The sequence below is a fragment of the Anomaloglossus baeobatrachus genome, chromosome 2 (assembly GCF_048569485.1).
Source record: "Anomaloglossus baeobatrachus isolate aAnoBae1 chromosome 2, aAnoBae1.hap1, whole genome shotgun sequence".
In the NCBI taxonomy this organism is placed as follows: domain Eukaryota; kingdom Metazoa; phylum Chordata; class Amphibia; order Anura; family Aromobatidae; genus Anomaloglossus; species Anomaloglossus baeobatrachus.
Genome location: NC_134354.1, coordinates 588,346,168 through 588,468,063, shown reverse-complemented (window position 1 = coordinate 588,468,063; position 121,896 = coordinate 588,346,168). Strand labels below are relative to the sequence as shown.

Sequence of the window (121,896 nt, the reverse complement as noted above, 5' to 3'; positions counted from 1 at the left end):
ATACACACATATGTACATACCCACAGACATACAAACACATTATACACTGTATATAACACATGTACTCATATACATTATATACCCACATTATATACTCATATACTCAGATATAAACTATACACTGGGTGCAGAATTATTAGGCAAGTTGTATTTTAGCGGATTGTTTTTATTATTGATCAACAACTATGTTCTGAATCCAACCAAAAGACTCATAAATATCAAAGCTTAATTTTTTTGTCAGTTGGAGTGGGGTTTTTTTTTTTTAGATTTGGCTATCTTAGGAGGATATCTGTTTGTGCAGGTAACTATTACTGTGCAGACTTATTAGGCAACTTAATAAAAAACAAATATATTCCCAACTCACTTGTTTATTTTCACCAGGTAAACCAATATAACTGCACAAAATTTAGAAATAAACATTTCTGACCTGCAAAAACAAACCCCCAAAAAATTAGTGACCAATATAGCCACCTTTCTTTCTGATGACCCTCAACAGCCAGCATCCATAGATTCTGTCAGTTGGTTGATCTGTTTATGATCAACATTGTGTGCAGCATCCACCACAGCCTCCAAGACACTGTTCCGAGAGGTGTACCGTTTTCCCTCCCTGTAGATCTTACATTTTATGAGGGACCACAGGTTCTCTATGGGGTTCAGATCAGGTGAACAAGGGGACCATGTCATTATTTTTTCATATTTTAAACCTTTACTGGCCAGCTACACTGCGGAGTAGTTGGATGCATGTGATGGAGCATTGTCCTGCATGAAAATCATGTTTTTTTTTTAACGATACCAACTTCTTCCTTTACCACTGCTTGAAAAAGTTGTCTTCCAGAAACTGGCAGTATGTCTGGGAGTTGAGCTTCACTCCATCCTCAACTCGAAAAGGTCACACAAGTTCATCTTTGATGAAACCAGCCTCTACCAGTACCCCACCTCCACCTTGCAGGCGTCTGAGTCGGAGCTCTCTGCCCTTTACTGATCCAGCCTCTGGCCCATCCATCTGGCCCATCAAGAGACACTCTCATTTCATCAGTCCATAAAACCTTTGAAAAATCATTCTTAAGATATTTCTTAGCCCAGTCTTTATGTTTTATCTTATGTTTCTTGTTCAAAGGTGGTTGTTTTTCAGCCTTCCTTACCTTGGCCATGTCCCCGAGTATGGCACACCTTGTGCTTTGTGATACTCCAGTAACGTTGCAGCTCTGAAATATGGCAAAACTGTTGGCAAATGGCATCTTGGCAGCTTCACGCTTGATTTTCCTCAATTCGTGGGCAGTGATTTTGCGCCTTTTTTGCCCAACACGATTCTTGCGACCCTTTTGGCTATTTGCCATCAAACGCTTGATTGTTCGGTGATCACGCTTCAAAAGTTTGGCAATTTCAAGACTGCTGCATCCCTCTGCAAGACATCTCACAATTTTGGACTTTTCAGAGCCCGTCAAATCTCTCTTCTGACCCATTTTGCCAAAGGAAAAGAAGTTGCCTAATAAGTATGCACCCCTTATATAGGGTGTTGATGTCATTACACCACACCCCTCCTCATTACAGAGATGCACATCCCCTGATTTACTTAATTGGTAGTTGGCTCTCAAGCCTATACAGCTTGGAGTAGGACAACATGTATAAAAAGTATCATGTGATCAAAATACTCATTTGCCTAATAATTCTGCACCCAGTGTATGTGTATAGACTACAAAAGGATTATCGCAAAAATGGCAATAATGACCAATATCGTGCCAAAATAATGCTAACAAAATAAAATGGACCTGCAGCGTCCATATAATACAAACCAAACAGTGCTCAACACCAAATATCAACATACAGTGCCCAAATAATACCAATATTCAATGCATACATAATGCAAACCTAATAATACCAATGTACAGTCCCCAAATATTACAAACCAAATACTGATGTACAGAAGGTCCATTTATTACCAACAATACAAATACCAACATAGAATGCTTAAATAATATTAATATACAGTCCCCAAATAATACCAATATACAGTGCGCACATATTACAAACCAAATAATACACACAGTGATCAAATAATACCAACCATAAAATACCATTATACAATACCCAAATAATACCGACATACAGTGCCCAAGTAATTCAGAAGTAGCAATACTAAAATCTGTGGGGAAAAAAGGAATGTTCTCCCTCATCTGTTGGTTCAGGGTTCAGCAACGAATACAAAAACAAAAAGCATGACAAAAATATGGAGTCATCACTACAAACATATCCAGTATCAATTCCATACACTCCAGGTGAGGTGGATCCTCGCTCCTGTGCTGCAGCAGGGCCTTCAATATTTGCCTCATCCCAGCACAGCAGACACCAGGACAGACATCAATCCTATACATTATATATACTGTATAATAAATTGCTTGTGTCTTCAGGGGGTAGGCATTCGACCACCTCCTTACAAAAGTGACGCGCCCCACGGGGCCAGGGGTTGTACTCCTCACCCGGCCGGTCGTGGTGGTTTGAGATGTTACAGTGGCCTTGCCCGGCTTTGTGGCCCCGCGGTGTCAATAAAAGACAGGGATGGGATGTTGGGAGTAGTTGTCTTTCGTGACGCCACCTGTGGTATGCGGCTATGAGGGGGAAAGCCGCCGCTGCGGGATGTCTCTCACTTCTGGGGCTGACAGTGTGACGCAGCTCGGGTGTTGCAGCTCTCCACAGGTAGAGCTATGGCCCCAGGGAGGATGATGGGAGCGGTGGTCTATGGCGCTGGAGCGCAGGGTACCGGCAATGAGGGGGACGACACAGGGTCTGCGGTTCAAGTTCTTTACTCATTGTCCTGATTATAGCCCCTGGAATGCCAGTTTTCACCAAGATGGGCTCCAGTCGATCCCAGATAATTCGGAAGCCACTGCCGGTATTGTGTGTGGTGGGCCCTTCCTCCTTGCGTGGTTTCAAAATACGCCCCCGTGGCTTATAGCTACACAGGGTCCCTTCTCTGTGGTTTTTAAGTACCGTCCCGTCTAGCAGGCAGCACGAGTCCTTTCATGGGCTGCCCTATGGTTACAACTCCTGGCTCTATATGCTGCTTTGCCCCGGGCACTGTTGTGGGCCAGAAGACTTGAAATCCTCTGCCCGGCAGAATTATTAAAAGGACTTGAAGTTCCCCCTAATCTAGGACTCTGCATCCTGTTGGCACTGGTCCTGGGGGAACTGACTCTGCATCCCCTCAGCGACCATGTTCTCCTTTGTCCCACCAGGTCCACCGGTAGGGCTGTCCGCTTGTATGGAAATGCGCTCCAAAAGCCTGTGTCTTTCTCAGGCTGCCTCCTACCTCTAACTGACTGTCTTGACTCCTCTCTCTCCCCAGACATCACCCCTCCCCCTCCCAGGTCCCTAGACTAGTGGGTGGGAAGGCCCTTACAATTAGGCGACCATCCATGTGACTTGACCCTAGCCTGGTCCCAGTTGGAAAATGGCAATGGTGTGTATATGTATTCCACTCATTCCGAGTAGTGTGTAACCAACACTGACTTCCTCCGAACCCGGGATGAATACTGCACCTTAAGTCAGGTGCAGTACCCTGTGGCACCTGAAGTTTCAGGGGCACCACAAAAGCACCGCTCCAGTGGTGAAATAAAATCAAATGCTGGAGTGGTGCTTTAAGGCCTTGTGCGCACTGATTTTTTCTTTGCTGCATTTTTGCTGCTTTTTTGGTGCAGTTTGTGGTCCTAAACTGCATAAATGACCTTCCCCAGCAAAGTCTATAAGAAATCCGATAGGCTGTACACATGTTCTTTTTTTGCTTGCAGTTTTGGGTGCAGAAAAAAGAAGCAGCATGTCACTTTTCTGCGTTTTTCCCTGTGTTTTGTCATTGAAAATGTTAAAAAAATGCAGGGGCAAAAATGCAGGCAAAAACGCACCGAAAATATGACAAAAACACATGCGTTTTGTATGCGTTTTTTTGGCCAGAGGGTGTGTTTTTCGCTGGAGAAACAAAACTGCAGTGTGCGCACATAACCTAAAAGTACTATTTTACATAGTTCGGAGCCCATTACCTGAAAGTGTACAACTCCTTAAATTTGTGTGGGGGTTGGCACACAGTTGCCATTATTACTTTTGGAGGAGGCATTAACATTTTCTAAAGTGTTTGGAGCACAACCTGTGATTTCAGCTTAGTACTTTTCTGTTGCTTTCCATGTGCAAGAGCATACATGTGCTGCAGGGCAAAAAAAGTCCCTACTTTCCTGATTCTGCCTGGACAGGCTGGCTTATTAGTCCACTGAGCCTCTCCTGCTGTACTCCCAGCTAGGCTGGCTTATTAGCCCACTGAGCCTCCCCTGCTGTCCTCCCATTTAGGCTGGCGTATTAGCTCACTGAGCCTCCCCTGCTGTGGTCCCAGCTAGGCTGGCTTATTAACAACCTCCACTCCAAAATATTATGTATTGCAAAGTGTGCACAGTACCAAAATTCCAAGCTGTACTATTGAAAAAATGAGATTTTTGGCAAAAAATTGCAATTTTTCGAGCCACCCCGCCAACGTCACGGCAAATCTCCTGGGGCAGTCCTAACACTAAAATATTTTTATTTAAAGTGTGCCATGTGGCCTCACATATGCAAAATTAGGACTGCACAGCACGTACCTTGTGCTTTTCAGTCACCGTCTCCATGACTGATTCATGGTTGTGGGCGGGACAGGCCCGAGCACATGCTGCTTAGAATAAATAGCCAGTGGACGGGGTTGGATGGCAAGTGTGAACAGCCACCAACCGCCAAAAATCAGGACAGATGGAAAAATAAACATGAGGTGCACTGCAAGATGAGAACCAACTGGGACCCTATATAACAAAAAAAAACAGCATAAAAACAACCTCCACTCCAAAATATTATGTATTGCAAAGTGTGCACAGTACCAAAATTCCAAGCTGTACTATTGAAAAAATGAGATTTTTGGCAAAAAATTGCAATTTTTCGAGCCACCCCGCCAACGTCACGGCAAATCTCCTGGGGCAGTCCTAACACTAAAATATTTTTATTTAAAGTGTGCCATGTGGCCTCACATATGCAAAATTAGGACTGCACAGCACGTACCTTGTGCTTTTCAGTCACCGTCTCCATGACTGATTCATGGTTGTGGGCGGGACAGGCCCGAGCACAGGCTGGCTTATTAGCCCACTGAGCCTCCCCTGCTGTACTCCCAGCTAGGCTGGCTTATTAGCCCACTGAGCCTCCCCTGCTGTACTCCCAGTTAGGCTGGCTTATTAATCCACTGAGCCTCCCCTGCTGTACTCCCAGCTGGCTGGCTTATTAGCCCACTGAGCCTCCCCTGCTGTACTCCCATTTAGGCTGGCTTATTAGCCCACTGAGCCTCCCCTGCTGTACTCCCATTTAGGCTGGCTTACTAGCCCACTGAGCCTCCCCTGCTGTCCTCCCAGTTAGGCTGGCGTATTAGTGTGCCGCCCCCGTGCCAGCAGCCGAGCTGCTCGGATCCGGATCCGCGGTGGCTCGTGGGGTCTCCGGACCTGGGGGTCGTACGGCCACTCAAATGAAGAGGGTTATTTACAAGGGAGGTTATAGAGTTCGTGACGCCACCTGTGGTATGTGGTAATTAGGAGTACCACTGCTGCAGTTGAGAGTACCCGGGGATGATGGAATAAGGCAGCCAGGCGTTGTAACCCTCCACGGGTAGGGGGGAATACCTCGGGACTCGGTGATGGGGTCTGGGGAGTGCCGTTGGATGCAAAAAGGGGTCACTTGCGTACTCACTCAGTCCATTAAATTGACACCGACAACTGGATAAACCAAAGTTCTGGATACCGCTGCTACAGAGGGGAGCTAGTTCGAGTCCCGTCCCCAGTGGTGCTGCCTGGTGATCCGTGACCTTCCTCCCGGCACTAAGTTTACTTCTCTGTTGGTCCCGGTACTATGGAACTTGCCGGGTCCCGCTCCCCACTATGGCTAAGGGTTCACGCTTGGGATTTTCTGGACCGTTTTAGTGGAAAGTCCTATCCCCCTCGTTGCACTAGTACCCCGATTTTGGAGCGGGTGGAGAGCGGATCTTGAAGGCTCCGTTCTCGTCGGGTAAATTGTCAGGTTGCCTGAAGCTACTCCCTGACCTAGGGTCCACGTACCCCGTCGTGCCCTGGTCCCAGCCCGGTGATGGTGCAAGGCCGTCGGCTGGACAGTTCCGTGCCCCTTGCCACGATCCCCTGCGACCGGGGGTCCAGCTCCTCTAGGCCCAGACCACCTTCTGCTGCCTAGATGGCTTCCTAGGAGCCCGGTTCCTGACCTCCTCTCTCCTTGACTTCCAACACACTTCTCCCTCACTACTACTGACTCTCCTGCCCTCCCCTTACCAAACACCCAAGTGGGCGGCCCTATTCCACTCAGGCCGTCCACTAGTGTGTCTGGTGGGTGTGGTGCAGAGTGTACCTAGGACTTTAATTAGCTGATGTAGGCAACACCATGTTGTTGGGGACCCATAACCAAGAAGGAGTTGGATATTGCATGGGAGGGCATATTGTATAATACCCTGTGATGACCTGATAGTCCAGGGGCGTCACATTCCCCCTTGGTTAAACGTAGCTCGTCCTCGAGCTACAGGACATCAGAGGTTTATTTATTTTTTTTTTCAAACTGCAAAAATAGAAAAAGGAACATTTTTATTAACAAGATTCATCCCACATTAGGTAGGCTGGGTACTTAAACATTACTAAAACATGAGTTCATCAAGCCAACGGCGGAACGCTACCGGTTAGGTTAGTAGCGGAGGCTCAACCTGCTCCATTGAAGCCTCTTCCTGCGACAGTCCAGTTCCAATGTCCCGGATCCCATTAACCCGCCACCCAAACAACCTGACCACTCAGGCCGTCCACTGGTGTGTCTGGTGGGTGTGGTACAGAGTGTACCTAGGACTTTAATTAACTGATGTAGGCAACACCATGTAGTTGGGGACCCATAACCAAGAAGGAGTTGGATATTGCACGGGAGGGCAGATTGTACAATACACTGTGACGACCTGATAGTCCAGGGGCGTCACATTAGCCCATTTGTCCTCCCCTGATCTCCTCCCATTTAGGCTGGCTTATTAGCCCACTGAACGTCCACTGTTGCACTCCTAGCTAGGCTGGCTTATTAGCCCACTGAACGTCCACTGTTGCACTCCTAGCTAGACTGGCTTATTAGCCCACTGAGCCTCCTCTGCTGTGGTCCCAGCTAGGCTGGCTTATTAGCCCACTGAGCCTCCCCTGCTGTCCTCCCAGTTAGGCTGGCTTATTAGCCTACTAAGCCTTCCCCGCCGTGGTCCCAGCTAGGCTGGCTTATTAGCCCACTGAGCCTCCCCTGCTGTGGTCCCAGCTAGGCTGGCTTATTAGCCCACTGAGCCTCCCCTGCTGTCCTCTCAGTTAGGCTGGCTTATTGGCCTACTAAGCCTTCCCTGCTGTGGTCCCAGTTAGGCTGGCTTATTAGCCCACTGAGCCTCCCCTGCTGTGGTCCCAGCTAGACTGGCTTATTAGCCCACTGAGCCTCCTCTGCTGTGGTCCCAGCTAGGCTGGCTTATTAGCCCACTGAGCCTCCCCTGCTGACCTCCCAGTTAGGCTGGCTTATTAGCCCACTGAGCCTCCCCTGCTGTGGTCCCAGCTAGGCTGGCTTATTAGCCCACTGAGCCTCCCCTGCTGTCCTCCCAGTTAGGCTGGCTTATTAGCCTACTAAGCCTTCCCTGCTGTGGTCCCAGCTAGGCTGGCTTATTAGCCCACTGAGCCTCCCCTGCTGTGGTCCCAGCTAGGCTGGCTTAGCCCACTGAGCCTCCCCTGCTGTGGTCCCAGCTAGGCTAGCTTATTAGCCCACTGAGCCTCCCCTGCTGTCCTCCCATTTAGGCTAGTTTATAAGCCCACTGAGCCTCCCTTGCTGTGGTCCCAGCTAGGCTGGCTTATTAGCCCACTGAGCCTCCCCTGCTGTCCTCCCATTTAGGCTCGTTTATCAGTCCACTGAGCCTCCCCTGCTGTAATCTCAGGCTCGTTTATCAGTCCACTGAGCCTCCCCTGCTGTAATCTCAGGCTAGTTTATCAGTCCACTGAGCCTCCCCTGCTGTAATCTCAGGCTAGTTTATCAGTCCACTGAGCCTCCCCTGCTGTAATCTCAGGCTAGTTTATCAGTCCACTGAGCCTCCCCTGTGGCTGTCGTTAGCCCCTTGCTCTGTCCCCCTCCTCTGACCCTGGGGGCGCGCACAGTCCCTGCCCGGAGGGGCTGTGGTACTACGGTAGCAGGTGGCCCCTTCCCCTCCGGCTGTGCTGGCCTCTGGTGGGCTCCTATCAGTCCCCCGAGCCTGGCTTCTCTTTGTTCCCATTGTGTCCCCCCTCCTCTCAGCATTAGTGGGAGGGAGCCGGCGTTCACATCAATATTCCCAGCGCTGACAGGAGGCGCATCCACTCCGAGCAGAGGAGGATGCAGCCTGAGCACAAGTGCAGCAGCCATCAGCGTCCGTGACTGAGCCCGGAGCCGGCATCTACGGAGAGGGGGCTGTGCCATGGCGGAGGTGAAGTGCGGCACCACAGCGGGCACTAACGGCATGGTGGTGAACGCGGAGCTGGAGGTGAAGAAGCTGCAGGAGCTGGTCAGGAAGCTGGAGAAGCAGAACGAGCAGCTGAGGAACCGGGCGAGCGCCGTCAGCACCTGCACTGCCAGCCCGCACCTGCCGCCGCCTGCAATGCATCAGCCCGGGGCATGCCTGCTGGCGTCTCCTGCCCGGCCCGCCGCACTATGCCTGCCCAGCCCGGTGCCCACTCTGCTCTGCACCTCCTCTATCGGGGGAAGCCTGTACCCCCCAGATAATCTCAGCTACTACAGCACCAGACCACAGCTGTCCTGCCTGGCTGCCACCGAGGGGCCACTGACTGCCAGCTGTAATCCCGGGGCCACCATCCTGGATGAGGTGGACATATTGGACCTGGAAGATGGGTATTGTAGTGAAGAGGAAGACACCTGGTAATCCTCCTCCTGGCATGGAAGCTGTGCTGATAGTAACATTAGCAGGGCACAGGGCATGCATGCAGATGAGGTGCAGGGATGTGTCTGTTGTGGAGCCTGGCACTGGCTTACATGGGGCTGCCCCTGTGTGACCCCTCTGCAGCCCTGGGGAATGGCCTCTATTAGCCCCAGAGGATTTGCCCTGTGATTGCTCAGCCACAGGGTACAATCTGTTCCAGGCAATAGGATTTGGGTTTATCCCTGGCTAAACCTCCCCGAGCCGCTCCACATGATCTGCCTCTATAAATGGTTTCTGGAATACCGCGGCTCCACATTGCATGGGATGCAGCGCCATTTATTTCTTCTGAATGGCACAGCGTCATCTGTTTTGTACTATGCTGTATGGCATTGGTGGGCACGGACGGGGGCGTCTTGTTTTGTATCACACCATCTCCTTAGCCCTATGCAGTGCACCAGAAAGCTGGTATTCCTGGGGGGGCATTTCTGGAGACCCTCCTAATGAGCTCCTTTTGTATTCAAGGCCTAGAACAAGTTATTTTTCCCATTCAATTCCAATCAGCGAATGACCCTCCTTTATATTATATTGTCTTTATATAGCAGCTGCATTTAAGGTGTGTCCACATTGGCTCCATCAGACCCCTGCAAAGCCCATCACTGCGAACCCCCCCCCCATACTGGCATCTGCCTGCACTGACGAGGGTTTACACCGTGTCCCATCTCTTCTGCATTAAGGCAATATTCAGATTTCCAGTTATTGATCGTTATAATGGATCCAGCAGCAATCTGTTGGCAAAAAGTTCTGAAATAATTGATTTTAGCTGTTTTTTTTTAATTTTTTTAACATTGGAGTCAATGGAACATGCATCGTTATTTATCCATCCATTTTCTTTCAGTTGTAAAGGATCCTTTTTTCTTACAGGATCAGTTTCAAATGGAAGATCAATATTAATCAGTTATCAGATCTGTTGTACATAGATTCCAACGTTAAAAAACCTCACAGATCCTGTAGCAATCAATTATTGTAAAACAGACAAGTTCTGTCTGCACAATTTTTTTGCCAACAGATTGTTGGTGGATCAGTTCTAGCGGACGATTACTGGACTTGTGAACTCAGCCTAACCACACAGATTAGTGGCAAAGTAAATGGATGTGTATGATTGAAAACCCATGTTCTAGGTAATTGGATCTGGCTCCTCGATCAATTGATTAGGAAGGGCCATCTGTACATGTGAAATGCACACCGGGCTGCATTGGAAGCATTCTGTGTTGTCCTGGTGGATTATTGCCCTTGTTATAAAGAGCAGAAAGGGACTGTTCTAGGGTTGTTTGGAAACACTTCGGAGGATGCAGATTGGCCAGGTCATATATCTTTGGCCTTTGGATGGAGCCCCAAGAACCGATCCTTATCTCATGGCATACGTGGCTCTTTGGATTAGCCGGCCTGGCACAATCTCATCGGTGTGTGACGTACATGTGACATTGCACCAGGTTGGATAATCAAAAGATCTGTGGATGCCGGAGGTAGGATATTGTTCTCAAGGCTCCTGCTTAGGCTACTTTCACACATCAGTTTTTTGCAATCAGGCACAATCTGGAAAAAAAAACGGATCCGGCACCAGATCAGTTTTATCCCCATTGATTTGTATTAGTTCCGGATTGTGCCTGATGGCCTTGCGTTGCATCTGGCTTTTGCCGGATCCGTCGTAATTGGCTAATGCGGCAGCCGGATGGAACGCCTCTTGTAAGGTTTTTTTTGTCTCTGACGAAAAACCGCATCGCGCCGGGTGCGGCGCTGTGCAGCATGGTGCATAATGAAGGTCTATGCACGCCGAATCCGGTGGCATGCATCAAATGCCGGAAGCATGTACCGGATTCGGTTTTTACTTCTGAGCATGCCCAGAAGTGATATAAATTTATTGCGTGTCAGAAAATATCTCTCTCTCTAATCGGACCGAGAAAACAATCGCAGCATGCTGCGGGTGCAATGCGAGACTCTTATCTCGCGGTACACCGGTGTACCGCTAATGCAGAGCGAGAATCGCAATAGCCGGCTACGGAGGAGAGAGGGAGAGAAATCCTACCTTCCCCTCCTCCGCGCTGGCCTGCCCCTCCTGAGAGCCTGGCCGCCCCCTGCAGCTGTGGTCCGCTCGCACGGTCGGACCACAGACACAGGGACACTTGAATAACACTCGGCTCCTGCTGTGCTGCCAGCGCGAGCCGAGTGTGTTGCAAGCATCGCAGTAGTGCCCCGTGTGGCCCCAGCCTCTCTCACACACTCACCGATCATCGGCGCGGTGCTGCACGGCTGTCACACTGCTGGCGGCTTCTCCTGATTTCACCATTTTATTAAAATCCCCAAATACCCCTCCAGGTCCGACGTAATCCACGAGGTCCCGCGACGATTTCAGCTCTGCTACATGAAGCTGACAGGAGCGGCAGTAGAACACCGCCGCTCCACACAGCAACTGAAGGGAGTCGTGCTGTCAGCGGTGACGTCACTGAGGTAGTGCCGGGACGTGTGCGGTGATGGTGCGTGCGGGAGTGCTGGTGTATGTGCAGTGATGATGGGTGCGGGAGTGCCGGCGTATGTGCGGTGATGGTGCGTGCGGGAGTGCCGGCGTATGTGCGGTGATGGTGCGTGCGGAAGTGCCGGCGTATGTGCGGTGATGGTGCGTGCGGGAGTGCCGGGGTGTGTGCGGTGATGGTGCGTGCGGGAGTGCCGGGGTGTGTGCGGTGATGATGCGTGCGGGAGTGCCGGGGTGTGTGCGGTGATGATGCGTGCGGGAGTGCCGGGGTGTGTGCGGTGATGATGCGTGCGGGAGTGCCGGGGTGTGTGCGGTGATGGTGCGTGCGGGAGTGCCGGGGTGTGTGCGGTGATGGTGCGTGCGGGAGTGCCGGGGTGTGTGCGGTGATGGTGCGTGCGGGAGTGCCGGGGTGTGTGCGGTGATGGTGCGTGCGGGAGTGCCGGGGTGTGTGCGGTGATGATGTTTGGGGGAGTGCCTGCTTGTGCAATGATGATGGGGTCTCCCTCTCTCTCAGCTTTAAAAAAACAGATTTGTTTTTCTTGTCGCATCAGTTTTTACACACTCTGAGACGGATCCGTTGCATCAGGCACAAATTGGATTGTGCCTGATTGCAAAAAACTGATGTGTGAAAGTAGCCTTAAGGCCCCGTCACACTAAGCAACATCGCTAGCAACATCGCTGGTAACGAACAACTTTTGTGACGTTGCTAGCGATGTTGCTGTGTGTGACATCCAGCAACAACCTGGCCCCTGCTGTGAGGTCGTTGGTTGTTGCTGAATGTCCTGGGCCATTTTTTAGTTGTTGCTGTCCCGCTGTGAAGCACAGATCGCTGTGTGTGACAGCGAGACAGCAACAACTAAATGTGCAGGCAGCAGGAGCCGGCTTCTGCGGAGGCTGGTAACCAATGTAAACATCGGGTAACCAAGAAGCCCTGTCCTTGGTTACCCGATATTTACCTTTGTTACCAGCCTCCGCCGCTCTCCCTGTCAGTGCCGGCTCCTGCTCTGTGCACATGTAGCTGCAGGACACATCGGGTTAATTAACCCGATGTGTGCTGTAGCTAGGAGAGCAGGGAGCCAGCGCTAAGCATTGTGCGCTGCTCCCTGCTCTGTGCACATTTAGCTGCAGCACACATCGGGTAATTAACCTGATGTGTGCTGTAGCTAGGAGAGCAGAGAGCCAGCGCTAAGCATTGTGCGCTGCTCCCTGCTCTGTGCACATTTAGCTGCAGCACACATCGGGTAATTAACCCGATGTGTGCTGTAACTAGGAGAGCAGGGAGCCAGCGCTAAGCGGTGTGCGCTGCTCCCTGCTCTCTGCACGTGTAGCTCCGTGCACTGGTAACCAAGGTAAATATCGGGTTGGTTACCCGATATTTACCTTAGTTACCAAGCGCAGCATCTTCCACGCGGCGCTGGGGGCTGGTCACTGGTTGCTGGTGAGCTCACCAGCAACTCGTGTAGCGACGCTCCAGCGATCCCTGCCAGGTCAGGTTGCTGGTGGGATCGCTGGAGCGTCGCAGTGTGACATCTCTCCAGCAACCTCCTAGCAACTTACCAGCGATCCCTATCGTTGTTGGGATCGCTGGTAAGTTGCTTAGTGTGACTGGACCTTTAGTGGTACAGACTAATCCACTCGACTGGGTCCTGTGAATCAATTTGCATCAACTATGTTATATTGACATGTGGCAGACATTTCTGCAACATTTCTTTTTATCTGAATAGGATTGAAAAAATCCTATCATGCTTCAGAAACAGAAAGTCAAGGTTCACGTATAACCTGGTGCTCTGAGCACTGCGTCAGGGTTTGCATCTAATCCTTCAAAATAGGATTTAGATGGAAGCCCCAACAAAGCCATTTGGTATAATGGACATATAGTTACTTTGCACTCTAATTGGCTTTCTTTCTGATGGTGTCCATCTTTTTAGGGGGACACACAAGGTCCATTTAGTTATTGAAATCTCTAACAAGACTACTCATTACCAATAAGGTTACCATATGTCCACACAAATCAAGTTGAGAGGCAAAAATACATTGTAGATCTTGGCAGGGTTCTTTGACAGATCTGCAGAAAAATCTGCATGAATTAGAGCTCATTCAGCTGTTAGTTTTTTGGGGACATACTAAAAAGAATGATGAAAAGGAATAAATAAAAATAATGAGGATAATAACTTATTAGGTGTATATTATGTAGATGTATAAAAGGTTTCTTGGGCAAGTTAGACATGGAATGAACATTATATATGAGCATTATAGGTGTGGAATGATCATGAAATATATGTAGATAATATGAGAATGAACGCATATGGCATATAACCAGGTGTATATTATGTTACCTGAGCATTATAGCTGTGAAATGATCATGAAATATATGTAGATAATAGGAAAATGAACGCATATGCCATATAACCAGGTGTATATTATGATACCTGAGCATTATAGGTGTGGAATGATCAAGAAATATCTGTAGATAATAGGAAAATGAACGCATATCCCATATAACCCTATAAATATAGACCTGGTTATATGGCATATACGTTCATTTTCCTGTAATCTACTGATATTTCATGATCATTCCACACCTATAATTCTCAGGTAACATAATATACATCTGGTTATATGCCATATGCATTTATTTTTCTATTATCTACATATAGTTCATGATCATTCCACACCTATAATGCTCAGGTAACATAATATACACCTGGTTATATGGCATATGCGTTCATTTTCCTGTAATCTACAGATATTTCCTGATCATTCCACACCTATAATGCTCATATATAATGTTCATTCCATGTCTAACTTGCCAAAGAAACCTTTTATACAACTACATAATATACACCTAATAAGTTATTATCCTCATTCTTTTTTTTATTTAATCCTTTTCATCATTCTTTTTAGTATGTCCCAGTTTTTTGCGCATGACACTGATGGTGCCCTGATAAGACACTGATGAATTTTGTGAGAAAATAAGACATTAAAATGAGCTCTTAGGCTATATGCACACGCTGAATCTTTTGCTGCGTTTTTGGTGAAGTTTTGTGGTCACAAAGATGCACCCAAATGCATGCATTTCCTTCCCCCAGCAAAGTCTGAGATTTCTATTTTGCTGTCTGCACTGTGCATCTTTTTTTGGCTGTGTCTTTGAAAACGCAGCCAAGATGCAGCGTGGCAAGTCTTTTTGCGTTTTGTCCTTGCCTTTCTGTAGACTGGCAGATCAATCCCCCACTGACTCGAGGTCAGCGGGGATTGATCCCTGGCTCTGGCGAGATTCCGATCCCCATGTAACGTCTATGGGCACTAGAATTGGCGCAAAGGGGTAGGAGCAAGCACTTCATACTTTCCGGTTCACCAGGGCGGCTATCACACTGCTCTTGCAGCTGCTCATTCACTTCCCGGGCCGCTCATTGCCTTCATTGAATATTCACTGCTTCCACCGCCCACCAGTGTCTGTGATTGGTTGCAGTCAGACGAGCACCGACGTTTAATGACAGCGTGTCTGACGCTTCTTAACACAGACGCCGGTGGGTGGGTCTATACCATACAGTAAAATAAAAAAAATTGGCATAGGATCTCCCATATTATGATAACCAGCACAGATATAGCCCGACAGCTGGGGGCTGATATTCTCAGTATGGGGAGACCCATGGTTATCGTGCTCCATCAGCCTGCAGCCGCTCGGAATTGCTGCATCCATTAGATGCAATATTCCGACACTTTACCCAGCTCTTCCCGATTTCTCTGATGTGGTGGCAATCATTGTAATAAAGAGTTAATGGCAGCCCGCAGCTGCCAATAAGCATTAGATTAGTAATGGTGAGGCATCTATGAGACCCCCCAACACTAATCTGTAAGTGAAAGTAATTAAACACAAACACCCAAAAAAATCCTTTATTTGAAATAAAAGACAAAAAAACACCATTTTTCACCACTTTATTAACCCCTTAATACTAGAAGTCCCAGAAATGTCGAGCTCCATAGGGTTTCAATGGTAGAAATGTTAAATGACCCCTCTCTGGGACTTCTAGTGTTAAACACCCCTGCAGGTCTGACGTAATCCAGACAAGGTCCCACGACTCTTCCAGCACTGCTACATATGAAGCTCACAGCGAGCGCCAGAGAACATGACTGCTCGCTGTGAGGTTCAGGCAGAGACTGAGCCGTGATCAGCGATTATGTCACTCAGGTTAGTCGCAGCCACAGCTGGATTCCTCCACCTGTGACCGCAAATCACCTGAGTGACGTCACCACTGATCGCACGGCTCCCTTAAGTCGCTACCTCACAGTGGACGGTCATGTTCTATGGTGCTTGCTGTGAGCTTCAGATGTAGCAGTGCTGTGGAAGTATCATGGGACCTGCAGGGGTATTTTTGGGGTTAATACCGTGGTAAAATAGGATGCTTTTTTTTTGTCTTTCAAATAAAGGATTTTTTGGGTGTTTGTGTTCATCTACTTTCACTTACAGATTAATGATTGGGGTCTCAGACTCCTCCTCTTGTTTCCTCTTGAGAAACAAGCTGTGTTTCCCTAACCACAGAATAAAAAGATGCACTCAAAAAAAGATGCAGCATGCGCATGGAGCCTTAGGCTACATGCGCACCCTGCATCTTTTTGTGTTCACAAACTGCAGCCAAAACTGCACCTTGTCAGAGAGAGCATGGAAATGTCACAAAAAATGCTTGTAATAGTAGGTGCGTTTTCGGGGCGTTTTTCACAACATGCTTTTTTGCTTTGTTTTTGTGACAAATGTTAACAAAAATGCAGGAAGAATGAACATGTTGCTTTTTTTTTTTTTGTCATAAACTTTTGACAAATAAAATGCTGACTAATAAACTGCAATGTGCACATAGCAAATCTGACTTCTCATAGACTTTGCTGGGAAATCAAATGTCAGAAAGTTCTGACAACAAAAACAAAAAAAAACCAAAGTTCTGAAAACAAAAACGCAGCAAAAAACGCAGCGTGCGCATGGAGCCTTAGGTTGAGTTTAGACAGCTTTTTGACCTTGGTGCCAAAATTCTGCAGAGTAAAAAAACTCAATATACTGACCATGGGAATGTAGCCATACTTCTCCATACTTTGGCCAACTAGTTACTCTCGGGCTTCTTCTTTTAGAACAGTGTTTCCCAAACTCCAGTCCTCATGGCCCCCAACAAGTCATGTTTTCAGGATTTCCTTACCATTGAACAGGTGATGGAATCATTATCAAGACATCACCTGTGCTATATCCTGAAAACATGACCTGTTGGGGATCGCGAGGACTGGAGTTTGGGAACCACTGTTTTAGAATTTAAAGGAACCTGTCACGTAAAAAACATCATTAACCTGCAGATACTGGATTAATCTGCAAGGTTAGTAACGTTTGAAACCTGCCTGGTGCCTGCACATTGAACCCCACTGCTGGGAGGAAATGAACGTTAATCCTCCTGGCAGCGTTTGGGTTTTAGTCACGAAGGCAGCGCCGACGCAGGTTGAGTTATAACTCTGTGTTTTGAGAGTGGTAGCTGTAACCGCGCCACCTACACTGAATGACCACTGCTCATCATTAAAACCTGCTGTCACTTAGTGAGAGAGTCGTGGTCACAACCTCTGCTCCCCTTACAGTGAGCGGTAATTGAACCTGGGCCGGTGCTGCCATGACTGTAACTGGAACGCTGGCAGGAGGAATAAAGTTAATTTCCTCGCTGCAGCAGGCTTGAATGTTCAGGTGCCGGACAGGTTTCAAACACTATTAACCTACAGGTTAGGGCTCTTTTCCACTTGTGTACCGCTTCCGATGAGAAAGCATTGGAAGCGATATGCTAATGACTCTCTGCTGTGGGTGTCAGCCGAGGGTCATGCGACTGTGATGCAATCTTGCGATCACATCACAGGAGTGGAGAAGATGTAGGGAGCACTTTCTCCCATCTCCTCCGCTGTCTGTCTCTGCGTGTACCACACTGCAGTCACATAACATGTGAGTGCAGTGCAATTTTACACACACGTGAGCCGAGACTGTGCAGCATGCTACCATTGTACCGAGAGCCCGATCCGCATGGAGAAAAAAACGGGACAGAGGAAACTGCCTCATTGTTTAACACTGGTGCGAGTGCAATCCAATTTTTTTTTTCAGATCGCACTAGGAAATTGCAGATGGAAAAGAACCCTTAGGCTGGAAACACACTTATGCGAGTAAAATCGGTCCGACTGGGCTGAAAAAAACTCGGCTGATTTTAGTTCATGTTAGGTCCGAGTGCAATGCAAGTGCGATGCTTTTTCTGAATAAATTATTGATTTTGCTCGCGTGTGTGTTGCGTTTGTGATGCTTGTTTCCTGCAACATCTTAACTAGATAAAAGTGATTACACATTTGTCAGTTAATTTACTTTTGGGAATGGGATGTCACATTCATCTGTTGAATATTTAATGAGCGTAGTTCCTGCCACACTCACAAATGTGAACGCTGGTGCGCGTGTGTGATCCTACTTTTAATCCCCTTCCATAGGAAATCATTGGGACAAATGGTGCGAGAAACTCGCAAAAAAGCAGCATGCTGCGATTTTTTTTCTCGGCCCTATTTGGACTGAGAAAAAAATCGCAAATGCGAGCTGAATCATTGACTAAGATGTGTCCGATTCCAATGCGAGCTTTTCTCGCATTGCTATACTGCGAGAAACTCGCAAGTGAGAAGCAGCCCTTAATCCCATATCTGCAGGTTAATAGCTTTTTTCACACGTTAGGTTCCCATTAACAGAGAATATTATTCTGTTTTTGTTCTCAGTCCATGTATTCAGCTTTTTATTTTCCTATTTACAATGCCAAATATCGTAGATAGAAATGGTCACCAGTGTCCGCTTCTATAAAGCATCCATTGTTATCTAATATACAGCCTTCATCTTATCCATTTGACCTTCCACATGTAACTGTTGTCCAGATTTGAACACAAAGTGCTTAAATATTTACATAGTTAGTTTGTATTAATAACCCAAAACACGCTACGGATACTGTTCTACAGCCAAATTGGTTCAGAGACTAACTTAACTCATTTTGTGGTGCTAAAAGTGAATATGTTTAATTTGTTCTAGTTTTCAAGCTCCAGAAGAGGTTGTAATTACGTATTACACTTTTCATGCAGGTATATAGAAAATTGCATTTATTATTTCATCATCATTATTGCATTTAGTAGCCAGTCTATTACATCATCTATTTAGTCTATTGAACCTTCACTATTTGATTATCTTAAGGTGACGAATCAAAAAACGCCAACTTAGCTAGCTCTGATAATCCTAATTACAGTTGCATCACCTACTTTTATAAATGCTCTCTGTAAGGTATACAGTTTTAGGATATCTTAGCTTATTTTCTCAGCATATCGACATGATTCTTTTTTTTTTTTTTTTTCCAAGCCACATGGGCTAATAAAGTCCACTTTTTGACTTTATTTTGAGTGCTGCCTTTCCCTGATATATATATATATATATATATATATATATATATATATATATATATATATATATATATATATATATATATATATATATATATATATATAATTTTTTATTTTTTCTTCTCCAGATGTACCACATTCTTGCATTAGCAAAGCGGATAGTTTTTGCTACATGTTAAGTAAAGCATATAACCTGTATTTTGGCATCTTTTGCAGAATTGGAGATCAGGACAAGAGTTAAGCGGGGTTTACACGCAACGACATCACTAACAAGATGTCATGGGGGGTCACGGAATTCGTGACGCACATCCGGCCTCGTTAGCGACGTCGTTGCGTGTGAAATGCACGAACGACCGTTAACGATTAAAAATACTCACCTAATCGTTGATCGTTGTCCAGTCGTTGTAATCCCGATTATCGTTGCTGTTTCAGGACGCAGGTTGTTCGTCGTTCCTGCGACAGCACACATCGCTATGTGTGACACCGCAGGAATGAGGAACAACCTCGTACCTGCGGCAGCCCGCAATGAGGAAGGAATGAGGTGGGCAGGATGTTCGGCCCGCTCATCTCCGCCCCTCCGCTGCTATTGGGCGGCCGCTTAGTGACGTCGCTGTGACGCCGAATGAACCGCCCCCTTAGAAAAGAGGCGGATTGCCGGCCACAGCAATCTTACTAGGGAGGTAAGTATAGTGTGACGGGTGTTAGTGATGTTGTGCGCCACGTGCAGCGATTTGCCCGTGAAGCACAACCGACGGGGGCGGGTACGCTCACTAGCGATATCGATATCGCTGCGTGTAAACCCCGCTTTAGGCTCCACACATATGCTGCAATAGATGTATAGATGTGCATCACATCTAACAACTGGGTGCATGGGAAGAGGCAGTCGATGCCTTTTGCAGTGCCAATGATCTGGAGAGAGCTAACTGATCTCACTAGTAAGTGCTATTTCTGCATGGTGCTCTCCGTTAGGAAAGGAGTTTGAAGGAATAAGTGGTCTTTACAGTATCCAAAAATTCCATTTGCAATACGTCCATTACCCCATACAGAAGAACTTCTGGCTCCAAAAGCACCAGAGATATTTTCAGTCAAGTGAGGAATAAGAGGGCGCTTGGTGTCATGAAGCATCTTTCTCTTTTGACCCCGACTTTCTGTCAGCAACCTCAACTGAACCACACCTTATAACACAAAGTGAATTGAATGGTCTTGTTAGAGATTTGGATCTATCTGAGTGTAATGCTGAGCCTTTAGGTTCCAGGCTACAGCAGTGGAATCTCCTGGAGAACGATTTTCGTATTTATTTGTTCCACAAGCGTGATAAATATCTTGTCCAATACTTCTTCATGGGGGGTGATCTAGTGGCATGCAACAACAGCCAGAGTCTAATGGAAGCTCTTCAATGATTCGTTCAAAACAAGCCTAAAGGGGGCTTTACACGCTACGACATCCCTAATGCGAACTCGTTGGTGTCACGGAATTGGTGACGCACATCCGGCCGCATTAGCGAGGCCGTTGCGTGACACCCATGAGCGATTTTGCATCGTTGCAAAAACGTGCAAAATCGCTCATCAGTGACATGGGGGTCCATTCTCAAAAATCGTTACTGCAGCAGTAACGAGGTTGTTCCTCGTTCCTGCGGCAGCACACATTGCTCCGTGTGACGCCGCAGGAACGAGGAAGCTCTCCTTACCTGCCTCCCGGCCGATATGCGGAGGGAAGGAAGTGGGCAGGATGTTCGTCCCGCTCATCTCCGCCCCTCCGCTTCTATTGGGCGGCGGTTCAGTGACGCAGCTGTGACGTCGCTGTGACGCTGAATGAACCGCCCCCTTAGAAAGGAGGTGGTTCGCCGGTCACAGCGACGTCGCCGGGCAGCTAAGTATGTTTGACATGTCTGGGCGATGTTGTGCGGCACGGGCAGCGATTTGCCCGTGTTGCACAACAGATGGGGGCGGGTACCCACGCTAGCGATATCGGTATCGATATCTCAGCGTGTAAAGTAGCCTTAAGGCTATGTGCGCACGTTGCTTTTTTTGTGACCACAAAGATGCAGCGTTTTTGCGCATTTTACAGTGTTTTTTGCCGCGTTTTTGTTGTGTTTTTTCCAATGCATTACATGGGGGAAAAACGATGGCAAAAACGCAGAAAGAATTGACAAGTTGCGTCTTTTTGGTCACCACAAAAACGCACCTAAAACAAAACTGCACTGTGTGGACAGCAAAAATGAAAACTCATACACTTTGCTGGGGAAGGAAGTGCATGCAGTTTTAAGACCAAAAAACGCACTTGAAAAAAACGCACTGTGCGCACATAGCCTAAAATGGGTCTTGCTACATAATGGCAATGCACTACCTTCAATTCCAGTTGGTTATGCAGCCCACATGAAAGAAACCTATGACAACATGAAACAGCGGTTGAGGTGTCTGCACTATGACCAACATTTGTGGCCCTCTGTGATGACTTAATGGTAGTTGCCCTCTTTCTTGATCTCCAGGGTAGATACACAAAGTACTCCTGTTTTCTGTGTGAGTGGGATAGTTGTGCAAGAGCATATCACTACAATAAGAGACTGGCCTCTCCGACATTCAGTTCCTCCAGGGAGTAAAAATGTCCTGTGTCCAGCACTTGTTGACCCACATATGATTTTGTTGCCACCATTGCAAGAGACAAGAGACAAGCAAAAGAGAGTTGTCACCGAATGAGGAGCAAATTTCTGCAACTGTTTATAATTCGCAATAGTGTTTAGACAAGTTATTTGAATTGTTGCTCAGGATCCTCTAAATATCAGAAAATTGTCATAACAAAATATTCTGCAATTCTATATATTTGTAGAAATAATAATGTTTGAAGGTACTGAAACATGTATTATACAGTTGTGTTAATTATTATGTAGCAGTAAATGGAAAACTCTTTGATATCAAAGAAACCAGAATCAACTAAAAGTTTTCGTTGTCAGATTTGAATTCAGGAGACCAAAATTGTTAGAGGTTGTCCAATACTTTTACATTGCCTGTCCTTAGGAGAGGTCAGCAATGTCTGATCGATGGGGGTCTGACACCTTGCACCCTCGCCAATTACCTGTTCTCTGTGCCGGTGGCAGCTGCAGGTGGTCAGAAATGCTCAGTTCCAGAACTTTTCTGTCTTCTGACAGCGGTCACGGCCTGGTACTGCACATCCTCCTATTGATTTGAAGGAGGCGGATGTGCAGTACCTGGCCACGGCCACTATCAGAATATGGAGCAGCTCTGGAATTTAGCATTTCTGGCCGCCGACACCGTGAACAGCTAGCGATTCCGGGTGTCAGACCCCAGCCGATCAGACATTGATGATCGATCCTAAGAAAACGCCATCAATGTTAAAGTACAGGACAGCCTCTTTTAGAAATGGCTAATTTTATATTTGAACCTGACAACTTTTGAAAATATGTAGAACTGTGTAAGGGAAGAGAGAGATGATGTTGCTAATTCTTTATTGATGCGAATTGTATTTATATAATTTTTGTATTTTTTTATTAATAGGGTTGATCTGGTCTATTACTATTGCAATTGGGACTAAGAACTTACAGGCATCCATCTCTGCTTGCACAAAGCGGTTATGGACTCCCTTACTTCCGCTGATGTCATGTTGACAGAGCTGTGACTTCTCTTCTGCTCTGCTCTGTGGATGGGGCGTCTCTGCCGATGTCATGCTAATTGACAGCCAGAATCCCGCTCCCTAACTACAGAACAGTCGAGTAGATAGCAATTATCTGCCTTAGTTCTTGGCTGCATACACAAAAAAATAAGTCCTGGGTAACCCAGGCTTTGTTTACTTGCCCGTCTATCCTTTCCTTTTGTCCGTTCCAGCATGGAAAACTTCTTCCGTTCAAAATATAAACAACAAATTGAAACTAAACAGGTACCTTTAAATTATATGGGGTCTATCTAGTTCTATGTAATACAGAAAGGTAAAGGATCCTAATTCCTTTAATCTGTTTTGTTTATTTTAAACAGAACAGAACAGACAAATGCAGACACTAGATGGCATGTGAACAGAGCCCAGGACGTTCTCTAGAATGTAACCTACTTTTACTTGTTTTCTTCATTGCTGAGCCCTTTCAGGCTATTGATGCTTTTCTGTAGACCTCTCTAAGTGGGTCAAGAATTAAGTGAAACATTCTTTGCACACAACCCTTTTAGATTAGCTCAAAATTCAGAACGTGTAACAAACTGATGGTGGGTCAGGAAGGGAACTAATCTTGTGTTATGTAAAGGAATAATGCTATCCTATATGTGCTATAAAGTATCCGTACCTCCATGGAATTGCCGCAGGCTTGTAGTGTAAGTGTCCTTCCAAGTCCTGTAGTTCAGTGATATCCGATATGGTTATTAATTCCGAGTTGCTTTTGGTATGTAGCCATGCTGAATTTCGTGATTTAACTGCTCAGGTATTTAAATTCATTATATGGAACCTGTTAGGAGTTTTTCCACAAAAGACGCATTACTGCCTGGTGTGAGCAGACATTTAAGGCCTAAACCACACGGCATGAAAATTGGTGCGAGTGGAGAGTGATAAAAAAATCGCATTCCACTCGGACCAATATTAGCCTATGTGTCAGCACACGAGCGATTATTTTCTCAGCCCTAATCGCACCGAGACAACAATCGCATCATGCTGCGATTGTAATGCGAGACTCTTTCTCTCGCACCCATTCAAGTCTATGGAGCGAGAGAAAAATCGCACTGCACTTGCGGTACACCGGTGTACCGCGAGTGCAGTGCGAGAATGGCAATAGCCAGCTACAGAGGAGAGAGGGACATAAATCCATCCCTCTCCTCCTCAGTCCTGGCGCGCCTCCCGCAGCTGAGGTCCACTCGCACGTTCGGACCTCAGTCGCAGGGACACTCGCATGACACTCGGCTCTGCTGTACTGCCAGCGTGAGCTGCGTGTCATGCGAGGGGTTCCCAGCCTTACTTTAATTTTTGTCAATATCACATTGAATCAAACTGCTAAGAACACTTCTGGGAATTGCAAGAAGGCCTAAGCCACACGGCGAGAAAAACAGTGCGAGTGGAGTGCGATAAAACATCGCATACCCCTCGGACCAATTCTAGCCTGTGTGTTGTAACGGGGTGCCAGGGGTGCCTCGGGGGTTGTAGTCATGGCCCCTTTTTCTAGCAGGCTTACCCCTGGCTCCGCCGTCACTATCGGGACAGGAGATGTCTTGGTGGGGCAGAGTGTGGTGGTGCATCTGTCGTCCGACGTACAAACACTTTCCAGGCATGATTCGGTGCAAATAAAAGACATTCTTTATTATACAGTTCTTCAAACAACCGGCAGTTATAGATGACTTCACGCTTTCTTTAGCTGGGGAAAGCCTGTCCTGACGTCTCCTCCAGTGGGGATGTGCCCGGCTAATCTGCTTCACCTGGCTCCCACTACGGCTACCCACAGACCGGACCCACACCGGTACTGCTTCGCACTTGAGGTTCCGCCCGCTCCTTTTCTCTCCGGCTTTCCTATATATCCAACTCCCACACTCTGCCCCTTCTCTGCTTCCTCTCTCCCGTCCCGGGCACAACAACACCTCTTACTCCCACTTTTTCCTCCACATCTTTTCTCCCCCTCCCCTTTATCTTGCCGGCTCCTCCTACCACTGGTTTCTATGAGACAGCCGTCCCACCCGGCCACTAGGGGAAACCCACTAAGACAGTGCATAAACCATCAAAACATTTTTATTAAATAGCATCAACATTCCGGGGGATACTGGGCTTCTTTGTAAGGGGTCTGCCCACCCCTTACAGTGTCAGCACACATGAGCGATTATTTTCTCAGCCCTACTTGCACCGAGACAACAATCGCATGCTGCGATTGTAATGCGAGACTCTTTCTCTCGCACCCATTCAAGTCTATGGAGCGAGAGAAAAATCGCACTGCACTCGCGGTACACCGGTGTACCACGAGTGCTGGGCGAGAATGGCAATAGCCGGCTACGGAGGAGAGAGGGACATAAATCCATCCCTCTCCTCAGTGCCGGCGCGCCTCCCGCAGCTGAGGTCCGCTCGCACGTTCGGACCTCAGTCGCAGGGACACTCGCATGACACTCGGCTCTGCTGTACTGCCAGCGTGAACTGAGTGTCATGCGAGGGGATCCCAGCCTTACTTTAATATTTGTCAATATCACATATCACATTGAATCAAACTGCTAAGAACACTTTTGGGAATTGCAAGAAGACATCAAGTAGTGGGTGGTGGTTACAGGTAAAGACTTTGTCTAATTCCCTTTAAAGGTTTTTGCCAGGTAATCTGAAAGCAGCATAATGTAGGGGCAGACACCCTGGTTCCAGTGATGTAACTTACTGGGCTGCATAGTGTAGATTTGATAAAACTGCTGATTAATCAGCAGTAGATTATCATTAGAGGACTACTTGTCCTGCTGCCAGGTAGTCCAGCATATTCATGAGATCTGTATAACTGCTAGATCTGCAGCAGAGAAAACATTGATTTTTATCAACGTGACAGCAAACAGCTCAGTAAGTGACACATGGCTGGAAACAGAGTATCTATCTCTACATTATGCTGCTCTCAGATGGGGACAGATTCCCTTTAAGTACATTAAGTACATTAATATATATGTTGTGCCTTCATCATCTCTAACAAATAATAGGTTAATTTGAAGTTATGTAAGAGATATGGGGGGAAATTAATAAGACTACCGTTTCATACTTTAGCCTTAAGTGGGCTTTACACGCAGCGATATCGCTAGTGAGCGTACCCGCCCCTGTCGGTTGTGCGTCATGGGCAAATCGCTGACCGTGGCGCACAACATCGCAAACACCCGTCACACTATACTTACCTGCCTAGAGACGTCGCTGTGACCGGCGAACCGCCTCCTATCCAAGAGGGCGGTTCGTGCAACGTCACAGCGACGTCACTAAACAGCCGCCCAAGAGGAGCGTAGGGGCGGAGATGAGCGGACCAAACATCCCGCCCACCTCCTTCCTTCCTCATTCTGGGCGGCCGCAGGTAAGGAGATGTTCCTAGCGATGTGTGCTGCCGCAGGAACGACGAACATCATACCTGCAGCAGCAACGATAATCGGGATAGGAACAACTGGACAATGATCAACGATATGGTGAGTATTTTTGATCGTTAAAGGTCGTTCCTGCGGTGTCACACGCAAAGACGTTGCTAACGAGGCCGGATGTGTGTCACGAATTCCGTGACCCCAACAACATCTCGTTAGCGATGTTGTTGCGTGTAAAGTCCGCTTTAGAGGAGACTGCCTTTTAAATAGTTTTGGTACATATTTACCTGTCTGTGCCCCAGAAAGGAAAATGGTGCCAAATCTCCACATGTAAATATACCATAAGTGATTTACACAGGTACACTGTTCATTGCATTGTGTCAGTTGGTGAAGCTTGGTGGTAGTGCCGCACTCATTAAAAATGAATAGAGCTATAGTGTACAATACATGATTTATTCCCTGGTTATTGGAATCATTAGGTGACTCAGTGGTCAGATCTCCATGGATAGGGGATAACTTTTAAAATTGAGCAAACCCCTTGAAGCAGATGTAGGCCAGCTTACTCTGTCTGTACTGCAAAAAATAGTATGGAATAGCCTTGTAGACTATATTATTCCATACACTGGTATCCAATAAAATGTGTATTGAATGGTATACTATTTTTTTTTTTTTTTTTCTTTTTTTCAATAGGTTGTGATGGGCTGTGCTATGCAAATACGGTGGAATACATTTGAGGCCCCCTTTGTAGACATACATTTGAACCTTCTTCTGGTGCATATGTCAGAGGCTTTATAATGTCCCCTTGACAGAAATGTCACTCTAGTCTTATCTTCATAGTCATAGAGGGCTCGTTGACAGAATCATCACACTCGCTAAATGGTTAAACTGTATGCAAAGCTAATAAAAATAACATGGTGAATACTTGTCAATATTATTCCATGACTTACAAGGTGGTGACTAGGTTAGGTCAAGGCTTATGACGCATTAACAAGAGAGAGCTTTTATTTTGCTAATCAATTTTACCAGAACAGCTAAAATTAAGGCCCTGATTCATCAAGACAGGCATTTTTCCATGTCAGTCTTGTTGAGGAGATGTGCTGGACTTAAGATTTAATAGAGTTAAAAGTTTAATTTTCTGACAAGTATCCTGCACCTCTGTATGCGCCTTGCCACAAAATCTTACTCCAGTTATCGACTAGAGTAACATTTAAGGCGCCATGAATTTGGCAAACTGGTTGCCATGCTTTTGTCTTGCCCCAACTGTGCCCACTTTGTCGTAGCTGAGCAAAAATGGTCAAAAGTCCAACATTTAGTGCAGCCTTGAGTTGCACTAAAATTTTGCAACTTTTCAAAGGTTTTTACTCCAGATTTCTGGCATAAAAGATTTCATGAACCAGCCCATTGTGTTGAACTTCTTTAATATTATTATGTGGTGTTTTGGTTTTTTTTAATTTTTATTTTTTTTTTTTTTTTTTTGAGTTTTAAGGGTTATTCTTAAAATTACAAGTGATCCCCTATTTATAGGATGGCTTGATTATAAATTACAACCTGTTTCTGTTTGGTCTCTTCCAGGCTTTATGTATCCCCTACTAAGAGGCATAAATCGTTTGAGTCTACCCCCAGCCCATTGGAATGGTGTAGGCAAGTTCTGGATCATCCAAGTCCTGAAATAGAAGCAGCTAAGAGATCACTTTGCTTCCGACTTGAGCAAGGTAATCAATATTATATTGACGTTTGCCATTTTCTACAAATGGCTTTATTAAATTTGCAAATCTAATATTCCTCTTGAGTTCTCACATGCTGCACATTGTCAGGCATTCGGTGCTGACTGCCATTTGTGAAACACTATTGATGGGAAATGGCTGTGATGAAACTTCTTGTGAGATGCAAGTACAAAATGTTGTTAGTCATGGGAGCTTCTTAGCATATCAATACCTCAGTCCATTTGTTTCTCTCACGAAATACTTCCGTATTGTCATGGAAACCATGGGTGGGCTTTACTGGAAGAGTGGACAAGTGACGTGACCTTTGATGGTAAAGGATCTTATGGCTTTGAGCTTGCCCACAGCAAAATTGTGTTGTGTGTGCTAGGAAAAATCTATGTAAATACTTCTATGTCAAACGTTTTCAAGAAGTGATACCGTTATTGGCCAGAAAAACTATTTGTAAACCTTTGGAGCAAGAGAGACCCCTTAATTAGTCAAGTTTCCAATTATTTTTCGGAGACCAACACACAGAAAACTTGTTGGAGGAACTTGTGGGTTTGGTGGTAAAGGGAAGACATTAGTTATACACCGTGTGCAGAATTATTAGGCATGTTGTATTTTAGAGGATTGTTTTATTATTGATCAACAACTATGTTCTCAATCAACCTAGAAAACTCAAATATCAAAATTTAATAATTTTGGAAGTTGGAGTGTTTTTTTTTTTTTTAGACTTGGCTAGCTTAGGAGGATATCTGTTTGTGCAGGTAACTATTACTGTGCAGAATTATTAGACAACTTAATAAAAACCAAATATATTCCCATCTCACTTGTTTATTTTGACCAGGTAAACAAATATAACTGCACAAAATTTAGAAATAAACATTTCTGACATTCAAAAACAAAACCGCAAAAAATTAGTGACCAATATAGCCACCTTTCTTTCTGACACTCAACAGCCTACCATCCATAGATTCTGTCAGTTGGTTGATCTGTTTATGATCAACATTGCATGCAGCAGCCACCACAGCCTCCAAGACACTGTTTTCTCTCCCTATAGATCTCACATTTTATGAGGGACTACAGGTTCTCTATGGGGTTCAGATCAGGTGAACAATGGGGCCATGTCATTATTTTTTTCATCTTTTAGACCTTTACTGGCCAGCCACACTGTGGAGTAGTTGGATGCATGTAATGGAGCATTGTCCTGCATGAAAATCATGTTTTTCTTGAACGATACCAACTCCTTCCTGTAACACTGCTTGAAGAAGTTGTCTTCCTAAAACTGGCAGTAGGTCTGGGAGTTGAGCTTTACTCCATCCTCAACCTGAAAAGGTCCCACAAGTTCATCTTTGATAATACCAGCCCATACCAGAACCCCACCTCCACCTTGCTGGCGTCTGAGTCAAAGTGGAGCTCTCTGCCCTTTACTGATCCAGCCTGTGGCCTAGCCATCTAGCCCATCATGAATCACTCTCATTTCATCAGTTCTATAAACCTTTGCAAAATCAGTCTTAAGATATTTCTTGGTCCAGTCTTGACGTAATATCTTGTGTTTCTTGTTCAAAGGTGGTCATTTTTCAGCCTTCCTTACCTTTTTCATATCCCTGAGTATGGCACACCTTGTGATTTTTGATACTCCAGTAACGTTGCAGCTCTGAAATATGGCCAAACTGGTGGTAAATGGCATCTTGGCAGCTTCGCACTTGATTGATCCTCAATCCATGGGCAGTTATTTTGCGCCTTTTTTGCATAACACTCTTCTTGTGATCACACTTCAAAAGTTTGGCAATTTTAAGACTGCTGCATCTCTCTGCAAGACATCTCACAATTTTGGACTTTTCAGAGCCAATCAAATCTCTCTTCAGACCCATTTTGCCAAAGGAAAGGAAGTTGCCTAATAATTAAGCACACCTTATATAGAGTGTTGATGTTATTACATCACACCCCTCCTCATTACAGAGATGTACATCACCTGATTTACTTAATTGGTAGTTGGCTCTCAAGCCTATACAGCTTGGAGTAGGACAACATGTATAAAAGGTATCATGTGATCAAAATACCCATTTGCCTAATAATTCTGCACATAAGGTAATGAGTATTCTCTGTGAGGGGGTTTATACAATTATTCTGTTCCCTGTGAGATTATTTTATATGACTTTAAACCATTAAAGGGTCTGTCCAGTATCAGACAATCTCTTTTTAAATGCTCTATTCACCCATATAAAATCTAAAAAATCTTTTAGCCACCTTCCGCACCGGCAACATTCTAGCAATGTTGACGCTGTCTCCAGGCGTCAACGTGACATTATGTCATTATGAATGACTGAAACAAGAGGACTACACTAAGAGTTGACACAATCAGCTATTTGTGCTTGGGGTGGATACAATGGGGTGCACAAATATCTTGTTGTAATATCTTTTATGTGTTGTGGTCAATCACTCGATTGTTTATAATCGAGTGATTGACCACAACACATAAAAGATATTACAATCTGGCTAACCACAACACCACAACACATAAAAGATATTACAATCTGGCTAACCAGAAAAATTATATCTGCAAGCCTTCTGTCTGAAGAAGGAGCCTCTGTGCCGAAAGCTTGCAGATATAATTTTTCTGTTTAGCCAATAAAGATATAACTTCTAGAATAATTTTCCTTTTTTGCACGTAAGTGTTAATATAGATTTTTCCTGCTGTCATGGTGCCACAATATAATTTTTTATTGTGCATAGTAACAATGTAATTTTGGAATGGATTTATTAAAAGCAAATGCCTTACTGATAACGTTTTATGCATCCATTGAGCTTTGCGTGAGCATTGTCAGTACATGCACTTTGCTTTTTTTTTTTTTATTGGAATATGGACACTCAGTCCAAGTCCATCTGAACTAATCCATTCACTTGCATTCGTTTGTCTGAAAAAGTGTCATTTGAACCAGAACTATGAATTTTGACATATATGGCCAACTCTCTAACATTGGTTAATCTGAAACAGCCACAGCCTGGGTTAGATCACTTTCTTTATGGCTCATAGTATTTGGTGGCACAGAGAACAAACATTACAGTACATCTTCTCTAATGCTGCTACCTAGGTTGACTTCTCCGAGCAGTATTTTCAGCTTTAACATTTCGAGTAAGATCATTTATTTGTTTAGACATGAAGTGCTATACCTACCCATCCTACAATGACTTCTCAGCCTGCTTTTTAATATGACATTTCCAGTGTATTCCAGTTGTAACATCCAAGGAGCTATCCTAGTGAAGCCCACTTTTAAACATTGAAAAAAAATATTTAGGAGTGCATAATAAAAAAATAAATAAATTAACATATGTACCTTATTTTTCGCTCTATAAGACGCACTTTTGTCCCTCCAAATTTTGGGGGAAAGTAGGGGGTGCGTCTTATAAACCGAATATACGGGGGTGTACATATATATATACTGCAGGGTCCGCTCTTGAGCGGTGCTGGGGGCAGGTGACAGCTGCGGGCGGCAGCGTTAGATCTCCTGCTCCCGCTCATATAATATGCACAGCCGCTGTCCATCAGCAGGTTGGTGCTGAAACTGCATCACGCTGAGGGGCTGGGGCAGTGGGGCATATTATATCTGCCTGTGCTCCCTTTGATCGCACATGATCCCCAATGCGTTAGATATGGCCCCCGTGCTGCTGCCCATAGTAAAATAAAAAAAAGCTTTACTTACCTCCAGCGCTGATCTCCGGTCTCCTGCTGCTGCAGCCTGTGATAAGGCACACTGATATCACTCTGCTGTGCCGATCACATGACCGGCAGCAAGAACCAGGAAGTAGAGGAGGGAGGACTCGGAGCTCAACTGCGAGGTGGGAGACACAGGGATTACAGCGCTGAGAAGGTAAGGAAAGAGTGTTTTTTATTTTATTATGGGCAGCAGCATGGGGGGCATATCTAACACAGGGGAGATGTGCCATCTATAGTGGCCATGGGCAGCACACAGCAATATATATATGTGTGTATGTATATATGTGTATAATATATATATATATATATATATATATATATATATATATATATATATATATATATATATATATATATATATATATATATATATATATATATATATTTTATATAGATATGTATAAAAAATATATATAAATAAAAAATATAATATAAATATATATATATTCCAGTATGTATAGTTTATTTTTTTTACTATGGGCCTAAGAGCTAACAGGTTGGTAGCTGCTTACCTGCCTGTTGTGCCTGGTTCCAATTTCTGCCAGTCCAGAGCGTTCACAGACTATTCCTGCCAGCAATTTAGCAGCTTTGCTGACTTTGACAAAGCAGCAGACTTTCTACTGCTCCGTTGTGTTGACGATGACCGCCGATGTCCTGCTGATTGACAGGTAGCGGGGAGACAGTTATCAATCATTATGATGTCGGTAGTCACACACTGTTGAATGAGCTGCCCAGAAGAGCTGCTGTGCTGACATGGAGCTGCTGAATCGCGCATATAAGTGGTCAGCGACCGCTCAAAATCGGCACTGGGTAGAAAAGGCAGGTAGTTAGCAGCTACCTGCTTGTTAGTTTAGGCCCATAGCAAAAAAATAAAATAATCTTTATCCATCCATCATCATCCTGGATAAGCCCTGTAAGTGTTGCACTACATGCTGATCATTATGTACAAACATGGCGGCTGATAATCTGGATCCTGCTTGCTCGAAATGTACAACTTTACTGCACATAATAATGCTGCTGATTTATTAAACGGGAGCATGACTGAGTGCTGTTGGGTCCATTTCAGAGAAAGATGTGATGTAGTACATTCATGTATCGTGAGGAGGATGGGATGTCTTCTGTGATCGCTTCACTGGGTTTTGTGAGAAATTTCTTTCCTTTCACGATTCACATGAATAGTTTGGTGCTTCCTTAATCACTGTAATCTTGTTTCTGTCTCACTCGAGACTCAGTGAACTTTATAACAATTTTCTGGAGTCATGGTTGACTTCTTCCTTGAATTCTGGATGATGGGCTATAGCCAGCCCGGCTTTTATCCATTTCAGTTTTGTCACTTGAAGTATCTAACTCCTTGTTATAATACATATAACAGACGGCACCTGGATGTTTGGCAGATGGAAGTGGAGAATTTTGAATGTAATATATTTGAGGTATAAGACAATTCTTAATTTTTTAATATCTGCTAATAATAGAGACCAGTATTAGTTTATAGTACAATCTGCACCATCTACGAGTCTTATGCAGGTTCAGATGACTTTGTTTTCGGTCCCACCAAAAAATAAGCATACTCTCAAATATTGCTCCTACACATGACTGTTATTCTCCGCTGACCTGAAACAACAACATGCACTAGTCTTTTTCTACTTTTTGCACTTGGCAGGGCTCGTTTTATTGGCAGGCATCTCATGCACTGGTCCACGATGGAGCCAAATTCAGAGCTTTCATTCATGCTCACAATTTAGGAGAATGCTAATGTTGCTGTCTGCCTGGCCTTAGGCCGTCACTGGCAAATGGTTGAGGGAGAGCATTTCATCAATGTAGATAGAGGGTTGTTCAAACAAAAAAATAGGTAAATCTTTTTAACATCAAGCCTAAACCTGTTTTCACCTTCCTGTCCAGGGCATTTTTTTTTTTTTAAAGGGAATCTGTCACCACGTTTTCGCCAAATAATCTAAGTGCAGCATAATGTATGGGCAAAGATCCTGATTCCAGCGATGTGTTACTTACTGGGTTGCTTATTGTAGTTTTGATAAAACCACTGCTTAATCAACAGTAGATTATCATTACAGCACTACTTGGCCTGCTGCTAGCTAGTCCAGCATATTCATGAGCTCTGTATAACTGCTAGATCTGCAACAGAGAAAACACTTATTTTATCAAAATGACAGCAAACAGCTCAGTAAGTGACACATCGCTGGAATCGTGGTCTCTGTCTCTACATTATGCTGCTCTCAGACAGGGCAGCAAATATCTTTTGACAGATTTCCTTTAATTCGTACCTATCATTTTATGTGGTGGTAAGTTTGTAATGCTTCAATATAATCCAGTGATTCTGAGAATGTTTTCACATTGTACATTTAGTGGTAAACTTTGATTATGATTTGCAATTACTGTACTTATGCAAATATTGAAAACTTGACAAAAATTGAAAATTTTGCAATTTCCAAACTTGAGTTTTTATGCCCTTAACTCCTTCACGGCCCAGATGTGCAGGTATGTCCTTGTGATCATGCTGTGCGCAGGTGATCGCTGCCGGGACTAGTGCTTATGTGACAGCCAAGCTCCGGCTCTGACAAATAGGAGTAGTCCCAGTGCCATCCCTGGCTATTTTAAACTCCTAAATGCTGCTATGAATAGTGATAGCAGCATTTAGAGGCAGGAAGAGGAAGTGTGCTCCCTCTCCTAAGCAATTGGGACCCCTGCGAAATGATCACGGGGGCCTCATCATTGTAATGGCAACCTAGTGTTATCGTGTTGACGTCTTGACAACCTCTGGGTGACCAAGCTACGGCAAGCCTCTTTGATGATGCCAGCAGCATGGTAGGAGAGGCTTCTGTCAGTGTAAAACTGCAGGTATAATCTGTTGCAATACTGATGTATTGCAATAAATTATACCAGTGATCAGAGTAATAAAAGTTAATGTGCCATAAAGGAATTAAATAAAAAAAATATATAAAAAAAACAATAAATCACAAAATAAAGAAAAAAAATCCCAAAAATATTATACCAATGTATACGTATGTTTATGTATGTATAAAAAAAAAAAAAAAAAAAAAAAAAGGAAACAAAAAAGTACACATTTTGTATTGGTGTCCAGAAAAGCCCATCCTATAAAACTAACTCTATTTAACCTCTTCAGTAAACACTGTAAAAAAACAAAAAAAATAAAAAAAGGGCAAAAAATATGGATTTTCATCATGGTGCCAAAAAAGTCGAATCAGATGCGATCAAAAAGTTGCATGTAAATAAAAATGTTATAACGGGAAACGTCATCTTGTTGTGCAAAAAACGAGCCGTCATACAGCTCAGTCAATGGAAAAATATAAAAGCTATAGCTCTCAGAATACAACAATGCAACATTTTTTATAAAATTTGTTTTTATGGTGTAAAAGCGGAAAACATAAAAATCCAATATAAATGTGCTATATCGCTTTTATTGTACTGGCCTGAAGAATAAAACTGTCTTTTTACTTTTAGAACACGATGAACGGGGTAGAAAAAAAACAATTCCCGTATTGCTGTTTCTTCTTAAATGTGCCGCACAAGAAGTGGAATAGAAAGTGATCAAAAAACATTATCTGGCCCAAAATAGTACTTCGGTGATGCAAAAACCCTTTTATTTTGTAAAAAAAAAAAAAACAAACCGACAACAACACCAACAAAAAGTTTTTAGTCTGATAGTAGCTAAACTTAAAAAAAAATTTGGCACCGTAGTGACCTGACGAATATAGCCAGGCTATCACTTATACTGCAAGGTGAATGGCATAATAAATAGTGATTTATATATAATGGCATAACAAATAGTGAAAGCCAATTCTGCAACTACTGTTAATTTGTTCATTCTGCCTCCCAAAGACGCAGTCAGGCTCCGCTCGCATTTAGTCTGCGCCCTACGCTGACCGCTTACATCTGGAATTACATGTAAATCTGTGAAAAATGTGATTGACAAAATTCTCAACGGAAAATTCACTGTAATGAGGCAGAATGAGCCACTTTGAACTCCCTTCTGGCTTGTGGTCCAGCGGAGTCCATATTTTTAGGTGTGCACAGAAGTGAGGTCAACAGTTCTGTGCACCTTTGAAAAGACAGACACCGCTGAACAGAGGCCAAACAGAATCTGGAGCAACTCTGCTGCCTCATTATTGTGAATGGATTTGGTAGGGGTTCCACCTGCATTACGTATTTTAGAACTGTAGATGGAAACCCTGATGTAAGTGCTCAGTATAAAGCACAAGAGAAATGTGGACTGAACCAAAATATTCTGTACCTCAAATTGCTGCAAATAGCATTCAACTAAAAAAAAAAAGTCCCCATTCAGGTCCGTAATTTTTAACGGAATTTTAGGTGGCTTCCACATTACTGCTAGCACAAAGGCTCTGAAAAAGTACTATGGCTTCAGCCCCCAAAAAAACCCAACAGTATCTGCACTCCTACATCCAAAAGCCCCTCTCCCTTCTGAGCCCCACAGTATGTCTAAATCACTGTTAACAGCCACATGTTTTAATTAAAAAAAAAAGCAAAAAAAAAAACCGACTTGGGTTTCGCCCAATTTTTGTATCCAGCCAGGTACAACTACACAGCTGGAGACTGGAATCCGCAGCGCAGGGTGGCCCAAGCTTTCTGCCCCCCCCTTGCGAATTGCCGTCCACAGCCGCCCCAGAAAATGGCGCTTTCATAGAAGCGCCATCTTCTGGCACTGTACCCAACTCTGCCAGCGGCCCTGGTGCCAGGTGGCATGCTGGGTAATAAGGGGTTAATACCAAGTTTGTTTTACCAACTGCTATTAAGCCAGAGATTCTTAATGTCAGGCCAAGTTTGACCCGGCCATTAAGAATCTCCAATAAAGGGTTAAAAAAAAAAGACACCACACAGAGAAAAAATAATTTATTAGAAATAAATACACAGACACACTTAGAGACTCCGTCTCACCCCTCCACGATCCTAGTTTTCTGTCTTCTTCAACCTGGTGCCGGCACAATGTCTTGGGGCTGCACGGTGTCCTCCGATCAGCTGTTCTCCTCTGCTATTGTGACTGCGCGCGCTTCCACGGACAAGACAGCAGAAGATGTGAGGGCGCATGCGTCGCCCTCTCAGTCGGAAGAATAGAACAGCAGGGGGTAACGCGGGCTTCAGAAAGATGGCGCCGGAGAGGATTGCTATGCGTAGGCGCCAACTCCGACGCCATCTTACTGAATAGAAAATTTAGCATAGAGCCAGAGAGAGGGAGGAAGCAGCGGCAGGGGGCCGGGAATCCAGATAAATACCTGCTCGGTTATTATCTGCTGCGGTGCAACTATCAATCAAAAAAGATGACAAACTTTTAAACTTCACTTTCTTGGATTTGAAAGCCTAAACATCCGAGCTGACCACTAATGCTATGTAGATAATCTGCCTGATAGCGCCAATATAGCACTGGCTTTACCTTCTACACAAAAATCCTGATGATTGGTTCCCTTTAATATAGGGGTTGTGCATCTCCAGAAGCATGGTCTGGACACAATGTACGGGCACTAGAATGTACTGGGAACTACAAGAGCTTATTTGCACGGTGGCTCAGTGGTTAGCACTGCAGTCTTGCAGCGCTGGGGTCCTGGGTTCGAATCCCACCAAGGACACCATCTGCAAGGAGCTTGTATGTTCTCCCCATGTGTTTGCGTGGGTTTCCTCCGGGTTCTCCGGTTTCCTCCCACACTCCAAAGACATACTGATAGGGACTTTATATTGTGAGCCCCAATGGGGACAGTGTTCCTGATGTATGTAAAGCGCTGCGGAATATGATAGCGTTATATAAAAATAAAAAATTATTTATTTATTTGTAATTTTTAAATTTGCAACATTCATTGTCAGTACACCTTTAGATGAATTCCCAGAGGGGTGTAATGTCCAAAATGTGGTAACTTGAGGGGGTTTCTACTGTTCTGATACCTAGGGGCTCTGCAAATAGAGTCTGCAAACTATTCTAGGTTAATCTGTGTTCTAAAAATTAAATGTCGCTCCTTCCTTCCCAAACTCTGGTGAAGTTAAACAGTACTGAACAGACATGTGGGGTATTGCCACGTTCTGGAGTAATTGTGTAACACATTATGGGGCCTTTTTTAATTATTCCCCTAGTGAAAATTGGAAATCTGGGGTTGAAATTACATTAGTGATAACAATGTAATTATTTTTTCTTCATCATCCAATAGTATAAAATTTTGTGTCACAAGTGGTGTCAATATGCTCACTGCACCCTTGGATGAATTCATTGAGGGTTGGAGTTTGTAAAATGCGGTCACTTGTGGTCCATTTTCTCCTATTACCTTTTTTTCAAAAAGGTAGAAAAGAGGTTAAACCACATAGTTATACCACACAAATTTAGTTAATAAAAATATTTGCCATATATCTACTTTACATCAGCACCATTTTCTTTTTTTGTTAGGAAGTTAGAAGGGTTAAAACATTATCAGTAATTTCTAATTTTTCCAACTAAATTTGCAAAACCTATTTTTTAGGGACCACATCACATTAGAAGTGACTTTGATAGGTGACAGAAAATACCCAAAAGTGACACCATTCTAAAAACTGCACCTCTCAACATGCTCAAAACCACATTTAGGAAGTTTATTAACCTTTTAGGTGCTTCACAGGAATTAAGGCAATGGGGAAGAAAAAAATAAAAATATATTGCTTTAGCCCAAAATTTTTCATTTTCACAAGAGTAACAGAAGAAAATACAATTTGTTGTGCAATTATTCCTGAGTATGTTGATACCCCATATCTGGTAGAAAACTACTTTTGAAGCACAGTGCAAAGCGAAGAAGGGAATCTGTGCCATATTGGAGTGCAGATTTTGCTGGAATGGTTTTGGATGCCATGTCAAATTGTCAGAGCCCCTAAGGTGCCAGAGAAGCAGATTCCCCCCTACGTGACCCCACTTTACAAACTACACCTTCACTTACTTCATCTAGGGCTGCATTATATTGGCACCATAGATATGTAACAATGTGTGGGTTTTTTTTTTTAGTTTTGAGTAGAAATCTTTATGTTCATTTTATTAGGGGATGTTTTACAGTATAGGGAATAACCGGGCAACAAAGTATGACACAATTATAAAATAAAGGGAGTAAGGGATCGTGACAGAATGAATGGAGAGGAAAGGCAACCAAAGAAAAAGGACTATGGGGGGCGGGAGAAATTAGAGAGGAAAAAAAGGAGGAAGGAAAAGGAAAGGAAGATCATCTTAAGATAGTTGCATCACAATTTAAAGTGAACCTGTCAGGTGCAATGTGCACCCAGAACCACAGGCAGTTCTGGGTGTATATTGTTAATCCCTGCCTAACTGTCCCTGTATCTAGTAGCATAGACCAAGATCTTTTTAAAAAAAAAAAAAAAAAAATCTAAAAATCTTTTATAATATGCAAATGAGGCCAGGGACTAATCGCAAGGGCGTTAATTCCTTTGGCTAGTTGGACCCCCTTAGCATGTTAGTACGCCCCTGTGGGTGTGGTAACATCCTAATGAATTCATAGCGTCTGACTCTTGGTCGATCTCGCCACTCTCTGCTGCCACCGCACCCAACGCTGGATTTTGGCTAAGTGCGCATGATCAGAAGTCGCGGACTTCTGGTCATGTGTACTATGATGCCAGGTGTACGGGACCTGGCTTCAAACTGGTGTAGTGTGCATGACCGGAAGTCTGGGGATGTTCTGATCATGTGCAATGAACTAAAAACCAGCGATGGCAGTAGAGGTGAGAGCAACCATGCCTCTGTCGCTGAGCATTCATTAGCATGTTGGCATGCCCACAGGGGTGTGCTAACATGCTAAGAGGGCTGAATAGAAACCAATGCCCTTATGACTAGTCGCTGGCCTTATTAGCATATTATGAAGGATCTTTAGAAATACTTTTTCTAACGATTTCAATCTATGGTACTAGATGCTGTGACTGTTGGGCAGAGATTAGAAATATCCACCCAGAACTGCTCATGGTTCTGGATACATATTGCCCCTGACAGGTTCACTTTAATATACCAAGCTCAAAAACAACATAAAATTAAAATTAGATTAAAATAATTCTGTCAGTAATAGGAGGAGTAGTCCTGGGGGGGAGGAGAATAATAGGAGTAGTCGTCCTGGGGGGAGAGGAGGATAATAGGAGGAGTAGTCCTGGGGGGATAGGAGTATAATAGGCGGAGTAGTCCTGGGTGGAGAGGAGGATAATAGAAGGAATAGTCCTGGGGGGGGGGGAGTATAATAGGAGGAGTAGTTCTGGAGGTGAGGAGTATAATAGGAGTAGTCCTGGGGGAGGTGTATAGGTACCCAATGTGTGTGGGGGGGCATGGGCGAGCGGGCAGTGTGTGTGGGTGGCGTGGCCGAGCGGGCAGAGCGTGTGGGGGGCGTGGCCAAGCGGGCAATTATGCAAAGCGGTTTCCATAGTTGCCCAATGTGTATCATGGTTACCCGATGTGTACCATGGTTACCAGCATACGCCAGCAACCCAGCCAACACATACCCTTGCGTTGCTGGGGTTGCCGGCGTACGCTGGTGTGGGCTCCCGGGGGTGCAGCACTCACCTGGGAGTCGGGGCTCCGTGTCGGTTCAGGGAATGCGTGCAGGGGGTGGGGCCAGGCTGAGCATCCAATGCGTGAGGGGGCAGGGCCTGGCCAAGCGGCCAATGCGTACGGCGGGGCCTGGCCGAGCGGCCAATCCGTGCGGGTGGATATAAATCAGAATAAGGCAAATATATATATATATATATATATATATATATATATATATATATATATATATATATATATATATATATATATATATATATATATATAATATGTATGTATGTATAATTAATAAATATATATATATATATATAGATAGATAGAGAGAGAGAGAGAGAGAGAGAGAGAGAGAGAGAGTCCAACAATGTAGACCAGCTCACTCCTGTGGATCACCTGGATCCTCAGTTGACCTGGTTAACTCCGTTGTGCCCGGATCAGGACGTAGGAGTCCATCCATACAAATGTGAACAACAACAAGGCAGAGTCCAGCAATAACGTGAGCAATCCAGGATGCTGTTAAAAAAAATGTTTCCTTCTTTTTATTCATAAATTCATTAAAATATAATGGTCCAAGCAATTCAGAACAGCATTATCGCAGGAAAATAGCGCAGATAGGACTACGCGTTTCAGCGGTAAAATCCGCCTTCTTCACGGTCCAGAATCTGATCTGCTTTCCATACATAGAACCTTATATGCATCTCACTCCCATCAGGGTAATTACAAACATGTGTGAGAGATTTAAAAACATAAGCTAGAACAGCAAATCAAACATGTAAGCTATCCACATATTGATCAATATACAGCATGCATAAGAGTTATAGGGAAAAGATTCAACATTTTGTGGCAAAAAGAGCCCCAACCTTAGCTACATTATTATCACCTAGCATGTTCAAAGATCCAGACAAAATCTCCCCTAGCAACTGGTTAAAAACAATAGGATTTTTTAAATGCGGTGCTAATATTTGTAAGTGCTGCGGTTTTGCTAATAAGTCTAAAATATTTACATCTATTTCCAATGAAAAACAGTTTAATGTTCGTTCTTTTATAAACTGTAATACGGAGAATGTAGTTTATTTAATTAATTGCAATATATGCCGCATGCAATATGTAGGCTGCACGATGAACCCCCTTAAAACCAGAATCCGCAAACATCTTTCAGATGCTAGTAATTTGCCAATGGTTGGTGCATCAGCAGTATCCCGACATTTTTCAAAAAAACACAATGGGGATTTACGCGGTTTTTCTTTTATGGGCATAGAGCATGTAAAAAAAACATTGAGAGGGGGAGATTTTCATAAAAAAGTGCTTGCAAGAGAGAGTAGGTGGATATTTGAGCTGGGGACCCGCATGCCACAGGGCTTTAACAATCGTATGGATATCATTATGCACTATTGATACATTGTTGCATTATACGTTGCTGGCTATTACTACTGTGTCAGGCTTTTGTATCACTTTATAAATAATTTTATGGTCAGGTTATTGGATTTTCTGATTTGTATTTTTCTCCAAAATGTTGAATCCTTTCCCTATAACTCTTATGCATGCTGTATATTGATCAATATGCGGATAGCTTACATGTTTGATTTGCTTTTCTAGCTTATGTTTTTAAATCTCTCACATATGTTTGTAATTACCCTGATGGGAGTGAGATGCATATAAGGTTCTATGTATGGAAAGCAGATCAGATTCTGGACCGTGAAGAAGGCGGATTTTACCGCTGAAACGCGTAGTCCTATCTGCGCTATTTTCCTGCGATAATGCTGTTCTGAATTGCTTGGACCATTATATTTTAATGAATTTATGAATAAAAAGAAGGAAAAATTTTTTTAACAGCATCCTGGATTGCTCACGTTATTGCTGGACTCTGCCTTGTTGTTGTTCATATAGATAGATAGATAGATAGATATAGATATAGATATAGATATAGATATAGATATATATATATATATATATATATATATATATATATATATAATATATATATATATAATATATATAATATAAAATATATAAAATTATATTATCAATGATCATAAGAGGAATTACTAGAACTTTTTCAAATTACGTCCAGCCAGGTTTACTGAACTTATGAAACCAGTATGTACCGTATTTTTCGCTTTATAAGACGCACTTTTGTTCCCCCAAATTTTGGGGGAAAGTAGGGGGTGCATCTTATAAACCGAATATACGGAGGGGGGGGTGAGTGTGTGTATGTGTTTATTTATTTATATATATATATATTATTACACACACCACCCCCACCCCCCCATGTATATAATATAATACTGCAGGGTCCGCTCTGGAGCGGTCCTGGGGGCAGGTGAAAGCTGCGGGCGGCAGCGTTAGATCTCCTGCTCCCGCTCATATAATATGCACAGCCGCTGTCCATCAGCTTGGCGCTGAAACCACATTGCGCTGATGGGCTGGGGCAGCGGGGCATATTATATGTGCCTGTGCTCATAGTAAAATAAAAAAAGCTTTACTTACCTCCAGCGCTGATCTCCCGGTCTCCTGCTGCTGCTGTCTGTGATAAGGCATGCAGAGATGATATCACTCTGCCGTACCGATCACATGACCGGCAGCAAGAACCTGGAAGTGGAGGAGGCCGGAGCTGAACCCCACTGAGGGAGACACAGGGATTACAGCGCTGAGAAGGTAAGGAAAGAGTGTTTTATTTCATTATGGGCAGCAGTATGGCGGGCATATCTAACACAGGGATGTGCCATCTATAGTGGCCATGGGCAGCAGTATGGGGGCCATATCAAACACAGGGGAGATGTGCCATCTATAGTGGCCATGGGCAGCAGTATGGGGGCCATATCAAACACAGGGGAGGTGTGCAATCTATAGGGGCCATGGGCAGCACAGGGGGACGTGTCCCAGCACAAGGGGGCTATATTCAATATAAGGGGGCCATATCCAGATTAAGGGGGGTAATTTTAGGATGGGGGGCTATGAGGTATATATACCCTATATGATTTGTTAGACGGACACTGGCATTATAAGATGGACCCCATTTAACATTAAAAAAAAAAAATTCTCTTTTCCTTCACCAAATTTGGGGGTGCGTCTTATAATCAGGTGCGTCTTATAAAGCGAAAAATACGGTACTTTGACGAATGATAAAAGTATGGTAGGCCAGTATTTTTTATTTCTTTATTTTATAATGAGAAACCAAGGAAAATGACTTAATGTTTGAGGAAACTGCTTGTAATGAATTTGTAGGATCTGAAAGAGTAATTAGTGTATCATCTGCAAAAAACCCTATGTTATGCTCTCTCAGATTTGCAAAAATACCCCTTATTAAATGATTATACCTAATAGATTCAGCAAAAGGTTCCATTATCAAGGTGAAGAGTAATAGGCATAATAGGCACCCCTGCAGAGTACCATTGGAGATGGAGAAGTAATTGGAGAAATTAATATTAACTGAGAATTTTTCTGAAGTTAAGGAGTATAGAGCAGAAATGGCTCTTAAATTCGCCTTTGAAAACCAAATTTTTCAAGTGTCGTGAACCTGAAGTTCCAGTTTATACGGTTTAACGCCTTTTCGGCATCAAGTGATAATAGTATTGAGATGATCTATGAATGATCACAAATTCAGAATTCTTCTCGTTTCATCCGGAGCCTTCCTTCCCTTAACAAAGCTAAACTGGTGTGAATGTATAAGTTCAGGAAGAACTTCTAGCAATGTCTGGGCAATTGCTTTAGCATAGATCTTTAACTCATACACCCCGGGCAATTTTCCGTTTATCATTTTTGTGTTTTACTCCCCTTCTTTGGAGACCCATAACTTTTTTATTTTTTCATTATTATTGCCATATGAGGGCTTATTTTTTTGTGGGACAAGTTGTACTTTTGAATGACCCCTTTCATTTTACCTTATAGTGTACTGGAAAATGGGGGAACAAAATTCAAATGTGGAGAGATAGTGAAAAAACTAAAATTCCACAATGTGTGTGTTTTTCAGTTCTTCGTGTTCACTATATGGTAAAACTGACATGTCAGTATGATGCTTCAGGTCGGTACCAGTTCGTAGATACCAAACATCTATACTTTTATCTAAGTAGGGAAAAAAATTCAGAAGTTTGTCCAAAAAAAGAATAGCTCTTTTGTCGTCATGTTCCGAAACCCGTAGCATTCTCATATTTCCGTATCTGGTGCTCAGTGACAGCTTATTTATTGCTCTTGAGCTGACATTTTTAGTTATACCATTTTTGTGTAGATTTGCTTTTTTTGATCACCTGTTATTGTATTTTAATGTAATGTTGCGGCGATGACCAAAAACCGTAATTTTGGCTTTTGTAATTTTTTACTCAAAATGCTGTGTACCGACCAGATTACTGTATATACTTGAGTATAAGCCGAGGCCCCTAATTTTACCACAAAAAACTGGGAACACTTATTGACTCTAGTATAAGCCTAGGGTAGGAAATGCAGCAGCTACGGATAAATTTAAAAAATATAAAAAAAACCTAGATACTAATAAAATGTAATGTACCTCATTCTTGCTTTACCCTTGTAGCAATGTACCCCATCCTTGCTTTACCCTTGTAGCAATGTACCCCATCCTTGCTTGCTCCTTGTAGCAATGTGCCCCATCCTTGTTTTCCCCTTGTAGCAATGTCTGCTTGTCCCTTGTAGCAATGTCCACTGTAGTATTAAGCCCTCTAGTAATGTGCCCCATCCTTTAGTGATGTCCTCATTTAGGTTTCCTTCTTGTCCCCTACGCGTGTTATGCCGTTTACATACACAAAGAAAAAAAAATATTCTCACCTGTCCTCCGTTCCTGCGCTTCTTCTTAGACCGGGGTCACGTTTGCAGGTGACTCTCACATCACCTGCACGGCGCACCCTCTCCTGACAGGCGCGGGTCAGCTGCATGTGTTTCTATGCAGCGGAGACGCTTGTGTCTGGAGAGTATCAGGCCGTGGCGATGCGAGACTCTGGCCTCACCTGTTCTTGCTGACCCTGCCACACAGACCCCCCCTCCGTAATCGCTGCGGGTGCACGGAGCCGTCGCTGGCGTCTGACGTCATCGCTTTGCTGCAGTTGAGTGCTTTGCGGCCGCAAAGAAGAAGGCGGCTGTTAAGCGGGCTTTACACGCTGCAACATCGCTAGCAATTGCTAGCGATCTCGAGCGCAATAGCAGCCGCCCCCGTTGTACGGCCGATATGTGGTGATCGCTGCCGTAGCGAACATTATCGCTATGGAAGCGTCACACGCACATACCTGCTCTGCGACGTTGCTCTGGCCGGCGAACCGCCTCCTTTCTAAGGGGGCGGGTTGTGCGGCGTCACAGCGACGTCACACGGCAGCCGTCCAATAGAAGCGGAGGGGCGGAGATGAGAGGTACGTAAACATCCCGCCCACCTCCTTTCTTCCTCATTGCCGGTGGAGGCAGGTAAGGAGATGTTTGTCGCTCCTGCGGTGTCACACGTAACGATGTGTGCTGCCGCAGGAACGACACACAACATCGCTAAAAAGCAGAAAACGATTTTTTATTTGAGGACGACCTCTCCGCGGCAAACGACTTTGCTCTCTTTTGCTATCGTTTCAGATCGCTCTTAAGTTTTACACACTGCGATATCGTTAATGACGCCGGATGTGCGTCACAAACAACGTGACCCCGACGATAATTCATTAACGATATCGTAGCGTGTAAAGCCCGCTTTAGGGTCCGCGCAGGAACGGAGGACAGGTGAAAATTTTGTCGTGCCTTTTTTTTTTTTTTTTTTTTTAACCTCACTCACTTTACCACAAGCTTAGGGGGGCGTTTTCAGCATAAAAAAAAAATGGGCTGAAAAACTCCAGCTTTTGCTCGAGTATATACGGTAATCAATTTTATATTTTGATAGATTGGGCATTTCTGAATGTGGCGATACCAAATACGTGTATTTTTTTTAATTGTTTTATTTTCAATGTTGCAAAAAGGGGGGGGGATTTAAAACTTTTTTAGGTTTTTTTTTATTTTTTCATATTTTTTTAAACTTTTTTAATTTTTTTTTTTTTTTCTTTTCTTCTTGATTTTACTAGTCACCCTAGGAGACATTATGGCTATACTATCCGATCTCTTGTCCTGTTCAGAGCGATGCTACATCATGACTCTGATCAGGAGAAAGGCTCATCTCTTGTCAGTGTCGATTCTCACAGTAAGTGAGTCATAATAGCGTAAGGGGTCATCAGATGAACTCTTGCTACTATGGCAACACACTGGTGCCCTGTGATCCCCGCCGCGGCCCTTTAAATAGCGCTGTTAATGTCTGACAGCATGATCTAAGGGGTTAAGAGACGCGGGTGGATCTTAGATCCACCCGCACCTGTTTGCCGCAGATATCTGCTGATTATATCAGCAGACATGGGTGGAGAATACCGGGTGCTCTCCACTGGAGCCCGAGGTAACCACAGGGAGGCGACCAAGGACGTACCGGTACGTCCTTGGTTGTTAAAGGGTTACATGTGAATTTAGCAATGAGATGGGCCTATAGCTCGATAATGTTGAGGGATCATTGCCTTGTATGGGAATCACCACTATAGTCGCTTGGAGGGAAGAGAGATATTTTTTAGGAAAAGAAGTCTCATTGAGTGTATGGTTGAACATAGAAGGCAAAGAAGATGAGGAGAGATGTTGACTAAATATCTTGTAATGTTCATTACGAAGGTCATCGAGGATGTGGATTGTTGATCTTATTTCATCTCATCCTCCTGGACTTGTCCTCTGCCTTTCACACAGTGGACCACTCCCTTCTACTACAAATTCTCTCATCTCTGGGCATCACAGACTTGGCGCTATCTTGGATCTCCTCATACCTAACTGACCGAACTTTCAGCGTCTCCCATTCTCACACCACTTCCTCATCTCGCCCCCTATCTGTCGGTGTCCCCCAAGGTTCAGTTCTTGGACCCCTGCTGTTCTCCATTTACACCTTCGGCCTGGGACAGCTCATAGAGTCCCACGGCTTTCAGTATCATCTCTACGCTGATGATACACAGATCTACCTCTTTGGACCTGACATCACCTCCCTACTAACCAGAATCCCACAATGTGTGTCTGCTATTTCATCCTTTTTCTCTGCTCGAGCCCTAAAACTGAACATGGACAAAACAGAATTCATTGTCTTTCCTCCTCACTCAACCCCCCCACCTGACATATCCATCAATGTCAATGGCTGCTCACTTTCCCCAGTGGCACGTGCTCGCTGCCTGGGAGTAATCCTAGACTCTGATCTCTCTTTCAAGCCACACATCCAAGCCCTCTTCACCTCCTGCCGCCTCCAACTCAAAAACATTTCCCGGATCCGTACATTCCTTTCCCAAGAAGCTGCAAAAACCCTAGTACATGCCCTTATTATCTCCCGCCTGGATTATTGCAACATCCTGCTCTGTGGCCTCCCTTCTAACAGTCTCACACCCCTACAATCTATTCTAAACTATGCTGCCCAGCTCATCCACCTGTCCCCCCGCTACTTCCCGACCTCTCCTCTCTGCCAATCCCTTCACTGGCTTCCCATTGCCCAACGACTACAGTTCAAAACACTAACCATGACATACAAAGCCATCCACAACCTGTTTCCTCCCTACATCTCTGACCTAGTGTTCCGGTAGTTACCTGCACGTAACCTTCGATCCTCACAAGACCTCCTTCTCTACTCCCCTCTCATCTCCTCTTCCCACCATCGCATCCAAGATTTCTCCCGTGCCCCCCCATACTCTGGTATGCTCTGCCTCAACACATCAGACTCTCTCCTACCTTGACAAGCTTCAAAAGGAACCTGAAGACCCACCTCTTCCGACAAGCCTACAACCTGCCGTAACCCTCAGTCTGATACAGCACCGCACAATCAACTCTGCCCTAACCTACTGTATCCTCACCTATCCCTTGGAGACTGTGAGCCCTCGCGGGCAGGGACCTCTATCCTCCTGTACCTGTCTCTGTCTTGTATTGTTTATGATTATTGTACTTGTCCCTATTATGTGCACCCCTTTCACATGTAAAGCGCCATGGAATTGATGGCGCTATAATAATAATAATAATCTGTGGTGAAAGGAGACTTTAACATTAATGGGTTCTAAATTGAGGTATGGAAGATTAATAATAGCGATGAATGGTTAATTTCCTTAGTTAGGTTGCGGGGTAGAAGAGTCATTCTTTAGATTGTATAGAATGGACTGATTTAATGCTAATTGTTCTGCAATATCCTGAGCATGAATGTAGGAACTACCTGTGTCCTTGATAGAAAAAACTCTGGATTTCAAATGTTGCTGTGTAACTTTATTGGCTATGCGCTTAGTCATTTTATTACACAAGTAATAGTGGTTTAGTTTGATCACATTAATTACTAATTACTTTGTCATAATGTTCCAACGGCAATGTTTTCAATTCTGCTCTGAAGCTTAGAAATTTGGAAGTGATTCGCCACAGGGATTTTTTTTTTTTTCTCCACTTCCGTTTTTTGTTTCTTCTTTTTACATATTTTGAATATTTTCACTAGCTTGTTTTTTTAATTGAGTTTTTAGTGTTAAAAAAAAGGAAATATAAGTAGAATTCCCCTGGAAATAAAAAAAAAAAACAAAAAACCCCAAAGCATCGATTTTTCTATTTTTTTTCTCCTTTAATGCAGGGCATCAAAACCAAAGTTACATTTCCATCTCCTAGTTATTCCCATTGACAACTGATTTAATCCAAAAATGTATTGGTGCATGATTAGACCATGAAAAATTCTCTATATGGAGGTCTTTAACCCCTAAGGCAGTGTCTGCCCGCATCTTTCCCCACATATCTGCTGATTTGATCAGTCAACATGCAGCTAACAGGTGCAGCCACCCCAGAAATGGCGCGTCACATTAGACTTGTCAATTCTGGCGCTTTGCCTCAGCTCTTCCAGACTACCCTGGTGGCAATCTGGGCAATAGTAATTGAGGTTGATGTCAGCTGTGTAGTTTCAGCTGGCATCAAGTCTTGGTGTTAAGGCCGCATTACACGCAGCGATATCGCTAGTGATGTTGATAGCGATCACACCCGTCCTCGTCGTTTGTTCGTCATGGCAAATCGCTGCCCGTGGCGAACAATATCGCTAGGACGCGTCAAACGGACTTACCTTTCTAGCGACTTCGCTTTTTTTAAGGGAGCGGTTCGTGCGGTGTCACAGCAACGTCAATCAGCGGGCCACCAATAGAAGCGGAGGGGCGGAGAGCAGCCACATTCACGTCACTCCCACCTCGTTGCCGGAAGACGCAGGAACGTTGTTGTTCGTCATTCCCGGGGTGTCACACGTAGCGATGTGTGCTGCCTCAGGAACGACAAACAACCTGCGTCCAGCACGAGCAACGATATGTTGAAAATGAACAACGTGTCAACGATCATCGATTTGGTGAGTATTTGTGATCGTTAGCGGTCGCTCGTAGGTGTCACACGTAACGACGTCGCTAACTATGTGCGTCACGAAATCCGTGACCCCAACGATATCTCGTTAGCGATGTTGTTGCGTGTAAAGCGGCCTTTAGTAATGGAGAGGTGTCTGTTTGACACCCCCATTATGAACCCAGTAAGTAAAAAGAAAAAAGCACACAAACATACTTTATTTAAATAAACATTCCCATACTTTACCACGTTCACCATTTTATTGAAAAAAAAAACCCAACAAACAAAAATCCCATGCAGGTCCGACGTAGTCCAGGGATTCCAAAGAAGTCCAGAAATACAAACCTGTAAGACCTAAAAAGAGAGAAATTAAAGCAATACACTGTCCCTTGTTCACCGATTTATTAGAAATTAAACTTCACAGGTCCAGCGTAGTCCAGCGGTTCTCACAGCGTTTCTCTATTACGTAGATTAAAGGCTATGGAGCTTCAGAACAAGGCTACATAGACTGAGCAACAGACACTCCTGGTTTTTGCTGGAAGACATGATGAAAAAGCATTTTTTTTTTCTTACTATTACAGTGCTCACTGAAGGGGTTCAATAGTGTGACAGTTTTATACATTGGTTCGCTAGGGATCCGGCATTTTTTCCCGACCACCCCTCCCCCCAAAAAAAAGTTTGCATTTTTTCCAAGAATCCTATTGCTTTCATTTTTCAGGATCTGGAGCTGTATTAGGGCTTGTGTTTTGCACCCTAAGATGATATTTTTACTCATACTATTTTGTGGTAGATACCATGTTTTGATCGACCTTTTTTTGCAATGTACAAGCTACAAAACTACCTTAATTCTGGCCTTTTGATTTTACTTCTCATTACGCGGTTAACCTATCAGATAAAATTTATATTTTGATAGCTCAGAAATTTCTGAACTCGGCAGTACCAAATATGTGTATTGAATTTACCCATGGCTTTTAGAGGCACTGGTGATGATTTAAATATGTAAGTCATCGGTCATGAAAGGGTAAACTTTTGTTACTTTAATCACTGGTATTCTGCATTGCAATGCATTAAACCTGTCCGTGTGACACTGACAGCCTATTAGACACTGCTTTTGGCATGGTCTAACAGGCCATGGTAACTGGCAGACCTGGAGGTCAATATTTGACCTCTCATTGCAATTACAACGATTGGTAGCTCGCGACTACATTGAGGAGGTGCCAATCGCATGAGAAAGGGAACCCTCTCCTAGCCTCCTAAATGCTGTAATTGCTATTGATTGCTACATATGGGGAGTTACAGTTACAGGTGGAGTGGACACTGTCCTTCGCTGTGACAGCTGGAGCTCAGCTATCACTTAAGCCAAGGTACTGGCTGCGATTGTGCAAGCACAGCATATGTGCCAGCCCGATCGCCATGACATACTTTTACGTCATTGGCCAGGAACCCGTATTGGTACATCAGTTATCATGAAGTGGTTAAAGGGAATCAGTCAGCAAGTTTTTACTATGTAATCTGAGAGCAACATGATATAAGGGCAGATACCATGACCCCAGTGACGTGACCCTTACTGGACTGCTTGGTGCATTCTTGATATAATGCCTGTTTTCTTGGTTGTAGATGTAGCAGTGGTCAGAATGCTACTGCTCGGTGTTTAATTTTGCACACTGCAGAGATTGGCAGCTCTGTGTGTTGTACACGGTCAGCAAGCTGCCAGTTGTAGAGGCAGAGTTACACACAGTAGTTGGACTAGGTTGCCCGCTGCCTAGTCTGGCAGTGATAATCTCCTGCTGATAAAATAGTGCTTGTATTGAACTACAGTACACAGCCCAATAAGTAGCACATCCCTGCTCCTACATTATGCTGTGATCAGATTAATTAAAAAACACATTTCAGATCATATTTGCATGTTGCAGTTTTATTTTTTTTATCTTTTTTTATGCAAGTGGTGAAAAATGTTCATTGACAAAAAGTGATGCAGTGAAAACTTCATATTTAAAAATTGTCCTCATTCCTAGATATGTGGCCTTTCTAGAACTGAAGAAAGTGTCCTCTTTCCTCAGTCTGGCCAGTATACATCCGTAACATAGAAATCTGTGGGCGACAGATGCCACTGCCATCCATCATAGCCTTCATTTATTATTTAGGCTCCCAGCTTTTAGATTAAGTGAAAAAACAAGATTTGAACAGGACCTACGTCATTATTTAAAAAAAAAAAAAAAATTCATTATAAAAAGCTGTCCAATAAACTCCACAGGGTGTAATTTTATCATATGCCTGTGCAATTATGTATACATGTCTGTCTATATGTGTGTATGTCTATATCTGTCTATCTACATCTGTCTATATCTGTATCTATTGTAAATCTCTGTTATTTATCTCTGGCATTCATTGCTGTCCTAAAACGCAGGTGCAAAATGCATTGAAAACGTGGCAAAATGTGAATTTTTTTCCACAGCATATTTCCTGCAAAGAAATGGCGTAGAAACGCTTGCATCATTATACAAAACGTGCGCACATACATTTATGAATCGTTACAGTAAGTGTATTTTATGGGGCTGTTTTTTTGTTGGTAGAAAGGCACAAAGATGCCAGAATTGGTGTTCTTTTGTTATTGAAGGAGGGGGTAGTGACTAGTATTAGATTTAAGTAATTTGAGATTATATTCTTGACATCTTCCAAGGTCATATGTCTGTCGTTTCTTTTCAGCATTAGTAACCTCCAAGGGATGAAATCTGAGATCTTCTCATAAGCCACTTAGAGATCTATATTGATTCCTTGCATTAATTCTTACAATGCATGCTTATTATGTTAATCTGTTTTCCATATGGTAAATAACCTTCATCAGAGTACATTTAATTGGGTCTAATAATTGTAACCAATGCTAAAAAAAATGATTTGACATGGTTTAATTTTAGATGTTGTTCGTGCAATCGAGGATTGATGTAGAAGGTTGAATGACATCTCTCCGTTTAATACTTTGTTTCGACATAAATTAAGACAAGGTCTTCTATTTTTGGCTCTGAAATATGCCCTGGCGCTTATTTTCTGGGGATGTCCTATACTTTTTAATTGCTGTAAGTTGCCTTGTTGTGTTACTGTAACCCCTGGAAAATTTATAGTCTCGCGCCAACTAGTTAAACATGTGTTCACCCCTTCACGACCTTTGACGTGCATTTATGTCATGGTTGGATTGTTCACGACCTAAGACGTAAACTTGCGTCATGGCTATCATGCAGACACCGGAGCTGTGCCTGCACAATCGAAGCTTGCAGCTCGGCGTAAATGACAGCCGAACTTCGTAAATGCTGCTGTCAATAGCTATTGCAGCGTTTAGTGGGCTTCGAGAGGGACCTGATTGGGATCCCCGTGACGTGATTACTATGAAGCACCTAAAGGGTTAATAAATCTTTTTGAATACTTTGCAATTTTTAAAATTAAAAAAAAAAACAAAAAAAAAACAAAAAAAAAATGGTTTTGTAAATGTTGTTAGAAAAATTAGAAATTGCTGCTAAGCTTTTAACTTCTTAACCAAAAAAAATGTTGTTTTACAAAAAATGATGCTTGTGTAAAGTAGACGTGTGGCTAATATTTATTAATGATTTTGTTTGAATTCCTATGCCCTTTAAACCAGATAGTTGTATCAAAGTTTGTAAATTGGGTGGTCGGCGTCAGTGATTGGGACAGTCAGATTGCTTTACTACTTGCTACCATCATAATCCTCGGACTTGCGTATGCTCTTCTAACCGGAGCGTGACAGCTGCATAGAAATACAGGCTGTCACGTTCTGGTCAGAAAAGCCACCAAAAAACAACCTCTAAAAGCAATACTCTTTATTAATTTATGTAAATATTAAAAGGTACCAATACATGTATGACATCTAAGATATGGACATACTTAAAAACAAGAAAAAAATAATGTAAGTGCAAGGGACACTTAAACCCGTACTATGGCAGGTAAAGGGAAGTTAGGTATCAATTTGTCAGGGGGCGAGGGACAGAGTCTGAATACATGCACTCTGCCTTTCTCTTCCTGACAGCGGAGAGTACCCTAATTTTTTGGAAACCCCCCTGCTTAATGGTGGCTTACCCTGAATGAGCCTAAACTCCACTAGTAAAGGTATCCACCTCCACTACTATCCACATGTGCCTAAAACGTGAAAAACACTGAAGTACAAACACATGACATACAAGGTCAAAGACCATTGAGTGGGGGGTATCCAAAAAATTAGGGTACTCTCCGCTGTCAGGAAGGGAAAGGCAGAGTGCATGTATCCAGGCTTTGCCCCTCGTCCCCCTGACAATTTGATACCTATCTTCCCTTTACCTACCACAGCACGGGTTTAAGTGTTCACTTGCACTTAAATTATTTTTTCTTGTTTTTAAGTATGTCCATGTCTTAGATGTCGTACATGGGTTGGTATCTTTTAGTATTTATATATTAATGAAGAATATTGCTTTTATTGGTTGTCTTTTGTTCACGTTTACAATAATATACCTCATTTTCTATTTTTGGTTGGTTTGTTCAGGAAAGCCACCAGCCAGTCCAAGGATTGTGATGCGATCCTAGGGCAAGTAAGCGGTCTCTCCCGGCAGTCTCTCAGTATAGCTGTGTCTCCCCACAGTTAATACGGCAGTCTGACTCTCCCTCTCTCTGCGAGTAATACAGCAGTGTGACTGCAGCCAATCGCTGACACAGAGGGTTTGGCAGGGGTAGGGATGAATACTTATTTTGCATTAACGGGCAAGTAATACAGCAGTCTGTCTGCACCCAGTTACTGATACCGGCACAAAGGGGTCGGTGGGGTAAGTGGTGAATATTCATTTTACATTAACTATCCAGTGCATGACTTTTTTCTTTTCTGGAGCTTATAACATGATATAAGCTACATATTCTGTAACTGCTGCGCAAGCCCTAATTGATAATATTTATTCACTTTATATTGCCAATAATTCCATAGCACTTTACATATTTCAGGATACTATTAGTATGATGAACCACAACAAAGGCTTTTTTTTTTTTTTTTTTTTTTTTTTTTTTGAAGTAGGGCTTATACTTTAGACATATTCCAAAAAGCCTGAAAAATCCTGCTATGGAATTCTTTTCAGAGAAACACTTTATGTCGCTGTACCTTTTACAGCTAAAAGTCTATACACCTAGAGGGTAAAACGGCACGTTTTTCGGCTGCAAGGGTCACATGGTTATATACATATACATGGTTAAAAGTCATCTGCATTCATGAGGGGGCTCTTTCCTGGCCGCCCTTCCAAGAGATTTGCCTTTTAATATAAAGTTGGCTTTTTTTTTTCCAATGATAATTAGCACATAAACATTTTCTAAAGATTCAAAGCCTGATACAATTTTTTTTCAAAGAAAATATATTACTTATCAGATACTGTGCCCGGCATAAATTAATGTACAACCTTTGAAAAGTAAAGATTTTAATCAATATCTCACTCAACACAAGCAATTTCCAAACTTTTGACAAGACCGTTTCATAGAACATTTTATTTTAACCCATAACATGAAAGTAAGGTTAACAATACAACTTTCATTACAAAATCTTCCATTTTACTTAAAACAGTTCCTACAAAAATGAAAACACCCCGCATCAAAAACTACTTCTAGTATTTTGTATGTACTTGATAATTTTTTAAAACTGCACCAAGTTTTCTAGATATTGGAAGAACAAGTTGGTGACATATTGCAACATCTAGCTTTTTCCATTCTTCAAGGATAATCTCTTTTAAAGCCTGAATGCTGGATGGATAGGGATGATCATCTTGTCTCTTCAGAATTCCCCATAGGTTTTTCGGTCGCGCTCCTCGGATCTGGAGACAAAATTGGCCACTGAATTACTTTCACCCTTAGATGTGTGTTTTGTATAATTTGTCATGTTTGAAAAGTGCACGTCTACCAAGGGCACGGAGTGATTGTAGCATTCTCTTTTTCAATATATAGAGCAGTATAAGGCCTGTTTCACAAGTCAGTAAAAAGCACAGACTTTCTTTACTGACGTGTAAAAAACGCCTATGTCCCTACGGCACACTGTGGTTGCCCATGTGCAATCCATGATACGTGATCCGTTCTCCATGATTGCATATGGACATATGCTCACCTGTCACGTTCCTGCTCTCTATGGTGATGAACTCCTTGGCTTTGCAGCCTCCGCCCACCGCTCTTTGCAGTTACTTCCGGGTCGGCTCTGGCTGCATTCATGAATATGCATGAGCCGGACAGGAAGCTGCAGAGAGCACAGGCTGTAAAGAGCGTCGCTGGAAAGATGAGTTGAAAATGTTTTTTATATGTACATTTTTTTTTTCTGGTACATGTTTCACGGATCACACCATAGTGTAGGCCGTGGGACATTAGTGATACCAGAAAAAAACATACTTGTCTTCGTGCGGCAATACGGACACGCGTGTACGCCGCACGGAGACACAGTCAGTGAAAAATCACTGATGTGTGCGCAGACCCATTGATTATAATGGGTCTGCGTATGTCCGTGATTCTGGTACGTATAAAAAAAGCACATACGTCCCAGAATACCTGACGTCTGAAACAGGCCTTACTGTGAGTTCACGATACTATTAATGAAATGTAGCTCTTGTTTACGTGTTAACGTGGTCTGACTGGATGTCTCTGTCAGATGCAGTTCCTTTTTGTTTGCTACAGTATTCTAACAGATAAGCTTCGCTGATCTACTTGTAGCCTTCACTTTGTGTAAAGAAATTATTTTTTTTGTCAGGTCTTGTTACATTTCTCTTCCGTGTGGTGCCATTGTTGATTACAAGAAACGGGAAGGGGTTTTCTTTCATGAGTAACAGTCTTTTTTTTTTTCTTTTTTATTTTCGTCAACTGTCTGCTGGACACCCGTGTAATGAATAATTATACTTACCTGTAGTTTAATTCTTAATTAGATTTTGTACTCTAAACTTTAGCTTTGTTTCTTTCATTGGAGTGTACTTATTTTTTGCTACATGGTCTTAAATTACTTTGTTAGGAAAATTAACTTTTTTGGGTGTGCAAAATAACAAATCTTGGTTTCAATCAATTTCCACATTTGTAAGTGTTTTGTAGTATGGTATGGCATAGAAAATATTGATTTTGAAAGGAAACTAAAGGTTTTCCGACAACTATTGGTTAGAAAGTGTATGCAATACAATTGCTGAATATATTGCTAAGATATCGAAATTTGGTAGTCACAATAATGCTGGACATACTTGTTAACCAAACTACAGTATAATGAGGCCATAACACTTTAGCTAGCCATACTCCTCATGCAGTTTATCCCAAAAGAGAGTACAGCCATCACATTTTTGTAAATATTTTATTCTATCTTTTATAATGTCTAAACTGCTGGAAACAAAAGTGAGTACACCCCTAAGTGAAAATGGCCAAATTGTACTCTGTGTCAATATTTTGTGTGGTCACCATTATTTTCAATCACTCTAATTCTCTTTGGCATGGAGTTCACTACAGCTTCACAGGTTTCAACTGGAATCCTCTTCCACTCCTACATGGTGACATCATGGAGCTTGTGAATGTTGGAGATCTTGCACTCCTCCACCTTGCATTTGGGGATGCCCCACAGATGCTCAATAGGGTTTAGGTCTGGAGACATGCTTGACCACTCCTACACCTTTACCCTCAGTTTCTTTAGCAAGGTAGTGGTAATATATGGCCAAGTTTCTGAAGCGACGGGATTATGCTCAGCTTCAGTATGTCACAGAACATGTTGGCATTCATGAATCCCTCAATGAACTTTAGCTTCCCACAGCTGGCAGCACTCATGTAGTCCCAAACCATGACTCTCCCACCACCATGCTTGACTGTAGACAAGGCACACTTGTCTTTGTAATCCTCACCTGGTTGCCACCACATACACCATCTGAACCAAATACGTTTATTTTGGTCCCCTCAGACCACAGGACAGTGTCCCAGTAATCCATGTCCTTAGTTTGCTTGTCCATAGCAAACTGTTTGTGGGCTTTTTTGTGCATCATCTTTAGATGAGGCTTCCTTCTAGGATGACAGCTAGGATGACAGCCATGCAGACCAATTTGATGCAGCGTATAGTCTGAGCATGGAAAGGCTGCCCCCCCCCACCCATTCCTTTATCCTCTGCAGCAATGCTGGCAGCACTCATACGTCTATTTTGAAAAGAGAGCCTCTGTATATGATGCTGAGCTTATGCACTCAGCTTCTTTGTTCGACCATGGCAAAGTCTGTTCTGAGTGAAATCGATCTTGTTGAACCGTTGTATGGTTCTAGCCACCATGCTGCAGCTCAGTTTCGGGGTGTTAGCAATTTTTATAGCCTTTGCCATCGTAATCTAGAAATACAATCCTTTTTTTCAGGTCCTCAGAGAATTCTTTGTCATGAGGTGCCATGTTTATTTTCCAGTGACCAGTATAATAGAGGGATAACACCAAATTTAACACACATGCTCCCTAGTCTAGGTAATTGGGCAAAAAAAATTTCCTTATTTTTTTGGAGGTATATTCATTTTTGGTACCAGTAATTTTAACATTAACCCCTTTGCGATCTTTGATGTAGCCATACGTCATGGGTGGGAAGGGGTTCCCGACCTGTGATGTATGGGTATGTCCTAACGATCGCGCGGGTCGTAGGAGCTAGGCCCGTGTGAATGCTGCCAGGAGCTGTTTCCGGTAACCCCCTAAATCAGGAGTATAAGGGCCGCACATAGAAAAAAAAATTATTTGGGGAGTCGCACTCTTTACTAAACCCAGTGACATTTTTAGTGATCGCATATTTTTTTCTATACACATTTGGATCACATTTTTGAACATTTTTTGCCTGTTTATTATAATAAATGTGCACTTTTTATTTCAGTTTATATATTAAAAATACTTTTTATGGGAAAAAAAAATCACTCTATTTTTTTTTTTTTTTTTACATTTTATCCCCTTCTTGTAAGTAATATCATTTTACAATTACCACCATATAATAATTTTGGCCAAAATTTTGTAGTTATATTTCCATCCTGGTCCTCATCTTTTGTAATGTCCCCATCCTGTAGTAATGTGCCCAAATTTTCCCCCTGTGGTAAAGTGTCCATATTGTCCCTTGGTAGTAATGTGCCCATATTGTGCTCCAGTAGTAATGTGGCCATATTGTGCACTTTTATTATTAATATTTATTTATAGAGCACCATTAATTCCATGATGCTGTATGAGAAAGTTACATTCAGAATACATATCCAAGTTAGAATAGACAGACTGGTACAGAGGGAAGAGGACCCTGCCCTTGCGAGCTTACATTCTGTAGGATTTTGGGGAGGAGACAGTAGGTGGGGTGTTGATTGGGCGGCGGCTCCGCACGGTGGTGAAGAGGCGGCGGCTCCGCACGGTGGTGAAGAGGCGGCGGCTCCGCGCGGATGTCAGGCGGCGGCTCCGCATGGTGGTGAGGCAGTAGCTTTGGTAGTGGTGAAGCAGGGGGGTCATTGAAGATTAAAGGCATTCCTGAACAGATGAGTTTTCAAGTTCCATTTGAAGCTTGCAAGTGTAGCAGATAATCTGACGTGTTGAGGCAGTGAGTTCCTGAGGACAGGGGTTCCTCAGGGGAAGTCTTGGAGGCGGTTGCATGGGGAGCGAATGAGAGAGGAGGAGAGGAGATCTTGGGAGGACTGGAGATTACGTTTTGGAATGTAGCGGGAGATTAGTTCAGAGATATACGGAGGAGACAGATTATGGATGGCTTTGTAGGTCAGTGTTAGTAGTTTGAATTGGATACATTGGAAGATTGGGAGCCAATGAGGGATTTGCAGAGGGGATAAGCGGGGTGGTATTGAGGAGAGAGGTGGATCAGTCTGGCAGCAGAACTTGTAGTAATGTGCCCATATTGTGCTCTAGCAGTAATCTGCCCATATTCCCCCCTGGTAGTAATGTTCCCATATTGTCCCCTGGTAGTAATGTGCCGATATTTCCCCCTGGTAGTAGTTTTCCCATATGGTCCCCTGGTAGTAATGTGCCCATATTGCCCCCTGGTAGTAATGTGCCCATATTGCCCCCTGGTTGTAATGTGCCCATATTTCCCCCTTGCCCCCTGGTAGTAATGTCCCATCCTGTAACGTTCTTCACATACAGAAAAAATATTTTTCTCACCTTTCCTCCGTTCCCTCGTTGTCCTCCTTACCTGCTTCTTCAAGCCGCAGGCACCTAGAGCCCGCGACAGTTGCGGCCTGGTACATACACGGGGCTGCCGCCATCAGCGCGTTCCTTCTGGGGAACAATTTGCGGCACTGCTGCTCTTCTCACATCTTTACTAATGGCAGCCGTGCCGGCCAATCAGAATACACCCACGTTAGCTGCTAGCCTCTGATTAGCCGGCGGCAGTTGCCATTAGTAAAGCTGCGTGGAGACATGCTGCTCTGCGTGGTGTGCAGATTGTACTCGCCGCAAAAAAAGTGCTGACTGCGGCGGCCCTGTCTATGTAATGGGCTGCAATCGTCACGTGGTCTAGGTGTCTGGGGGCTGCAAGAAGGAGCCTCAGGGGCCGCATGCGGCCCTTTGGCCGCGTGTTTGAGACCTCTGTTTTAAATGTTGCAATCACTAGCAATTGTAATTTGGGAGCTGGGAAAGGGCGTGCGACGTGATCACTGTTGCCCGATCTTTGCCATGGCAATCCGAGGAAGTGATGATGACCTCCAGGTCAGCCTTCTACTGTAAGCCTGTCAGACCTTGCCAGGAGCATGGTAAGAGAGGCTTGTGTCAGTGTTCCACTGACAGTTACAATGTATCGCAATACTGGTGCCTTGCAATGCATTATACCAGCGATCAGGCTAATAAAAGTTAATGTTAATGTTCCATGTAGGGACTAAGTAAAAAGGGTAAAAAATAAATGTAAGACAATTTTCAAAAATATTGAAAATACAGAACAAAAAAATAAAAAAAAAACATTATACCAACCCGATCTAAAAAACTGTCAACTAGTTAACTTCGGGCACCTTAGAAAAAGGAATCAAAAACTACAGTGACATGTAAAAATGTGGGCACCCTTGGTTAAAATTACTGTTTTTGTGAACAGTTGAACAAGCTGACGATAAAAGGATCTTTAAAATTCATAAAGCACTCGAAGCGTTAATAAACTTTTTGGATGTGGTTTTGAGCACCTTGGAGGGGGCAGGTTTTAGAATGGTGCCACATTGGTTATTTTCTGTCATATAGGTCCAATAAAGTCACTTCAAATGTGATGTGGTTCCTAAAAAAAAAAAAGTGGTTTTGTAAATTAAGTTGGAAAAATGAAAAATTGCTGATAAGTCAAAAACCTTTTTTAACTTCTTAATAAAAAAAATATGTTTAAAAAATGGTGCTTATGTAAAGTAGATGTGTGGAAAATGGTATTTTGTGTGACATAAATTTGGTTTAAGGCCAAAAAACCTTCAAATTTCAAAATTTTCTATCAGTTTTCACAAATAAATTAAAAAAATGTCCTAAATTTACCCCTAACTTAACGGAAAAACAATCTTAGAATTACTGGGATCTGTTGAAGCGTTCCAGAGTTATAAGGCCGGGGCCACACTGGGACTAATGCGATTCTCGCATGACACTCGGCTGACGCTGGCAGCACAGCAGGAGCCGAGTGTGATGCGAGTATTACTGCGACTGAGGTCCGACTGTGCGAGCGTACCTCAGCTGCAGGGAACGGGCCGGCACTGAGGAGGAGCGGGCTAGCGCTGAGGAGGAGCGGGCTAGCGCTGAGAAGGGGAGGGATTTAATTCCCTTTCTTCTCCGTAGCCGGCTAATGCCCTTCTTGCCCTGCACTCGCGGTACACCGGTGTACCGCGAGTGCAGTTCGATCTTTCTCTTGCCCCATAGAGTTGAATGGGTGCAAGAGAAAGAGTCTCGCATTACAGTCGCAGCATGCTGCGATTGTTTTCTCGGTCCGATTGGGGCTGAGAAAATAATCGCTCATGGGTTCTGACACAGGTTCTTATTGGTCCGAGTGGAATGCGATGTTTTATCACATTCCACTCGCTCCAATTTTCGTGCCATGTGTCTTAGGCCTAAAAGTGAGAGTTATAAAGTGACACTGGTCAGATTTGAAAAAAACTGCCTGGTCATGAAGGTGAAAACAGGCTGGGGGTGTTGAGGAAGGGGTGACGTTTAATGCCTGTCTCTTGGGTTATTTAGATGACACGCCAAATTTACATTGTTATACAAGCTGGATACTGACTACATTGTATCAATGTCAAATCTTCAGTGTTGTGCCGTTAAAAGATATAATAAAATAATTACAAAAATATGAGGGGTGTACTCACTTATGTGATATACTTTAGATGTGCATGCTCACACTGTCCAAGAGCAAAAGGCTTCAGCAGTTGAAATCGAGTCAGGAAGTCCCCGTACACGTTAGGCTAAGTTTACACAGGGCATCTTTTGCTGCATTTTTGGTGCATTTTTGAGGTCACAAAGATGCACCTAAATGCATGCATTTCCTTCCTCCAGCAAAGTCTGAGATTTCCATTTCCCTGCCCACACTGGGCATCTTTTGTTGGCTACATCTTTGCTTCGTTTTTCAAGATGCAGCATGTTAATCCTTTTTGAGTTTTTACCGCATTTTTGAGTCTTTTCAGTCAATAGATTTGACTTGAAAAAACGTATTGGTCAAAACACGGTAAAAACACATTGTTTTTAGTGCATTTTAAGATGCATTCAAGATGCACTGACAAAAGATACTACGTGTGAACATAGCCTTAGATGGTTGGCCTATCTGCTGTAATTGTTGGTTTTTTTTACTGCTATTAACTCCTGTACTGCGTATAAAGACTACAGTAAGCTAATATATATGTGTACTACAGTTCTTTTTCCATACAATTTTTTTTGTACATTTTTGGAAAACAAAAATTGACAGAACACAGTACATGAGTTAATATAATTTTTGTGGTTTATGTGGCCACAGTTTTTTTTTTTTTTTTTTTTTTTTTATATATAAAAAATACATTACACAACCTTTTATACATATGTGACTAGCTGTTGTGGAATATATTGTTCGACTAATTTTCAAAAACGTTCAATGGTTAAAAGGTGATGGGATTTTTTTTTTTCAAGTGATCCATGTCATATTTTAGATTTCATATTACAATAAGTACTAATTGGTGACTTTTGTTCTTTTTATATTTAGCTGGTCGCTGGAGGAGTCTCTTTTCTACTCCTGTATCCTCTTTTCCATATAGTCCAGTTGCGAGACTCACTCCATTTTGCAACGGCTTAAATTCTCCCAGCATCCTTAAAACCCCAACTAAAGCAATACTAACACCAGAAAAGACAGGTAAACCTGCAACTTTTTTTTTTCCAGAAATTCAGTAATAAAAGTGTTGTGGCTTTTTGTTACCCTTACTAAAACATCTGCTTTTTTTTATTATTTGTGATTGTTTTTGTGATTTATCGCTTTTACATCTTTTTTGTTCTCATTGTAATTTTTTGTTGTGGCTTTTATATCATAGCTTGACGTAAATTGCTGATATTTGATGTTGATTAAGTTAGTGTATCCAACTTTTCAGGTGACTTTCCAGAATAAGTTGTCTTATTTATATGTGAAATAATGCTATTTTTGGCCATTATATGACTTATATATTTTTTTTTTTTTAGCAGTTATAGTCACTAGAAGCTGCAGCAGCTTTTCAGACATGTAGCTACGAAGGTTGGTTTGAAGTTACCAGCCATTTTATGACTTGTAAAAGATGGCTGCTGATATTTTAATTAATAATATTTCAATAGGGTAATTATTTTTTTCTGTTAACTGTTACACTAGTTAGCATTTACTTTAAACTTTGTGGTCCTAGAGGACTTGTATTACCAGGAAATGACAAACGGCTGGACATGAGTACACGGAAAGCGTCTAAGACTTTGGCAAATCGTATTGTGTATCATTAGCGTTATGAGTAAATGGTAAACATCTGAAAGCATAAGGTCTCATCGTGTTGAGATAAATCTTCCTGTCTTTATCCTACGGATGTACCGTAGTTTATTTGGGATTATTTTTTATAACGATTTGCATTGCTCTATAAGGTTCTGCACGTTTGCCTAAAATGTTGTTTGATGTTGACCAAGAGCACATAAAGGTTCCCGTAACATCCCCAATAACATTAGTAGAAAAGCACCATTGCCAATGATCAACTGAAATCCAGGACTGACCCATTCATGAGATCTTATGTTAATTAGATGATATCGCAACAGTCGGAACTGTTACTTCTGTATCCACTTGATCATCATACAGCGCTACATCAGGGGATGATCCATTTAATCTTACATCAAATCGTCAAAGTTAGAGGAGACCGTCCATTTCTGTTTCAACTCTCCCAAAATATAGCATTTAAGAGCATTCTAGTGCTATATAGCATCCCTACAAAGAGTTCGGTTGCTGCCACTCTTCTTGCGAATGCTTCTTAGTTGTGCCTTAAAATGTCTTTTGTTTGTGTACCCCTTCTTTTTTTTTTTTTTTTTTTTAATGAAGCTATATCAGGGCTTGTTTTTTGTGTGGCAAGCTGAGATTTTTATTTATACCATTTTAGGACACACACTGAATGTGCGTGTTTTCCTTATTTTTTTATATTTTTAAAGGGGACTTTTTATGCTTTTCTTTTGAACCAGTCACCATCTGATCACTTGTTCTATATACTGCAATAACACTGTGTTGTTATTATGGTATATAACTAAAATTGCAGTCTTATATTCAGACCAGCTTGTGTTGGCCTTAGAGGAATACCTACATAGCAGGTATGGTGGCCTTAAATGGGTTTAAAGTGTCATTGGCAACTGGAGATCATCTTGCCCCTAGGACCATGTTCATTCAATGCTTCTGTTAGAGATTGACAGTGGCATTTCGTGGGATTTTCCACTTTTACAAAAGCTGACCTTGGATGCTCTCTGAATTGTAAAAAACTCAAAATCCGATAGTGCCCAGCATTGGCTCTCTGCCACTGATCCAAGCTTTGTGTTTTGGTTGCATCAGTGACATCACATTGGCAACTTACATCACGCTGCAGCCAATCACTTAGCTTAGTGGCTTGGCCAAGCTCTTCTGTGTTCCTCTTTGAGAGTTGCCAGACTCCTCTAGTCGCTGCTTATTTTCCAGAGAACAAAAGGATCCAACTTGACACTAAGTTGTCTGCTCTGTTTTGAAGACCTCAGTCAGATGTAACTAATAGTTTGGGGTTTGTCCTGAGACTTTAGCTTTATTGTTACTAATTACTTTTCAGGAGAGATTTATTTTTTAGATCACGTGATTAATTAAAAATCTTCTTAATTCATCACTGTCCATTCTGAATGAGAATAGAAATGTGATGTGTCTGCTAAGTAACAATCTCTGATGCTTCAAATATATTATTTGTTTGATTAAATGTTTTAAAACGTACTATTAGCTGTTTGGTGCCTTGATCTTCCTGTACTGACTTAGTTGGAGGTCGTATAATGATGATATTAAAGATGGAAAAAAGTGCTCTTTTTTTCAGTACATTTGTCTTTTTTTTGCTTTTTTCTTAGCTTTTTTTTGCAGTCTAGTGTGCTGAAAATATTGTGTACAGTGGTACCTCGGATTTCGTTGACATCAGTTATTGTTGGTTTTGGTTGATTATTTCCACTAAAAATTTGCTTCGGTTTTCGTTTGTTTTCATCTGCATGCCCACATGACTACGATGCTATTTGCAACAACGGGTGATCCATTCTCCTGCTCTGTGTGGCATTGTGGGACTGTCACCCCGCTTGTCAGTTTGAAAATGTATGTAAGAAATGTAAGATAAAATGTATGTATTCATTACATGAGTATTTTATATTCATTTAATATTCCTTTTATATTAATTTTATAATAATTTCTTATTGTTTTTAGTATTAATCACTATTTTTATTCACTATAAAATGTGTTTTTGGTATGTATTTTAGAGTGCCTAAAACAAATTAATTGGATTTATATTGATTCCTATGGAAATAATTGGTTCGGTTTTAGTCGGTTTTGGTTTTGATTGATTGTATTCAGATGGATTATCAACGAAAACGGAGGCATCACTGTACTTATATTTCTTATATAAAAGTTATTTCTTCTTTTTCAGGTTACAATATGAAGACTTCACCCTTGAGCCCCCAATCTTCAATCGACAGTGAACTGAGCACATCAGAGGTGGAAGATGATTCAATTGCCATGGGCTACAAACTACAAGATCTCACTGATGTACAGATCATGGCTCGCTTACAAGAAGAAAGTAAGGCATTTCAGCTTTGTGGTGTACTTGCAGATATTTAGTATGTGTGGTTTTTTTTTTTTTTTTTTTTTTTCATACATATCAAGGTCAGAAAAAGAGGTGGTTGTTGTTGTTGTTATTATTTCTGTGGAAGTGAAATTTTAAACGGGTTGTCCAAAGTTGAAAGTAATTTTCCTCCAAAATTTCAATCTCTTAAGCGCCATATTCTAAACTAATTTCAAATATGCTTTTTTTTTTTACCCTTTTTGATGACTCTTCATTTGAGAATCCCAGTGCGTTCCTGGCATACTCAAACAAAGCATCATCAGGAGGTAGTAGAGGCTGCAGCCTGTGCCACAGCCACTGCCCCCTTCATGAAATGAAGCGTCATCTGTGACGCTCGTCTCAGTGGCTGGACTAGTTCCAGCACGATGTGCAGTGGGCTCTATGTTGCTGGCTCTAATCAGTAGTAAGGATCTTGCAAAACAGTGGTGTAAGAATTCCTGGCTTGCAGAGACTAGCATAGACTTCCCAAGTAACATCCCTAGTGACTGCTTGACAACTGTCATTAAAAACTGACTGAAAAAAATAATAGAAAAACGGTTAGTGTTGTTAGGGAAGGATTGGTAAATTTGTAATTTAAACATCAAAAAATAGTTTAAATTATGGCATTACAGAGGTTGTCCACTATTTAGATATTGACCCATCCTGTATTCAGTGCTGGTGGGAGCAGCAGGTGGCCGAAAATGTTCAGTTTCGGAGCTGCTAAGTCTTCTGATGGTGAACTCAGCCGGGTACTGCGTAACTTCAGAATAATGTAATCACAACTCACCTAGACCTGTATGTATCCCAAATGGTGGATGGTGCCAGGCACATCAGGCCGGATCCTGGTGTAACAGCAATGAACAAGAGAAGTGGAAAAAGCCAGCAACCATCTTGGAAAAACTCTGAAACTTTATTGTGAAAAATCCATAAAAAACATAGTCAATAAAAAGCTCAGCGTGTATACAAGAGTCTACGCGTTTCAGGACAAACATAGAAATGGCCTTTAATCATGATCATTGGTCATGACTAAGGGCCAGTTCTATGCTAGGCCTGACACGCGTAGACCCTTGTCTACACGCTGAGCTTTTTATCCACTGTATGTTTTTTTATGGATTTTTCACAATAAAGCTTCAGAGTTTTTCCAAGATGGTTGCTGGCTTTTTCCACTTCTCTTGTTCACTGCACAACTTCCTTCTATTCAAATCAATAGGAGGCTGATGTGCCATACCAGACCGTGGCCACCATCAAGACAGAGCAGCTCTGGAACTGAGTATTGCCAGCTGCCTGCTGCTTCCGCACTGAAAACAGCTAATCGGCAAGGATTCCGGTTTTCGGACCCCAGCTGATCAGACATTGATGACATCCTAAGGATAGGTCCTCAATATTAAAGTAGTGGAATACCTCTTTAAACATATAGGGATTCATTAGGAAAATTACTTTGGACTTTGGACCACCCCTTCTACAGCATAACAAGAATTCACATGATTACCTTGTAAATACGTTCAGGCTTTCTATGTTAATGGAGCTTACTGTTGTTGCAGGCCTTAGGCAAGATTTTGCATCTACCTCCACTTGTAGTTCAGTGTCAAGACATCGCTCTAGCCTTTCTCTGTTTTCTGGAAAGAAAATGCCATGTGCCAGCAGTGATCAAGAATCAGACCGCTACAGCGTTGACGATGATGATGAAGAGTTTGATTTATTACCACCTCCTCAACCAAGACTCAGTCGATGCTCTCCTCTCCAACGAGGCATTTCTCACTCGCAGACTTTCTCTAGTATTCGGGAATGCAGGAGAAGTCCCAGTTCCCAGTTCCTGAATTCTAATGGATTTCAGCAATACAGTTTTTCTTCCCAAGTTCAAACCCCAGAGCAACCACAAATTAGAACCAGTGCAAGTGCAGGTAAAGATTATTATGTCACAGTATATATACATAATTTTCAAGTATGTTAAGCATTAAAGCAACACTCCAGGGTTTTTTTTTTTACATGAAAGTCTATGAGAGCCAAAACGAGGCTCTCATAGAGTTGTATTAATTTGTGATCTGCAGTGTGCTCCATGAAACATTGTAGCTGCTGCCAGGTCACAAACTGCTGAAGGCCGACCGTAGCTACGCTGGAAACGGATAAACCTGCTGGAAGATGAGTATAAGACAGGGGAAGTATATATTGTTGCAGTGATATCTGGGCCAATCAGTTACTAAAGTAAAAAGTGGTTGGATAGACTTGGTACAAAAATCTAAGGTCAGTCTTTGTGACTGTGTAGACTGATGAATTGTGACATTGTGGAGTGCCGCAACTTTTGGATACGGCTGATGCGAGCGGGATGCCCCATGACCGCATGTATGTGATTTGCATGCTTGCGGTCACATGCTAAACAGATGGGTTAGGGCAGCATGTGACTTCTAGTATGCAAATAGCATACATGTGGTCATGTGACTGCCTGCTCACACCAAGAATCAGTGAGAACATATGCAGCGTTTGGGATGCAGCATGTTTTCGCGGCGTTCAAAATGCTGCGTTGTATATCTAAAGCCTATGGTTTGTTAAAAAATGTCAAAAATTGTAAAATAAGTAATTTCAATGCTTGCTACACCTCATTTTATGTTTCCCCTTTCCCTTTTCCCTGTTATAATCAAAGACAGTATACAAAATGCTGTGTTGTACAGTACAAGCACAGTGGATGGGATTTCTAGAAATCTCAAGCCCACTGTGATTTTTTTCACTGCAGCGTAAACTGATCTGCAGCGCGGCTTCCCCGAGCCACAGCACGTTGGTTCATGCTTGCGGAGACGAGAGTGTTCAATGCAGGGAGAACAGAGAGAAACTCTGCAGTGGCCCAAACCCTGATTGTGGGCACAGGCAGCTGCAGTCTCCTGCGGCAAACACTCGCATCTCCAAAGGAGAATACATGCTGCATATAGGATGCAGCATGTCCAGATCATGTGCACCCACCCTTAGACTTTAGGTAAGGTCTGCATATTTGAGGTTCCTGAGCTAAGCTTGCATTTAGGTCGTAATCAAAGATTTCTACAGAGCCTACAAAATAGTTTTTGCGCAGAATAACTCTATACACAAAATACACAAAAATTAAGTTCCATAATTGGATGTGTTTAAAAATAAAAATAAAAAATGTTCCTGTGCGGAGATCCTATAAATGTGTGTCTGCTATGTCTTGTGTAATGACTGTCTTACAATGCAGAAACATGGCTTCAATGTACCACCGCCCCTGGGCAGGGGAGGGAAAAAAATAGAATGTACAGACATTACAACATGGGATTGCAGCTGGGGTTTTTTTCTGTGAGGTAAAACCTGTTCAAAACAGGCAGGGAAATGTTTTGCCGCACAGAGACTCAATTCCTATCCCACAATGTCCTATTTGTACACTCCATTGCTTACTTCCCTGCGCATGAGAGGTGGTATGAGCAGATCATGTTCCTGCACAGGCAGACACTGCCATTACACAGTACATAGCAGGGGCACATATATAACATTATCTCAGCAGAGGGGCATTTTTTTTTTTTTTTGAACACCTCAATATGTGCAACTTAATAGTATTCTAGGATCTACTGATTGGCTGGGTCCTTCCCGGAGGGATATCTGGCTGGTTTCTGTGTTGAGACTCCTAACAGAGGCTCCACGGACGTTTTTGATTTGGATCATCTACTGATTAAAATGTACTTTGTTCATGGGCAACATCCTTTTTTTTTTCTTTCTTTTTTTTTTATTTTAAATCCAATTACCCCCGTAACTGTAATTGGATGTTTCTAGTCTATGGGCAGTTTGGAAGTAGTTAAACTCGCAAATGAGAATGGTCTAAAATCTTTTTGCTACTTTTATATTTTAATGGCGGTGACTATATACATTGATGCTGACTAAGCTCAGAGAGATAACTGTCATTGTGCAGTATTTCAATCTGTTATGTTGTTTCTGGGGTGTTTTTAGTAATGTACCTGAATAGCTATTTTTTAACTATTATTTTATTAGCTATTTTTAGCTATTTTAACATTATCTGCTTTTGGTTCATATTCATTTCATTCTCAGTTTACAGAATCGAGGACATAAAAAAAAATCTTAATTTTTTTTTTGAAGGCTATTCATAATGCCATTGGCGTTAAATATTTTTGGACTGCTTGCAGCAGGGGGACAAGTATGAATAACCTCATTATCTAATAACTGATATCTTCCATCCCCATGACATCTACAAACAGCTGACATTGGTATCAAATTAGCAATACTCTTCTTACTACTCTCTTGCCGCTGCAAATTCAACACTGTTTGCATCTGATTACCTAATTCCAGTGATGTGCTCTCATCTCGACGTGTGTCTGCTGCAGCCAATCACTGGTCACAGTGGTGACCTCAGTTGTTGTGATACACCACAGTGATTGAAAAAAATGAAATTGTGCCCTCATTACTGATCTGCACACTTTTATCAATTATTCATTTTTCTTGTATGTTATTTATTCGCTATTTCTTTTCTGTTTCCCTCTAGACAAATTGCGCAGAAGTATGCCCAATCTGGCTCGAATGTCCAGCACCACAACAACCACCACTGTGGTATCTCCAGTTACTGTACGCAATAGCCAAAGTTTTGATTCTAATCTACATGGTGCTGCAAATGGATTATCCAGATTGCAGTCAAGTAGTAAGTATCTTCTCCTGTGTATCCAGTATGTAATGAATAATAGCCCCATTTGGTTATTCATTGGGGAATTACAGACGCAGACAAACAAGCTGCACATAATGTTAAGGCTGGCAACTCCTTTAACAGCTAACAGTCATAGCCACTCCGATGTGATTGTAGTCTCGTGAATAGTCATATTGCACGCACTGCGCTTTGTGAGGATTTGCCAGTCCTGGTAGTGGCAGGTATCTAAGGCTACTTTCACACATCCGGTTTGAGCCGTGCGGCTCAATCCGGCTTTGAAACCTATGCAACGGATGCGGCGAAAACACCGCATCCTTTGCATAAGTTTTTACATGCGGCCGGTCCGTTTTTTTCCGGTTGCGGCACGCTACTGAGCATGCGCAGTGGAAAAAACTGCATGCGGCGTCCGGATGCGTTTTTTTCCGCATCGCGCCGCATCCGGCGTCCATAGGCATGCATTGAAAATGCACCGCAGCGGCCGGATGCGGCGCGATGCGGTTTTTTTTTGCCGGAGCAAAAAACGCAGGGAACGTTGCGGCATCGGCTAAATCTGCCGCATGCGGCAAAAACCGGACCGAACGCAAGCCCCTGCGGCACAATACGGCACTAATGTAAGTCTATGCAAAAAAACCGCAACCGGCGGCAAAAAAAAAAACGTTTTTTCTGCAGAGCGCCGTATTGTGCCGCAGAGCAAATACCGGATGTGTGAAAGTAGCCTAACCGCGAGTCTATGATCTGCATCTATGTTGTCACATGCCAACTAGATGAGTGTGGCCTCTTTCAATGCAAGTGTATTGAGCGAGGTCAGATACAGTCTAGTTGGAAAATGGCTGGAAGTCTGCAAATCGCATATTTGCGATCATATGACGCCATTGCCGGCACCGGAGCATACGGATATTGCGCAATGCGTACGATGTGAGGATTCACAAGTATGCAGTCACATAGGGTGACTGCAGACTTGAAATCTTTCCCCAGACAATTCCTTTAATTCTACTCAAGCAAGTCTCAAGCTTTAGTATTTTATTCCAGTTATAGCGCTAAAATAATATGCATTATAAAGTGGCCATTTTATTAGAAACGGGTTTCTGAAAATGCATTGGATCTCTCTTGGTCTTCAGAACCGCAGCATTTAATTGTGGCATAGATTTCACTAGTTGTTGAAATCTGTCTGCAGAAATATTGGTCAATGCAAACAGGATAGCTTCTTGAAGATGCTACAAATTAGATGGAGGCACTCATGATCAACCTTTTCCCAGTGATTTTCTATAGAAATAGTATCTGGTGGCTATAAGGGTAAGTTCACACACTGCGTTTTTTTGACGCTGTGTTTTGGTGCGTTTTTTGCTGCGTTTTGGGTCGTTTTTGCTCACTGCGTTTTTATGCAGTCTGATGTCATTTCCTTCTTCAATTTGTTCTTCATTCTCCACTAGTGTATGCAGGAGAGCAGACAGCTGCAGAACTACAAGGCTCAGCATTCTCCATCCAGGACTGTATGCTGGAAGGAGAGGCAGGGGGAGCAGAACTAAAAGGCTCAGCATACTTCATCCACTAGTGTATGCAGGAGAGCAGACAGCAGCTGCAGAACTACAAGGCTCAGCATGCTCCATTCAGGACTGTATGCAGGAGTTCCCCCCCCAAAAAAATTATGTGGGCTTCGCCATATTGTTGTATGCTAGCCAGGTACAGCAGGCAGCTACGGGCTGCCCCCAACCCCCAGCTGCTTATTTGTACCCGGCGGAGAACCAAAAATATAGGGAAGCCCTTTCTTTTTTTTCTTCTTTTTTTTTTTTTTAATTATTTCATGAATTTCATGAAATAATTTAAAAAAAAAATGACGTGGGCTTTGCCAAATTTTTGAGTCCAGCCAGGTACAACTAGGCAGCTGGGGATCGGAATCCGCGGTGCAGAGTGCCCAAGCTTTTTCGGCACTCCCGCTGCAAATTTCAGTCGGCAGCCACCCCAGAAAATGGCGCTTTCATAGAAGCGCCATCTTCTGGCGCTGTATCCAACTCTTCCAGCTGCCATGTTCCCGGGTGGCTCGCTGGGTAATGATGGGGTTAGGGCTAGCTGTATATTATCAGCTGGCCCTAAGCCCGAAATTTATGGTGTCACGCCAATATTAGACATGGCCACCATGAATTTCTAGTAAAGATAAAAAAAACACAACACACAGAAAAATATTTTTATTAGAAAAAAACACAACACAATTAGTGACTCCATCTTTATTGAAATAAAGACCCCCCCCCCCCCCCTCCCCAAGCAGTAATCCTGGGTCAAGGGTCCCGCGCCGTCCAATCCAGATCCAATATCATCTGATCGGTTTGCTGGAAGGCAAAGCGATCACATGATGTGTCAGGTTCAAGGACGGGAATCACACGACACATCAGCTGATTGTATAAACGCCGTTTATACAATCATCTGATGCATCAGTGCAAAAAAAATTAAAAATACACACGTCTGTGCTGACTCCCATCCGATCGCTCCAGGAGCTGCAAGTAATCAGTGATGCGGTCTATGACGGCATCAGCTGATAGTTTAAGCCAGCTGGATGGTAAAAAGCCGGTGTCACCGCGAGACTTACGATCAGGTGATCACCGCCAGGTGCCGCATCAGGTGATCACCGCCAGGTGCCGCATCAGGTGATCACCGCCAGGTCCTGCAGCTATCGGACGTGCCTGGGAGTCTTCACACAGCCGGACCGGGGGTGGCGGTACTGGGAAGAGGAGCTGGGAGCGGACATGGCACCGGGAGTCTGCAGACAGGTGAGTATGAGATTTTTTTTTTCTACTCTTCACTTTTGATTTCGCAGCTGCTTCCACCTCCCGTCCGGACATGGCGCCGCACGGGAGCGGACATGGCGCCGGACGGGAGGTGGAAGCAGCGATGGAAGTACCGGGAGGATTCACGCTTCTGTGTTTACCAACAGAAGGAATCCTCTTCCTGTACATGTCACTTTACTACCCACCCCTTGCGTTTATAGCTGCGTTTTTAGTCATAGAAACGCACTAAAACGCAGCTATATTTGCAATTTGTGTTTTTCATTGCGTTTTTGAACATCTCATTGAACTCAATGGGTGGAAAAAGCAGTTAAAAACGCAAAATAATTGACATGTTGCGTTTTTGTGGACACCTCAAAAACGCAGCTAAAAAAAAAAGTGCTGTGTGCAGACAGCAAAAATGAAAACTCATAGACTTTGCTGGGGAAAAACGCACCCGAAAAACGCAGCGAAAAACGCACTGTGCGCACATAGCCTTAAAGACCAATAGAGCAAGGGAAACTGTTAATCCTGGAGCCAATCTGACTATTTGATCTTTTGTTATAAGGGGCAGTGCCCTGGTGAGTTTCCTTATAGGATTAAAGGGAACCTGTCAGCAGAATTTCGCCCAAAACCTAAAAGATTCCCCCTCTGCAGCTCCTGTGCTGCATTCTAGCAAGGCTCCTATTGTTATTGTGCCCTATGTGAGACCAAAATAAAGACTTTATAAAGTCTTACCTTTTTGTATGGCAATCTTTTTTTATAGTCACGGGGGCGGGTTTTCTGGCGTCCGTTATTCTCCCTACTGGTCCTTTATGCCGTCCCCCATCGCTCCTTTCCATACCTGATGACGCCGCCCAGTGCTCCAGCGGTCCCCGCGCATGCTCAGTGCCAGTCTCACGGGACTGAGCACAGTGTGACCGTGACGTGTTGCGCAGGCAAGAGATTATGGGCGGCGATGAGATTGTCATCAGCAAGTACCCGCCCATAATCTCGTGCCCGCGCTTTGCCCTCTGCCTCCACCGTTCTGCGCAAGCGCTGGCTACGTCACCTCTTACCAATCTTTCCCTGGAGCAGGAAATAGATGGGAGGAGCAGCACACCACACCACCGATCAAGAGGAGACCTGAGAGAAGCTTACCGACGGCAACAGTAAACATAACACTGTAAAAACAAACAAAGGCACACATTGTCTTTTGCAAATTGAAAAGCACTAAGACAATGTGTGCCTTATAATGACTTGCCTGCGCAACACGTCACCAGAATAACGGACACCAGAAAGCCCGCCCCCGTGACTATAAAAAAAGATTGCCATACAAAAAGGTAAGACTTTCTAAAGTCTTTATTTTGGTCTCACATGGGGCACAATAACAGGAACATTGCTAGAATGCAGTCCTGGAGCTGCAGAGGGGGAATCTTTTAGGTTTTGGGTGACATTTCTGCTGACAGATTCCCTTTTAACAGCTGCTATGAATAAATTAACATGGTTGGCTTCAGTGCTTATGTAAGCCATATTGGTCAAAGGTTTTTGAAGACCCAGGGTGTGCCAAGAAAAATTCTCCATGTCATTCATTGCGCCACTCCTAGTAGTCAACTGTTAACATCTGACAGAGTTCATTGATTTACGTTACTTGAGCCAAAGCCTGACCCTGCCATAAAAGAAATCTGGATTAATCTGATCATGCAACGTTTTTCCGCTGCTACTTGGTAGAACTTATGTTCTCTTTTGCACACATTTGCTTTCATGTTGACGAGTATAACAATTGGGCACATTAGTTTGAGCACCAGTGTCGTGTTCAGATACAAGGTGCTTGATGATGCAACATCTATTCTTCAGAATTGATTCCTCCACTGCCCCATTCAATGACAAGCTGTTTGCATTTACAGGATCCTTTTGTCAGGAAGTTTTTTTTTTTTTCTTGATCACACCATTTTTGGTAAAATTTTAATATTGTTCCATTAGAAAACCCCACAAGGTTGGCAGTTTTTGAAATGCTGGAGCTGATCATTGAGCCAATTTCGAAGTTGTCCCTTCTAGCACGGGTTCATATCAAAACTGATCCATGGGAAAACTCACTTTATTTTATGCTGCACTCCAAAGCAATGCTGTGGACAAAACAAGTGCAATAGGGTCTTGCCCAACAAACAAACAGAATAACTGATTGAAAAGGCTCACCTTGTAGGCTTGTGTCACTCACAACCAATATGAAGGCAATATACAGCTGCCATATGGTCCACAAGCCCTAAGGGAGAAAGGAAATGTATAGGAACCAGATGTGTGTATTAATCTGTGCTGCTATAGATACATACTTCAGCAGTAGATGACGGGTGCGTTATTCAACATGTTTCAAAGTGAAACCCCACTTCTTCAGGACACGCATTACTTCAGGGACACATCTAACTTTCAATCAGGACAAGTCAGGAGTCTCTAATAAGGTTGTTATTTAATATAGACCACCGAATCAAATGCATGCAGAGAGACATGGTTAGTGCAGTCTTCTTGTACTTCTGCAGCAGAGCTTCTATTCAGTATAATGTGAGGGTCAGTACAATCTACAAGGAGACAAACAAAAACAATCTTCAGAATTTATGCTTCGTACTCGTTGGGCTGCCTGCATAAAACTTGTGCATTGCAATAGATGGATTCACAGCCTCTTGTTCTTTGCAGTCTGAGGACAGCCACTGAACAGACTTGTGCTCCCAATATGTTAAAGGTAACCTGTCACCAGTTTTTGGGCCTATAAGCTGCGGCCACCACCACTGGGTTCTTATATACAGCATTTTAACATGCTGTATATAAGAGCCCAGGCCGCTGTGTAGAACATAAAAAACACTTTATAATACTCACCTAGAAGGTCGCTCTGGTGCACAACAGTCGGATGGGTGGCGCCGTTCTCCGGGACCGGCGCCGCCTCTTTCGGCCATCTTGGTTTTCCTTAGTCTGAAGCCGCGGTGCATGATGCGTCTACGTCATACACATGCTCCGGTGTGTATGACGTAGATGAGGTACAGATGTTGCGGTACAGATGTTCAACATGAAGCTCCTGAGCCTCAATGAGACATCTGTAGCAAAGCCCCGTAATCTAACATGTTGCATTCATAATACTGATCTGTGGCTTCCACCCTGTTCTTGACTCTGTACACTTACCCATTGAAAGCTGTAAATTTATATGAAGTTAGCTTCCCAGAGTGGTGAATGATCCTGCAGTCATAGTTTGTTCCATCAGCTCCATTCTTCTTATTTGGGGGACTTCAAAGGGGACATATCATTGTTTAGGAGATCAGCTGAATATGATGTCTCTCTTAAAGCACCACCCCTCATTTTTTTTATTGCAGCCCTGGAATGGTGCTTGTAATCTAATGTCACCGATCTTAGTCTTATTTTAGTTGCCTCCATCTTCTCTTTCTTTCACTGCTGCTTTGGATTGTTCCAATGTTTGCTGGAGCAATCCGAAAGTCCCAACTCAACGTTAGTCTATGAGAGCCTCGTTCTGGCTTTCCTAGACTTACATTGAGAGATTGTGACTGTTACCTCTAACTTCGGGCAGTCGGAAACTGATGACACCATGGGTCCGTAGCGGTGCTAAAAGGTGAAGACTGGGATGATTGAGTATATTACTAGGATCTGTGACCTTTAAATTGAGGCCTCATTGACACATCAGAATTTTTGACCAGTACTTAATCAGTGTTTGGATGCCAAAACCAGGAGTGTCTCCAAAACCGAGAACAAGTGTCCATTTTTCAATGATGGTTTTTCTCTTTAAGTCCACCTCCTGGTTTTGGCGTACAAGCACTGATGCAAAAATACTGACGTATGAATGAGGCCTAATAGCAGCACTTCAACGCTGGGAAAAAATATAAACCGCTGGAGAGGTAGTTTCTTTCTTATTAAAGCATCTCACAAGGATTATCTAAAAGTTAAAGTCTGATGCGGGCGTCACACGAGACGATCTATCGTGCGATACATCGTCGGGGTCACGTTTTTTGTGACGCACATCCGGCATCGTTTCCGACGTCATTTCCTGTGACGCCTCCGAGCGACACTGAACGTTCGCAAATCGGTTACAAATCGTGAGTCGTGTACTCGTCGTTTATTTTTAAAAAATCGTTTATTTTTCTTTGCGCCAGTTGTTCATCGTACTTGGGGCAGCACACATCGCTCCGTGTGACACCCCGGGAACTATGAACACAGCTTACCTGCGTCTCACGGCACCCGCCGGCTATGCAGAAGGAAGGAGGTGGGCGGGATCTTTACGTCCCGCTCATCTCCGCCCCTCCGCTTCTATTGGCCGGCGGCTGTGTGACGTCGCTGTGATGCCGAACGTCCCTCCCCCTTCAGGAAGAGGATGTTCACCGCCCACAGCGAGGTCGCTCAGCAGGTAAGTACGTGTGATGGCGTTTTAATGACTTTATACGACACGGGCAGCGATTTGCCCATGACGCACAAACGACGTGGGCGGGTGCGATCGCATGATAGATCGTACCGTGTGACGCCCGCATTACTCTTTATCAAGCCTCGCCCATGACTAGTGATATTGGCCAAACCAGAGACTACAAACAGCAGTTGTAGAGTACTTGACACTCCTCTCTGTAGAGCGAGTTTTAAATGACTATAAAAGTGTGACCATCTTCAATTCGTCACCTGGATTTTTTATTTTGGTTCAAGCTATTTTTCAATCTGGTGATATAAATGAAGTTGGGACAGATGATAATATGACTACTGGATTAAAGAATTCAAGGTGTAAGATGCACCAGAGCAGTAAAAGTTAGCCGCAATGATGGGCACAAAAGCCATTTTCTGGTAAATAGTTTTTCACTTTTCAGTGTGATTTGGCACGACTAACTCCAAGTTTTAATTATCTGCTTTCTTTTTATGCAAAATTAAATAAACCTCCATTAATATTAATCACTACTTTCTTAAGTTAACATATAGCTGTTGACCAACAAAAAGTAGATATTTAATATTCGGTATAGATTACCATTGATATTTTATTGCAGTTATTTCTGGTTAAAACAAAAAGTTTGGCTTCTTCAGTGGTAATATAACACTGCATCATCCGTAAATCAAAAAATAGGATGACCACAATATTGATCTCGTACATCAGGATACTATTTTGTTTATGGCCAAACAACATGATCAATAGTTTTCTTGCCATGATCCAAGTAAAAGAAGTTGAATATTTCTGACCTGCTCATGCTCAGCCTTTCTGCTGATGTGAAGAATAGGTCATCAAAGTCTCATCCCTGGCCCTGCAAGTTGAATGGTTGCCGGGATCTGGAAATCTTCTTTTCGGGAAGTGCATATATTGATTTATTCCTCTATTTGTGAAGTAGCTTAAATGACTACAGAAATCCGCATAACTTGCAGACGGGATGTGCAGCTTATCATATATATAAAGATGTTAAAATGTTTACCTTTACCGATGTACTATATTCAAGACCGGATCGTGAGCCTTTCATTAGATTTCATGTATTAGTGTTTCAGATGGTTGCACACTAGATTAGTGTAAAGGATTATAAAAGTATGCTGGTTTTTTTTACTAAACCAGGGCCACCCTTGAATTTTGGCCAAGCCTAATATTGCAGCTGGGTCACATTCAATTGAATAAGGATGCTGTAGAATACTAGACTCATCCAATGCACAAGTTGGAGGTTTTGTAGGGGGGAGAGGGGTTACAATTCCATTCATTATGGTTTTACCCTATAAGTGTGTTGTAATTCTCCCCTAATTGTAAAATATGCATTGATATTCCTACTAAATAGCATTATACATTTGTTTTATTCTTAGTTCCTTCACCTGGTCAACTTCAGCAAAGAGTCCATAGTGTGGGAAATTTCCCAGTGTCTGTGAGACCACCACTGAAGGCTACAGCTTATGTCAGCCCAACTATACAAGGCAATGGTGGCATTCCTCAGTCAACGAGTCTCCAATCTATATCGAGTTCCGGGATCCCTATGCCCAACAAGACTGCAAGTTCATTGCCTATAGCAAGAAGTGGTCTACCAAGACCGGCTTTCTCAAGCATTAGTGCAAGTAGTATTCCACGCAGTAAGATTGCTACTCCACCACGCAGGTATTTGAGATTTTACTGACATTTAAACATGTTACCTGTTTTTCATTTTATACAGTATATCACAAAATTGAATATACCCCTCACAATTTTGTAATTATTTTATTATATCTTTTCATGGGATAACACTGAAGATATGGCTCTTTGTTACATTGTAAAGTAGTCAGTGTACAACTTGTTTCACAATGTATATTGGTGTGCCCTCTAAATAACTCAACACACAGCCATTAATGTCTAAACCGCTGGCAACAAAAGTGGGTACACCCCTAAGTGATAATGGCCACATTGTGCCCAATTAGCCATTTTCCCTCTCCGGTGCTATGCTCCGGACATTTTTCAAGCCTTGCGGATCCGGACTTTTATAGTCTGGGTCCGCTCAGCCCTAATTGTAACATAGTGAAGCATAGCACGATTCCTACATAAACCAAAACACACCTCCACGATGACCATTGTCTCACTAAAGAAGCTGAGGGTAAAGGTGCTTGACTAGCCAAGCATGTGTCCAGACCTAAAACCTATAGAGCATCTGTCGGGCATCCTCAAACGGAAGGTGGAAGAGAGCAATGTCCTGGAGGAGTGGAAGAGGATTCCAGTGGCTCCTGGGAAGCTCTAGTAAACTTCTTGCCCATGAGAGTTCAGGTTGTGCTTGAAAATAATGGTGGGCAGACAAAATATTGACACTTTGAGCAAAATTTGGGCATTTTCACTTAGGGATGTTTTCACTTTTCTTGCCAGTGGTTTAGACATTAATTGCTGTGTGTTATCTAGAGAGTACACCAAATTTACATTGATGTATAAACTGTACAATGACTAACTCTACATTTGTATCAAAGCATCATATCTTCAGTATTGTCCCATGAAAAGATATAATATAATTTTGTACAAAAATGTGAGGTGTGTACTCACTTTTGTGATACACTGCATACTTTTTCACTGTACAGTATAAATCTGGATAGAATCTGAATCATAAATGAAAAAGAAAACAAGTAACAGGCATTTTCTAGCATTATGTGCTGAAAAGATGAATACATCCATGTATAGGATATGACATTTGTTTCCTATTGTTTGCACCTTGAGTATTTGATAAGGCTATGTTGACACCACATTTTTGCATTGTGATAAAAGGTAGTGGGGTTTTCCCTGTTTAAGAGAACTTAAAGGCTGATGCATGTTGCTTGATCCACAGACCCTGGCTGCACAATTATTGCAATGTATGTTTAACTCTGAAATGCTGCAGCATTTCAGAGAAAAATATAGTTAAAAGCCACCGAGAAACTAGTTGGACAGGCGGATCCTCAGCGGCTTCTCTTCCTTTTCTGCCCTGGAGTGACAAGTCTCTCCCTGTCTATATGTATAGGGAGATACCGGTCACTCCAGGGAAGTTGGTGGTTTAAAAACTGCCATGGAACCGCCAGTCTGACTAGTCTCCTGTATGGCTATTAACTACTTTTCTCTGTATGTTAAACATACATGGCTGAAATCGTGCAGCCAGTTCTGATGCATTAGGCCTGTGGATTCACCCACTGTGGTACACCTGTGACATGCCGCTGTCAATCTTCTACATTGGCATTTACATTGTGCGGCCTTGGAGAGCACCCTTCCAATCCAATATCCCCCCCACAACACGATTGTGGGGTGCCGATGGGTTGCCATGGCAAGTGGAGGCTGAAAACAACTGTGCTTGCCATGATGCTGCTGCCATGAAGACCAGCCTGTTCATGGGAAACCATCATTTTAAGAGATCAGATAATTATAGATTTAAGTGTGAATAAAATAAAATACGGAAGTATAAACATTTGAATCACCCCAATTTTACCCATTAAAAATAAAGATATTAAAAACCTAAACATTTTTGGTATCACAGTGTCTGTAAAAATGCAAACGACACAACTCCTCAAAAAAATACAATAAGACGCAATCAAAATTCTGCATCTACCCCAAAATGGTATCAATAAAAATATTGGCTCACCACCCAAAAGACCTCACACAACTCCATCAACTGAACTTTTGTAAGCCATCAGTAGAGGACAACCCAGAAATGTAGGAGACAGCAGCCCACTCCTATGCACAGTGAACACCTAACTCCTGGGAGTTTCCAGCCCAGCCGGAGGTAAGCCTGTGAAATCATCAGATAAGTGCACTAACTGGGAAGATTCAAAAAGGTACTAATTGTCCCTTATTTGATCTAATATTGATTTTGCTGAGACTGCTTGAAGGAACCACCCAAAACCACAAGAGCAACAGCAAGAATATTCTCTCAGAAATTGGAACCTGTCAAACATGTTCTGGAATCCTGCATCTCTTGGTATACTTGCCTCATTGATTTTGAAAGAAATACCTTTCTCTTATTCTGTTTTTGTTATGAAGGTGGTTAGCCACACAAGATTGTTTCAAGATGGAAGGGATAAAGATCAAAATGAATGAAAAACTTTTTAAATAATAATATACTGTATGATAACTTAAAGGGAACATGGAAGGGTATGTGCACACAATGGCTTTTTCAGGTGGATCGACTCCATAACTCGCCAGAAAAAGTGCTAAATAAACCCTAAAAAGACTGAACTTGTACTGTACACGGCAGTGTAAAAACGACTTGCCTGCAAATGTTCAGTCGTTCCCGCTTCTTTTAGCTGCTTCAGGTTTCCGAAGATGCAAGACAGTTAAAAGAATTGACCTGACCATTCTGCAGGCGCCTTCTGACGCTGACTAGTTTATTTAATAGTTTAAAATAAAAAAACGGTGGTTAAAGGCATCGTAAAAAAAACCCCACAAAGATGGCAAAAAAGTCACTTCAGGACAAAAGAAGCTGGCATGTCTTGAAGCGTCTCGCCCGGTTCATACACGTCTAAGAGGCATTGTACGTACCCTTAGGGCTCCTGTCACGCCTGATTTAGTGATACTGAAATGTGATTTTATTCAAACAATTGCAGGAGGAATAAGAGAACTCCACCAGCAAGTATTTACAAAAACAGACATATTATGAGTTGACTGACCCTCTTACTGTGCCAGTAAGATCAACCCCACCCCAACCCCAAACTGCATATATGGGCATCCCTGGGAAGTGTAAATCCATCTACACTTTTATATTTTTTATTTGTTGCTGCATTTTTCTAGTTCATTAGTGTTTTCATTCATATTCCCTGCCTTACACCTGCCTCTTTAGATTAATAGCTCAATGTCTCATTTTTATAGCCCTGCAACTGACAAAGTGAGCTACGAATCATGCTAAAGAGGCCGAGGCCAGTGCTAGACAGGGGAAGAACCTTGGAAGGCAGAGGCTCCTTAAGTGCTGTGTTAAGGGAACTAATCACCAGGATTTTCGTATATAAACTAAAGCCAGTGCTATATACTGTATATCAGGCTGATTCTATACATACCTTTAGTGATTAGCTCGGATGTATAGGTTTTGAAATCCAAGAAAGTAAAGTTTATAAAATCACCAGCTTCTTGCGTGACAGCAGCTGTGGATCAGATGATAGCGGTGGGGGGGATTCATAGTTATCCCCTCTCCCTGTTAGAATTAGCATAAGTATTATACAATCAATTTACTTTTTCACTAGCAGGACCAGTGTGAGGTCAAAGCTGATACGAGAAAGCAACATTTTTCTGTTGGCTGAGGCCCCACCCCTTCTGGTCACATGGGTATAAACTCATACAGGTCCTGCTAGTGAAAAAGTAAAATCGATTGTATAATACGTGTGCTAATTCTAACAGGGGAGAGGGGATAATAACCCCCCTGCTATTATCTCACCCTTAGCTGCTGTCACTCAAGAAGCTGGTGATTTTATAAACTTTACTTTCTTGCATTTCAAAACCTAAACCTCCGAGCTGACCACTAGAGGTATGCATAGAATCAGCCTGATAGTGCCAGTATAGCACTGGCTGTAGGTTATATAGGAAAATCCTGGTGATTGGTTTCCTTTTAAGTCCAAAGCACTGACCATCTCATTAGCATATGAATGTCAATGCTAATTACTCGGAATGCAGCAGCAGAGTGAAATGTAAATACAAAAACACCAATGTCGTCAAAGATCAGCTTGCCAATAAGGTAGAGTTTGGGGAAGTTGATCTTACTGACAAATTGCCTATAACTATACCCAGCCGATAATGTAATGAGAAGATATTGCAGATATAGGGTACTCTGACATTGCCCTCATTATTCGAGAGCCAAATGCCAAGTATTTTCTGATTTTTTTTTTTCTTTTTCTTTTTTCAATGACTTCTCTATAAGTTGAAAGTCAGTGTGTAACTGATATATTATTGATATTAACCTCTTTATACCACAGTTAATTTTCGTTGTTTTTTTCTTTCTCCTCTCTTTCTTCTAAAAGTGACTCTTAGCACATACCGTATTTTTCGCTTTATAAGACGCACCGGAATATAAGACGCACCCCAAACTTAGACATAAAAAAAGGTAAAAAAAAAGAAAAATGGGGTCCGTCTTATACTCCGGTGTTCTCTTACCGGAGAGGGGCAGCAGTGGTGGTGAAGCGGGGTCACAGGAGGCACAGGTTGTGCTGGCAGGCGCGGCAGGTCAGTGGCAGCGGGGTCCGTGGTTGCAGGTGCCGTGGCGTCCGTTGTTGCAGGCGCGGTGGCATCCGCGGTGGCAGGATCCGTGGGGTCCGTGGTGGCGGCAGCAGCCGTGGCGTGTGAGCCGTGCAGCAGGCCGGTGCAGTGAGTGTCCGCGGTCCCGGTTCAGTGGTGGCAGCGGCGGCGGCGACTGCTCAGTGGTGGCAGGGACTGCTCAGTGGTGGAGTGTGTCCGCGGTCCCGGTTCAGTGGTGGCAGCGGCGGCGACGGCTCAGTGGTGGGAGTGGCGGTAACTGCTCAGTGGTGGCAGCGGCAGGGACTGCTCAGTGGTGGCGTGTGTCCGCGGTCCCGGTTCAGTGGTGGCAGCGGCGGCGGCAACTGCTCAGTGGTGGCAGCGGCAGGGACTGCTCAGTGGTGGCGTGTGTCCGCGGTCCCGGTTCCGTGGTGGCAGCGGCGGCGGCGGCTCAGTGGTGGAGTGTGTCCGCGGTCCCGATTCAAGTAATGGCGCCCGGAGCGACGCATGCGCAGATGGAGCTCTCATCCAAGGGCTCCATCTGCGCACGCGCTGACTCCCGGAGCAGCGCGTGCGCAGATGGAGCTCTCATCCAAGAGCTCCACCGGCGCCATCATTTGAAAGTGGGACCGCGGACAACTGGTAAGCTGCACAGCCGCCCGCCCCGCATGCACAGAGTGGCAGCCAGCAGGCTGCCCGCCCACTCTGCGTACAAGCCGCCGGGTACCTGTGCTTGCGTGCGGTGGCAGCCGGGTACCCATGGCTGTGTGCGGGCGGCAGATGGGTGACTGTGTGAGGGCAGCAGCCGGGTACCTGCACGGGCACCCGACTGCCGCTCGCACACAGCACCTGGCTGCCGCCCGCACACAGCCATGGGTACCCGTCTGCCACCGCATGCAAGCACAGGTACCTGGCTGCCGACCCCACACAGCACCCGCTGCCGCCCGTACACAGCCACAGGTACCCGGCTGCCGCTGCATGCAAGTACAGGTACCCGGCCGCTTGCATGCAGCCACAGGCACCCGCCCGATCGCCTCAGACAGGACCCCCCCCGCTACCGCTTTATAAGACGCACCCCCCATTTTCCTCCCAAAATTTGGGGAGGAAAAGTGCGTCTTATAAAGCGAAAAATACGGTAAGTATTTAGCACATCATTTTAGGCATGTATAGTGACAACAAAACTGCATTTTTGGCTTTCCTCTTCACAGTATTTACCATATGAGTTATATATGTTAATATTTCTTTTAACTTTTTATTTCAAACTTAAAAAAACATATATTTTCAAATTTTTAATTTCTTAGTCTTCTTACGGAACTTGAATCTGTGACCCCTTACTTGAGAGATAATATATACACAGATATAGATGTACATTGGATCAATCATTCAGAGATCCTCAATGAAGTTCTGGAGTGTGTTTGCTGCACTGAAACTAAAGGGGACGAATAATATTGCAATTTGCACGCCCCAATTTTCAATTTATTATTTTTATAAAAGTTTACAATAATCAATACATGTCATTCAACTTTACAATTGTGTCCCACTTGTTGTTGATTCTTCACCATAACATTAAAATTTGTTATCTTTATGTTTGAAACCTGAAATGTGGCAAAAGGTTGAGAAATTCAAGGGAGCCCGAATACTTTTGCAAGGCACTGTAGTAGATATATATATATATATCTTATATGTGTGTGTGTGTGTGTGTGTGTATATGTATATATATATATATATGTATATATATATATATATATATATATATATATATATATATATATATATATATATATATATATATATATATATATATATATATATATATAATATATCTCTAATATGTGTGTATATTCCATTCCTGTCATAGTTTGATAGAAGTATTTCAATGGTTAAACAGTAGCGAACAGAACTCGCTCCAATCACTGATGTTACAGGAAAATGTCGGCTGACATCTTCTGAATATAGTGTCTACTCTACACCTGAGCCTGATGTAAGACATACTATTATGTCCTAATTTGCGAAGGGGCTAGTGATAGACCTGTCAGAATTCCATCAGTGAGGGTATGTGCGCACGTTGCTTTTTACCTGCTTTTTACCTGCTTTTTTGCTGCTTTTTCTTCTGCGCTGTTTAATGCCAAAATGGATGTGTTCTTCTATTCAAGCAAAGTCTATGGGAATTTGGGTTTCTTGTTCACACTATGTTGTTCAAAATGCTGCCTTTTTGTGGCAGAACTTTGGTCAAAAACTCAGCTTTGCAGTGCAAAACCCAAATGGCAAAAACAATTGACATGTTGCTTCTTTGAAAAGCTGAGTTTTTGACCAAAGTTCTGCCTCAAAAAGGCAGCATTTTGAACAACATAGTGTGAACAAGAAACCCAAATTCCCATAGACTTTGCTTGAATAGAAGAACACATCCATTTTGGCATTAAACAGCGCAGAAGAAAAAGCAGCAAAAAAGCAGGTAAAAAGCAGGTAAAAAGCAACGTGCGCACATACCCTAATTCAGGGTATTTAGTGAATGATTGCTCAATTTAACATTATTTTCCCCTTTTTCTTCCAAACCCTCTTTTTTTTCCCCCAGCTTTATTCAACCTCCGAAGACACTTTCATCTCTGAGCACTCTACGCGATGGAAACTGGAGGGATGGATGCTATTGAGTGATAATGAATAATGATTTTATGAGTAATGTGTATCCCAGCTGGCTGGGAATAAGACATTAACTACAACAATGTTCTTAAAATTTTAATATTTGTAATATATGTGTTTTGTGGGCGTGCTATCAAAGACAACGTAGCTCCTTAATGTTTGCTGTGGACTCATATATACTTTTCACTATGATAACTGTATTGTTTAACAACATGTATAATGTATGAAATGTATGCAAAATGCATCAGCAAATAATGATACACATCAGTTTCAGTTTTTTTTTGTTTTGTTTTGTTTTTTTTTTTACTTTTTTTGTATTTTTTTAACTTACCAATGCACTTAACCTGTTTTTTTACACTGAAGTAAGCACTGCAATACTGGTTACTACAGACTTTTGGGGATTTTGTGTATTTAATGCAAAATGATATAACACATTGATTACACGCGTCTCAAGACGCTGCTTCACTTTTGTGCCATAAAATATTTTAAAAACATTGCTATTTACCACATTGTATAGGTTGGGATCTATTTAATAACATCCATAACACATTTTTGTTTCTAAGCACAAAAACCATGAAGAAGTCACTGTAATGTTCTACACATCACTATAACTACGGTATGTCTTGTTGCTTTTTTTTGTTTCATGTTAATTTATTATTATTTAATGATTTTGATTAATATTGTAATTATTCTGCAGTTTGTACTGCAATGGGGGTGGGCTTTTCTTATGTAAAAAAAGTTTTACTTACGGTCAAAAAACTGAAAAATCAAAGGTCTCAATGAACTTTTTGATAGGCGTTTTACAAAATTAAATTGCACTAATGCTTTAATAAGACAGTATATGATTTCATAAATATGACATCTGTATACTTCAGTTTTGGAATGTTTCAGTAATAAAGAATATTTTTCAGCAGTTGTCCTCTTTTTTTAATATATATTTACAGTGACCGCATTAATTATGGATTGCTTGCTGCTATTTTAACCCCTTGATGAATTATGACATACATTTGTCATCTGAACTACCTATGTAGTCCCTGACGTACCTGTACACCATGGTAATTGTGCGGACACAGAAATGCGCAATCCCATGGTACCAAGTGAAACTTTAGCTACAATGATTAATTGGAATTGGAACTAGTCACAGCAGTTGAACATCTTAGAGCATGCTTTTTCTGTTAGTCTGTAAAGGGAACCGGTCATGTAATTTTTTAATATTAAACCGCCCCCAATGTGCTTTTAAATAATGCCATGTGCACCACTATATGGTTTTTCTAAAAAAATAAAATTCCACATATTTATCTTTAAAAATGACTTGGGTGAATGTGGTACATACCTTAGGTTTCAGTCATAGAGGCGGCGCTTTTGCTTGGTTCAGTCGCTGTCACTCAAAGTTCAGTCACAATCTTTTTTTTAAGTTAGTCACACCCCCCCGTATTGTAATTGATTTCCATCACCACAGGTCCTTCACCACCAGTCATCCATTGCTGAGCTCCGCCCCTTAAGTCACATGTTCGTGACGTCACCACGAGTCCTTCACTATTAGTTCTCCAATGGTGAGCTCCGCCCATTACGGTCACATGGTTGTGACATCACCACAGGTCGCTCTCCACCACTTATCCAATGTTGAGCTTCACTCATTATGGTCACACTATCACCGCTCCGGAGTGTTACATATCTTCTTGGGAGTGTTTTGACTATAATGGGCGAAGATCAACATTGGAGAATTGGTAATTAAGGACCTGTGGTGACTGCAATCTTTAACAATGCGGGGACGTGACCAAGTTTAAAAAAAATATTGTGACTGTACGAGTGACAGTGACTGAACCAAGCAAAAGCGCCACCCTATGCCTGAAACCTAAGGTACGTACTGCATTCACCTAAGCATATAAAGTGTATAGTTTTTTGGGGTTTTTTTGAAAACCATGTTGGTTGATCAGATTGCATCATTTAAAACAAGTTAAGGGCAATTTAATATTGAAAAACGACATGCCAGGTTCCCTTAAGCATCCTTTCTACACATTTGTGATATGTCCATGGATTGAGATGGCAACCAAAAGCTAATAATGACCTGGGTCTGCCATGTATGGAGGCTCTTAGGCCCTATAATGCTCTGTACAACATGGTAGGGCAGCATATATAGGTTCCGGGTCAGAAGCTTGCATTCCTCCAGCTGTTGTGAAACACTGGCTTTAAGGACATATTGGAAGTTGTATTTTGTACAGCAGCTGGAATGATATCGGGTGCTGAACCCTGATTTAGGTGATCATTTTTAACTTCTGCTTCTGAAACCAACTTAAAAAAAAATTCTACAATATTTATTGAAGAGTAAATAATTTACTTTTTTATGGGAAAAAAAAGAACATAACAAAAAAACTAAGTAAAAAATATAAATGGATTTGCTCATTTTGTTCATCTCCGCCTTCCAAAAACATGATCTAAAAAGTCAAAGTATTCCAAAGTTGTACCAATGAAAGCAACAGCTTGTCTAATGGAAACAAATTGTCTCTCCAGTAAAGGAGACAAACTGTTGGAAGTAGCAATCCTAAGGGTATGTGCGCACGTTGCTTTTTACCTGCTTTTTACCTGCTTTTTTGCTGCTTTTTCTTCTGCGCTGTTTAATGCCAAAATGGATGTGTTCTTCTATTCAAGCAAAGTCTATGGGAATTTGGGTTTCTTGTTCACACTATGTTGTTCAAAATGCTGCCTTTTTGAGGCAGAACTTTGGTCAAAAACTCAGCTTTTCAAAGAAGCAACATGTCAATTGTTTTTGCCATTTGGGTTTTGCACTGCAAAGCTGAGTTTTTGACCAAAGTTCTGCCTCAAAAAGGCAGCATTTTGAACAACATAGTGTGAACAAGAAACCCAAATTCCCATAGACTTTGCTTGAATAGAAGAACACATCCATTTTGGCATTAAACAGCGCAGAAGAAAAAGCAGCAAAAAAGCAGGTAAAAAGCAGGTAAAAAGCAACGTGCGCACATACCCTAAAAGTCACAAGTGGATCTTTAACAATCCTTTGCAATATGACTCAGGATATATAAGCCAGATCAGAATCCCAATTTGCAGACACGGAAACAGTCACTCAGTTATAGCCAAGGAAAAATAAATAGGTTATTGCTTTCAGAATACAACAGGAAAAAAGATTTTTAAATCAATTTTTTTAATGTGTTTTGTATTGTGCAAAAAAATAAATTAAAAACATGGAGTACTTAGCGTTTTTTGTTCAAAGTGCAAACATCATGCAACCACGTAAAGGTGTACATAAATGATGGTCCCTACCACTTATGTCCTACTTTTCGGTAGGTAGGACATAAGTGATAGGTTTAAAAGAAAAAAATCCTGCAAAAATGTTTTAAAATACACAAAATAAAGAATGAAAAAATATTACGCCAAAAAATACACATTTTATTTACTCCCTTAACGACCAAGGACGTAATGGTACATCCTTGGTCACCTGTCTCCGGTTACCGCGGGCTCCAGTTGCGAGCCCATGGTATTCCCCACACATGTCTGCTGATGTGATCAAGAGACATGTGTGGCTAACAGTCACAGGTGGATCGGAGATCCACCTGCTCCTATTAACCCCTTAGATCACGCTGACAGCCATCGGAGCTCCCGTGATGTGATCACGGGGCGCCAGTGAGTTGTCATGGTAGCGCGCGGGGTCAGCTGATGACCCTTACGCCGGCTGTCACAGGAGATGAGCATTTCTCCCGATTTAGAGGAATGCTGAGGCATGGCTCAGCTCAGCACACGTGATCGGAGTAAACATTTCTGAAATCCCCTATGGGGACTAATAAAATAAAAAAAAAATGTAAAAAAAAAAAAAGTTTAAAAAAAAATGTGAAAATAAAAAAGCCTAAAAGTTCAAATTGCCCCCCCTTTTGCCCCATTGAAAATAAAATTAAAAAATACAATTATTTGGTATGGCTGCATTCAGAAATGCCCGATGTAATATAAAATCAATTAATCTGATCAGTGCACATCGAAAGCGTTGAAGGAAAAAAATTCCAAACACCAAAATTACGTTTTTGGTCGCCGAAACGTTGCATTGAAATGCAGCAACAGGCGATCAACACAGCGCATCTACGAACTCGCACCGACCTGAGGCATCATAACATGTCGGTTTTACCATATAGTGAATAAAAAAAATAAAATATTGGTGAATTTCACTTTTTCACTATTTCTCCACATTTGATTTTTTTCCCTGTTTTACAGTACAATATATGGTAAAATTTAATGGTGTCATTCAAAGGTACATCTCGTCCTGCAAAAAATAAGCCCTCATATGGCTATATTGACAGAAAAATAAAAAAAGTTATGGCTCTCGGAACAAGGGGAGGGAAAAAAGAAAATGGAAAAATCGCACAGCGGCTAAGGGGTAAGAACAAAAAATAATAAAACATATATTTGGCATCTCAGTGTCCAGAATGACCTGATCTATGCAATTGTCACACTATTTAACCCCTAAAGCGAACACTGTAAAAAGATTTAAAAAAAAAAAAATAGCAAAAACTGTTTATTTTTCATCATGCCATCGAACAAAGAGTGTAATACGAGATCAAAAAGTTGAATGTCAATAACAATTCTCTCTAAAAAACTTTATCTTGTCCCAGAAAAAGCAGTGGAAAAATAAAATAGCTATAGCTCTCAGAATATAGCAACGTAAAATCTTTTTTTTTTTTTCTTTCATTGTGTAGAACGGCCGAACATAAAAAAACCTATATAAATTTGGTATCGCTGTAATTGTATTGACACGGAGAAGAAAACATCACTTACCACATAATTAAAAAAATTTAAAAAAACAAACCCTGTTGTTTTTCACTCTGCATCAAAAAAATGAGAATTGAGAATGAGAAAAACAATATAAAAAAAACTTATGCATGCCAAAATAAAATCTTGCAAAATACAAACCCTCACCTGACATTTGGTGAACAATTGTGAAAATAATAGCTCTCAAAATATGCTGATGCAAAAACATTCATGTTTGTAAAAAAAAATATATGATTAGCTCAGACCAGCGAGATATAACGGAGATGGCCAAGCGAAAGGACACATGGAACAACAGAGCTTGATTTGCATCAGGAGCAACATGGAACAGCAGAGTTAAAGATGCTAAACAGCATGTGAAACAGTGACGCTGTACGTATATGCAAACATGGTACATTGGTATGGCAAAACTGAGTGTGGTACGGTAGGACTATTTATGCCGACAGGCACCTTGGTACAGCATAACTGAGTGTGAATTGGTACCTTGTAATAGTACAGCTGTATATTCTGTCAGAATAACCTTGATACAAAAGTAACAGTCCAAATGATGGTCTGGCTCACTGACTGTGGTGCTCAGGAGAATAGAGATCAATAATAAAAAAGAAACTCCGGCACTCTTTGATGAATAAGGATAATTATGTTTATTTTCCAAAATAGATATATCAGATATGACGTTTCGGCTGATGCCTTCTTCACAACTGATAATTATAGAATACAAAAGAAAAATTCAGTACCATCATTAATATTCATACATAGCTCCATATTAATAACTAATATGTTGTACATAATTTGACATAATATAGCATTTTACCTAAATGATATATCTAGTGATGCCTGAGAAGAACGTCATATGTACTTGATATCGGTTATATCTAAAGAAATAATGCCCAAATATTAGAGAAACCTAAAGAGACCATAGGATAAAATAACAATTATTAATGAGTACTGTATACCTAATAAAGTATGTGATTATGTATCATAACGTGGTGAATCACCAACTGGTATCGATAAATAAATCTCTATGGGACATAATCCTTGTGCAATCAAATAGGAATACAAAGAAAAGCATATATATGAGACAAATAAGTAACAAAAAAAAACATATTATTACCTCTATTGGGAAGATAATATGTAAATGTGTTATTATTTCCAGAGGGGAAGAGGGGATGGTTATAGTGCTGGACCGCTATAAAGCTGAAAGACAAAGTAGAAAAACACTTTTAATATGCCAGCAATGAGAAAACAACCTCAAATAAAGAGGCAAAAAGTCCCATAGGCAATAATAATTCAGAGTAACAAGGTGTCGCCCAAGAAGGGGTTAATAAGGAGAAAAGGTGTGGCATACCTGTATAGCAGAGGATCAGCGGTGGAGTGTGAAAGAAAGTGACCGCGCTGGGGTTTAAATGTAAAAAAAAAGAAGAGTAAGTAATGGCATACACAAGTTCTGCATAACTATGATAAAAATTATCACAAGAATATAATGTGCAGAATGAGGACTACAATGACAGGACCAAATCGCTATTATACTACAGAAAAAACACACAGGACAAAGGGCGATCAACTAGGTCCAAATATATTTTATTAATAAAGGGTGCAGACAAGTGGAGGGGGTCAAAAACCGGTATACATCACTGCAGCTAATATATGCAACCAATGTGCAAAACAATATACGATGTCAAGAGTATATATATATATGCACAGTCAAATATTACAATATGCACTCAGTACAGAAAAATTTTAAATTATTAGCATGTTCACAAAGAGGACGTGTATATCCCTTATTAGTGTACGCAGCTCAATTATCTTCAGTGCACACAAAGGATTTAGATGCTGTATATAATGCAACAATAAATGCCACAAAACTTGCTCCGGACTCAAATCATGGAGCACATTATAAATCGTAGGCATAGCCACAATGACTATATAACAGTCAGTCCTAAAGTGCACTGAGAGTGAGCCATAAGGGATATAGAAATTGTCCACAAATAAGAGAGCAGATAAGTAAGGGCATTTGCTGAAGAGCAAACCAAGACCTACATATTACCTGAGGATATGGATAGCTGCAGTGGATTGCGCCCAATGCGCATTTCGGTATTAACCTTCGTCAGGGGGCGTGAACTAAGACGGGGGAAGTGAGGTTTAATATAGGCCAATACTCTCACCGATTGGGCAGAAACATGACGCACACGAGACCGGCCAATCGGAAGTCCCGCCCCGCAGACGCGTCATGGATACACGAGCGTCGGGTAAACCCGGCGTCCAAGTAACCATAGAGACGCGGCCGCGAGAAATCCTGACAGGCCACGCATGCGTACACTACAACAATACGGTGAGAGGGGAAATACAGGCGTTTGATGTACCTATATGGCCGATTGAGAAGAGATATAGAGGAAGATGAATATACACTGCTAAGCAATTGAAAAGTATATATTTATTTATAACTACCTATTGACGCTATTATAAGGCATAGCATATAGAAGAGCACAAATATACAATTTAATATACATAGAGAAAGTTGTTTCATAATTTACTATTATACTCATAGTGGGAAGGATTGCTGTATAAGGCCACAATAAACTCACAACTATGACCATATAGACAATAGAAGACCTCAACCAAGACTATCAGGAAAATTCCGGACAGAGTGGTAAGGAAAAAATTGCATATTAATAAATAGACAATGTGGTCGCAAACAGCAACCCACCACAGAACAATATTTCATATAGGAAAATATATAGATAGATACTCTAACACGCATAATAGGATTTATTTCACAATTTATACTCATTGTGGGAAGGATTGCTGTATAAGACCACAATAGGCTCATAACCATAACCATATAAGCAGGCAATTACCTCAACCAGAACTATCCGGAAATTTCGGACAGAGTGGTAGAGGAACATATTCATAACAATAGCTGGATAATGTGGTCCTATACAGCAACCCGCCACAATATAATACTACACCATTAGCATCAATATATAGACCAAACGATGTATAAGAAATTAGCCGAATCACAAAGTGTCCAATCGCGGTGAAGGTCATCTTTATGTGTAACACAGAAGGTAGCCTGTGGTATCCATTCTCAGAAGCCAGCATTCTATAGGTACAAGAAACCAAACGAAGAAAAACAGGCCTAAAGGAATATAAAAAAATTTAGTTTAAAAACAAGAATAAAAAAAGCCCAAACATTATAGAAAAGGGATAAAACTCATGTGCTCATTAAGACCATGGGGCTGAACGGTATGCAGACGCCAGATCCATCGTGTCTCCAATTGTCCCAATCTCTGACTAACCCGTCCCCCCCGTATGTCTATATCTAACATATCAATTCCACGGACCATGAATTTCCCAGAGTCCGATCCATGAAATAGTTTGAAGTGCTTGGGGATCGTTTTAAGGGTAGGCACATCACTGGTGTCTCGTGCGGCCTCTATACCTAGAATGTGTTCACGAACACGGACCTTTAGTTGCCGAGTTGTGAGTCCAATATAGATTTTTGGACAGGGACAGAGACCATAATATATCACACATTTGGACTGACAAGTAATTCTCTTAAAAATTTTAAAACTCTTCGTAGACAAAGAATTACTAAATGTGTCAATCCGTGATATATTAGGGCACGCAACACACTTGCCGCATGGAAAGCTCCCACCCCTAATTGATGGGCTTTTCAAAAGAACTTGTGGGGGGTTGGTGTCATGGAGACTACGGACAAAATAGTCTTTAAGATTCTTGGCTCTGGAGCTGCAGGTAGAAAGACCCCTTAAAAACAAAAAAATTATGTGTTAGAGAGAACTCCAACAGTCGCAACACCAACTCAACAAATTTTGGGGACAATTGCGTAGTGTTAAGATAGAATTTAACTGCCTCAAGTCCGTCAGCATGTCGGATGCTGGTGTAAAGGGACTCAACATCACAGCACACCAACAAAGAGTCACCGCCAATATATAAGCCATCGATCCGCTTGAGAAACTCTCCAGTGTCATGGATCGGACTCTGGGAAATTCATGGTCCGTGGAATTGATATGTTAGATATAGACATACGGGGGGGACGGGTTAGTCAGAGATTGGGACAATTGGAGACACGATGGATCTGGCGTCTGCATACCGTTCAGCCCCATGGTCTTAATGAGCACATGAGTTTTATCCCTTTTCTATAATGTTTGGGCTTTTTTTATTCTTGTTTTTAAACTAAATTTTTTTATATTCCTTTAGGCCTGTTTTTCTTCGTTTGGTTTCTTGTACCTATAGAATGCTGGCTTCTGAGAATTGATACCACAGGCTACCTTCTGTGTTACACATAAAGATGACCTTCACCGCGATTGGACACTTCGTGATTCGGCTAATTTCTTATACATCATTTGGTCTATATATTGATGCTAATGGTGTAGTATTATATTGTGGCGGGTTGCTGTATAGGACCACATTATCCAGCTATTGTTATGAATATGTTCCTCTACCACTCTGTCCGAAATTTCCGGATAGTTCTGGTTGAGGTAATTGCCTGCTTATATGGTTATGAGCCTATTGTGGTCTTATACAGCAATCCTTCCCACAATGAGTATAAATTGTGAAATAAATCCTATTATGCGTGTTAGAGTATCTATCTATATATTTTCCTATATGAAATATTGTTCTGTGGTGGGTTGCTGTTTGCGACCACATTGTCTATTTATTAATATGCAATTTTTTCCTTACCACTCTGTCCGGAATTTTCCTGATAGTCTTGGTTGAGGTATTCTATTGTCTATATGGTCATAGTTGTGAGTTTATTGTGGCCTTATACAGCAATCCTTCCCACTATGAGTATAATAGTAAATTATGAAACAACTTTCTCTATGTATATTAAATTGTATATTTGTGCTCTTCTATATGCTATGCCTTATAATAGCGTCAATAGGTAGTTATAAATAAATATATACTTTTCAATTGCTTAGCAGTGTATATTCATCTTCCTCTATATCTCTTCTCAATCGGCCATATAGGTACATCAAACGCCTGTATTTCCCCTCTCACCGTATTGTTGTAGTGTACGCATGCGTGGCCTGTCAGGATTTCTCGCGGCTCGCGGCCGCGTCTCTATGGTTACTTGGACGCCGGGTTTACCCGACGCTCGTGTATCCATGACGCGTCTGCGGGGCGGGACTTCTGGTTGGCCGGTCTCGTGTGCGTCATGTTTCTGCCCAATCGGTGAGAGTATTGGCCTATATTAAACCTCACTTCCCCCGTCTTAGTTCACGCCCCCTGATGAAGGTTAATACCGAAATGCGCATTGGGCGCAATCCACTGCAGCTATCCATATCCTCAGGTAATATGTAGGTCTTGGTTTGCTCTTCAGCAAATGCCCTTACTTATCTGCTCTCTTATTTGTGGACAATTTCTATATCCCTTATGGCTCACTCTCAGTGCACTTTAGGACTGACTGTTATATACTCATTGTGGCTATGCCTACGATTTATAATGTGCTCCATGATTTGAGTCCGGAGCAAGTTTTGTGGCATTTATTGTTGCATTATATACAGCATCTAAATCCTTTGTGTGCACTGAAGATAATTGAGCTGCGTACACTAATAAGGGATATACACGTCCTCTTTGTGAACATGCTAATAATTTTAAAAAATTTTCTGTACTGAGTGCATATTGTATTATTTGACTGTGCATATATATATATATATATACTCTTGACATCGTATATTGTTTTGCACATTGGTTGCATATATTAGCTGCAGTGATGTATACCGGTTTTTGACCCCCTCCACTTGTCTGCACCGTTTATTAATAAAATATATTTGGACCTAGTTGATCGCCCTTTGTCCTGTGTGTTTTTTCTGGGGTTTAAATGTGCAGGAGGGGCGGGCATAAGTTGATAATTTCCTGTGAGGTGGAACGCATAAAGAAGAATGACACGCACGCCGCGCGTGCGCAGTGAACCAGTCGCGATAATCAAGTGAAAGTGGACTACGACTCCCCAAGCTTTATCATAAAGCGGTATTTGTTAATTGCGTGTCTGTAAGACAAAAGAAAGGGAAAGGACCTAATTAGAATAATCGGAATGATCTAGAGAATATAATGTAAAAACATTATATAACAAATTGATTACATTATTCTCCATATAAAGGAGCAATAAACGCATAGTACATACATATGTGTTTATGTGTACACACACATATATATGTATGTTAACACATTCAATATGATTATTAATGTATGTCAACATATATCACACATAAATTTATAAGGACCTATACCACAGGCATAATAACCATATAATATGGAAAAATAGCATTATAGACCATATGTCTTTTATAGTGAAAATTCTTTACCGTAATATATATACATATAAGCGTGCACGCACCTTATGTGCATGCACGCACATATGTACACCCATAGATCCCATCCGCATGTCAATAAAAATCCCCAATATATCTAATAACATCAATAATTAAGATAGGTTAGGACGGACCTCATATCATCGTATGATCAATAGATCTCATATTCCCTATTAAGTCCATGAGGGGAGAGGGTATTAAGAGTGTGAATCCAATAGGATTCCCTTTCTTTAAGTTTTTTAATCCTATCTCCCCCACGTCTCAAAGGTGGAACGTGCTCCAAAACCTGAAATCTCATCTGACAAATCGTGTGACCACACTGTATGAAATGATGTGGGATGGGCAACATAACCAATTTACACCGTATAGTGGACTTGTAATCACTTGATTATCGCGACTGCGCATGCGCGCACTTCCGGGTTCACTGCGCACGCGTGGCGTGCGTGTCATTCTTCTTTATGCGTTCCACCTCACAGGAAATTATCAACTTATGCCCGCCCCTCCTGCACATTTAAACCCCAGCGCGGTCACTTTCTTTCACACTCCACCGCTGATCCTCTGCTATACAGGTATGCCATACTTTTTCTCCTTATTAACACCTTCTTGGGCGACACCTTGTTACTCTGAATTATTATTGCCTATGGGACTTTTTGCCTCTTTATTTGAGGTTGTTTTCTCATTGCTGGCATATTAAAAGTGTTTTTCTACTTTGTCTTTCAGCTTTATACCGGTCCAGCACTGTAACCATCCCCTCTGGGAATAATAACACATTTACATATTATCTTCCCAATAGAGGTAATATGTTTTGGGTTTTTTTGTTGCTTATTTGTCTCATATATATGCTTTCCTTTCTATTCCTATTTGATTGCACAAGGATTATGTCCCATAGAGATTTATTTATCGATACCAGTTGGTGATTCGCCACTTTATGATAAATAGTCACATACGGTATACAGTACTCATTAATAATTGTTATTTTATCCTATGGTCTCTTTATGTTTCTCTAATATTTGGGCATTATTTCTTTAGATATAACCGATATCAAGTACGTCTGACGTTCTTCTCAGGCATCACTAGATATATCATTTAGGTAAAATGCTATATTATGTCAAATTATGTACAACATATTAGTTATTAATATGGAGCTATGTATGAATATTAATGATGGTACTGAATTTTTCTTTTGTATTCTATTATATAATTATCAGTTGTGAAGAAGGCATCAGCCGAAACGTCATATCTGATATATCTATTTTGGAAAATAAACATATTTATCCTTATTCATCAAAGAGAGCCGGAGTTTCTTTTTTATTAATAACCTTGATACAAGCAAGCTAAGGGTATGGATTGGCACCTTGGAACAATAGGCATATTGTATGTAGCTGCTGCAGTATTAAAAACATGAAGATCTTGAAATTTCTCCCTTGATCTCTCCTGGAAACGTAAATTCATTCCATTAGCTTGAGAAATAAAATTGTCCAAAAAGATTGGCAAGTCCCTATCTGCAAGTTCATTTTTAGTCTGGTAAAGCAAACCAGTGTAGAAGGTTGCTAAAAAAAAGAGTTTAATTGTTCCAGACTAAATATGATGCCATCGTATGAAATGAATGGCATAGTGTTCAATTGAATTAATCCCTTGTTTTAGATGGGGTATAGACTTTGCATTAAAGTAAACTTGACCTTATTGATACTACTGCAGAAAGTAATCTCGCAATATAAACACAAAGCAAAAAATGATATTAACTAGGAAAAACTATAGTAATGTAATGAAGAAAATATCCCGGTCCATATGCATGACCCTCTAGAAGTTAAATGCACATCCACCAAGTACACAATAATTGTGAAAATATAACTTATGGCTTGAAATTCTATCCCTAATGTGGAGAGTGGTACCTTATTCTTGAGAGACCCAGACACAGACTTCTCTTGGAAGTCCCTGTTACAGATCGGGTTCGGCCACCCGGATAATAAAAAACAAAAAACAAACAAAATGATTAAAGCAGGAGCAATATACTTACTGAGCCTCTCTGCAACGGTAATGCTACTTCCAGGTCTGCTAATCAGTGTTCATACATATTCATTGCTTTCCCCGACCACCGGCGGCTCTGGTTGGTTGTCGGTAGACCACACCCTTATCATCTCTAACAGCGCGTGTGATTGGCTGCAATCACAGGCGCTGTTTACAGACTTATACTGCAGTGTAAAATAAATAGTGTACGGTTCCCCTGTATACCGTTACAAGTACAGATAAACACACGGCTACAGGCTGACGAAGCTGTGGGCTTAGCTTGGCTGTGTATCAAAATAAGAGGAACCACATGCAGCTTTTTTTTTTTATTTTTATTCAAATAATTTTAAAAAACTATGTGTGCTCCCCCTCATTTTGATACTCTGCCAAGATAAAGTCAACAGCTGGGGGCTGGTAACTTCAGCCTGGGGAAGCGCATGGTTATTGGAACCCCCCCAGGCTAAGAATAGCAACGTGCAGTCACTCCGGAATTGTCACATGCATTACATGTGACAATCCTGACGCTTTACCACGCTCTTCCTGATTGCCCAGATGCGATGGCAATCGGAGTAATGGGGACTAATAACAGTGCACAGCGGTAACTAAGCCAAGAATTCGTGATGGGTAGGGGTCTGTGAGAACTCCCCATCATTAATCCTAGAAGTCAAAAGAAATAAAAACAAACACTGAGAAAAATCCTTTTATATGAATAATATACAGTACAGCACTCTTTTACCTTTTTATTAACCTCCAAAAAGACCCTTGAAGTTCAACCATAATCCACACAATGTCCCATGACAGTCCTAGCTCTGCTACATCCAAGCCTGGAGAGACTGAAAACATGTCTGATCTCTCCAGGCTCTGGGAAACACTGGCAAGGGGGACCCAGCTGGCAGCAGTGACGTGACTCAGGTCACCGGAGGTCATAGCCCGGGTTCCCTCTGGTGACCTGAGCACTGCGCACTGGCCATGCCCTGCACCCCGCCAGCCCATTCACACTGACACTGCTGGTCTGTGAGTGTAGGGCAGCCCCACACACCCCTTCCCCTGGCCAGCACTGTCACTGCTAAAGTACGGGGCCGTGCCCCATACCCTGCCATCCCTTTAACATTGACAGTGCCAGCCCAGGGGAGGGGAGTGTGGAGCAGAGTGTGGTACTCAGGTCACCGGAGGTCATGCCATGGAAACCCGGGTATGACCTCTGGTGAACTGAGTGACGTCACTGCTTCCCGCCGGATTCTCCTGGTCAGTGTTTCCCAGAGCCTGGAGAGATCAGACATGGTTTCGGTTTCTCCAGGCTCAGATATAGCAGAGCTAGGACCGTCGTGGGATGTCATGTGGATTATGGCGGAACTTCAAGGGTCTTTTTTGGGTTAATAAAGAGGGTGCTGTATTTTATTTCAAATAAAGGATTGTTCTCGGTGTTTGGGTTTTTTTTAAATTATAGGAAAATTGGAGGGCCCTGCACCAGGCAATGAGGAAGAGACTAGTAAAGCGCTGGGTTTGTCGCATCTAATAGATGTGACAATTCCCAGGGCGGCTGCAGGCTGCTATTAAGCTGGGGGGAAGATCCTAATAATCATGGGCTTCCCCATCCTGAAAATACCAGCCCCCAACTGTCGGCTTTATCTTGGCTGGGTATCAAAGTCGAGAAGACTGCACGTTTTTTGTTTTTTTTATTTAAATAATTTGTTTAAAAAAAAAAAAAGCTGCATGCAGTTCCTCTTATTTTCATACATGGCTTAGATAATCCCATGGCTGGGGATGGCAGCCTGTAGCCATGGCTTTGTCTGTGCTGGTATCCCTATAGGGGGAAAACCACTACGACTATTATTTAGTTATTTTGTTTATTTTACCCTCTACTATAAGCACTTTCTGCGTGCTTATAGTAGAGGGTAAAATAAATAAACAAAAAAATTCCAACCAATCACAGGTGGGGGCGTAATTTACCAGCAGCCAAACAGAGCTGCTAGTGGGAGGGGAAAGCAGCGAATATGTATGAGGACTGATGAGCGGACCCGGAAGTAGCATTACTGCCGCACAAGAGGCTCGGTAAGTATATTCTCTGGCTTTAACTCCTTATTTTACAGGTAATGTGTGGGTCCCCATAAACTTATATGGGGTTCAGCGTCCAGCCAGAGATATTTGGGTTCAAGTCTGCTCCCGAACCAGACTTTTTTAAAAAAAAAAAAAAAAGTCCGGCCGGGCCCACTTGACATGAACATCTGCGGGTTCACTCATCTCTAATCATAATGTACTAGGTATTGCATAATTAAAAGGAACCAATCACCAGGATTTTCGTATATAACCTAAAGTCAGGCTGAGTCTATACATACATTTAGTGGTCATCTCGGATATATAGGTTTTGAAATCCAAGAAAGTGAAGTTTCTAAAATCGGCAGCTTCTTGAGTGACAGCAGCTGAGGATATATATGATAATCCTGGTGATTAGTTCTCTTTAATGGTGCCAATCTTTGCCTTTAGCCACATCTTGATTTAAAAAAAAGGGAAAGTACAATTTTTTTTTTTATATTCAATGCAAACTAAAAAGAGAATGAGCACCAGCATAGAATAAGCTCACAACATAGTGTGAAAATTGTGACAATACAAAGAGAAAAAAAAGACGTATAGGCTCACAAGTAAAAAAAAAAATTATGGTACAATTATCCACTTGCTCCGCAAAGTGAATGAATAAATAATATAATAGTATGTTGCCACCTTACATACAGTAGAAATATGGTACCGTACATTTTTAACCATTTAAATTGAGTATGGAAATAATAAAGAAAATAATATAGTGCAAACCAAGTACAAATGAGATCAAGCACGAAATATAAAGGCCTACAAAATCAGTAAGTAATGGAAAGGAACACCACCCAACCATAATATGTCAAATTGATGTTTGGGAACTGGAATAGTGAAAAAATGTTAAGAATGATCAAGGATAAATTCTACAATAATGTCTAAAATGAGAAAACCAAATAAATGTAGAATGCAAAGTATCAGACTAAAAATGGAAAAAGTGAAACTAAATGAGGTAGAAAACATACATGTAATGTAAGAATTCAGTAAATAGAGATAGATGATCATGACACAACAGAAGAGCAAACAAACAGAGACCAAACCAAGTAATCAGACCAGATGGCAGACCAATGGCTAGGTTAACTTACGGCTAAGGCCTGTTTTACACATCCGGCATTTTGCCGGATTCGGCACGCATGCAGTACAGTACGTTCATTTACAGTGGAAGCGCGACACCATGTGGACAAATGCAGTTGTGCATGAAGCACACAACTGCATGGTGTCGCACTTCCACTGTAAATGAATGTACTGTACTGCATGCATGTCGTATCCGGCATCCGGGAAAATACCGGATGTGTGAAACGGGCGTAGCTCCGGCCTTTGCGTCGGGTAGGGGACATGGCATAGTTGCCTCCTCTGCTCTTCACATTTGCCTCTTGCTGCTATTATTCGGAGGCATTCCGGCATAGAAAGTTTTTGTTGAGGGGACGTAGAAGAAAAAGTGGCATTCTGTTCTGATGACATTTGTCTTTTTTTATATGCTTTGTATTTCATTTCTTGCATGTATTTTCTTAGTAATGCATGTTCATATTCCAATATACATAATATAATGTACATTAACATATCATATGGACCCTAGGCTGATATTCTGTAGAATAACCTACGATGACAGGAGCGGTCCATTTAGATCTCTTTGCTCCCATTTTAAGGCATTGAGTCTTAAGGCCACGTCTCACTAGGCGACATCGCTGCTGAGTCACATTTTTTGTGACGCAACAGCGATCTTGCTAGCGATGTCGCTGTGTGTGACATCCAGCAACGACCTGGCCCCTGCTGTGAGGTCGCCGGTCATTGCTGAATGTCCTGGACCATTTTTTGGTCGTTGCTCTCCCGCTGTGAAGCACACATCGCTGTGTTTGACAGCGAGAGAGCAACGATCCGAATGTGCAGGGACCAGGGAGCCGGCTTCTGCGGACTTTGCTTGGTTACCCGATATTTACCTTGGTTACCAGCGTCCGCAGCTTCTAGAAGCTGGCTCCCTGAACACGTAGCCAAGGTACACATTGGGTAACTATAAGCAAAGTGCTTTGCTTAGTAACCTGATGTGTACTATGGTTACCAAGCACAGCATTGTTACAAGGGTCGCTGGTGGTTCGTGGTCAATTTCTGATCACTGTGGAGATCTGCCTGATTGACAGCTCACCAGCGACGCTCCAGCGATCCCTGCCAGGCCGGATCATTGGTGGGATAGCTGGAGCGTCGCTAAGTGTGACGGACGGTACCTTTACAGGATTGGGGGCAGACAATCATGGCTGTTCCCTTATTGTTCACTGATCTAAATGCATAATTGTCCTCCAAATGCAGAATAGTACACCGCAGGGACTGATGCATTCTGTAATCAGCAGACATTCCTGAAATTAACATACATAAAGATTCACCACACAGCCTTAAATGAAGCAATGGTTAATGTCTCTTCATTTATGAGCAAAGCAATAATATGTCTGGCATAATGAAAAACAGTTCACACCCACACAAGTGGTTAGCTTCATTGATGCTGAGTTGTCACAGTGTTAACTAATAAAGCAGCCTTTCTCCACACATTGCCTCCTGGATTACCTTTTTCATCATTTGGTGTTTCCAGCAGTGCAGTTAAAAATCCATCTTTCATGGTATTTCTCATTATTACACATCACTAAATCTATGGACATTTTTATTTTATTATCATTATTATTATTTATTTCTAGCGCCATTTATTCCATGGTGTTCTATATGTGAAAAGGCGTACATAATAAAAACAAGTACAATAATCATGAACAATACAAGGCACAGACTGGTACAGGAGGAGATAGAACCCTGCCTGCAAGGGATCACAGTCTACAGGTGATAGGAGCGGGTACAGTAGGTGAGGGTAGAGCTGGTCATGCAGCGGTATAGTGAAACAAGATTACTGCAGGGTGTAGGCTTGTCGGAAGAGGTAGGTCTTTAAGTTCCTTTTTGAAGGTTTCCACAGTACTCGATGGTCTAATATGTTAGGGTTGAGAGCTGCAGCATATGGGGGATGCACAGAAGAAATCTTATATGCGTTTGTGGAAATAGGAGATAAGAGGGGTGTAGGGAAGGAAATCTTGTCAGGATCGGAGGTTGTGTGTAGGTAAGTAGCAAGAGACTAAGTCACAGATGTATGGAGGAGGAAGATTTTGGATGGCTTTATCATGGTTAGGCCCGTTTCACACGTCAGTGAAAAACACAGACGTTTTTCACTGGCGTGTAAAACACGCACATGTCCCTGCGTGTGCCGAAAATCACGCCACACGTGGGTTGTCTAAGTGCAATCCGTTCTCCGTGGCCCGTGATTGCACTTAGAGATTCACTCACCTGCGCCCGCTCCCGCTCTCCATGGTGCTGAATCCTCCCGCGACGCAGCATCCGGCCGGCGGTGACCCCTGCAGGAGCTGCTTCCGGGTCGGCTGTGTCGCGCATAATGAATATGCGCGACAGTAATCAGCCGGCACAGAAGGAGCAGGGAGAACGGGCTGCAGAGGACATTGCTGGACGCCGGGTGAGTTAAAATGTTTTTTATTTTAAAAGTACGTTTTTTTCTGGCACGTGTTTCACGGACCACAAATCACTGATGTGTGAGCAGACCCATTGATTATAATGGGTCTGCGTATGTCAGTGATTCTGGTACGTTTAAAAAAAAAAAGCACAAACGTACCAGAATCACTGACGTGTGAAAGGGGCATTAGGGTTTTGAACTGGAATCTTTGGGTAACGGAAGCCAGAGATTGGCAGAATGGAGAGGCTGGGGGAGTGGTGAATTAGTCATGTAGCAGAGTTTAAGATAGATTGGAGGAGTGCAAGAGTGTTAGAAGGGAGGCCACAGAGTAGAAGGTTGCCGTAGTCGAGGAGGAAAATGATAAGGGCATGCACTAATGTTTTTGCAAAATGTATGGACCTGGGAAATATTTTTGAGTTGGATTCAGGAGGAGGTGAAAAGATCTTTGATGTGTGTCTTGAAGGAGAAAGCATAGTCTAGGGAACAAGCTTGTGAGCTTGGGTAGAGTGAGCAGCCATTGACTATGATGGATAGGTCTGAAGGGGGTTACGTGAGATGTAGGAAAGATAATGAATTCCATTTTGTTCACATTGTCTTAGATATTGTGTGGCTACAAAAGAAAAAATAGCAGACAGACATTATGGGATTCTTGTTAGTAAGGAGGTGATCTCGGTTCCAGAGAGGTGCACTACAGTTTAAAGGTTTAGGATCAAAAAGACAATTTTCTCTTTTCCATGAAAAATCATACTTTTATTTATCAAATGAGTTACTTAATGAATAGAAAATATAGTCCAGACATTGACTAGGTTAGAAATAATGATTTTTACTTGAAATAATAATTTTCTCCTTCAAACTTTGCTTTCGTCAAAGAATGCTCCCTCTGCAGCAATTACAGCTTTGCAGACCTTTGGCATTCTAGCTGTTAATTTGATGAGGTAATCTGGAGATATTTCACCCCATGCTTCCAGAAGCCCCTCACACAAGTTGGATTGGCTTGATGGGCACTCTTTGCGTACCATACGGTCAAGCTGCTCCCATAACAGCTCAATAGGGTTGAGATCTGGTGACTGGGCTGGCCACTCCATTACAGATAGAATACCAGCTGCCTGCTTCTTCCCTAAATAGTTCATGCATAATTTGGAGGTGTGCTCATTGTCTTATTGTAGGATGAACTTGGCTCCAGTCAAGCGCTGTCCATGTGCCACCCTTGCAGTGGTCGACCCGCTCGGATCGGGTTTGCTGTGGCTCGAGGGTCTCCGGACCTGGTGGCTTACGGCCAGTTCAAATGAAAGGGGGTATTTACAGGGGATAATAGTTTGTGACGCCACCCGTGGTTCGCGGTAAGGGGAGTATCACCGCTGCCGCTTGGAGTACCCGGGGGAGATGGAGTGGGGCAACCAGATGACGTTCCCTCCACAGGTAGGGGAGGCACCGGGACTCTGGATAACGGGAAACCGTTAGTACAGGGGAGCGCAGGGCTAGTGGCAAGCAGGAGGGGGACCATGTACTCACTTAGACTGTGTCGGTGATGGAGAGCAGACTCTGACAACAAGGTAAACCAAGTCCCTGGGTGCCGCTACCCTCTTGGAGGAGCCCGTCCGGGTATTCATCCCCTATAGTACGGCCGGGTGGTCCGGAGCCTGCCTCCGTGCACAAATTTGAAGTGTTCTGTAGGCCCGTTGGCATAAAAGGTGTCCGGGCCCCTCTCCCTACTGTCACGCTTGGGATTTCAGTGGGCTGCTTGGGTTGGAAAGCCCTATCCCCCTCGTTGCACTAGTGCCCCTGATCTCTGAGCTTCTTGGGGACAATCCAACAAGTCACTATCCTCCGCAGGTTAATTGCCGGGTTGCCTGAAGCTACTCTCCGACCTAGGGTCCAGTACCACACCGTGCTTTCGGTCCCGGACTGGTTATTAGACTCAGATGCTTCCCGTCCTACAAGAGCGGGTCCAGGCACTCAGCCTCAAAACCCTGCGACCGGGTCTCCAAGTCCTCCGGCCCAGACCACCGTCTGCGACCCAACCTGTAACTCCCCGGAAGCTCCAACTCCCAGCTTCTCACCCTTTGGGAGCTACTACTCTTCCTTCCTCTCCCTTTGGTCCCCTGGAGCCGACTACTCTGTCACCTCCCACCAGTCTGCCTGATCCCTAGGTGGGCAACCCTATTCCAGCTCAGCAGCCCACTGGTGTGTCTAACAGGGTGTGGTACAAGGTGTGATTGGGATTTTGGATGCTAATGGAGGCAGTACTATAGGTTGGGAACCCAGAACCATGGGGGGTTGAGTCCTGCACTAAGAATAAAAAGCGTGCAGTACCCTGTGACAACCTGACTAGTCCAGGGGCATCACATCCACAGGATATGGCATGGCATTGCAAAATGGAATGATAGCCTTCCTTATTCAAAATCCCTTTACCTTGTACAAATCTCCCACTTTACCAACACCAAAGCAACCCCAGACTATCACATTACCTCCACCATGCTTGACAGATGGCGTCAGGGACTCTTCTAGCAACTTTTCAGTTCTGCATCTCACAAATGTTCCTCTGTGTAATCCAAACACGTCAAACTTGGATTCGTCTGTCCATAACACTTTTTTCCAATCTTAATCTGTACAATGTATGTGTTCTTTTGCCCATATTACTATTTTCCTTTTATTAGCCAGTCTCAAAAATGACTTTTTCTTTGCCACTCTGACCTGAAGGCCAGCATCCCGGAGTCGCCTCTTCACTGTAGACATTGACACTGGAGTTTTGCGGATACTATTTAATGAAGATGCCAGTTGAGGAAAAATGTGCTTTTCTTTCAAAAATAAGGAAATATCTAAGTGACCCTAAACTTTTGAACTGTAGTGTAGATCTGCGTATTATTAGCATAGAGATGATACTGAAAGCTGTAGGACAATACGAGCTATCCCAGGACAAAGGAGTAGATGAAAAAGAGGAGATGTCCAAGAACAGAACCTTGGGGGACACCAAGATGAGGAAGCAGTGTGAGAGTGGGAGACGCTGAATGTCTGGCTGGCTAAGTATGAAGAGATCCAAGATAGTGCCAAGTCTGTGATTCCAAGAGATAAGAAAATCTGTAGTAGGAGGGTATGATCCACTGTGTCGAAGGCAGAGTACAGGTCCAGGTGGAGGAGCACAGAGTACTGTAGAATGGCTTTAGCAGTTAGTAGGTCATTAGTGACTTTAGTTAGGGCAGTTTCAGTTGAATGTTGTGGTTGGAAGCCAAATTGTAACTAGTCAAAGAGGGAGAAGGAGGAGATGTAAGAGGAGAGTTTAAGATGACATGCTGTTTCAGTAGTTTTGATTCATAGGGGAGAAGTGATATAAGACAATAGCTAGACACAGAGGAGGAGTCAAGGAAAGGCTTTTTGATGATGGGTGTGATTGAGGATGTTTAAAGCAGGAGGGGAAGACACCAGTTGTTAGGTTTAAGGTAAAGGATAGAGTTGGGATGAAGACTGTGGTGAGGTTGGTACTGACATGGGACCCTATCGGGTCATGAGCACAGGTGGTGAAATGTAATCTGGAGAGTAGAGAGGAAAGTTTATCTTCTATAATTGTGGGGAAGCTGGTTGTGGCAGAAGAGGGCTAAGTATTTATGAGGAGACACTGTGGGGATTGTAGGGAAAGCTTTCTTTCATGTTGTCAATCTTCTGCTTGAAGAATGAGGAAAAGTCTACGGCTGAGATTAAAGGAGAGGGAGAAGGTGCCAGGGGATGCAGAAGAGAATTGAAGGTGTTAAATATCTGTTTAGGTTTGTGAGACAGGGAGTATGTGAGAGAGGAGAAGTAGGTTTGTTTTGCAACAGTGAATCTGGACTTGAAAGTGGTTGTAACTCTTGCAGTCGGTGTAGAGGCAGTGAGCGGTAGTAGTGGACCCACTGGACCACAGGGAGGACCCAAACTTACCCTTTAGTGGGAGGGACTTAACTAAACATCCACCGCAAGGCAGATGCCAGGTACCACTCACAGGGCAGTGACCAGGACTGTGACAGCTGACCCCCAGGGCAAGTATGGACACTGTTGCGGACACAGATACAGGCAGGTACAAGCAGGATGACTGAGGCAGATAGTTCCTTACAAGGACGCCGGTGCTACAGTAAGCCCCCTTATGTCCCATCTTCACCAGGCCTGAAGGAGGTCTCTTCTCCAGCAACTTGTCTTCAGAGATGGTGGTAGAAGACATGTCCGGATGAAGGGGTAGACTGGATTGTTGCTGCTTGAGGGACTGCTTCCTGTGCCCTGAAAGGAAGACGTCACCAGCCTTTAGGGTAGTCATCACTGGTGCTCCAGGAACCAGGCATTTTTTGCAGCTATTCTGCCCCCAATGAAGCACTTCTCCTGATTTCCAGTCCATAGCAGGCTCGTGGATATGGAGCTAAGGCAGACCCAGGACCAATGGACAGGACAAGTTCAGAAGTACCAGGAAGATATCTTCTCTGTATGTGAACTTCCAACTTCAAGATCCATCTGCTGGGAAATGAAATGTATTAGTTCTGTCCAGTGTTTCATCCACCGAAGTTACTGTCCAGGGACTTTGGAGGCATCAGACGGGGATCTGGTAATGATCCACTGGTGCTTGTTAAATAAAGTTCTTAGCTGATCCGGTATCTAGCTGGGCTGTCCCAGAGAACTGAATACCCTCTTACAATAGCCCTCCAACTGACCCTAGGCAGGAGAATCCCAGTGGCATGGGACATGCCTTGATGAAGTGTTCCATTCATACGGAGTATAAACAGCCCCGTGGCTCGACAGTGGTCTTTACATTGTTCAGACATCTTAACGTCATCAACCTACAGGTTTAGGAGCAGGAGTGGCAACAGGAAGCTGGGACAACTGCGGCCTCCGGAGGGATAAAGCCAGATGATAAGAACCCTGTCACATTTCACCCCAAGGATCACTCCTGGTACCTGAGGTCGACCCGGGTAGTCAAGGAAATCAGGTCATCCAGAGAAATAGGAATATCACGGCCAGTCAGTTCATCCTTTATTTTCCTGGACAAGCCTTTTCAAAAGGCGGCCACCAGCACCTGATAATTCCAGCCTAGTTCCGAAGAGAGGGCGTGGAACTGATCTGCATATTGATCGACAGTCTGTACACCTTGATGTAACTACAGGAAGGAAGACGCAGCTGCAGTGACAAGACCAGGCTCATCAAAAGCCTTCCAAAAGACTTCCAGAAAGTCCAGGATGCTAGAGGTGACCGAATCTCTTGTTCCAAGGAAGAGCCTCCTCGCCAAGCCACTTTGGTCTGCTTCACAGTGAACTATTGTGGTAAATGTTCAAAGTGCATGGAGCACTGGTTTATGAACCCTCGGCATTGCTTGGGATAACCATCAAAACATGGAGGAGCAGACGAAGAGGACCAGGATTCTGTCAGTGCCGGAGCTGCAGGCTGGACGGATGCTGAGGAATCAGGAACTGGTAGCCAAATCAACTAAGGACATTGCACAGGCACCTCCCCTAATGAGAGGGTGCCTTAAAAACTTAGTGCCTCTCAGCTATAGGCTGAGAGAAAGTTCAGGAAAATGGCGCTCCAGCTTTTTAAGATGAGGGCACATGTGCATGCGTACCCTAAGCACACTCCCGGGAGACCTGAGCTGCATGCACATGCCCCAGGAGGGGGAGAAAGCAGGAGCAAATTTGGATGGCAGCGGCGGAGGAAGGAACCTGGCCAGGGCAGTAAGTAAATCGGCATCTCTGCAGGGACGCCGTCACGACAGTGATGAGGGATTGTTTGTATGTGATGAAGCATTTCTTGAAATTAGATCTCTTCCACCTTTGCTCAGCAACTCTGGATGCTCAGTTCTTAAGTCAAGTTTGTGTGCCAGGGTTGCCTGTTGATTGTGCGAGTTTTAGTATGCATGAGGAGGGTGACTGATTCAAGAGCTGCAGCTTTTGTGGTATTATATAAAGCAGCAGCATTTGCATCATGTAGGTAACCTATGTCTGCAAGAGGGACAAGAGACTCAGAAAGTGAGTATAAATAATTTCTGCAAGGGTGTGTAAGTTTGTGATGTGGAGATTGCAGCCTTGGAAAAGAAAGGAAAGAGAATGTGGGTAAGTTATAGTCTGACAGGGGGAGATGTAAATTAGAGAGATTAGATAGGGAACAGGGGTGGGTGAAGTGAGGTCCAGTTTGTGGCTATCTTTGTGGATAGCTGGGGAGGATTATTTAGTGAGGCCAAAGCTTAGAGACAGTTGAATAAGAAGTATCAATGTGGATGTTAACATCACCCATTATGATAGTGGGGATGTCAGCAGAAAGGAAATTAAGTAGCCAGGTAGTGAAGTCATAAAAAAATGTGGTGACTGATCCTGGGGAGCAGTAAATGACAGCCAGTTGGAGGGGGAGTAGATGCAGATAGAGTGCACCTCAAAAGAAGGGAGAGTGATGAAGGGTAAGCAGTGGAATTGGGGTGAAGGAGCAGTTATCATAGAGGAGAAAACCAACTCCTCCATCATGCTTGTTGCAGGAGCAGGGGTGTGCGACAAAGATGGAATCCACCGTAAGAAAGGGATACTGAAGACGCTGGTTCAGAGGGGATGAGCTGAATTTCAGTGATGCCAAAGAAGGAGAGATTGTTAGTGATGAAAAGTTCATGAATGTAATAAAGTTTGTTGCAGACAGAGCGTGCATTTCATAAAGCTCCTGTTAGAGGGACTGGGGAGCAGGGGCTGGGTGAATGGGTATAAGGTTAGAAAGGTTGCAGAAATTCATAGTACATCATGGATAGAGGTTAGAAGTGATTATGGGAATGTGGTGAGGAGGGCCAGGATTTGGAAAGATATCATTAGCAATGAGGAGAAACAGAAAAAAGTGTTAGTAAGTGGGAGCAGGAGAGGCCATGAGGTGGTTGTGTATGTTTGGAGACAGAGGATTTTTATTTTGAGGAACAGATCTGAGCCGGGGGTGAGATGGATGGAGTGGATGGAGGGAGAGATAACCAGTTCATTGCTAGGTGTAGGGATTGGAGGGATTACTAGGAAGTAAGGCTGGGTTCACACATAGCGACAGCGACAACGACGTCGCTGTTACGTCACCATTTTCTGTGATGTAACAGCGACTTTGTAAGTTGCTGTTATGATCGCTGCTTAGCTGTCAAACACAGCGACGCAGCAGCGATCATAACGTCGCTACATGTGCAGAGAGCAGGGAGCCGCGCACACTGCTTAGCACTGGCTCCTTGCTCTCCTAGCTACAGTACACATCGGGTTAATTAACCCGATGTGTACTGCAGCTACATGTGCAGAGAGCAGGGAGCCGCGCACACTGCTTAGCGCTGGCTCCTTGCTCTCCCAGCTACAGTACACATTGGGTTAATTAACCCGATGTGTACTGCAGCTACATGGGCAGAGAGCCGGGAGCCGCACACACTGCTTAGCGCTGGCTCCCTGCACTCCTAGCTACAGTACACATCGGGTTAATTACCTGATGTGTACTGCAGCCACATGTGCAGAGAGCAGGGAGCCGGCACTGGCAGCGAGAGCGGCGGAGGCTGGTAACAAAGGTAAATATCGGGTAACCAGGGAAAGGGCTTCCCTTGGTTACCCGATGTTTATCTTGGTTACAGCTTACCACAGCTGCCAGATGCTGGCTCCTGCTCCCTGCTCGCTTCATTTCGTCGCTCTCGCTGTCACACACAGCGATGTGTGCGTCACAGCGGGAGAGCGCCTTTGAAGAAAACGAAAAAGGGCTGTGTGTAACGAGCAGCGATCTCACAGCAGGGGCCAGATCGCTGCTCAGTGTCACACACAGCGAGATCGCTAATGAGGTCACTGTTGCGTCACCAAAACCGTGACGTAGCAGCGATTTCGGTAGCGATCTCGCTATGTGTGAAGCACCCCTTAAGCATTATAGGGTGATAGTGGTAAGGAACAGAGACATTGTTTACAGGGACTATGTATCCAATTACCTTCATTTTCCTTGTGATTCAATTTTTGTTTCATTCATTATAGTACACTTGTAAGATGCACTTAGATGATGGTTTGATTTACATGCTTGTGCCCCTTAGGCTTCTCACCAGCAATATCCCTTTTACGGCTATTATGTATGATGGTCCCATAATGTCCACACACACTGAGTATGGTATCCTCACAAGGATTCCCCCAACACAGTTTCACCCCAAACGTACTGTATAATATTTGATGACTGCACAGTGGCTCTAGCAAAGTATGATGTCCCCACAGAGCCACCAACACAGTATAATACCCCCACAGCATGATGCCTTTAAAGTGCCCACTTAAACTATGATATACTCATAGTCCCCCACACACACACAGTTTCACTAATGGCCATCATAGAGTATGATGACCTGACAGTATCATTCAAACCACTTAGTATGAGGGCCCTCACAGCATCCTACTCAGTATGAGGGACTTCTCAACCCCTACTCAGCAGCAGAGCATCTACAGCACCCCCCTACACACACTGAGAGAGGACTTACCCAGTCCCCCACGCAGAATGAGGGCCCCAACTGTCCTGACTCAGTATGGATATCCCAACAGAACCCAATTCAATATGTGGGCCCTCTCAGTCTCCAGCTCAATATGGGGTCTCTCCCTGTCCCTCACAGTGTGAATAGTGAGGCTTCAGCCTAGCTAGGTTGATATAGTGATATCACTGCGTCTGCAGTGTATGGAGTCTTAAGGGGGCTTTACACGCTACGACATTGCTAATGCGAACTCGTTGGGGTCACGGAATTGGTGACGCACATCCGGCCGCATTAGCGATGCCGTTGCGTGTGACACCTATGAGCGATTTTGCATTGTTGCAAAAACGTGCAAAATTGCTCATCGGTGACATGGGGGTCCATTCTCAAAAATCGTTACTGCAGCAGTAACGAGGTTGTTCCTCGTTCCTGCGGCAGCACACATCGCTCCGTGTGACACCGCAGGAACGAGGAAGCTCTCCTTACCTGCCTCCCGGCCACAATGCGGAAGGAAGGAGGTGGGCGGGATGTTACGTCCCGCTCATCTCCGCCCCTCCGCTTCTATTGGGCGGCCGCTCAGGGACGTCGCTGTGATGCCGCACGGATCGCCCCCTTAGAAAGGAGGCGGTTCGCCGGTCACAGCGACGTCGCCGGGCAGGTAAGTATGTGTGACGGGTCTGGGCGATGTTGTGCGGCACGGCCAGCGATTTGCCCGTGTCGCACAACAGATGGGGGTGGGTACCCACACTAGCGATATCGGGACCGATATCGCAGTGTGTAAAGCGGCCATTAGTCTCCCAGGCACAGGCCTTTGGCTCCGTGATGCACCTTCTATTCAATGGTATCTGCATCATGAGGATGTGGATACCGGTGAAATTCTGATTATAGGAAGGTGACGAGGTCAGGTTTTGAGTGCCACTGGTCTCCCCAATTTATGGCCCCCAAAGCAGCCACATAAGCTGCTGCTATGGATGGTATGCTCCTGATTACAATCAAGGTCAGGGAATTTTGAACATTTCAGTCTATTCCAACCTTTTCAGCAATATCTGAGTTTGAACAGAAACGAGCCTTTAAGTAGACACACAAAGGCATCAGTAGACCAACTAGAAATTAAACCCATTAGCCAAATTCTGCTTCTACATCACTGCAACCTTTATTTTGTGATTTTTATTTTTTTTATCATTAAAAGAATTACATTGCAAAAGCTTACTAGACAAGCTTAACGTAAACCAAGCTATCAGAAGAGAGGATTCCAATTTCCGGAATTGTTTTCAAGCTACAAAAGGAACAACACGTGTACCAGGAGACTATAAATCCTTTGACATTATTCCTGTAAACTTACAAATCATCAATCTTTATTAATACATTTTATCTGATGTTGAGATTTCGCTTTTACAAAAGGGTCTTCCCTCTTTTCCTATGTGTCATTTGGACAAAATTTGAATTAGCAAAGACTTTATCTTTTGTTTTGTACACAGCTTATGTTCAAATAGTTACATTATCAATATTCCATTGTTGACACATTCCAGAAAATTAAAAACTTCCCTTTTTTGACCTTTTAGCATTACTCCTAAATCTAAACTAATTAGAGATGCAAATATTTACTCTCTCTTTACCATTTTCTTCAGCTCCTTCCTTTGGATTTTTTCTGGCAACACTATTTTTTTTCTTGCTGTGTCATGACATAAGTAGATCTTCATCTGATAGCCATAAAAAGGGAAAAATTATGAAAAAAAGAAAGTCAGGCCCTTTTTAGCATCTAGAGTAATTACTTTTTTCGTAATTAAGGTGGTTCATAAATGGGACAATATAGTTTTTTGGCCTTTGTAATTGTATATCAAAGACGCCAATAGCCAACTACAAAATAAATCTTGCTACTTCTTCTCTCCTCTTGTCCTACGTCCATTTTCAAGACCAAATTGGTTAGGCTTATCTGTGCTCCTTGGCAATGTTATAATTCCCAACAGAGACAAACCTTTTCATACTACAAAGCATTCAGCTATCTCTATTTTTTAATGCTGCCCAAAATACATTAAGTGTGTAAAAAGAAAAAAAACATGGAAGTCATGCAGCGACTGCAATTGGTTGTGTACATCTAATCTTCTTCTGTCTCAGTGCTATATGATCAGTCACTATCAAAAGAATCAAAAGATATAATTACTCAGCGGAGTAGGGTCATTGTGAGATTATGTCTTGCAAGAACACACTGTGAATTCCTGTTTTGACCTTAAGTGGGGTTGTGTTTTCTTTTCCTCTGTGTCATTGCCTGCTTAGGATTGGCCAGCAGCAGAGAAGGGGACTGGACTAGTCTTCTCATCCCTAACTGTGATTCTCCAGACCCTCCAACTGACTTCAAACTGTGAACGACCTACCTCTTGTCCTTGAAATCTCAGCACTGACCTGCCATTCACATACCAGACGCAGGTGGAGGGGCTGGGGATCACCAGTGGTGGGGGGGGAATTTGAGTGTACAGTCCAGCTCCAGTGCCCAAAACAATAATTAACAGAAAACTTAAAATGTTGAATAAAGAAGAGCCACATAACTGATTTCTTCACTTGTCATGTTCTGTGCCCACGTGCTGCGACATCAGTATGTAGCAGAGCCAGGATCATCGTGGGACCTTGCATGGATTACGTCAGACCAGGGTGTTTGTGGTTAATAAACTGGAGAAAGAGGGTATTTTTTTGTATTCCAATTCAAATAATGGATTTTTTCAGTGTTTGTGTTAATTTCTTTTAACTTACAGTATTGGTAATGGGGGGGGTCTCATAGATGCCTGCATTACTAATTTAGGGCTTACTGGCAGCTGTGAGCTGCCACCGTACCAGCGCAATCAGTATAAGCCGGATAAAGTGCCGGTATTGTTGCATCTAATGCATAAAAAAACCCTGGGTGGCTGCAGGCTGATATTTTTAGCCTGGGGGGACCCAATAACCATGGGCCTCCCCAGCCCAGTCCCAGCTTTATCATGGCTGGGTATAAAAAATGTGGGTGAGACCACAGGCCATTTTTTAAAAAGTATTTATTTAAATAATTAAAACAAGCTGCATAGGGTCCCTCATATTTTGATACACAGCCAATATAAGCACATGGCTGGGGGATGCAGCCTGTAGCCATTTGCTTTATCTGTACTGGTCATCACAATAAGGGATGATCCTACGCCAATTTACTTTATAGGAACACAGACAGCGTGTGTGATTCCAATCAGTCACCGATACTGTCGCACAGGGTGGCGGCATGGTCTAACTGCAACCAATCACAGACGTCAGGACTGCCAGTGAGCGGGGGAAGCAGTGAATATGTTTGAAAGTTAATGAGCGGACCCGGACGTAGTGTTACAGCCGTGTGGGAGACTCGCTAACTATAACGCTCCTGCTTTATTACATCTTTCTTTTTCTTTCTTTTATAAATTATCCTGTGGTGGCTAAGTCCAGACAGTTACAGGGAGTTTGCTGAGAATTCCGTGTTTGAGGTCCTTGCATGGATTTAGGTTTCCAGTACAGACCCCAAACTTTACAGTTTGGGTTCACCCATTACTGTTTATGAGTAACCATTCATACCAAACAGGTGATAATGATCTTAATTTTAATGTGTAGCTTTTTACACATTCATTAACTGAAATAGAAACAGCTGTGTAAGAGGTTTAAAGTGAGTGAAGAACTGTCAAACTCTGCTGTAAAGGTGAATCCGTGAAAGATATTTTCATATCACAAGTCATACACCATTTCAAGCCTGAACACAACAACAACAAGATACAAGGTAGTTATACCAACAACATCAACAAAGTCTCTCCCAGGCACAGAAACAGCTGTGTAGGAGGCTTAAAACTTGGTGAGGCGCAGCCAAATTCTGCTGCAAATGTGAAGTTGAGGAAAATAGTTTCATGTGAAAGTTCATGTCATAGGCTGAACACAGCAACAAAACACAACATAGTCTGACATCATAAGCTATTTTTGATATTTATCAGTGTAGAGACTTGCAAACATGAGGATCCGTGACGGGGATTGCAAGCTTATGTACATTGGCCAATTTACTAACTAATACCTCATATATATTTGATATATATGTTTTTGCACTTTTTTATACGGGATGCAGCCAGGCCTCTTAATACAGGCCGTGCATAATAGAGTCTGTCCCTGTGTGCTGCATTTGAGTAGTGTCCGAGTAACCCGCCTAATCTAATAGTAAGGGCGTGGTAAAAGGTTGCTGGCTGGACACCATGCGTATACAAGTGTGAACAGCGCCCTATGCACGCCACTAGTGTGCAATTTACCTTGCACCTGTGAAGCGTCCATCATATTGAGGGGTTTGTCTGCATTCTGTTGGTGCATTAGATGTGTTGGCCTGGGCTGTTTCTTCAAGGCAAAGATTTCAAAGCAGTTTAGGATTTAGAGATTTGATTTTCAATCTCTTTTGAAAAAGTCAAAATAAATGGACATTAGTGAAGACAGTAGATGCATCAAAGGGCCAAGGAAACAGTACAGCAGTTGAAAGACATGTAAGGAGATAGGCAAATGAGAAGATGCAGACAGTTAACGTCTAACAAAGTGGCTGCAAGTGAACACTGCCGTCTGCTGGTCAAAGACAATAAAGTGGAAGCATAAAGGATTGTATTAGTAGGAACTCAAAGGTGAAGTGGATGTTTCCTCGGGGGGAAGAGTTTGAAGGAGACTGTAACAGCTGTGGCACAATTAATAATTATAAAAGACTCAGGAGGACTGAGAAGGGGAGGATTCGGCACCTGGACTTTCATTTGAGGATGCCCCACAGATGTTTAATAGGGTTTAGGTCTGGCGACATCCTTGGACAGTCCAGCACCTTTACATTCAGTTTCTTTAGCAAGGCAGTCGTCATCTAGGAGGAGTTTTTGGAGTCGTTATTATGTTTGAACACAAAGGGAGGGGATCATGCTCTGCTTCAGTATGTCACAGTACATGTTGGCATTCATGGTTCCCTGAATGTACTGTAGCTCCCAACAGCCAGTAGCACTCATGCAGCCCCAAAACATGACACTACCACCATCATGCTGTACTATAGGCAAAACACACTTGTCTTTGTACTTCTCACCTTGTTGTCACCGCACACACTTGATACCATTTGAACCAAATAAGTTTATCTTGGTCTCATCAGGCCACAGGACATGTTTCCAGTAATCCATGTCCTTACTCTGCTTGTCTTCAGAAAATGTAGCGGGCTTTCTTGTCCATGTGAGAGTCTGACATGTGATTGTGTCAGCAGTGCAGTAGGACCCTGTGAGTTCTGCTTGCCTGCACTGATCATCAGGGTTTTGGGTCAGAGACCCTGTAGCTGCAGGAGTTACCTCAGAGGCAGAGTGCTGAGCCCGGGCTGGCTGAGGGAGACAGCAGCAGAGTTTACACAACTCCTGATCGGTGACCGCACAAGAACTAGGAGCGATACTGAAGTTATTGGACTTCGTTGTGTGAGAGAAAGGAGCTTCAATTTCCTGAGGGGAGGGCTGTTCTCTGGACTGAGGAAGCCTGTGTTCTGTCTGAGGATTCATATAGAGCTGTGGGCCTGAGACCGTGTACTGTGTGGAGTAACTGGATAATATTGACTAAGTCCGAGGTACCTGCGTGGCAGGAACTTGGTGAAGATATCCGTAGAGCAAGAAGAAGATTTTTGTGTTTCCTTTTTCTTCCTTCTTTGTAATTATATACAGCGAATTCGGACCACAGGCCTGTGTCAAACATCCGTGGAGGTGAACGTTACCATAGCTTTAAGATACCCGGGTATCCCTTTGTTGAGTGGAAAACAGACGTTGGTAAAATTTAAGGCTTTGTTATTAGTGGTGGTAAGTTATACTCAGTGCGCAATCTCAGAGGTTCCCTCAAAATGCATCCATTGGATTTACACCTCTTACCTTTATAGTTAATTGTTTTACTTTGTTCAACCTGGTGAGTAGGTAAATTTATTCCCGGTTCCTGTGGTAATATACATAACCCGGGAACTCTGAGATCGACGCATTGATTCCGGCTAAAAGCTGAGTGTGTTAATTTCACTTTTGTGGTGCTTTGAGGGGTTCTTAAGTCAATCATAATTTATTCTGAATCGTACTCTAATTATCAACCCAGTAAAGGAACCCTTGTTTATTTCTGCCTCTGTCTTGGTTTGTGACTCACTGGATTCTCTTTGGACCTACGGTCTATACATCCATCATCTTTGGAAGAAGCTTCCTTCTGGGAGGACAGCTATACAGACCAATTTGATGCAGTGTGTGTTGTATGTTCTGAGCACTGAAAGGCAGATTCCCCCACCCTTTAACCTCTACAGCAATGGTGGCAGCACTCATACGTCTATTTTGAAAAGACAACTTTTGGATATGATGCTGAGCAGGTGCACTCAACCTCTTTGGTCAATTATGGAACCTCTCTTGTTCAACCGCTATATGGTCTTGGCCATAACGCTGAAGCTCAGTTTCAGGGTAACACTACTGAGAGTCACATGACACCGGAGAGGTAAAATGGGTAATTGGGCACAGTTTGGTCATTTTCACTTAGGAGTGTATTCACTTTTGTTGCCAGTTTTAGACAGTAATGGCTATGTATTGAGCTATTTAGGTGACACACCAAATTTACACTGTTTAAAGAAGATGTACACTGATACAATGTAAAGTAGTCAAAGTGTCATATCATCCGTGTTGTCCCATGAAAAAACATAATACAATATTTACAAAAAAGTGAAAGGTGTACTCACTTTTGTGATATACTGTAGCCATAATAGGGCTTGTTTATTGTTGCATGAGTTGTACTTTTTATAATGTGATGTACTGGAAAGCAGGAAAAAATGACCAAGTACGTCAAAATTGCAAAAAAAACCCGCAATTCTACAATTTATTTTTCTATTCATAGCTTTAATTATGCAGTGAAAATTACTTAGCAATATAATTCTGCAGGTTAGTGCAGTTACAAAGATGCCAAGGAAATTTGTAAAAAAAAAAAATTTCCACTTATGTTGCCATTAGAGATGAGTGAGCCTCTAGAGGCTCAAGTTCTGTTCGGTTCGTCGAACAGACGCCGCGTTCGAGTTCGGTTCGGCGAGCCATTTGATGAACCTCTCGAACCCCATTGAAAACAATGGGAGGCAATCACAAACACATAAAAACACATTATAAATGTACACATACAGTTAATAAACATTGCCATAACACTTACCGGTCCCCGCGACACGTCCTGCACTCTGTCTCCTGCCACTATTCCTTCCGATGATCGCTGTGTCCTCCCGGTAACCAGCGCTGATGATAGGACCTATCGTGACATCAAAATAGCATGTGACCAGTCACATGTCTGTTATCTCATTGGCTACAGACTGGGCACATGGCTTTGACGTAATGCTGGGACCTGTCAGTGCATCTCTCCCATACGCGGTGATTGTGTATCTCCGTGTACTGGCGACATGCTCTTGCACACGGTCAGGTTCCCGGTCTGCTTCCCCGTCTCGTTATTCACCGGCTGCCACAGCCGGTCAATAACGGAGATCACTGTTGCTATAGCAATGCGCCTATCAGTGGTGACGTCACAGCTAACAGCACACAGCCTCTGATCACTCACGGAGTGAAAAGACTGCACGGGAACAGCAGCATCTTCCAATGCAGTGCTGCTGATGTAGTAGGATCATGGAGGGATAAGAGGGAGTAATAAACATGGAGTCTCTAAGTGTGTCTGTGTATTCATTTCTATTAAAGTAATTTTTCTCTGTCTGGTGTCTTTTTTTAACCCTTTATTGGAGATTTTTAATGGCCGGGTCAAACTTGCCTGACATTAAGAATCTCTGGCTTAATACTAGCTAGTAAAACAAAGCTAGTATTAACTCATGATTACCCAACAAGCCACCCGGCTCCAGGACTGTTGGATGAGTTGGATACAGCGCCAGATGATGGCGCTACTATGAAAGCGCCATTTTCTGGGGCGGCTGCGGATTGCAATTCGCAGCAGAGGCGCCCAGAAACCTCGGGCTAACCTGTGCTGCGGATTCCAATCCCCAGCTGCCTAGTTGTACCTGGCTGGACACAAAAATGGGGCGAAGCCCACGTCATTTGTTTTTTAATTATTTCATGAAATAAGTGAAATAATTAAAAATAATGGGCTTCCCTATATTTTTGGTTCCCAGCCGGGTACAAATAGGCAGCTGGGGGTTGGGGGCAGCTCGTAGCTGCCTGCTGTACCTGGCTAGCATACAAAAACATTGCGAAGCCCACGTCATTTTTTTGGTGGTCAAAAAACTCCTGCATACAGTCCTGGATGGAGTATGCTGAGCCTTCTAGTTCTGCAGCTGCTGTCTGCTCTCTTGCATACACTAGTGAATGGAGCATGCTGAGCCTTGTCGTTCTGCAGCTGCTGTCTGCTCTCCTCCATACAGACAGACAGCAGCTGCAGAAATACAAGACTCAGCATACTCCAATCAGGACTGTATGCAGGAGTTTTTTGCCCCCCAAAAAAATTATGTGGGCTTCGCCATATTTTTGTATGCTAGCCAGGTACAGCAGGCACCTACGAGCTGAACTCCCCAAGCCCCAGCTGCCTATTTGTACCCGGCTGGCAACCAAAAATATAGGGAAGCCCTTTTTTTATTAATCATTTCATGAATTTCATGAAACAATTCAAAAACAAATGACGTGGGCTTTGCCATATTTTTGTA

The 121,896-nt window shown here is 42.9% G+C and overlaps 1 protein-coding gene across 2 annotated transcripts; it reads left to right on the top strand.

Annotated features, from left to right (window-relative positions):
• Positions 1 to 8,345: 8,345 nt before the first annotated feature.
• SLAIN1 (SLAIN motif family member 1) lies at positions 8,346 to 87,023 on the top strand. 2 transcript variants are annotated; one of them, XM_075334365.1, is made up of 8 exons: positions 8,346 to 8,955; positions 27,485 to 27,624; positions 62,370 to 62,516; positions 65,293 to 65,442; positions 67,008 to 67,367; positions 69,959 to 70,111; positions 78,658 to 78,943; positions 86,055 to 87,023. In XM_075334365.1, exons 1-8 carry the CDS (start codon positions 8,498 to 8,500, stop codon positions 86,128 to 86,130), a joined length of 1,770 nt encoding a protein of 589 aa, XP_075190480.1. In that variant the 5' UTR covers positions 8,346 to 8,497; the 3' UTR covers positions 86,131 to 87,023. The 2 variants fall into 2 exon arrangements, with proteins under 2 accessions (XP_075190480.1, XP_075190481.1); XM_075334366.1 differs by lacking the exon at positions 62,370 to 62,516 and having other exon boundaries at positions 8,347 to 8,955.
• Positions 87,024 to 121,896: the final 34,873 nt, after the last annotated feature.

What these genes read in the sequence shown, in the direction of transcription:
- SLAIN1 (XM_075334365.1), top strand. Translation starts at nt 8,498, where the DNA reads ATGGCGGAGGTGAAGTGCGGCACCACAGCGGGCACTAACGGCATGGTG. An exon ending in TTGCTTCCGACTTGAGCAAG is followed by an intron (nt 27,625 to 62,369) that starts GTAATCAATATT and finishes TTTTATATTTAG; the next exon opens with CTGGTCGCTGGAGGAGTCTC. An exon ending in ATTGCTACTCCACCACGCAG is followed by an intron (nt 78,944 to 86,054) that starts GTATTTGAGATT and finishes TTTTTCCCCCAG; the next exon opens with CTTTATTCAACCTCCGAAGA.